General features: G+C 43.3%; 2 protein-coding genes, 1 long non-coding RNA gene, 1 other non-coding gene and 1 pseudogene across 5 annotated transcripts; 3 read left to right on the forward strand and 2 right to left on the reverse strand.

Moving 5' to 3' along the window:
* The first annotated feature begins 28,165 nt into the window (after positions 1-28,165).
* On the forward strand, positions 28,166-68,161 carry Me2 (malic enzyme 2). The gene is made up of 16 exons (XM_087895923.1): positions 28,166-28,217; positions 30,732-30,851; positions 34,150-34,283; positions 37,926-38,075; positions 39,901-39,976; positions 41,351-41,512; positions 41,770-41,873; positions 44,432-44,541; positions 44,635-44,732; positions 45,179-45,292; positions 47,949-48,063; positions 50,000-50,142; positions 55,489-55,591; positions 63,875-63,945; positions 65,163-65,261; positions 67,385-68,161. The coding sequence occupies exons 2-16, from the start codon at positions 30,744-30,746 to the stop codon at positions 67,550-67,552; spliced, it is 1,755 nt and encodes a 584-aa protein (XP_087752049.1). The 5' UTR covers positions 28,166-28,217; positions 30,732-30,743; the 3' UTR covers positions 67,553-68,161.
* A 5,839-nt stretch (positions 68,162-74,000) lies between these two features.
* On the reverse strand, positions 74,001-80,158 carry LOC146891879 (uncharacterized). The gene is made up of 2 exons (XR_014996912.2): positions 79,502-80,158; positions 74,001-75,171 (listed from the first exon to the last, which is right to left on the reverse strand). It is a non-coding gene; the product is annotated as an uncharacterized LOC146891879 (long non-coding RNA).
* LOC125390666 (U6 spliceosomal RNA) lies at positions 78,639-78,745 on the forward strand. The gene has a single exon (XR_007228839.2). It is a non-coding gene; the product is annotated as a U6 spliceosomal RNA (small nuclear RNA).
* Positions 80,159-80,340: 182 nt separating the features above from the next.
* Elac1 (elaC ribonuclease Z 1) lies at positions 80,341-99,553 on the forward strand. Of its 2 annotated transcripts, XR_007228706.3 has the most exons (5): positions 80,341-80,464; positions 87,122-87,286; positions 92,249-92,713; positions 95,221-95,768; positions 96,519-99,553. XR_007228706.3 is itself a non-coding variant. In XM_048419336.3 (4 exons), the coding sequence occupies exons 2-4, from the start codon at positions 87,130-87,132 to the stop codon at positions 95,685-95,687; spliced, it is 1,089 nt and encodes a 362-aa protein (XP_048275293.1). In that variant the 5' UTR covers positions 80,341-80,464; positions 87,122-87,129; the 3' UTR covers positions 95,688-99,553. The 2 variants fall into 2 exon arrangements, 1 of the variants encoding a protein (XP_048275293.1); XM_048419336.3 differs by having other exon boundaries at positions 95,221-99,553.
* A 3,735-nt stretch (positions 99,554-103,288) lies between these two features.
* On the reverse strand, positions 103,289-117,594 carry LOC125390298 (epidermal growth factor-like protein 7 pseudogene; annotated as a pseudogene).
* Between the last annotated feature and the right edge of the window lie 3,588 nt (positions 117,595-121,182).

Raw genomic sequence — 121,182 nt, forward strand, 5'->3', positions numbered from 1 at the left:
CTTCTCTGCATGACCCCTTCAGTCCTGGGCCTTCAACTGCCACTGAGGCTTCACCTTCGCCAATGGCCTCTCCTGCCCTCTCACAGTGCCACACTTCAGCTCCTCTCCATGACCCCTTCATGCCTTCAAAACCAGCACCACCTGATGATGCGTATGCCACCCAGTTCAGTCGTCAGCGCAAGGTACAACCTTAGTCACCTCTGGAACACAGCTTCTGTGTGCTGACCCCCAGGAAACACTTCCAAGAAGATTCCACCTCAGCATTGCTGCTCTCTTATTCATTGCTAATGTCTCAGCTCCAGCTAAGCAGAACCACGGAACCTTAACTCAGAACAAATTGCCCAGATAGTCTTTAAACTTCCCTCTGAAACTTTATAAACTCGTCCTCCATATTCTGCCTTGTTCTCAATATTCTTGTCTTCCAAGTTCCCATGGAAAAGCTTACCAAGCATTGAACACTCAATGACTTTTTTTTTTTTTAAACAAAGTAGGCCCTTAGAAACTAGCTCCCTTTTCCTTTAAACCACTTTAAAAAGACCTCAGACCTGGGGTCCTAGAGCACTGCCTGTAGCTTCCGTTCCCTTGAAGTGTCTGTCTGTCTGTCTCTCTGCCTTTTTTTTTTCTCTTTCTCTGTCTTTCTCTATTCTAAGTGAGGTTCTCACTACAAAGCCCTAGCTGGTGTGAAATTTGCTATGTAGATATAGACCAGATTGGTCTTGAATTCACAGAGATCCACTTGCCTCTGCCTCCCGACAGGCACCACAACCAGTTCAATTTTTGATTCCTTGATTCCAAGAACCCAGGAATCCCCTGTCTGAAGATGAATCCTACAAGGAGGCATCTGAGGTGAACCAGAAGTCTCTTGCTCAGTTGTGTTGGGACCATTTGGAGTCCTGGCCTCCAGCTGCTCTTCCCTGCTAGAGATCTTTACTTTCCTTCTGATTTGAGTTACTGAAATCTGTGTCAAAGTTGTTTACCAGCTCTGCTTCACGAGCACGTGTTGCCTTGGCCTTGAGGATCAGAGGATAAGGTTTTCACCTGTTGACCCACTTGACTGTTGGGTATATAAGCCTCCGTGGTGCTATTGAATAAAGGGCTTCCTACCAGTGACTAGAGGTCCATGTCTCTCTCTGTCTGTATGTTTCAACCTCCAGCCCCTTGCCCTAAGCTCAGAAGCTCCCAAACTGTATGGTAGGACTGCGCATAGGGCGCATAGGGCGCAGACAAGTGTTGTGCGCTGCAAGTTGTACTTCATCTTGTTTGAAGTTCCAATATAAGAATTCAATACCCAGGCACATGGGCGAAATTATGAAACAAGGCTTTTCTCATGCACACCCCATAGACATGCCGGTCCCACTTCCTGCCTGGTTCATCCGCACCTGTGGTCTTAACGCCAGGCGGCTGGGTATGCTCAGCTGTGAAGGGCCACTCTGCTGCACTCTCTCCCGAGGCTTAGCTCACAACATGAACTTCAAGGGGGAAAAAAGGCAAGATATTGCTCATAAATGCTGCAGCATTATCCCCATTTGGAAGAGATGAAACAATTCTTTTTATTTATTTAAATGGGTGGTGTGAAAAGTTGAGACAAATTATGTACCGAGTTCTGTGGTTTGGAGACTTGAGAACGGAGAGCAGGGAGGAAGGGCTCCCTCGGGCGGGCTCAGCCCTCCCTGCTGGCCTCCTCTTTCACACACTTGCTAATGTGACCTCAGGCACAGCGCTGGGAAGCCATGCCGCAGCTTGCAGTGTTCACGCAGAGCTGCCTGGTTTGAAAAGCTGCTCACCACCCAGGACGCTTTCAGATGAAAGGGAACAAAAAAGCTATTCTTAGGTGGTGGGTTTTTCCTAACACGCATAAATGGTAAGAGACAAAAATTAACCAGGAAAAAGTTACTTAGCAGTTTGGTGTGGCACGGCAGATGTGGTAAAAAGGGAAGCTGGTTACTTTCAAGTACTGATGGGTTTGGGTGTACCCTTGTTTTCTAGATCTTTTATGGGCCTCACAAAGATCCTTCACTGTGATAAACATGGCTGTGCGTAGTCATCCCTTCTTTAACTATGGAAGAACCCTAACATTACAGGGCTGCAGAATTACATGGTAAACTCAGACTTGCCTGTGGTTTTGAAGGTAAATACGGCCCAATTACCAGAGTCAACTGCCTATTGGTGAGAAAGGCTTACAGACACATACTTGGCTCTGAGTACTCTATAAGACCCAATTCTAGAATCAGGCTCAAAATTTCTTGAGGCAGGGTCTCACTGTGCCCCTAACAGACCTAAAATTTGCTACGTATGAACAAGACTGGTCTTAACTCACAGAGATCCACCTGACTCTGCCTCTTAAGAGTTACTACACTCAGTCCTATTTTTGATTTCTTGAATAAGAGGCCAAGAACCTGGAAATCACCTACATATGAGGTTTGTATGTACATGTGGAGAGAGATACAGAAGGACAAAGGGTTACACTAGAATACATAGCCATATATTCTGTTAACTTCTATTTCCCATGTATTGATAATAATATTTGTTTATACTGTACATCTATGGTGGTTGAATAAGAATGGCCTCCATAGGCTCATATATTTGGATGCTTAGTCATCAGGGAGTGGCACTATTTGAGAAGGATTTGGAGGTGTGGCCTTGGTGGAGGAAGTGTGTAACTGGGGGTGGGCTTTGAGGTTTCAAAGGCCAACCCAGGTCCTGTGTCTTAGTTAAGGTTTCTATTGCTGTGATGAAACACAATGACCAAAAGGTAAGCTGGGGAGGAAAGGGTTTATATGGCTTAAATTTCCTTATCACTGTAGATTATCACAGGACATTCAGGACAGGAACTCAGACAGGGCAGGAACCTGTCTGATGCAGAGGCCGTGATGGAGTACTGCGTACTGGCTTGATCCTCATAGCTTTCTCAACCTGCTTTCTTTAGAAGCCAGGGGCACCAGCCCAGGGACGGCCCCACCCACAGTGGGCTGGGCCCTCCCCATCAATCACTAATTAAGAAAATGCCCCACAGGCTTGCCTACACCCGGACCTTATGAAGGCAATTTTTAAATTGAGATTCCCTCCTTTCAGATGACTTTGGCTTATGTCAAGCTGACAGAAAGCTGTCCAGCACACCGAGAGTCCCTCTCGTCCTGCTTCCTGTAGATCCTGATGTAGAAATCTCAGTTCCTTCTCCAGCGCCGGGTCTACCTGTGTGCTGCCATGTTCTCCACCATGACGATAACTGACTAAACTTGTGAAAACTATAAACAAGCCTCCAATTAAATGCTTTCTCTTATAGGAGTTGCCTTGGTAGTGGTGTCTCTTCACAGCAATAGATCTGTAACTAAGAAAACATCCATATTGTATATTACATATTCAGGTATAATAGAGATATGGTCATGTAGTGCTTATTCCTATTTAATTATAATTTTATATATTTGCTATTGTTTGCTTTTTACTCTTTACTCTTTTGGAGGCCTACCACCCAGCTCCCAAATATACACACAAAGGTTTATTATTACTTATAAATGCCCAGTCTTAGCTTGGCTTGTTTCTTGCCAGTTTTTCTTAAATTATCTCCTTTTTGCCTCTGGGCTTTTTCCTTTCCTTACTTCTACATGTCCTGCTTTCACTCTTGTTCTGTGGCTGGCTGTGTGGCTGGATGGCCCCTAGCGTCTTCCTCTCCTTGTTCTTGCTCCTTCTTCCTCTCGCCCAGATTTCTCCTTCTATTTATTATCTCTGCCTGCCAGCCCCACCGATCCTTTCTCCTGCTTGCTATAAGCCCTTCAGCGCTTTATTAGACCATCAGGTGTTTCAGACAGACAAAGAATCACAGCTTCACAAATGCAGCATAAACAGTAGCAGCACATCTTTACATCGTTAAACAAATGTTCCACAGCATAAACAAAAGTAACACATCTTAAAATAATATTCTACAACACACACACACACACACACACACACACACATCACATTTACTTTCATAAATGTGGAGACTGAGAGGTTCCCTTGAGACTTAGGCGACTTCATGATCCGATTTGAGTCCTCAACATCAGAGAGCTGATGGTCTCGATTCCAGTTAGGCCTTGAAGCCCTAAGAAGCAAAAGCATCAAGGATGGAAAGTGGATGCCCCAGTTGAAGCAGCCAGAGAGTGAATTCAGCTTTCTTCTTCCTTTGTGTTATACATGTGTCCCCAAAGGGGATGATGGTCACTTATACTGGGGAAAGCCATCTGATTTAATCAGGAAATTAATTCAACTGTGAATTGTTGGTTGTGGAAATAGCTCAGTACACAAAATCATTCTCCATACAAACATGAGGACCTGAGTTCAAATCCTCAGAACCTATGTAATGGTCCGATGCATAGTGCAAACGTTTATAATCCTAGTGCCTCTAAGAGAGATGGGAGGTGGAGACAGGAAAACCCCTGGAAGCTCCTGGGTCAGTGGTCCAGCACTAGAGGCTGTCCTCTGACCACCACCATACCAGCACGTGTTGTAGCACACAGACACCATAGTCAGTCCTCCAGACTTGAAGTTCTAAATGACTTGGAACCATGTCCAACTCACTTACCTTTAATTTTTCTTCTCTTTTAAAATATTTTAATTTTTTTAGATTTGTTTTATTTTGGGTGTTTGAATGTGTTGCTTGCATGGATGTCTGTGCAACACGTGTGTCAGGTGCTTGAGGACGTGGTGAGCCTCCTTGAGGGTGTTGGGACTCAAACTCCCAGTCCTTTGCACAAGCAAGTGCTCTTAGCCACTGAGCCAGCTCTCCAGCCCCATTATCTTTTATTTCTCGCTCTCCCTTAGCTCATCAGCCTCCTGCTCTGACCACCATGCCTTTCCACCCACAACACGCCTTCCTTATCATGATGGACTCTATCCCACAAGAAGTGTCGGCCCAAAATGAACTCTTTGTTTCTTAGCTGGCTTTGACAAGATATTTTTCCAAGGCCATGAGAAAGTAACTAAGACACCGAGGACAACACTTCTGCAGGCCATTGATCTTCAGTGCGGAGCCCCTGCGGTGGGTGGGATTCCCAGCTCAGTTTCTCTCCTTTGTAGTTCCTTTAGTGTTGGTCTGAAGAGCACCAGGTTTCACTTTAATAAATCACTTATTTAACAATTACAGCTTTGCTCTCACCACCACATCTGCAATTTCAACCCTGCCTATGCTCCTTTTCTTGCCAAACTACAAATTAAAAAATATTTTTCTCCTTTTTGTCAGTAAAAGCCTGACTGAACACAATAAGCAGTAAGTATGCCTCAGTTTGAATGCGGTGACTTCAACTTTTCTCCACTAAACAGCCTAGCCCATTACCTTTTTAATAAAATATTTTATTTACTTATTTTTATGTGGATGAGTGTTTTGCCTGTACACTTGTGTGTGTGTGTGTGTATACTACATGTATGCCTGGTACTGGCAGGAGCCAGAGAGGGCATTGGACCCCCTAGAACTGAAGTTACAAATAGCTGTGAATTGCCATATAGGTGTCGAGAACTGAACCCGGGTCTTCTGGAAGACCAGCTGGAGCTCTTAACCACTGAGCCATCTCTCTGGCCCAGTCTTACCTTATAACAGAGTCTCGTTCAGCTTTTCAAGATACAAGCAGAAGCCAGATGGTGGTGGCACATGCCGTTAGTCCCAGTACTCGGGAGTCAGAGGCAGACAAATCTCTGTGAGTTTGAGGCCAGCTTGGTCTACAGAATGAGTTCCAGGATAGGCTCCAAAGCTACAGAGAAACCTTGTCTCACAAAACAAAACAAAAAGATGCCAGCACATAAATATAGTTTTGTTGTTTTGTTTTTTTTTTTTTTTTTGTCAGAATATATCTATCACAAACAGCCTTTATCCCAGTTCCTGATAAAGTTCAGGTCCCCTCTGAAACTTCATGAATCCAGTCTTTATCATCTTCCCTCTACTGACACTTGGGTCACTTCCCTCTACTGACACTTGGGTCACTTCCCTCTACTGACACCCTCTCCAGAATGGTCCATTAGGCTCTGCTTACTGAGCTCTGTCTTTGCTCGCCCGAAGACCCAAACTCTTCTCCATTCCTCCCACCAGCGAGTCCCACAGACCCACGGCCCGCAGGGTCCAATAAAGATAAATGATCTTTATCACTGCCGTGATCCGGGGCCTCAGTGTCAGTTTTGGTATCAGTTACTTTCTCACTGCGGTGATGAAATACCTAATAAAAGAGATTTAAGTAAGGAGGGGTTTCCTTCGGCTTACGGTTTGAGGGGTAAAGTCCATCATGGTGGATAAGGAATAGCAGTGGGAACATGAGGGGGCAGGTTACATTGCCTCTGCAGTAACAGAGCAGAGAGAGAGAGAGAGAGAGAGAGAGAGAGAGAGAGAGAGACCGGTGCTCAGGCTCACTTTTCATTCTCTCTTTTTATCCAGTCTGGGACTGCAGTCTTTGTGACTGTGCGGTTCACATTCCGGATGTGTCTTCCCGCTTCGGTTAAACCTCTCTGGGGAGCCTTCAGCAGCAGTGCTGTGTCTCCTGCGTGATTCTAAATCCAGTAGAGCTGACAGTAGAGACTCATCACACAGATCTTAAAACTAGGGGGAGAAAGTCTCTTAAATTGGGAAACCCTAATCCCTCACTCTTCCTCCCATTCCTGTTCTCCTAGTTTAGACATCTTCGTGATTTTACTGCTCTAGAGAATGTCTATATCTTCTCAAGTGGTCATCTGTTCCCATATCACTCCAGAACGCCTCAGAGTTACGTTTTCATCCTGTCAGTATTGTCATCTTGTCCCTCTGACAAACCTTTCAGTGACTACATTGCTCCCGGAACAGAGCCCCAAATTATTCAGCAGCAATCAGACAATCCCATCTTCTGACCCCCCAACCTGCCGGTCTAGTCTCACAGTCTCCAACTCTATGTTCCTTCTAATGGACTAGGTCCTAAGAGCCCACACTTAACTTTTTTTAAAAAATATTTATTTATTATGTATACAATATTCTGTCTGCATGTATTCCTGAAGGCCAGAAGAGGGCACCAGACCTCATTATAGATGGTTGTGAGCCACCATGTGGTTGCTGGGAATTGAACTCAGGACCTTTGGAAGAGCAGGCAATGCTCTTAACCGCTGAGCCATCTCTCCAGCCCCACACTTAACTTTTTATCCACAAATTATTTCCACTTTCCAGAACTTAGGCATGGGGCTGGAGAAATAGCATGGCGGTTAAAAGGTCACATACTGCTCTAGCAGAGGACCCAGTGTTGGCTCCCAGTATCCATGTGTAGCAGTCAATAACTGCCTGTAACTGCAGCTCCAGGGAGGCCTTCACAAGCATCTGTGCCGTGCACACATACAGGTAATTTTGAAAGACAAAAAATAAAACTGAAAAAAACAGAAGAACTCTATCTTCCAAGGCTGAGCTAAAAAGGACAGCTCTGTGCAAGTCTTCAGTTGCAAAGCGAATGTGAAACGGCCCTTCAGGCCCATGTTCTGAAGGCGTGTTCCCCACATGTCAGTGCAACTTGGGGAAGGCTGTGGAACATGTAGGTGGTATGACCTGACTGATGGATGTAAGTCAGCAGGGCTGGACCATTGAAGGTTTCAGCTCAGTTCCTCATTCAGGTCACTGTTTCCTGCCCAATGTGAGCAGCTGCCACACTGTTCCAATTGCTCCATACTAAACAAGTATTCGGTGCCTCCCCTGCTAGCGCGACCTGCGATCTTCTGAAACCATGGGCCAAGATAAATGCCTGTAAGTTGTTTGACCACAGTGACTAATACAGCTTTTTTTATTTCCTCTACCAGAAAAGCTGAGTTGTTTAACATGCACTTCGGCGAAACGCCCCTAGAGTACCCAACACCTCTTCGGAGATCAGTAACTCACGTACACACCCTAGCTCTTCCGCGTTGCAAACGCCACAAAATCAAGGAAGTGACTTGTCTAGCCCTTTGAGTGACTTGCATAGTCTCTTACATTATGAGTTAATTCATTTACCCATCAGTGGTGCATTTATTCATCATTTAAAAGCATAGTTAAATTGCTTCAACTTCAGACTTTTAAAATGAAGGTACGTTGTGTTAAGAAGTGGTGTTACTGATTTCCCGTGTTATCTTTCAGTCCAGAGGTTAATCTATGAGGAGATGAGCTTTCATTATTAGTTCAAGTGAATTGGATTTCAGATAAACCGTGCAGGGTTTTCTCGGTGTGTCCCCGTGAGAATCAATTCTTTTGTCTTCCCTGGGAGTTAGGGGAGGAAAGGCGTTCAGAAGGTTAGGCAACACATTCAAGGTCTCAGCAACCGAAGGCAGAGATTAGATTACAGTTTGGCAAGGCTTGGAGAGTGTTTGTGCTGGGCTCTCAGAGTGAGTCACCCGTGCAGACGGCAGGCAGCCTGACAAGCGGTGAAACCTGACCAACATCCCACGTAGGACACTGAGGATAGGTCTCTGTGGATAGATGATTGTCATCAGCCTGGTGGGTGAAAAGAGTTGACCCTTCATCGAATTCCCCCTTGAAGAGTCAGTCAGACTATGAGCTCTGACCTTAACACAGAAGAGGGGAGGTGGACAGGGAGTACAGCAGGCCAGGAAAGGGAGTGGGGAGAAGGAGAAACAACTCGTTCCTCTCTCATTCCAGCCCCGCTGTATTCGTCAGGAACGATGAGAAGTACAACGACGGCAAGCAGGTTTAAACTGCCGGGTTGTGAGCTATTTCAGGCTCCGAACAGTAATATCTTACTGGGGATATTACTTACTGGGGAGTAAAAAGCCTCCCCGCACACATGTCTTGATGGGGGATTAATTTCAGCTCCCCTTCTAGACAGATACAAGATTTGTGCTGGCGTTTCCTCAAGGAGCCAGGTCTAGATGTGCGTCTGAAAGATCACACCGATAACCAGCCTGAGTCTCATCCTGGCCCCACTATTCTCCGTCAACACACTTTCTGGGTGTGTTCCCTGTTAGCAAGCTCTAGAAACCACTCACGTGCCGACACCATCCAAACCCCTCTATCCCATGCGGACTCCTCTCGAACTCACCCTGCCACCCCGGGAATCACTCTCAAATCCAAGAGTGGCGGCACCCCTCATCTGCTTGGACCCCGTTGGTATTTCTCACCGTCCCATCCTTCCCTCCTCCCTAGCATCGTTTCTTGCTTCTACCCTGTTCCCTGTTCCAGCAGTTCTGAATGGCTTGGGCTAGACTGTTTCTTACAGTGTTTCATCGGGGTAGAAAACTGTTCCTCTTTTAAGCCTCATTGGTGCTATCTCATGCCTCCTTTCTCAAGTCAGTGCCCACAAAGCCCACAAAGCCATTCCCAGGACTCAGAAAAAGGGTACTCAAGTCACAGAGTGCGACGAGCATTCAAAGGTGTCAAGACCCTGGTCTCCAGGCTTCTCTGCTACCAGTTACACAGTCACAGTCACTATTGGACCACATAATGACCCAGTTGTAGGCGGGGATCATGGCACATACCTGTAATTCCAGTACTGGAGAGGTAAAGGATTGTGAGTTCAAGAACAGCCTGGCTACATAGTAAGTTCTGTCTCAAACAAACAAACAAAACAGAACAGTAGCAATAATAAGGGCCCAATGCTTCACCAGGTCATATAATGCTTCCCTCGCCCATACAACATCCTAACACACATTGCACATCCTCAACACCACTCTTTCTTCTATGGTACCAAGTATTGAACCTAGGGCCTCGTGAATATTAGGCAAGTGATCTACCATAGAGATAGACTCCCAGTTCTCATGGTTCGATTGATGAGATTTAGAAACAACTAGAAGATAGTGAAATACAATTCTAGGTATGTCTATGAAGGCATTTTCAGAAAAGGTTGAGGGAAGCTGGTCCACCCTGAATGTGAGTGGTGCTATCTCAGGGGCAAGCAACCCAGATAGAAGAGAAGGGGGTAAAGAAAGCAGACAGCGAACAACATGAACACTCTCCTTTCTCAGCATCACAGCCCTATATGACATGAGCTCACTTTCTCAGCCACACATTCTACAGCATCTTGAAATAACTGCCCCTTCTGCAAAGTAATGTTCATCAGAATAATCATTTAATCATATTCTGTGCAATGTAAGTATGATATTGGTTCAAGTGTAAGAAAGGGAATCTATTCTACTTCCTTTTGGATACTCAGAATCCTTCTGTTACTCATTGGTCCTAGTCAGGCCCCCAGATGACTAAGTTCTAAAATGAGCCACTGAATTCAGCCAGATCTCAGGGAAAGTTTTGAAGTCTTCTAAATATTCCGAAGGAAGCCACTATTCATAGAGAGAAACTCTGAAAGAAATTCCCAGCCTGGGAGAACGCTGACACATGAAGGGTAGCTTGCTTCAGAAAGTAGTTTCGATTTCCAGCAAATCTCAAATTAAAAACTACTGGGGACTGAGTGTGGTGGCACCCACCTATAGTCCTAGTACTCAGGAGGCCAAAGCAGGAGAATTGTGTGCTTAAGGCCAGCCTGGGAACCATAGTGCAACCCTATCTGAAAACCCAAGCACAAGTATCGGGAGGAAAATTACACCTAGGAGGTTTCTTCTGTGATCTGAATCCATCTTGTTGGTGTAACTAGAGTTTTGTTGACTCTGACATCCCACACAGCACAGGGTCAAATGCTTGCTGCTTAGAAGGAAGAGGAATTAGGCAATCAAGCCCAGTTGTGCATTTTGGTGCCCTTAAGCTACTATAGCTGCTGTTGCGGTTTCTTAGCCAACAGTCTTGAATACTTTATAGAAAAAAGGTCCTGTGCTGCCCCCAAAAGATAGAATTTCAAAGCTTATAGTGTTACTTAAGAGTTCCAACACCTGCTGGGTCTGCTGCAGATTCACACAGAGAGGCGTTCGAACTGCCAAGAACATTATTTGGATGATCACGGCAAACATTCTTTGGATTTTTTCCCCCTCAGCTATCAGCCAGTGACTTTGCATCCATTGTATTTGGTGCAAACTTTCTCCCAGGAAATGTGACTCACTGCACACAGTGAACAAACAAGGAAAAAGACTGTGCTTTAAGCATAACGTATGCTTAGTGCATTGAAGGAAAAGAGCAGATGTGTTTGTCTCGTCACAAGGATTTTTACATTTCCCAGGGTGGCTTTGAACTCACTACATATCTGAAGATGACCTTGAACTTCTGGTCCTCCTGCCTCTGTGCACCACAATACCCAGCTTATACAGTGCTAAGGATGAAACCCAGAGCCTTTTGCACGCTAAACAAGCACTCTATCAACATCCCTTGAAGGTATTCTATAATATATGTATATATTGTAATATATATTAATGGGTTTTACATTATACTGTATCCAGAAATAAGAATCTGTTCATACACATAATCCATTAAAAAAATGGAGTACATACCTAAACAGAGAACTCTCAACAGAGGAATCTAAAATGGCTGAAAGACACTTAAGGAAATGTTCAACGTCCTTAATTTATCAGAGAAATGCAAATCAAAACAACTCTGAGATTCCATTTTTCACCTGAAAGAATGGCCAAGATCAAAAACACTGATGAGAACTTATGCTGGAGAGGTTGTGGTGTAAAGGGAACACTTCTGCATTGCTGGTAGGAATGCAAACTGGTACAATCCCTTTGGGTGTCAGTGTGGCAATTTCTCAGAAAATTAGGAAACAACCTTCCTTAAGACCCAGTAATACCACTCTTGGGTATAAATCCTAAAGATGCTCAATTTGCCACAAGGGCATGTGCTCAACTATGTTCATAGCAGCTTTGTTTGTCATAGCCAGAACCTAGAAACAACCTAAATGCCCCTCGACAGAAGAATGGATAAGGAAAATGTGGTACATTTACACAATGGAGTACTACACAGCAGAAAAAAATAATGACAGCTTGAATTTTGCAGGAAAATGGATGGAGCTAGAAAACATTATTTTGAGTGAGGTAACCCAGATACAGAAAGACAATTATCACATGTACTCACTCTTAGGTGGTTTTTAAATATAAAGCAAAGAAAGTCAACCTACAGACCACAATCCCAGAGAACTTAGACAACAATGTGGGCACTAAGAGAGACTTACATGGATATAATCTACATGGGAAGTAGAAAGTAGAAAAAGACAAGATCTCCTGAGTAAATTGGGAGCATGGGGACCTTGAGGGAGGATTGAAGTGGGGAAGGGAGAGGCAGGGAGGGGAGCAGAGAAAAATGTAGAGCTCAATAAATATCAATAAAAAAGAATGTGTTCATAATAATGTGCATTCCCAGTATCTAGAACGTCAGAGGTCCTCTATCCTTCTCAAATGCTCATATGCACATGCCATAGTCCCAGCACTTGGGATGTAGAGGCAGATGGATCTGTGAGTTTGAAGTCAGCCAGATCTACAGAGTGGGTTTCAGGTTTTGTAGAATGACAAAAGTCCTTTCTACATACAGCAAAGTGTGTTCGCACATCACTCGCAGACAAGGCTAAAGACTTGTTTCTGTGAAGCCTTGAACATGAAGGTCTTCAGAAGAACTGTTCACTTTCTATCATTTATTTATTTATTTATTTACTTATTTATTTATCTATCTATCTATCCTTCTGGAGTCTTTGATGGACTTGAAGAGTAGATAGTTATAGTTTTCCTTAGTTATGATAAAAAGATAAAGTAGATATAAATATTGTAACTGTAATTTTTGCTTAATACCTGTTTTGTTATATGTAATTTTACTATGTTAAACTTAAAAGTTTCCTTTTTATTTAAACAGAAAAGGGAAATGTTGTGGAAAGTCCTTTTGTATATGTGTTGCTCTTATTGGTTAATGACTAAAGAAACTGTCTTGGGCCTGTGCATGGCAGAAAAGAGATAGGCAGGGAAAACTAAACTGAATGCTGGGAGAAAGAAGGCAGAGTTACAAGATGCCATGTATCTGTCACTGGGGACAGATGAGCCAGAACCTTGCCGGTTAAGCCACAGCCACATGGCAATACACAGATTAATAGAAATGGGTTAAATTAAGATGTAAGGGCTAGCCAATAAAAAGCTAGAGCTAATACACCAAGCATCGATTTAATTACTACAGTTTCTGTGTGATTATTTCAAGTCTGGGCAGCTGGGAATGAACAAGTGGCCTCCTACAACATGTGTCCTTGTTTTTAACAGCTGAATAATACTCCATTGTGTAAGTGTACCACATTTTCTTTATACATTCATTAATTGCAGAACATCCAAGTTGTTTCCAGGTTTTTGTTATTACAAATAAAGCTGCTATGAACATAGTTGAACAAGTGTCCTTGCGGTATGATTGAGTATACTTTGGGTATATGCCCAACAGTGTTATAGCTGGGTCTTCAGGCAGATTGATTCCCAGTTTTCTGAGAAACCGCCACACTGACTTCCAAAGTGACTGTACAAGTTTGCACTCCCACCAGCAATGAAGGAGCATTCCCCTTGCTCCACATCCTCTCCAGCATAAATTGTCACTTGTGTTTTTGATCTTGGCCACTCTGACAGGTGTAAGACGGAATCTCCAAGTCATTTTGATTTGCATTTCCCTGATGATCTCCTTAAATGTTTCTTGGCCATTTGATAGTCTTCTGTTGAGAATTCTCTGTTTAGATCTGTACCCCATTTTTAAGTGGATTATTTGGTTTGTTGACATCTAGTCTCTTGAGTTCTTATAAATTTTGGAAATCAACCCTCTGTTGGATGTGAGATTGGTGAAGATCTTTTCCCATTTCATAGGCTGCTTTTGTGTCCTATTAATGGTGTCCCTTTGTCTTACAGAAATGTTTTAATTTCCTGAAGTCCCATTTATTAATTGTTAACCTTAGTGCCTGTGCTATTGGTACTCTGATCAGGAAGTTGTCTCCTGTGCCAACATATTTGAGATTATTTCCCACTTTCTCTTCTATTGGGTTCAATGTATCTAGATTTATGTTGAGGCCTTTGAGCCACTTGTACGTGAGCTTTATGCAGGGTGATAGATATGGCTTTATTTGCATTCTTCTACATGCTGACATCCAGTTGGACCAGCACCATTTGCTAAAGATCTTATCCTTTTCCATTGTATATTTTTGACTTCTTTGTTGAAAATCAGTGACCATGAGTGTGTAGATTTATGCTTGGGTCTTTGATTTGATTCTATTGATCCACCTGCCTGTTTTTATGCCCTTACCATGAGGTTTTCATTAGTATAGCTCTATAGTAGAGCTAAAAATCTTTTATTGTTTAGGATTGTTTAGCTATCCTTGATTTTTTGTTTTTCATATGATTTTGAGTATTGATTTTAAAGTCTGTAAAGAATTCTGCTGGGATTTTAATGGGGAAATGCATTGATTTTTTTTTTTTTTACCGTGTTGATTCTACTGAACCATGAGCATAGGAGATCTTTCCATCTTCTGATATCTTCTTCAATTTCTTTCTTAAAGATTTGCAGCTCTTGTCATACAGGTCTTCCACTTTAAACTTTGCTGACTGAAGAGGTTTACAGGGAATCACGTGACCAGATGTGTAACCAGCTGCCTGTCCTTTTAAAACCCCTCCCATTTCACAGGCATGCAGAGCAAAAGGAACAAAGCCTGGGGTAGCCGGCTAACCTGCAACAGTTCAGAGCTCACATAAACTGAGCAGGACCTACAGCGTTTCCTGTTTGTTCAATGGCCCATCTCACACTGGTTTCCTCCTTCAAGCTTCCTGTTGATTTGGGCCTTGCCACCTTTTCTCCTTACCTTAGCGTCTCGTAATCCATGATCCTTACATGAGGATCACGTGCCTTCCTTCTGGACCCAGTGCAAACTGTATTTGCCTGCGAGGTCATTTGAGAACCCTGACAAGGCCAGGTGAATTGCATTCCCATTAGATATGAATAGGCCAAGAGTGCTCTCTCCTTTCTATTGGAGGGACCAACAGAGTACAGCAATGAGGAAACAGGTAAGGAAGACAGGACATCTACACCAGAATACCAAAGGGAGCTTACTCTGCAAGAAAAAGTTCATTAATGTGAGTCATCTTATGTAAATATCAGGGTATAGATGGAAAAGTCATGCACAGGGGTGTGTATGGGAGACACATTTCAGGAAGTCCACACTTATGTAGTCATTGCCCAGCCTGAGCTACGGAATGGTTTTAGCTGCCACGGCTTCTTTTCCGTCTCCTTTCAGTGAACCCCATGAAGACTAACCCACACCACTGACCTCTAGCATCATAGTATTGAGGCTAAATTTTATAACTCAATGAGCTAGATATTTCTGCCCTCAGAAAAACATGTAAGATGTCAAAATAATTGATTCTCATTCACAGTAAACTTAGCCTTTAAAGCCTTATAACAGACAGCCTGGGGCTGGCAAGATAGTGCAGTCCTGGAGAGAACTGACTTCTACCTGTGCACATGCACATAAGCACTAAGCAAAGAAGCAATTAAAATAAGCGGTTTTAATATAACAAATTATCTGCTTCACCTTAGTAAGTAGAAAGAATTGCCCATAGCCTTTCCTTGCTTACTAGCACTGGGAGAAAGATAGTCTTCTTCTTTTTTTTTTTTTTAAATCATACTAACAGACAAGGCCTTGGGATTGAGGATTTGGGAACTGCTGGATGCAGAAAAAAATATTATAATGTGTGTGTTGTGCGTGTTGTGCAATGTTCACAGTGGGATCTGGGCCTGTGACTCAGAAATGCATTCATATTTTTTTAAAATTTTATTACATGTATTTATTGTGTGTGTGTGTGTGTGTGTGTGTGTGCGTGTGTGTGTGCGTGGGAGCATGCCACAGTGCTCGTGCGTGTGTCAGAGGACAATTTGGGGGAATCCGTGCTCTTCCCACCACGTGGTCCAGCAACTGAGCACAGATCGTCAGCTGTAGCAGCAAGTGCTCTGCCTACGGAGCATCTCACCAACCGAACACTCACGTTTCTCAAGAGAAATGCGTGACTATTTAGATTACGCTGGGAAAACAAGGACTACAGAGAACCTTGTGATACGTTCTGCTTGTCACAAACTCCTAAACTACCAAAGTTTTGTGAAACATCTGGACTTGAGGATTGTCTGTAACATTCTGTGGAGCCTTAGCAGACAGGACACCATATAAGGAACGTTTCCAGTGATGGAGGCTCACCCTCGTGCCGGGTCCCCACAGAGCTTGCTCAGGTCAGCCCTGTTTGAACAAGGATGGACACACTTGGAACTTTCTCTTCACACCTCATAAAAACACCTGTTCAAAATAAAATATTCAATTACACACAAAAGGAGAAATTCAGGTATAATAATCCCTCATAAATATGTCAACCAACCTTGACAATATCATTTCGTCCATCTCCATTTTCCCCAGAGTGACACTGCTGTCTTATACGTCTCCTGCAGACATTTTTCACCAAACTGCTCTTTATAGCATGCATATGAGAAGATGCATTCAACAGCACAGTTACGTCATACCTGCGTGAGTAAATGCTTTCTCCCTGTGTTATGTTAGGAACGCCTTGAGGCAAGGATTGTGTTTATAATGACTCTTTCCCACTTAGCTCTTCTGAGCAGAAAACGGTTCTCAATGAACACAAAGTGAACTTGAGCTTGTACTCCACTTACCTGCCAGGGCAGGAGCTCTGCGGTAGATGGCTTATCTGGCATGCCTGGAGCTCGGGATTCTGTCCCCAGACTTGGTGTTTCTTGCTCAGTAGGTACAGGGTAGGGCCCAGAAAATTTAATTTCTCTAGCAAAGTATAGAATCTCTCTGCTGTACTTGTCGAGGATGAGCAGGGCCTTCCCAGATAGGGAAGGGGTAACAATACACCAAATGCCCTCTTGAGTTTAACGCATGGAATTACATGTTTATTATAAATTACTAAATTATAAAAAATACTAAAACCAATGCTTTACAGTGTTGTTTGTGCCCCCTTTTCTCCTTATCATGGTATTCTTCAAGTCTCCAGTTTTCCCGTAAGGAAACTACAATAATAGTTTTGCCAACCTCATAGTGTTTACCTAGTCAGTGAACTAATTTTAATATGTAAATGAGGTTTAAAAGCAATGTGTAACAAAAATTAACTGCCTAATGAAATAATAGCTAGTAATTACTATTTACTGAACTTCACTTATGAGTCAGGTAGGGAGCCTAAGTGAGAATTCTGTGCTTGCATTTGTATTTCCGTGCAGAATTTACCCAGTTCCTCCTGCCAACGCCCTTTGAGAACACGTAGGAAGAGTGTAGCCACACCTACCTCTAAGACAAAGAGGCACTCTGGGTGCCAGTTTTAAAAACTGCATGAGAGAGAGGGCATATGAACTTAAATATCTAAACTCCCACAGTGTGCCCTTTCCTTCTGTTGCAAACAAGCAGGCAATTAAAAAGAAAACCTCTCAATCAAAGCATTTTCCAGGAAAATTTGCACATGTACCCCAACGTTCAGACACATAGGAATACAAATGACTCTTTCCTAGGACATGTGTGATGGGATCTCCATCTACACTCTGCTTAGAGTTGAACCATGCTTCTTTCTGGTCCAGGGTAAACAGCATCTAGCTCCATTTACAAAGGATTCTCCTCCTTTGGAAAAAATCTTTCATTCTTTTAGGGACCATTCAGAAAGTGATTGAGCCATATGCAGCCTTAAGCCCTACTTCTAAATTTCCTATTTTTTTTTTAAAAATAATACTCTGTTTGTATAAGTCAATTATAATAAGATTTTCTGGTTTTAGATCTAAAAAAAATTCTAACAGTCACTGATCAAATGTACAAAAAAAATCTTGCTCCTATCACTGTAATTATCATAGAATATATCATAACATTTACTAGATAAAATTGAGGCCATTAGAGTTATTAGTAGCAGGAATATAATAATCATAATAATAATCATACTTTGTTCTGTGTGCCTCTGACCCACTGTGCCAGGCAGCAGACTTTTTAATTAATTAATATTTTTAGAATTCTATACTGGCTTCAGGGAGGTGCGTATGACACTGTTCCTAGTTCTGCACAATTGTCTACTTACCGCAGACAGAGAACTCATGACTGGCCTAAGTAAGGATACCACGAAATCCAAACTTCTGCTTGGTTACTTTTCAATTGCTGTGAAGAGATGCCATAACTAAGGCAACTTATAAAAGAAAGGCTTTAATTGGAACTAGTTTACAGTTTCAGAGGTTTAGTCCATTTTCATCATCGCAGGGACCATGGTACCATGCAGGCAGACATGGTGCTGGAGTTCTACATTTGAATCTACAGGCAGCAGGAAGAAAGAGAGACTCGGGACTTGGAATGGGATTTTGAAATCTCAAAACCCACCCTTCAGTGTCACACCTCCTCCAACAAGGCCACATCTCCTAATCCTTTCAAATAGTACTACTCCCTGGTCACCACACATTCAGATCTATGAACCTAAGGGGACGATTCTCATTCATGCCACCACTGTAAGGAAACTAACAAATCCAACTTGGTGAAGCCATGAGTTTTATTAGGGTTACTTACAAGAGTATAAGTGAAGGGTTATTACAGACACAGGATGACTCAGACAGTTGAGTCACCAAAAACCCAACCAGCAAAAATGACAAGTCATAAAAATTGGAGCCCTGGGGTATACCACAAAGCCTGCAGGTAGCCCAACAGGTTGGAGAGTAATTTTTTTTCAGGCAGTTTGGTTGGTCTGAAGCTCTTCTAAGCAGTCGTGTTTATTGGAGTGTTTTCTAGGCAGATGGGCTTATCTGAGAGTTTCCCTCAGTAGTCTTTACTGCTTATATATACTTGGGGAGGAAGGGACCTAGTGTAGCAATTCTGCTTTAGGGATTTCCTGAGCCTTTTGAGTTGTTTATTTCCTGGTTTTTAATGAGCTTCCCTGCAGGACAGGATATTTTGCCTCCCTTTAGAACAGCGGTTCTCAACCTTTCTGATGCTAAGACCCTTTAATACATTTTAGGGTGATCCCCAACCCTAAAATTATTTTCACTGCTACTTTGTAACTATACTTTTGCTACTGTAAAAAGTGTAATGCACATATTTTTGGAGCTAGAGATTTGTTAAAGGGGTCATGACCCACAGGTTGAGAACCACTGCTTTAGACCAGCTTCCCTCTAATATGGAAGGTTGTATCTCAGAGGAAATTGCTGCACAACACTGAGTTCAAGGCCATCCTGGGCAACCTGGTGAGATCCTTGTCTTGAATGAAAAGTAAAAGAAGGACTAGGGACGTATGATTCCTTTGGCCTTTTAAATATTAATATTCTAGTTCTCTCCAGACTGAATAATCTTCTGCCTTTTAAGTACTAACTAATGAGGGCTGGAGAGATGGCTCAGTAAGTAAAGGCACTTGTTGCAAAACCTAACTCCTTGAGTTCAATATCCCATTGTGGAAGGTATGAACCGACTCCCCCATGGGTTGCCCTGTGGCTTCCATATGCATGTGTGTCCATGCCTTCCAGATTCACAAATAAATGTAAATATTAAAAAGGTATATTGCTGTCTTGCTATAACTACTATTGAATCAAAAATAGTACCATTTGAAGATGAAATTGCTTGATCCTAGCAATATGAACAGATAGGAATTTGCTAAATTCAGAAAAGTACAGAATTCTCTAAAGCTTGTGTATTTGTTTTGCTCTTGGTCAGTTGCAAAGCAATGACCACTTTACTATTTCAGGAGTTAAAGCCTTTGATGTAATTCTTGACTACAGAAAGCAGAAATGAGGAATTTAAGCATTAAGTCACCATTAATGATTATCCATATTTTGCAGAAACATCAGGCTTTTTCCTACGCTTTCTCAAAAGGAGCGCAGCGAGTTGCCATGTTCGCTTTTCCCATATGCACGTGTGTGCGGTCAGAGTGAAAGCACAGCTCCTCACACTCTCGGTACTCTCACGGATCGGCCTTCATCCTCACCCATCATCTTAGGACACAGAGACAGATGGCATGCATGACACACATTTTTAAACCAGGCACTGGTGACTCTGTGTGTGTGGCAGGGGTGGGGGGTAGAGGAGCAGGGGGGGCAACAACAGTAGGAAGAGGAGGAGCAGCACAAACACGAGCTCGTTTTTCTAATAATGACGTGTTTACTTTTCACTGGGAGACTCTACAAATCAGTAGTCAGGCAAATGGGTGCTTGTCTTCTTGACATTAGCAGATACTGCATTTAATGAGGACTCTATTGACCTCAAGCAAACTAAATCCCACCGCGATAGCTCTTTGCAACCCTAACACCTGGAATAATCCAAAGGGCAGGCTTTCAAGGACAACAGAACTTCACTGATGAAGAATTCATGACACCTGCTCTTTTGCGCGTCTTTCATCCAGCTTGCCACACCTTGAGCTTCTGGCAGGCAGGGTTATGCCAGGCCACACTTATTTATAGTTCCTCTTTACTGCGGTGGTGACTGGAACAGCCATACCTATTATTCGTCCGCTAACTGTAGTTTTCCCTCAAGTGCCCCACCCTTCAGTGTTCAGGGCGGTGGAACTGCCTGCCTTTGAGGGGAACAATTTACTTTTCTCTCGCTGGCTTCTCTTAAACTTTTCCTATCATCTTTAAAATCCTTGTCTTCTCCTTGTTGCCTCTCATTTACCCTTTTATCTTTTAAACATTCCTATTTTTATCCCTTAAGAATATAAATATTCCATTATAGTGAATAATTTCTAGCGATTATAGCTTCTGAAACAAAAATATCGTCCAAAATTCTAGCTGTGGGCGGGAACAGATGCAGGAAGGTGCGTGTGTGTGTTCCTTGCTGCTTTCCAGGATACAAAGAGTTTCAGCGCTTTCCCAAGAACACTGAATTCATGGTGACAGTGGTAGCACTAATGAGTAGTAAATTCCCGGTAGGTCAGTCACTGGGCCAGCAGCCAGGCAGGATGGCACAGAATTTTGCAGACCTATACACGCCAATAAATACAGCTCAGAAAAATACAACACCATCAAAGCGCCAGCCAGATCTCGCGTTTCTTGTGCTCCCTACTCGCCATTCTCCTACGTTGCTCATATCTTCCCTTCTCCACGAGAACCCACATCATAATTTCCTCGTGTCTGGTGGACTAGGAGATTTGGTACCCGCAGACCACGCGCCGCGCCTGCGCACAGTGTCTTCTCGCGTGAACGCCCTGCGGTGGCCGCCGACTCCCTGCCCATCCGGAGTGCTTGGCCGGTGGCCGGTGGCCGGCATAAGCCACCCTTCGCGCCCTCATGGAACCGGGTACCACCCTGCTCTCTCGAAGCACATCCCTCTTCCTGCCGTCGGGGTCGCACAGGAATCGGTGCGCGCCACCTCACAACAGTTAACACCCAGGAACCCGGCGCAGGAAGGTGCCGCCCGGAGGAACCGAGCCGGGAGGCGGGACTAGGCCGGAGCCACGCCCCGCACCAGATCCCAACCTCCCATTGGCCCGTGTGCCTGTCCGTCCGCCCGGCACTGGCCCGCGCCTCTTTCTCCGATACCTCTGCGCGTGTGGGGCGGTCCCCCGGCAGAGCAAGCCGGAGCTGGCGCCGGCTGCCGGGAGCTTACGGGAGGCCAGGCGGGGCGGCGCCAGGGTCGAGCATCACGGGCTGTAGCGGCGCGGCCTCTCTGCCTGCAGCACTACCTGGCGCGGGCCAGGGTCCGGTAAGGCGCGGAGCGGGCGGCTTGGTGTGGGGCGGGGTGGGCGCGGGCCTTTCCGCCCCGGGAGCCGCGCGTGCGGCCCGCCTGGCGGGTGGGTAGCCGGGCGGAGGGAGGGGCACTGCACTCTGTTGGGAATGGCTCACTGGTGCCAGGACACCCCGCTTTCCTCCCAGGAATCCAGCTCGGTGGCTCCTGGATCTCGAGCATCCCGGTCTCTTTTCCTCCTGCGCTGGGGGAAAGACATACTTTGTGGTTCGAAACCCCTTTGGCAAGATTTCTTTCTCAACAGAGCTCAGGGAGGCACAGGAGTTAGGCTGTGAGTGTGTTCCTCATTTTAAAAGAAAGAGTTGTTGCAAGCTAGAAAGTTCTAAGATTGGCGTGGCTCCGTCCATTCATCTGTAATGGCACCTGTGCACCGGGGTTGGCCGAGGACTCTGACGCTCCTCACAATCAACCCAGAGTGTGGTGTTGCGTTTGTGGCTTTAGGTTCGACCTTATTTTGGAGGGTACTAATGATCATTCTAGAAAATGGTGTTGCTTGTGGTGATAAGCATGATCAAAATAACTGACCTCAACAGAAGTGCACCCCTAGTAACGTTGGATCCCTGGAATTATCCTCTTAAATGCTTGTGGCAGTCACTTTAAATAACGTTGTTATTTCTGTTGGTGTAGGCATTGTTGGTAACAGTAGCAACACTGTTGTTAGAAATGGGCTGGGCGCTATTCTCTGAACACGTTACCCCAGAATAACCCTTTCAGGTTAGTGCTCTTATCTCCCAGTAGATACCTTGGAAGGTTAAGTAACTATTTCAAGACCCGAGTCTTTAAGCAAGTCAGGGAATGGATTGAAACTCAAGCTATGGTCATAGCTCTTCTTCACTGAACGGTGCGTACTCCTTAAGCATTGTTTATGTTGTTAAGCGATTGCGAAGTAATGCAAAGTTTTATTTGCAGTTTCCAAATATTCTGGAAGTTAGAGAAGAAAGTGTCAGTCGCATCCCCTGAATAAATTAAAAAAAAATAAATGTATCTTGTGTATAACCACGCTGCAGTTAGCTGGTTATACATCTGCTACACGGTTTCCAAAAATACAACAGTTTAACTTTTTGAATACTGAATTTTAAGGAGTCAGCCTGGAGCATTGATTGTAAGCTGAAACTGACTCTTTTGTGGGGCTGTGAAAGCTTGGAAGTTAGCTGGCCAGAAGTGCTGCTCTGCTGCTTTATCGTCCTCAGGCTTGTTGGACCTTGCTTTAATTAGATCTTCATTCATTCTCCTCAAAAGTTGCTAATGAAGAAGCAGCTGAGTCACATCCTTCTAAGGAGTTCAGTGTACTTAGGAAAGTACATTTCAGAGTCAAGAAGGGCTCACCATTTCAGGGTTGTTGTGCTTTTATTCGGTTGGTTGGTTTTTAGAAAGGGTCCAACATAGCCCCAGCTGGATGCTCACCTGAGCCTCCATGCCCTGCTCATTTTGGAGGTGGTAGTCTTTAAGTTAAAAGCTTCCATGGTGCTATTATGCCTAATTTATATTTAATTCCATTTTAAAAATTCTTACCTATACTAAATTTTGTATTGTGCTAAACTGAAATTATAACTCATTGAACTTGAAGCAAACGAGTTATATTTTGATACAACACACACAAAACTCCACTAAGATCTGCTAATCTTAGGGAACAAAATATAGGTTTAAAGTTATGTTGGTTTAATAAAATTTAATTATTTTATGGAACGTTAATTAGTTTATTTGAAGGTGATCATTTTGCTTATACAGCTGAAACTGATCAATGTTTACAAATTTCAAAGCCAAGAACATATTATTTCTGTAGATACTGTAGAGTATTTTCTGCTTCTGGATATCTGTACTGTTGTTCATAGCCTCCTTCTCGACCTAGAGAAGGAAGTATTTTAAATGTTAAACTCGATCATCCTTGTAGCCTCTAAATTTAATCATTAAAAAAATGTTGATGCAGAAACTCCCTGGTGCGTGTTTAGAATGCAGGTTCTGACCATCAGCTTCTGGCCATGGTAGCCAGCAGCAGAAGTGCCGGATCAGGAGCGTTTGTACAACCTGCAGTAAGCATTTGGAGTCTGATTTAAGTTTAAGCTGTCTTAATTTAAAGCTTGAGGGAGCGAAGAAAGCCCTCTGAGTAGCTCTCTTTGTGAGCTAGAGAACTGAAACTCAGCGAGGGTGTGACTTAACTATGAATTAGTCGATCCAGCAAGTGAGGAAACAAAGGTTTAAGTCCGGGCAGTTTGTCTGTATAGCTTGCCCTTAGGTCTCTCTTTTGTCTTGGCAGGCAGTGAAGCCTGTGACAAGATTACGATACTGTGTGTGCATATATGCCACCATATACACCATCGTTCTGTAAGTTTGTCCCTTGGGTTTGCCTCTCCTTTTGTATGTGCTGCGCCTGTGTGCACTTAATGCAGAAGTCACGGATGTCCTCAGCTGCTCTGTCTTCTTCAGAGACGGGATCTCTCACTAAGCTTAGAGATGACCTTTGTCTAGACTGGCTGGCACGATTTGCCCATCTCAATCCCCCCACCCTCAGCTCTGCGGTTACACCCACGTAACTGGCTTTTTATGTGTGGGTGTTAGGGATTGAAACTCAGGTCCTCATGGTTTTGAAGCAAGCACTGTACTCATTGAACCATCTCCCCAGCCCTTGCTTTCCTGAGAAAAACGTGTGTTCTGGTGCAGTGGTTGGTTCCCAGATTAAACTTCATGAACAGTTTTTGTTTGTTTCGTTTTGTTTTTTTTTAAGTATATATGTAGAGAGTATTTGGGACCAGAGAGAAAATTGCCAACTTCTAAGTTAAGAACCTTTCTAAAACCTACTGCGAATGCTGCTGTTTGGAAGGCAGGAGGGCTGCTGTATGTAATCTTGAGGGCAGCCTGTTCTAATTAGTGACTTCAAGACCAGCCTTTGAAGCATAGCTAAACAGTACCTTTAAGACCACATCAGAAGTACCCTCCAGAGCCCACTGTCCCCGTCCTGTCCTAAAAGATAGGATTTAACTGTCAAAAAGGGATGGTCATAATTAATAACATAAAAATAAAGCATACATTTACTATTATAAATAATATTATTACACTGTCCAAGTCTCTCCTTAGGTGGTCACAGGCCAGTGAAAACCTGACTAACCCCCGTGCCAATTCAAAGACCATTTGGGATCTCTTTCTAAACTGGGATGATTTGATTCCAGATTCAAGTTCAGGTCTGTAATTGCCAAGATGACTCATTACTCCAAGTCATGACTTCTCCTCTCCTCTCTGAATAGTGTCGATGGCGCTGGTCTCCTGTGGTGACCATCTCACTTCTGTCTCCAGGGCATGCAGTGACTTTACAGTTGAAGTTCCTGTTGGAAGTACACTCGAAGCCCTGTTTGTAAACAACACCCAGAGAGTTCCACAGCCTTTCTATCAGAGTTCAAATCCTTTCTATCGTTGCTTACTCTTTGAAGGAGACAGGGAAAGCGGCAGTGGCCATGCCAGCAGAGAACCAGGATCCCTGAAACTCGGGAGTAGGGCACCGCAAAGGAAAGCTGTGGGCTTCAGTGATGGTAGAATATAGAGAGTACCGCATGATAGGGGCTGGGGAGCTGGGATAGCAGCTAAGAGCACTTGTTCTTGCACAGATTGGGGGGGAGTTGCCAGTAGCCACATGGCGGCTCACAGCCATCTGTAACTCTGGTTCCACGGGATCTGACACCCTTGTTTGGCTTCCTTACTCATGGTACACAGATGTGCATGCAGATAGAAACACCCACCTGAGAGACCCTCCCCTTCCTGCACAGTGAGGTTAATGAAGTAGAAACAAACACAGCTGCAAGTTTGAAAGGGAAATCTTCAATGCAGGAATGAAGAAAGACCCTCCCCGCAGTGGCCTGGAGTTAAAGACTCCTGGATAGGCGGCCCGGGGTAGGTGGGGAATTAAGGACAAGTGAAGTGTTTATTGCTATGCAGGAGCTGGAAATTGATTTCCTAGACCTCGTTTACCCTCAGGAGCCAGAATTTTATGTACTGAGGGAGAAGTAGGAGAGCAGCGACCTTCCCGTGGGCGGGACTGGAAGTCTGTGTCCTGCCTAAGATGGAGGTAGGTTAAGCTAGTCACCCCGCATCGTAAGTATGACCATAGACCTCTCACTTGAATCTGGGTTTGGAGATATGCATCCATTTAGAATATGAACTAATTTAAGAATCGGTTTTAGGCCATAAACCCTAGATGTCACTGAAGCAAACTCTCAGTGGCCTCCAAAAGTTTGCTTCTAGAGCACATAAAACTTGTCAGGGCCCACTATCAAAGATCTCTACTGTTTCCAAAAGAAAATTACCTCAGATAAAAATTACGCCATGAAAGAAACCAAAATTTATACATGGGTACCAAGGACATTAGAGTGATTTGGAAGGTCTTGGAAGGGTCTTTGAAATATATAATGAAACCAGAATTTTAAATTACATGAACAGGTTCAGATAGAAATATAGACAAATAAAGTGGAAAACAATGCCAATCAGACATAGGTAAGTAGGGCTGGGGGTGTGGTTTAGTTGGGAGAGTGCTTGCCTAGTGTGCACGATGCCCTGGGTTTGCTGTCTAGCTCTGCAGAAGAACTAGCCGGGCAGTGGCGCATGGCTGCACAGTGAGGCAGGTAGATGGGAGGCTCGAGGCCTGAGATACGAGGTTTGTCTCAAAAAGAGAAAGAAAGGGATCTCTAAAGAGCTATGAGAACTTAGGATAGAGTTGTTTCATTAGTAGTTTTAATTGGAAATATGGGATTTAGAGAGAAGAAATAACTGCATTAAAAAACTGAAGGAAAAAACCGAACGAAAGTTTCAAGGACAGTGCTCTGAAACCTGAAAGAAAGAGCAGAGCCAGAGCCCAGGGAGCTGCTGCTAAGCTGGGTGGAATACCACATGCCAGTTCCTGTCACTGAGCTTTCGTGGCTTTTAACAAATTAAGAAGTTTAAGGTAGGTGGAACTGTAGGTGTGATTCAAGGAAAATCTGCTTAAGCCTGGAAATCCACTAATGAGAACATAGTTAACGTTAAGGCTCTGGAGTTTGTCTAAGTAGCTGAAATCTTCTGCTTTACACAGGCATCTCAAGGAGCTAGGTGTGGGGGTTCATTCCTGTAATCTCATGATTCAGATGCTGAGGCAGGAAGATTTACTTGACTTGGGGCTATAGAGTGCATCCCTACCTCCCACCCCCATGGGGAAAAGAATTACCAAACAAAACAAAGTCCTATCCACAAGACTTGATAGTGGGAGGAAGACCCAACAGGTCAAGAGACTGCCACAGGATGGGAAGAGGAGCAGTTGTGTGCATGTGTTACAGGAATGTATTCTATACATATTATATACATGTATAGGATGACAGAGTCTTTTTTTTTTAAAGACCAAAAGTAAGAAAAAAATATCTGACTCATAGTTACATTTTCTATGAATATGAAATGTATTTGGTCTTTGTCCTGTTCTTTGCTGAGAGCTACAAGTTTCGGAATTTTTTATGTGATAGGAATGTCATTTGTTGTTCTTGATAAGACTTTTTGATCCATCTTTGCTAAGGCGGTAACTGGGTAAAGCTCCGGGAGAGCTGCAGGATGGGGCTGCAGGACCAGAGGTCCAGAGGCTCAGCCTCACCCATGACTTCTGGGAAGGGTGGGACTGGACATTAAGCTCTATAAAACCTCCCGAATTAGAGGAGTTCATGTGCTTCTGGGTTGCTGAGCACGCGGAAGAGAGGGGGGACAGTGTACACCGTTCCTTCGCACTTTGCCCAGCATATCTCTCTGTCTGCAGTTCATCTGTGGCCTTTCTGTATCTTTTGCAATTGAACAGTAAATACAGTAAATCTTTCTCTGAGTACTGTGACCCATTCTAGCAAACTGTCACACCCATGAGGAAGCTGCTTGATGAGAAGTGTAGGTGACAATCTGTTACTTAGAGTCGGCAACCAGAGCAGGCCAGGCCGGTGAGTGTGGGTCCTTAGCCTATTGGTCTGAGACACGGTCCGCATAGTGTCACAGCTGAGTGGAATCAGGGCATCCTTGGTGACTGCTGTACCGTTGTGTGGAGTGAGCCCGGTATTCATCTGGTAGGCATTTGCTGTAACTCATAAAAGGAGGGAGGCGCCGAGCTCACAGAATTGGTGACTGAAATGTGGAAGGAGAGTAAAAAGCTTTCTCTTTACACATAAAGCTTTGTTCCTTCCTTGTTCTGTAGGCGGTAGATCTCTAACTAGGTTCGGAAATAAGTTCTAGTACTTGTTTCTAGAGGAATGGGGAGCCGCGTGGCAGGGGAAACAGAACCCTCGCTAGGCCCTTAACATTGTGTCTTAAGTTTCCAAATGGAAGTTAAATGTAAATCTGAAGAAATTAGGCTGTGTGATTTTTAGATCTTCTGGTTTTGTGATCACCAAAATAAATTTGGGTATCTTTATGGATATTCAGGTTGTGTATAAGTAAAAATTCTAGGAACGGCAAAAAATTGCATGAAGTAAAAATTGAAAGCCAAATTCACTTCTGTCCTTTCTGCTCTCCAGATCTTCATGTATGTGTTTATATATGAGAGCAAATTTGTTTATTGTATTATTCATGTTTTATGTGTACAATTTTCACTAAACACAGAACATTGCTTCTGTTAAATATTTTTGCCATCTTTTCTCTTAAAAGAAATCACAGCTGCGTTTTAATTGCTGGCTGGAATTGGATCATAGATTTGAACAGGTGAGGACTTTGCTGGTGAGGACTTTGTTAGTTTCCCTTAGTCATCTTTCCCTCTCACCATTTCCTACTTTCTTTGTCAGCTTTTCTTATGGCACACACTTAATGCTTACATTCCTGCCCTAAAATTTTTGGTTAGCTTCATCTCTGTCTAGGCCCTTTTTCTACAGTGATTTTTACCCTCCTCAAGAGTAGAAAACCTTTCATTCCTGTTCCTGTCACTGTGTTCCCCTTCATGCTTTACTTTAAAGTTACTTGTATCCATGGCTATCTAAGCTGAGTGGGACATCTGTGACAGTGTCGCAAGTCTTCCTACATCTAGCATCAGCCTCACCCTCCAGATGTGGGTGTGTTGGTGGGGCTCCAAGCCTTATGCAAATGCCTTCGAAACAGTGTTTCCCACTGATGTCTGATGTCTGGTGGGTGACAGAAAACAGCTTCAGTAGACTTACTTGTAGACTGCAGTATTTCAGTGTCTATGACTATGTGATCAGCAATACTTTGAAAACTAGCCTTTTGGGTTGTGGTGGCACATGCTTTTAATGCCAGACTGGGAAGACAGAGGCAGGTGAATCTCTGAATTTGAGGCCAACTGGTCTACAGAACAAGTTCCAGGACAGGCTTCAAAGCTACATAGAGAAACCCTGACTTGAAAAAAAAAAAAAAAAAAAAGAAAAGAAAAATAAGAAAACTAGCCTTATATGAATTTGCTGATCTTTGGATTGAAATATTTGCAGAAAATAGTTCAGACATAGTGCTAACTTCAGGCCCACAGGGTGTGTGCGCAAGTGCAGCACGGGCAGGAGACTTTCTGTCCTTCAGATGGCAGGGCCTCGGCCGCAGAGGCCAGCAGCATTTTCTCAGGTAAAGAACTAATGAGTAAATAGTTTAGGCACTCTGAGCCACATGTGTTTTCTTTGTCTTCTGTGTTTTTATTTCGCATATGTGTTTTTGTAACCCATAAAAAAAATTGAAAACAACTCTTAGGTCAAGGACCACATACAAATAGGCCATAGCCTGTTGCTTTTAGAAAAACACACCCGTTTCTTTGATTGCTAACCCACACTGTCATAAAACAGTATTGCTTGCCCATAAAACAGTATAATCTTGAGACACTTTGAAACTAGTGTCTTGTTTGATGGTAAAATTTAAAGTGTGGTGCACAGTTTTCTTTTCTAGAGAATTCCCATGGTTTCAGTGTTGTCTGCTGGAGGAAGCTGAGGAGAAACTAAAAACTGAGAGGAAGTAAATCTGAGAAGTCCATACTATCTCTGTAACCTCTGTGGAAGCTGGAACCAGCGCTTACTTAAAAGTCATATTTTATGGTTGCTCTTTAGGAAGTTTTAGTTGGTCAACGATAAGAATAAGACAGCTCCGCCGGCACAAAAAAATCCAATTAGGTCAAATCAAACCAAATCAAAATGCCCATCGTTTTATTAAGAATGATGCTCTCAGGTGACTGAGTGCATGGTGGGGAGACAGAACAGCAGGGAGCCCAAGCAGACCTGAAAACCACTTGTTTCTTCTTTGGGAGTTCACATAAATACCCTGTGGGAGTGGTCCTGACCCCCCCCCTCCTCTGGGAGGGGTTAGGCCTGACATGCTAGGATTTGGAGTCCAGAACAAAGCAACTCCCGGGCCAGAGACTGGGGCTTTGCTCCCAACTTAACAGCCAAGCTGTGCTTTTTGCTTTATTGCTTAGTTAGCATTCCTTTGGCTTTGCAATTCTACTTAGCTGAGGTTCTTCCCGCTTACCGGGAAGTTGAAAAGAGAAGTGGAGAAGCCAAAGGACTGTCCATAACATCTGCAGTAGACAACCAGAAGCTGCGTGTTTCAGCACTCTAGGTAGCTGCATAGTCCAGCTTTATGTGGGATGTCATTGCAGTCTTCCTTGAGGTCTGGCACACTTAACACCACTGCATAGATTTCTTTTTAAAATAATTTCAAAAGATGCATTTTACACATACAGTGTCCCCTTTCCAGGGCAGCTTTGTATATGCATTCGAAGTGAAATATCTTACCTCTGGATGATATATATTTGCTTTTTGGTTGCTGTGATCAAAACCTGACACACACACCCCCCCCCAAATGGCAGAGTTCATGATAGCAGTAAGAGCTCATGGCTGGGACCAGAGGGGTAGAGGGACATGCTGGCTCTTTTTTCCCCTTTTCATTCAGTCCAGGACCCCAGCCCATGCATGGTGTCATCCACACTCAGGGTAGGTCTTTCCCACTAAACCGTTCTGGAAATGCGCTCACCGACACCAGAAGTGTGTCTCCTGGGTGATTCTAGTTCCAGTCTCCTGGGTGATTCTAGTTCCAGTCCGGTGTAGTTCAATTGCCAAGATCAGGAAATGTAACATCAGTAGTGTATCTCTCTCCCTGTCAGCCACCTCAATTTAGCCTTTAAACTAAAGCATTTTCCAATGTGCAGTGAATATCCATGTCTGCCTTTGAAATAAATGAGGCCATGCTTTTGGTGCAGTGTGTTTCTTACGAGCACTTTGTTTTCCCCAGGTGAGAGAAAAGATGTTTTCCCGGGTAAGAGCCGTCGTCACTCCTTGTACTTTGACATGTCGTCATTTGCACCTGAAGGAGAAAGGCAAGCCACTCATGTTGAATCCACGAACAAACAAGGTCAGTGACATTAATGCCAATGTGATTTATCTTCCTGGTGGAGGTGTGCTGTTAGACTGATAAGGCGTGAAAGTCTTGTCTGCTAGCTCTATTGCTGTAGAATGAAGGTCTTTTGGGGAGAGTTGCTTTTTCTGTACCAGACCTTCTCATTCAGCTGGGTTTTGTTTCTTTGTATGGTTGGTTGATGTTGTGCTTTGAGACAGGGTTTCTCTGGGTAGCCCTGGATGTCCTAGAACTCACTCTGTAGACCAGACTGGCCTCGAACTCAGAGATCCACCTGCCTCTGCCTCCCAAGTGCTCCCGAGAAAACATTCACGTTTTGACATGTTCTCACCTTTGTTTACTGTATGACACTGGCATCTGAGTAATATCCCTTGGCAACTCACCTGATGTCGTCTGGGAAAAAATGGCAGAACAGTAGCCGCTGCTTGCTGGTGCTTTCTGTTGAGGGGATAAACAGGCTTTTGGCATGCTTTGCATAGTGCCTGACATGTGGTTAAGACATGTGTCCGTAGCGGTTGAGGAATAGTTCCATGGTAGAGTGCATGCCTACCATGTTCCTAGATTCAGACCTCAGCACCATAAAAAGGCATTAATGAAGTGTAACTCTGGGTAAATATATCTGGCTTTGTGTGTCAACTTGACCCAAGCTAGAGTCATCAGAGAAGAAGGAGACTCAGTTAAGGAAATGTCTCTATGAGATCCAGCTAGGTGTTTTCTCAATTAGTGATCAATGGGGGAGGGTCCAGCTCATGGTGGGTGGGACCATCCCTGGGCTGATGGTCCTGGGTTCTATAAAAAAGCAGTCTGAGCAAGCCTTGGGAGACAAGCCAGTAAGCTGCACCCCTCCATGGCCTCTGCATCAGCTCCTGACTCCAGGTTCCTGCCCTGCTTGTGTTCCTGTCCTGACTTCCTCCAATGATGGACTCCAATCTGGAAGTGTAAGCCAAATGAACTCTTTCCTCCTCAGCTTGCTTTTTGGTTATGATGTTTTTTTGCAACCATAGAAACCCTAACTAAGACAATGAAATATTTTAAAAATGCAATTCTGATAAGACAGTACTTAAAGAAAGCTTGCCAAAGGATAGATCCATAGAGTTTATGAAGTTTGTCTTTTGGGGAATGCTGTATTGAGATTAAAGATGTGATCTGTTTTTTAAAAGGAACTTGTCATAAAAGTTTTGCCAATCTGATTTTTTTTCAATTATAAGAAAAAATTATGAGCTGGTTAGCATGGTAGTGTTTACAGGGGTTTGAGGCCTGAATAGCAGGTGCCCTGAGTTTCCCGCATCTGAGCATGTCAGCTGCGGTTAAAAGATGCTAAAAGAAGAAGACCCCTTCTTGATTTTCATCTGCCTCCAGATCTTATGTGCTCCTTAACCTGTACCTCATTCCTCATTCCTAATCCAGGGCTGGAGACATGGTGTGATGAAAGAGACCCCATTCAAACCCTAGAAACATTGCAGAGCAAAACAAACCACACCACCAGAGCAGGGTGGTTGCTCCGCCTCTGAAACTCTGCAGCGGTTCAGCCACGGCTCTTATGCCATGCCAGCTTTTGTCTCTTTCTGCTGCTTTTCATGTCTTAAGATCATGATTCCATGAGTTTATCTTTCTGAGTCTATTTCCTGTTTCTTTGGCCAATACTATTCATCTGTACTTTGTATCTTTTCTAATGTCTCATAGTAACCATTTTGTAAATATGTTGGATTTACTTATTTTTCTATAAATTGTGTATGTATGTGTGTCTGTGCCTGCAGAGGTGTCAGAACCCTCTGGATCTGGAGTTACAAGTGGTTGTGAGAAGCCTGATGTGGGTGCTGGGAATTGAACTGGAGTCCTGTGGAGAGCAACATGTCCTCTTACCCGCCAAGTCACCTCTCCAGCACACCTCATCTGGCTTCTTAGAGTGATAGATGTTCCTTTTTCTCTCCTCTCTTTTCTTTCTCTTTCTCTCCCAGACCCAGCACCAAGTATCAAACTCAGGCCTTTTACATGCTGAGCTGTGTCTCAAGTTCTACTTTATAGTAATATTTAAGTGTGTATTATTTTTGCTATGTGTATCTAATGAAGTCTCTGGTTAGTTTGGCACCAGCTAATGGTGAAAACAAAGACTTAAATGTCTCCCTTGCTTTGCTAAGGGCTCTGTTGCAGGGTACATGCATGCCTGCCCCACTCAACACCATGTATAAGCTCCTGCTCTCAGAACCTGCCAGTTCTGGTTCTTTCAAGGCTTTTCTGGATGCTGTATTCCCCAAATACCTCAGAGCTTTTCAGTGTCTCACTCGTATGGATGCCTTATTCCCTAAGCCTGTTGTTTACTGTGGGTGTTACACAATATTTCAAGCAGCTCTCTGAAACTAAGCTCAGCTGCTTTTCTAGGACTAGTGCTCCCTGATAATTGTAAACCTTCAGAACTTTGCAGAACTAAGAAAGAAGTTGATTCTGAATAATTGGCCAGTGCTTTTACCCCTTACCTCTTTTATGGAGGAAAAAAATTTCAGAAATCCATACTTAAGCATTTGTACTGGACTCATTTTAGTATAATTTATCCCACAGCTAAAACCTGGAAATTAAATATGTTGACATAGATTAATTTTTAGCTGTATTTTGTTGATTTTGTTTATACGTTACATGCATCTATATAATATGAAGTTTTATGTGTATTTTCTAAGCATAAATAGGTTAGCAGTGTGCTTTGATAGGCAACTCTGTTGTACTCTGTATGGATATACCATAAATTCCTTACAGCACAGATGATGAACTTCATTTTGTAACAGCCAAGAGATCGAGGAGCACTGTTAGATCTGATCCCTGTTACACACCTCTGTGTTCCCTCTTTAGAGATATTTCTCTGGAATGGCTATGTGCAGGTCATAATGCTTAGTTAGAAGATGTGCGCATTAAGGTTTGTAAGTGTAGCGAGGTGTGGCAGCACACACCTTTAATCCTAGCACTAGGGAAGCAAGAGGCCTGCCAGGTCTATAGAGCAAGTTTCAGGACAGCCGGGGTCACACAGAAACCCTGCATCGAAAGAAAGAAAGGCAAACCCCAGGCGTTTAGGTGTGATTTAGGCTGTCTCCGTGCCCAGCAGCAGCCCCCTAAGAGTAGCCCTTCCCACACAGTCAGCAATATGTGACATCATCAATCTTGAAACATTTCGAAGTTCCTGGAATGTGTATTTCACTTTTTAGAATTTTTGCTTAATTTGTATTTTAAAGGACAGTGCTGTTGCTACTGCCGTTAGTACTAATTTTAATTCTTTATTTATTTCTATTGTTTTTTTTTTTTTTTTTAGGGGATGGCGTTTACGTTACAAGAACGACAAATGCTTGGTCTTCAAGGACTTTTGCCTCCCAAAATAGAGACACAAGATATTCAAGCCTTACGATTCCATAGAAACTTGAAAAAAATGACTAGCCCTTTAGAAAAGTAAGAGTTGGTTGGGTGTTTAGTTTTTATGTTGGCAGTCATTTTTAGAATTACGGTATGATTATTTATGGCATGAGAACACTCTCATAATCAAGTTTGTTCTTTATCAGTTAACTCCTCCTAGGATGATTGTGCCTTCTTCGCTTCAGGGCACACTTGCCAGTGCTCACCGGTGTAGAGTTTGCCGGTGAGGATTACTTGCGGTCACATTCCACACGTGATTAGAGCTGGTCACAGGAGGTGCCGTCTGATTCGCTCACATTCCACATGTGATTAGAGCTGGTCACAGGAGGTGCCGTCTGATTCGCTCACATTCCACATGTGATTAGAGCTGGTCACAGGAGGTGCTGTCTGATTCGCTCACATTCCACATGTGATTAGAGCTGGTCACAGGAGGTGCTGTCTGATTCGCTCACATCTGTCCCACAGCTCTACCGCTCTCCCACTTGGTGTGTGACGTTCCGCTGCTAGATTTGGAAGTGCAAGAATCCAGGGGAGCCCTTTCGTGCTGGTAGAAACTGTAGGTCCTTGTGGGTGCATGGAACATCAAATAATGAGGGAGCTAACCAGCTTTATAAGTAGGTTGCATGTGCCGATAGCTAACCTGCTCCCCTGATAGCCCAGGAACCAACCCAGTAACATACAGCCCGCCTTCTAGGAGTTTAGCTGCCAATAGCTACACTGTACTGTGACTGTGCTGTCTGCTTCGGTGTGTGTTGTGGTAGAAAAATTGCACATGGAGGGGTCTATTCTGAGGGCATGTAGCTCAGCTCAGGGAATCAGATAAAACTTCCTCTCTGAGCTGAAATTTAAAACAGGTTGCAACTAACAGTTAGAATGAGAAAGGAAGTTCTCACAGGGAGTAGTCTGAGTTCAGGATTGGCTGTCTGTTGGGGTAAATAGAAACACGGCTGACCTGTGGAAGCAGTTCTGTTGATGTGATGGGGCAGAAAGATAGTTGGACTGGAAAGTGAGTGGGTGGGAAGAAAGTGTAATCTGCTCTGAAGAAGTTCACGTAAGAGGGGGAAGAAAGCCTTTGAGCCATAAATAAAGTGGAACTCTGGTTTAAGAATTCTCCCTTGGGGAACAAGTTGAGTGTGTTCATAGTTAACAGAACAGACTCAGGAGAAACCGCTACAGCAGGTTCAGAGGAAGGCCTAGGGTCCAGTGCAAAGGTGGAAAGACTGTTGATCCAGAGGGACATAATACAGATATTGGTAAGGGTAGGTGTGCTAGTGATGGCTCGGGACTCATGCCTGGTGACTTGGGTTTTCTTTATGAAATAGAATTTGAATGTCCCAGGTAAAATATAGAAGGGCTAAGGTCAGACAGAGAAAGCCTATTCCGATAGGAAGAGACACTCAGTTATGAAGTGAAGCCGCTCAAAGTTAGACGGGCCAAAAAGAACAACCCTGGCATTGTGGTGACGCAGAAGAGGAGCAGGTTCATAACTTGAAGACTAGCCTGGGCTACATGGTAAGACCCTGTCTAAGCACAGCAAATGTGTGGGAGCCTTGTGTATGAGCCTTGTGGGATGGTCTCACTTGTAGTGCTGTCGTTCTACATGGATGTGTTCGTTTCTGCAGTGAAGGAGCGGTGTCGCATCGGTTCAGGATTGGGGACATTGTTCTAGGCTTCTCACGTTGAAGTTAACTCCAGCCTGTTTGTCTGCAGTTGACTGTCTGATTGGCTGGCAGGAACATCCACGCTTTGGTTGGGTTTTGCAGTGGTAGAGGTGTGTGTACCCATGACTTCGCAAATGGTGGTTGTTAGGGAAGAGCATAGGGTTGTGATCAGTGTGGAATTGGGGGCATTTGTCACCCCTGTGTTTTAAGAGACCTGGGTGAAAATGAGATCAATGTGAGGCAAACGGAAGTGACCAAAGCAAAATGAAGATGGAGTGATGGGGCCGAGGAGCTCCCCGCGTGCATACCTGAGGGGACGCCTGTTTCTTAGCACGCTTGTCATCTCTTGCCATTTTATGTCCTGATTGCTTTTGATTATTTCCCTAGAGTGAGGAGAAGTTGTCTCTTTAATTTCTACCAATTGATGTCATTTCTGTCCCCATAGTTATATAGAAAATACAATCCATTCGTATAGTTTTCTTACATATCCACCAAATAAAATACAGAAATACAGAAGTCTCAGCCTAAAATGGAGCTCTAATAAATTATTTTTACAGTGAAACTATTATAAGGTGGAGGTGTGTTTGGTGCACCCAACCTACCAAATACAGAGCTCAACAATATAGTCCATTTCAGAGCAAATTACTGAGCTTTGATCGCATGTCTGCCTGGGAGCTGTGGCTCACTGTAACAGCCCAGCATAAAAGAGTATTTGCATGTAATCTCCACATACCCTCCCTTTTACGGATGATCACTCCCTTAACAGTGCAAAAGCAATGTGAAGTTGAATACAGAAGAAATAATGGGGTATAACTGTTGGAGGGGGCCATTTATTTCCTGACTGCCCAGAATCCCAAAGTAATTGCCCAGAAATCTGTATTAATTGCAATACTGGTTGGGCAATAACTTAAGTGTATTTCTATTATATCTTAAATTAACCCATTTCTATTTTATATTTTACCACAAGGCTTGTGGCCTACTGGCAAGGTTCCAGCTGGCAGCATTCAATTTAATTTTCCCACCAAGCTCTATTCTGCCCTATCATAGCCAAAGCAGCTTCTTTATTCATTAACCAATAAAAGCAACACATATACAGAAGAACTTCCCACACCATGTAGTGGGGGCAGAACACAGAAAAGTCGAGTATATGTGTGCACTTGGGGAGGGGAATGGCCTCAGCTACATTAGGAGGCCTGAGTAAGGAACTGTTCCTAGCAGATAGTGAGATGGGCCATCAGGTGCATCGTGTCTGAGCAAATGAAGTAAGTCAGAGTAGAGGAAATGAGGCCAGAAAGTACATGGGGGTTTGCACCTTACTTTTTTGGCGTTTAGGATCCATTTAAGGACAATTAGAAATGGTCCCAGATAATGTGTTTTAAAAGAATGGGTTGGAGCAAGAAAGGAAAATTGTATAAAGACTAGTTAGTGATTTAGAGCAGATGTGGGGAGAAGAAATGGACATATTTGAAGGATGCTTGTAGGTATTCACGTTAGGCCTCGGTGATCTACTGGATTGTGTCAGAGAAAGAAGACAGAAGTTAAGAATGGCTTGTAGTTCGAACCTTGTTTTCTTGTTGTTGTTTCTCTTCTTGTACCTCATAATGCTTAAAACACAACTGGATTATAAACTCTTCAGCATTGGTGGCTTCCTTGTCCCTGGACTTGAGAGCAGTGCTTGGGGCCATCAGTGTTTGGTGAGCATTTGGATGCCTACCACTTCCTTCAGCTTCTTCCTTTACATGTGGGTGTCCTGTTGACCCCTTAGCATTTCCAGGCCTTTGTTCAAAGGTTTAGCTGTTGTTTCTCTTGTTATCATCTCCCACTTAAGTGCATCTGTGTTTGGCTATAAGGTGTGTGTGCATGCGTGAGAGAGAGAGAGAGAGAGAGAGAGAGAGAGAGAGAGAGAAATGCATGTATGTATGTATGTGAAGGGCCCTGTTTTAGACATTTGAAAAGTCAAAAATTTTTCAGTGTGATGCAAACTAACTCAAGCGTTATTTGGTGTGCTTAATTTCAGATACATCTATATAATGGGCATACAAGAAAGAAATGAGAAACTGTTTTATAGAATACTGCAAGATGATATTGAAAGTCTGATGCCAATTGTATATACACCAACAGTTGGTCTTGCCTGCTCCCAGTATGGACACATTTTTAGAAGACCTAAGTAAGGCTTGTTTTTACATACAAATATATAATTGATTATTGTACAAGAACGTCTCATTTTGTAACATCTAGTTAGATTTCTGTGTGTGACTATGGTCTTACCCTATCAGGTTTCTCACCTCACAAAATCCTAATTTGTATTAAAAGCCTAATTGATTTAATACAAGCTCAACATGTTCATATCTTTTGTCTTTGTAGAACTAGCCAGCTCCTAATGATTCCTGCCGTTATTAGAGGAGTTGTGCGGTCACTGTGCCTTTCTCCCCCCGCCCCAGACCTACTATTAAGCCTTTGGCAGCTTGCCAGATTGGGGCTGGTGTCCTCACTTACCAGCTTTAATTTCTAACACTTGTCTTCCCTTTAAAACGAAAATCAGCTGTGATGAATTTTAATTTCAGACCGTCTGAACACCATCAAACATTTTACTAGGAAGAGTCAGTCCCTCTATGGGCCATTCCCTCAAGTCCTTGAGTGAGCACATGGTGCCTGTCAGCTAGTGGGGAAAGAACCTGTTAAGACTTGCTGAGAGGAAACTGGTATGCTGAATCTGTCTGAGACTATTTTTGAGTTTTTCTGTCCCTTCTGATCCATTGTTTACCTTAATCCTTGTCCCGTCCCCCCCAGCTCACATACTGATATCCTTGTAGGCTTTTAAACCAGGAATGAGAGCATCTCTCAGCCACTCCCTCACCCCTGAAGGCTTCTCTCAGACTTGAGTCTATAAGAAGCACCTGTTGAATTATTTAAAAGGTTGAACGATGCCAGCGCTCTCTCTCGCGCGTGCTCCCCCCCCCCCCCAAGCTTCTGATGAGGACGAAGATCTCGCAGCCTGAACTTAGCGAGTACCCTCTGTGCTTCTGTGACAAAATTTCCCTGGCAGACTGAAGCACGATTAATATAAACTCAAAGACAGAAATTGGAGTTCAATCAGAAGATCAGAAAAGAATAGCGGCCAGCCCCTGGCTCTTACCTCAACCTCAGTTCAAAATGGCAATCCTGCCTTCAGGAGTCTCAGAATGAGACTGTGACTGAGAGCTGTCTCCTCCCATTTTATAATCCTCTCTAGGGCTGGGATTAAAGGCGTGCGCCCCTGGGAATAAAGGCATGCACCACCCAGTTTCTGTGACAACTAGTGTGGCTACTGAGATTAAAGGTGTGTGTCACCACTACCTGGTCTATAAGGCTGACCAATGTTTTACTCTCTGATCTTCAGCAAGTTTTATTTACTAAGATACAAATAAAATGCCACTACAGCAGACACTGAAAAGTGCAGTTTAATCTAACCTGTATGGTGCTTTTACCAAAGTATCTAAAACATTTCTAGGAGATAACCCAGTGGTTGATCACATGTGTGGTTTCTTATTAGAAGAGTGTTTCTCAACTCAGGTTAAAGGAGAGAAGGTTGGAAGGTGTACTGCCTAGACAGACCTCACCCCATGGTTCAGCTAGTTCATAAAAGCTCCTCTGTGCTTGTCATGCGCATCACCGGTGAGAACTGGCGGGAGATGTCACAACACAGGACGGGGCTTTTTCTTGCTGCTGTATCATTAATTCATTGTAGCCTATGTAGGAATTTTTACTTTATTTTTCATTTTGATGGTTAGACCATGCAATATGGAAAAGTTTCATTTTGGGAAAAGGATCACATCAGTTAACAGTAATCTTTGTTCCAGCTATTCTACAAGCAACATAATTATCATTTGAAAGAGTTGGAATGTTCACAATAAACCAGTGCTTGGAAATTAAACCATATCTTGGCGCTCTATTAAAATATCTTTGTCCCATGAACAAAACGTAGAAAACTGTCATGTGTTTTCCTATTGCAGGGGGTTGTTTATTTCAATCTCAGACAGAGGTCATGTCAGATCGATTGTGGATAACTGGCCAGAAAACCACGTTAAGGTACTAAGAGCACATCCTCCTTCTCACAATGTCTTCTCTTCCTTGTAAGTTAACTCTGGATTGCCAAGAACAAGTTTCCCTTGTCGCTCTGAGTTGTTCACACATATGTACGTGCAGATGTCTGCTCTGTGTCTAAGGAGGTGCTGGCCATAATCGTCCTGAGATGGAACACTGAGACAGTGCTTGGCTCTGAGCAAGACACTGGCACCAGTGTAAGAGCCAACTTGGTCATAGCTTTAGTTTCTTGGTAGAGAAAAGCGAATGCTCACCCAAGTGTGGTGGTGCAGACCTGTAATCCTATAATCCTTACACTAGAAGGAAAAGACAGGCAGACCAGAAACTCAGGATCCATGAGAGCCTGGCTCAGAAAAGGAAAAGCAGCAGCATAGGAACGTTGGCTCTGGGAGTGGGGCAGTTGTGTTCTCTCTCTCTACGTATCTCTCTCTCTGTCTGTCTGTCCGTCTCTTTTTTGTCTAAGGTAGATTTAGATCCTTGGCAAATACTGCACTGTCAAAAGAGTTTTAAAATGTAGCAAATATGAGCCATGGTCTGTGTGACTCTTTCATGAAGCAAATTGGATGGCTTCTTTAGAGACCTGTCGGTAGCACTGTGCTTGTCACTGCGGTCATCTCGCTGCCTTCATTGTGAATATCTCCGTTACCAGAGTAAACACTGGCAGGTTGTGAGTTCAGCCTTGCGCAGTCTCTGCACTTTCAAGGTGAAAGTAGAAGAACTGGATCATCCTTCACTACATAGGGAATTCTAGGCCAGCTTGTGCTAAATTTGACACTGCCTCCCCCTCCCCCATCCTTCTAAAATCGTTAGTTCAGATAATTTAGGAAAAATTTGGTCAAATAACTAAATTTACAATATCATCCTACGCACTTATATGTAGGTATATGTATATATATGATTTGCATTCACAATATATGTATTTATATATTATATATACTTTTTAAAATCTAGATAGTTTTCTCCTTTACTTTGCAAAGGTTTTTCTTGATTGCCCTAGGTTGATAAACCATGCTGTTTCTTTTTTAAACTTTTTATTGTGGTAATCCTGGACTTTAATTTGCTTTTCCCATGTTTCAGTCTATGGAAAGAATACTTGATCCCCTGTTCCCTCATTCTGGTCCCAGGACAAAGTCAGATGGGAAGCATGTCTAGCAACTCTCCTCTAATACCTCATACCAGGCAGAAGTCCTAGCTCAAGCCTGCTCCATGGGGTCAGGTTTGGAACTGGATAGAAATGATTCTGCTTCTGGAAGTGAGAGTGGATAGAGCAGAGGAGCCCACCCTCCTTGAGGATGAGCTTCTGCCGTGCCCACTCTGGCAGCTTCTGATGCGCTTTTTGTTTTATTTCTTCTAACAAAGGCTGTGGTGGTGACTGACGGAGAGAGAATTCTGGGTCTTGGAGACCTGGGGGTCTATGGGATGGGGATCCCTGTCGGGAAGCTCTGTTTGTACACAGCGTGTGCAGGAATCCAGCCCGAGAAGTGCCTGCCTGTGTGTATCGACGTGGGAACCGACAACAAAGTGAGTAGCAGCCCCCCCCATCCTCCCCTACTCTGAAAGAAACGAAAAACTACAGCTGTCTTTGAAGATGGTTTGTTGAAGGTGTGAAATCCTGTCATTTTAGGTGTTAGTCTTTGTCTTAAACTTAACTTTTAATATTTATATAATTAAGAGTAGATCAAGTCTATTAAGTTTCTTAAATGATTAAAGTTTTATATGCTTAATGTAAATAAATATTATAATAAAAGACTATTTTTAATCTTCGCTTTCTTATATAGGCACTATTAAAAGATCCTTTTTACATGGGCTTGTATCAGAAACGAGATCGTTCCCAACTGTATGACGACCTGATTGATGAGTTTATGAAGGCGATTACTGACAGGTATCCTATGAGGCTGGTGGATATGAAAGAAACTCTAATTGCAGGGGGGTGGGGGAGCGCCATTCTGCTTTTTCCTTTTATGTTCTGGGAGCTTGTAAGGGAAGGGTTAAGTTGTGGGAACCCTTTCATGCCCACTGACATGTGCTGGTACAGATGGGACCTCTGTTCTGCATTGCTGGCTGGGGTTACCTGACATCTGGAAAGAAGTCTGTCTGCTTCCGCCTCTCCTAAGCTCTCACAACGCGCTCCTCCCGTTCCTGCCGTCAGCCCTCTGTGGCTGGGCTCATTCCCACCCCTCCACCAGAGCTCTCTTTCAGCTTTGACACCTTATTTGGGCTCAGTTGTGGAATTTGTTTGTTTCTAGGTGTGTGCATATGTGTTTCTGTGTGCATGTGGAGGTCAGAGATTACCTTTGAGGAGTCTCTCATTTACCTCTCTGTGGGCTACACTCAGGTTGCAGGCCGCTTAGCAAGCACTACACCTGAATGGATCCTCTGTTCACACATATACTTGTGGACTGCTGTCCTGGGAATGAGTTCAGGGCTTCACAACATACTAGACAAGCACTGTGTGACCGAGCTAGACTCTCAGTTCTTGCATATACAGTAAATTGTGTCCTCCATACATGTGACTCACAAAGCCACCTGTGTGGCCCTGCACGCCAAACGGCTGGGAGACCCTGTCTTGAGAAATTCTGTCACTACACCCTGTTCCTATCTCAGATTGAATTCTTTCCCTTTGCAAACAGCCTGCCTTTTCTATTCCTAACTGCTAACGATGGCAGTAACGTTCACCCCGTTGGTGCTGTTTGTGGCTGTCCTCCGTCAACCAGCCATTCCGTCAGAGCATCCTCAGATTCAGCATGCCTCATTAGTGTGTCTCTTGTTGCCCCAGCCTTCTTTCGCCTCGCCTGGGTTCCTCTAAATCCTTCTCCAGCTGGTTTCTTTCTAGTTCATGCCCATCTAACATCAGGATTAATCTTGTAAAAATATGTATTGCCTTACATATTTTGTTGCTGAAAATTTCTCAGTGGTTTTCTATTACCACAACTTAAAATCCAAATTCTTCATCTTTGTGGTCTAGCATTCTCTCTCTCTCTCTCTCTCTCTCTCTCTCTGTGTGTGTGTGTGTGTGTGTGTGCGCGCGTGTGCTGGTGCATATACCATGACAAGCGTGTGTGGAGATCAGAAGACAACCTCTGCTGTCTGTCTTCACCCTCAGCCTTAAAACAGGGTCTCTTGTTGTTTTTCTACTACACAGTCTCTCATATGGCACCCTTTTTGTGGTGCTAGTCAGTTCACAGGCTCCCAGAGACCCTCCTGCCTCTGCCTTCTGCCTCCCTGTAAAGTATTGGATTATTTATGCTCACACTGAGTCCAGCTCTTTTGAGGGTTCTTGGTATTTGAACTCAGGACCTCACACTTGCTGGGCAAGCACTTTTACCCATGGAGCCGTCTTCCAAACTCTAGCTAAGCATGTAAAATCACTGACACATGGAGATACTCGGATTCCTTCCCAGAGGCAAAGCTGATGACAGACTTAAGAGCTGAACTGCCGATCGCCCCACACCCTGCCCTCTGTTCCATCTTCCTTCACTTTCCTTTCTCTGACAGCGCTGTGCTGCAGTGTCTTCGTAGATATCCAGACTGCCTTGGCACTGGGCTGCCTGATACTTTCCAGTTTATTCTAGTTTTCCATGGCATCTGCTTCATGATTCCTGGGTCTTTGTGGACTCCTAGCTGCTGCTGTCTTTCTCATGTCCCCCACCCAAGCATGCTGCACACCTCTGGTAGGTTACCTTTGCTAGCAGGAGGCTTTTGTGAGTTCTTTCTCCTCCAGAGCCTTCAGGGATTCAACATGAGCCAGCTTCTCTTCGTCCTGCAGTGTGAACCCTGAAACATACACCCTGGCTATTGAAAATTCAGGGTCACCAGAATGTACCTTGTTTAACTTTTCTTATTATTTCTGAGATGAAGACCCAGTGCAGCTCCCTTTCCAGTCTTTTCTGCCTTTTTCTTTCCTTGGTTTATTTGTTTGAGTCGGTCTCCCTGTGTTTTCTAGACTGGCCTCACACCTGCAATCTTCCTGCCTTCGCTTCTCTGGTATAGGATACACGTGTGTGCTACCTACCATACCTGCACGGCCTTCCCTTCTCACTCCTGTTCACCAACATGAACTCTCCTGACCATACTCTCCTAGTGCTTACTTAGTGTGCCTTCCTGTGCTGTCAGTCGCTGTTCTTTAAGGAGGCTCATCCATTTCAAATGCAAGAAAGAATCCCTTTGTGGGGGTCACTTAGTGCTCCCATGCATTGGACACCCTCCTGGGTCTTTGGTAAGTATTTACACAGAGAATGGCCATACGCCCGTTTGTGCCTCTGTGTTCATTAAGTAAAAGATGTCTGCAATTTGGCTCTAGGCTTTCACCAGCTCTGAAAGTCATGGCCTTGGGCTAGTATAATACCTTACTTTCAGACACTAATTGTGGAACTAGTAAGCAGGAAGTCTCTCTAATCGTGGCGCTTTCAACACAATTATCAAAGGGTTTGCTGTTTCTAGATACGGACGGAACACACTCATCCAGTTTGAAGACTTTGGGAATCATAATGCCTTCAGGTTCTTAAGAAAATATAGAGAAAAATACTGTACTTTCAATGATGACATTCAAGGTAAATCAAAAAATGAAATGATTTCCCCCTACTTTTTAAGTGTTTATGATTTCTTTTGTCTGTTTCATTGTAAAAATCATGGCTTTCCCACAGGGACAGCCGCAGTTGCTTTGTCGGGTCTTCTCGCAACCCAGAAAGTTATTAATAAACCAGTCTCAGAACACAAAATCTTATTTCTTGGAGCAGGAGAGGTAAGTTTTTAAGCTTTTATAATTTAAAACCAGTACTCTGTTTCCTTCTATAAAGTAAGACTGACCAGAGGTGGTGGCACACACCTTTAATCCCATTGCCCTTGGGAGGCAGAGGCAGGTGGATCTCTGAGTTTGAGGCCAGCCTGGTCTGCAGAGTGTGTTCCAGGAGAGCTAGAACCATATAGAGAGACAGTCTCAAGGAAAACAGGAAAGTAAGTAAGACAGCATGTTGGTGCTTATTGATGGTCACAGCAATCACAGTGCGTTTAGAGTTTGCGGAGATTGTGTGTATCGTGATCTCTCAGAAGTCAATTGTGTCAGAGAGACTTGTGATTTCTAAGGGAAGGCAGAGCAGATATGGCCAATAACGTGACCCCTACATACACAGCAGCTGAGCATCACCTCATTCTCCAGGCTTGATTTTTAAATATGTACTTCCCGGACAGGCCGCCCTTGGAATTGCAAACCTTATAGTCATGTCTATGGTGGAAAGTGGCCTCTCAGAAGAGGAGGCACAGAGGAAGGTCTGGATGTTCGACAAGAATGGCTTACTAGTTAAGGTAAGGATGCAGAACCTGGAGGACCAACAGGGCATCTGACTGGGGTGTTTGGGTTGAATGTTGATCTCCTGCAGTCTTGCATCTTACTACCTACCACAGTGTACAGGAGCTGGCCTCTGCTGTGTTGTCCACAGAGACCGTTCCATCTGCTGTCTGCCGTGGTTTCATTTTTGTGGCTGTAATAAAATAACCCCGATGAAAAGCAGCATAGGGGAGAGTTGGCTGACAGTTGCAGGTTAGAATCCGTTAATGTGAGGAAGTCAAGGCAGAAACGTCAAGTGTCGCAGCCACAGTTGAGAGCGGAGAATAAACACATGCATACTTGCTTGCTGTTGGCTAGCTTCTCTTACCCCTGCATTGTCAAGGCCCAGCCCATGACATGGAGTCACCCACACTCAGGGTAGGTTTCTGTCCTTCCTCAAGGCACTCAGGACAATCCATGCAGACACACACCCTTCACACACATCTAACTCCTGCCAGGCTTGTCCAAAGGCCAAGCAGGTCTTTATACTCTTCACTTAGACTCTTCTCAAGTAATTCTGGGTTGCTGTGTGAAGTTGGCAGTTCCAGCTAACTGGACACTGTCTTCTATAAAGACTCTTATTTCATTCTTAAATCATAATCTGTCTGCTGGTAACAGACATGCTCTCTCTTGCTGTGTTCTCAAGCTCTTAAGAGTTGGAATAGTTACTATATCTGATTGCATTTGACTTTCTTAAACTAAAATGTTTGTGGTGCTGGGGATTGATCCCAAGGCCTTAAGCATGCCAGGCAAGCATAAGCATTCTGTCGTTGGGCTACACCCCTAACACTTAAAGCTCAGTTTTGAGTTGGAACCCAACATTCTGTTTAAAGTATTAGCAGGACATCTAATATTTGAGCAGGAACTCTTTTGTTGTAATGTCATTTAAGTCGTAATCCCCTGTGTCAGTTCATGTGTAGTAAGGGTCTTCCCCGGTATGTTAGCACCTCTGAACCTGCTTGCTAGCATTCTTTCGCATTGGGTACTGTTTTTAATCAGCTACAGATATCATATGTCTTACATTGTGTGACATATTTTCATCTATCCAGTATGCAATACTACTTTATTTTCCCATGTTTTCATCATAATCTAATGGCAGGATAGTTCTTTCCCATTTACATGTACTAAGCATGCTATCTTTACATACATTTACATGTATAGGACATGTGCATGGCTCTAGTCCTGGTCCTTTTTCCTTCACTGGTGTCAGTAACCAGATAGTGGGAGAACATTGTGTGTGCTGTTGTCTTTAGTCCTCTCAAAAATCCTGTCCCTTTTTGGGAAGAGGAAGTTGGTTTGTTCTGTTTTCCTTATGAAATTTTATAATCACAGAAACAAGTTTAAAGTGATCATAGAGGGCTCAGCAGTTACGAGCATTTGCTGCACTTGAGAAGACTAATTTTTTTAATGACCAAAGATTTTCCTGCCAGGCGGTGTTGGTGCATGCTTTAATCCCAGCACTCAGAGACAGAGGCAAGCGAATCTCTGTGAGTTCAAGGCCAGCGTGGTCTACAAGGGCTAGTTCCAGGGCAGGCTCCAAAGTGACAGAGAAACCCTGTCTCAAAAAAAAAATAAAAATAAGATTTTGTTGTTTTTCAAAGCCATCAGTTTCAAAGAGATGGAGACAGAATCCATACTGAAGAGTGCTCCCTGAGTATACAACTCAGACTCTGAATTATTTAACTGTGGTTGCAAAGGGGCCGTAGCTGCAGTGTTTGCTGGTCCATGTAGAGTGGATGTTGTGAAATCACATTTTTACCTGCAGGGGAGTACATTTCTGCAGGTATACGGTTTAGTGCTTTACTCTGCAGTACTGGTTTCATCAAGGCCGAGTCTAAAGTGACCATAGTGTTGGTAGTACAGCCTTCGTCCACACAGGCGAGACTCCCTCCCTGCTCACCCGTACCCTCAAGTGTGTTTTGTTGTTGTTTTGGTTTTGCTTTTTAGAATATATAGTTAAAGTAGCTTGGCCTGTGGGTGTTGGGTTTTCAGTCTCTTCCAGTGATCCTAACCCTGTCATCCATGTGGCTACGTTGTGTCTTCCCTGCTAAATCCCACTCTCCAGAGCTGTCGATGCCAAGGCAGTGAAGCCTGTACTCTGGGCTCTTAAACTTTGCTACGTGGAGATGGTTGGGCAAGGCTTAAACTCTGTAGTGAGTGAGACCAGCCAAAGCTAGGCCATATAAGACCTTGTCTTAAGCGGGGAGGGGATTGGGGAGTTTACCCCAGCAGTAGAGCATTTGAGTAGTGTGTTCAAAGCCCTAGGTTCTGTTCCTACTACCAAAAATAAACTCTTTTGGTGTGACTGTTTATAAATTTGATAGTCTGTGGTGTCCCCTTTTGGTAGGCAAATTTGCAATATTTGCTATATTACATTTCTGAAATACTAAAGATTCTTCATCGTGAATATTGAATTTAGGAGAACTTCATGGAAGGAATGAGGTGTTGAGAGACAGCAAAGCTTATGCTCTAATGTAATTTAATGGACTGTGTTTTTGGACTTTGTGAAGTTAACATTAGAAAATAAAGGTTGAAACGAAAAATAAATAAAAATGACAAAATTTATCTAATTGATAGCTCATGTCCAGATTATCTTTAATATGCACTTATATTGTATTTTATCTTTTGATTCAGGGGCGGGCTGCCAGCATCGATAGTAACCAGGAGCCGTTTGCTCACTGTGCCCCAGGGAACATACCTGGGACTTTTGAAGATGCAGTAAATGAACTTAAGCCTTCAGTTATAATTGGTAAGTGAAGCTGTTGATAAATAATCCTGTTACTTAGCTGCCCGCCATAACTGTCATGTAAGATCACTGAAGTAAATCTGTGTATTTTACTTTGTTTTTAGCATATGCAGGTGGTCTCTTAGTGGGCCCACTGGACAAACCCAAACCTGCTGCACCTACGTCCCCCATGTTAAGAGGTGCAGGACTTGTTCATAACTTGTCCACACCCCACTGTATACTGTAGGTGGCTTCTTAAACCGTAAATGCCGTGTAAGAGCTCTTCAGCTGTGTAGTGAGACAGAAAGGGCTGCACATGCTCAGTTCATGCTCAGTCTATTTCCTTTGGCATTTCCAGCCTGTATTATAAGTATACATTAATTTGTATATACAGAACCCTGCACATTAAAAAGGCTGACTCAATATTACTGGTGACTGTGCATAAAAATTTTATTCTTCTTTCTTTCTTTCTTTCTTTCTTTCTTTCTTTTTTTCTTTCTTTCAATTTGAGACAGGGTTTCTCTGTGTAGCTTTGGCTGTCCTAGAACTCACTCTAGACCACACTGGCCTTGAACTCACAGAGATCTGCCCATCTCTACCTCCCAAGTATTGGGATTAAAGGCATGTGCTACCACTGCCCAGGGCATAAAAATTTTAAGAGACAGAATCTCAGGCTAGTTATGGTGATGCACATTTGTACTCTCAACACTCTATAGAGACTAAGGCAAGATTATGAGTTCAAGGCCAATTTAGGCTGCATATTGAAACATTATTTAAAAATCTGGAAAGGGGGCCAGCAAGGTGACTCAACAGGTAAAGGCTTGCTACACACCTCTTAGTGTGTGTTGAGCCCCCAGGATCTACCTAGAAGGAGAGGACCATGGCCTGCAGATTGTCCATGGCATGGTGCCCCCTCATTATAGGTATAGACACAAAATAGATAAATGTAATTTTAACTTTACATTTTAACTTTAACGGAAAACAAAACCAAAGCTGTTTACTCTCCTGTAGGCTGACTTTGAACACATGGGCTTCAGTGATTGTCTTGCCTGAGCCTCCCAAGGCACTGGGACTGCAGTGTTTTACTTTGAGAGTTGTTGCTGACTGTTGAACACAGCCTTAAAAGGCCAAGGTCATTTGACAGCCTGTACCAGGAAAATCCAGTGTGGAGTGGACATTTCATTGGCAACAAAGTGAAACTTGCAGGTGTTTGTGAGGCTCATGTAGCTGACTCTGTGCTGACACAGCCCCGGGTCCTCAGTACAGACACGGGCTGTTCCCTCTATAGCTGTAGATTGGAGTTCACAATCCTGTGTTTTACTAGTTTTCATTTAGGAACTCTGTTTAATGTTGAAAAATAAAACCTTCACAACGAGTTCCTGTGCTCAGAAAAGTATGTCTGTGGGTTTTTTTATTAATAAGAAAGAATCATTATTTTTTAGATTGAGAAGAAATCTTAAAAGGTTCTCTACTTCACTTCTCTCAAAACCCAATATGGAAACCAGAATGTGTCCACTCATTGTCTCTCTCTAGAGCAGTGGTTCTCAACCTGTGGGTCAGGACCCCTGAAACTGAAACTGTGCCCACTGAACGAAGTGGCATTTCCCCAGACCCTGGCAGCTACTGTCTGACCTCCGAGGGTCTGTTTCTGGGCCCTCGGTGGAGTAGACTCTCAGCACTGTCTCCTGTACTGTCAAAATGGAGGACACAGTCATACGTTTAACAGTTTTTCATAGAGCTTACTATGAATGCCAAAATGTAGATATTTAAGTGAAAATTTCAGCCAGCATTTCGTTGTTTTTTTCATATCTGAAACTGTCCCTGTATCATTCTCTCGTTATACAGAGTCTATCTTTGTACTGATATCTGTGGTTTTGCTACGGTAAATGGGCTATAGAAACTTAGCAAGGACTGGTTTGTTATGCCTGTGTTGATGGCTCTTTTCCTTTATTTATTGCAGGAGTGGCAGGTGCTGGCCGGCTTTTTACTCCTGGCGTAATCAAGGCCATGGCTTCTATCAATGAAAGGCCTATAATATTTGCATTAAGTAATCCTACAGCACAGGCTGAGTGCACAGCTGAAGAAGCATATACACTTACAGAGGTATTACAATGAAAAGCACACAATCTGCTTCTGTGCTTCATTAGCTTATTAGTTATACATTTGTATACGTGTTGTTCATCAGAATTTAAGTGGCGATTGCAGTGGGTCACCAAGTCTGACATCAGTTTTGAGAGCAGTGACATCATAACTCCGCCTACCACTCACTCGCCCACCCGCTGTGCGTCTTGTACTTCTGGATATTCTGAAACCAAATATGCTGCTTTTTTCTTGATTTTTTTCTTTATTCTTTTTATATAGAAACTATCCATTTTGATATGCCTTCATTTAAAGTTTTTTTTTTTTTTTTTGGCTTATAGCCCTCTTCCTGCCTGTCTGCTCCTATCTGGGTTCATGCTCCTCCTCCCAGAAGAACTTTTGAAGGGTATCTTCACCCCACGTGTAATTAACAGTTGGTAGTTGCTGCATCTCAGTGCTTTAAAAACAGGTTTTTTTGTTTTTTGACATCATTGCTCTGGGTTTGAACATGGACCCCAGCATATGGTTTTCTTTTTACTGGGGCTGCTTTTACTTTTCTGTAAACTGACGGCTGTCTGGACTGGGTTTCTTCCTTTCACCCACACTGATAGTGAGTGTGCTTTGGGGCCTTTGGCACTGTTGTTTTACTGTGTGTCAGTTACAACGTATGTATGTATGTGTGTATGTATGTATGTATACATGTATGGTGTGTATTTGTATATGCATGTATGCAGTGGACTTCCCCCTAGTGTTCTGTGGGATGGTGTTTTAATCTCCACTGTGTAATCACCACTTATTTCACTCTTGTAGATCAACGTGACTCCAGGAAGTAGAGCTTGTTGTTGTTTCTTTTTCTTTTTGTCCTGTCTTACGAACCTATAGCCTTGCGGATGTGTATATTTAGGTCAGCAAGCTACCACTATGCTGTATTCCTCGGCCCTAGGAGTGCACTTTATAGTTCTGTGTGCCTTGATATGCCGAATTCTTACTTAATTTCTTCAATATATGAGTGTTCATGAATATAATTGTTAGGTTACAGTTGTTTTTTTGGTTTTTTTTGTTTCTTTTTTGGGTGGGTGGTGGTGGTGGTGGTTTTTCAAGACAGGCTTTTCTCTGTTGCCTTGGCTGTTGTGGAATTTTCACCGTAGACCAGGCTGGCCTTGAACTCATAGAAACCACCCACCTCTCCCTCCTGAGTGCTGAGATTAAAGGCTTGCACCACCACTACCTGGCTTGGTTATACACTTAAGAATAAAGACTGTAATACATCTTTATCATTCTCATTACTAATAACTCACTGGTGATTTTGTTTCTTTCGTATCTCCCCAGATGGTTTTAAAGATCTTAGATATCAATTGTAAGCAGTATATCTGTTGGAAGTAGAATCTTTTAAAAAAAAAAAAATAATGATACAGGGATGCTGGTTAAGATGGCTCAGTAGGGGAAGGCTTTGCTACTGGCCCTGACCACCTGAGTTCGGTGTCCAGACCACAAGATGGAAGGAGAGAACTGACTCCCACAAGTGGTCCTTTGGCCTCTATGTGAGCCCAGGCAGGGGCTTGCACACCCCTCTAGTGAACAAATAAATGTTCCACATCATAAATAGTACTGTACCATCTCAAAAATTTAAAAACATAATTATTTGTGTTTATATGTGTGGGCACACACATGCCACATTGTGTGTGTTGGTCAGAGGACAGCTTGGTGGTCGGTTTCCAGTATCATGTGGGCTTGGGGATCATCCAGTCTCAAGCATCCAGTCTCACTGGCCCTCAGGTGTCATCTTAGTATTACTTTATGCTCTGGCTTCTTTCAGCTTCCTACTGAATATCTTCTCCCTTTGATTTTTGTTTCTTTTTGTTATTTTTAAAGCAGGTTCTGGTTTATGTAGCTCAGACTTGAAACTTAATATCCTCCTGCTGAACCCTCCCAGTGCCTGGATTACAGGACTGCACAGCCACATCTAACTGATGAAGTTTCTGTCTTTGCATTTAATTTCTTGAATTTGTAAATTATAGTTAAAGTTTCTGATTGTAACAAAATCTCCCTTTCTATAAATTCATTTTTATTAGCCCCTCCCCCCTTGGTAATTAGTTTTTAATTCTCTTGTAAGCTTAGCTGTTTGCTTGCGTGTCTGAATGCTGGGTAGTGTGGATGACAGGCTGTGACGGTCACCTGGAGTTCGGGGCACCTTTACCTCTCCTCTAGTGGCTGTTAGGCTGGGCTTCGTGACCGTAATCACTGGCACAGTCAGGTCTAGGTCTCCATCCTGACCTCACTCCGTCCTGGGCAGCTCTTCGGGTATAAACTGGCCCCTGAGGTGCTTGCTTAGAGCCTTTGTCTTTGTGCTCCCTGATGTGGTGCAGTTGTCCCCAGAGCTCCGCTGTTGAGTTCAACAGTCACCTTGAAGGCAAAGCTGCGAGTGCTGGGAACACTGTGGGTCTTGGAGCCTTCCTTCTTCCTCCCACACTGATGGCTGTGGTTACTCTGCTTCTTTTAAAACTCTATAAGAAGTACTTCTTAGCTGTCACTCTACTGTAACCAGAGGGGACATGACCGTGGAATGACCTGGAATATCACCGCCAAAGCAGAAGTTCCTGAGTTGTTTGGACTTAGTTTCATTGCAGATGGACTTAGCATTTCTTGCTCTCATTGTTACAGTGGTGTCCTCTCGGCTCCTTCTGCTGGTGTCACTACTTGGTTAGAAGGAATAAAAATAAATAGTTCTTGTGACATCAGTTTCTAGTAGCTAGAATGATTTTAAACCTATAATACTGATTGAATCCTTTCTTTTCAAATTAGTCACAAATCAGGGTAAAGAGGTTTTTGTTTTTTTTTAATGGTCTCCCTTTTCTGTCCTCCACAAGCACCAGGCATGCACATGGTACACAGACATACATGCAGGCAAAACACCTATACACATAAAATTTTAAAATTTTAAAGAAATTATTCTCCTTAATCTTTTACCAAAATATAGTATTATTGTTAGCTTGTTTGCTTATCTTATCTATCAGTTTTGAGTAAAATTGATGACTGTTGTTCCCCAAATTAAGCCATTCTTACACAATGAATATTAGGCTCAGATCTAATATATCATGAGCTCTTACATTTTCAAAATAAAGAAATATACAACATTATATATGTGTGTGTGTTGTGTACATGTACACATATATAATGTTTTACAAAGTACCAAATTAATAAAAATTTGAGAATTTTATTTTTGAATAATATTATTGAACTTAATACACATTTTTAGAAAGAACCAAAATTCTCCAAAGAGAATAGTTTGATAAACTATAGTCAGTCAGTTTTAAGATGCAGGTTTTAGGTCAGGGAGATGGCTTAGCAGGTAAAGGCACTTACCACCAAGACTAGTGTTTCGAATTCAGTTCGCATGTCCTGTGTGGAAGGAGAGAACAAACTTTCACACATCGTCCATTTACCTTATCATGTAAACAAGCACCACCACACGTATGAAAAAAAAACTTGACATTGCCTTCCCAGAAGAGAATGAGTCATAGTTTATATAAATTCTTTTTCATTGTCAAACAAAACAGTGGTGTTTTGTATTTGCCTCTTAAGTTTTTTTTTTTAAAAAAAGATTTATTTATTCATTTATTACGTATACAGTGTTTTGCCTGCATGTACATCTGCAGGCCAGAAGAGGGCACCAGATCTCATACAGATGGCTGTGAGCCACCATGTGGTTGCTGGGAATTAAACTCAGGACCTCTGGAAGAGCAGCCAGTGCTCTTAACCTCTGAACCATCTCTTCAATCCACCTCTTAAATTTTTAGTGCTCTTCCTCTTAGGGGAGAAAGGCTTTCTGCAGCTCAGGGAGAAGAATCCTTACTTTTCTGTGCAGATGGGGCTGCCCTCCAGTGCTGGTTACCTGCTCATCTGCCTCCTAAGCAAGTGGGATTACAGGAGGAAATCATCTGAACAGTGTCTTCATGCTTTAATTGCTAGTTAAAACTGGACCGCTGCTTTCGTTAAATCTGACCACGTTACGCTGCGCGTGAGGAACATCAGTAACTGAAGAATAAGTGGAAATTACTTAGCATAGGAAACTGAACGTCCGAGATGCTTACCTGTGCCATTAGCTTGCTCTCACACTTAAACTTTGTATCATGTAATCAAATTTTGAATTTTTGCCATTTTGAAATTGTGTCGCTAAAGTAACACAATATAACATAGCCCTTCATATTGACCAACATTTACTATAAAGACTTAGTATTAGGGCTTGGGAGCATAGCCCCGTTGGTGCAGAGCTTACCTAACATGCAGGAAACCGCTGATTAAATCCCCAGTATTGCCTTAGCCAGGAGTTGTGATATGTGCCTGTGATCCCACCACTCTGGAGATGGAGACGCTGTTGAATGCTATTTCAGTTTTCTGTGAGTCGTGCTTTAACCTAACCTAACTGGGTGTTTAAACATGATAACATTAGCTGTTCTTGAACATTCCAAGATAGGTTGCCCTGTTTGAGTGCCATTGTGTGGCTTTTGCTCTTTGATTTTGGTGGGACAAAGGGAATAATACTGTAAACAATTTTTGTGAATTAAATGTAGAGCCCCTTTCAATCATATGAGCATCTGGTTTATCTTGGAGATGCAGAGAGTTCCACTAGCGTCACTTGTCTCTGTAGACACAGCACTAACGCTGGATAAGGAAAGAATAGGTAGAGGCTTACTTTTCCTTAATGGGGCAGCATGCAAGTTTGTTCTCTTACAGTAGTGCGGTTATATCATTCGCCCACATTATAAACGTGGAGGGGGGTATCGTGCCATAATAGAAAAAACATTGGATTTAGATTTATAAAAATTTGGATTCAAGTTTAATTGCTACAAATTTTATACACAGTCTTTACAAAGTCTTGAAAATGGCAAATCCTTAATTTCTGCTTTACTTGTTTGTTCTTTTAATCAATAAGTGGAAGATAGTAACAAGCAAACCAGGTTTTCAGGAAAAGGTAAAGGAACTGAGTGGTGCATAAGGCACCAACCTCAGAGCTAGCTGAACTGATGGACCGCTAGTGGTAGCAAATTAATTCTGCTGCTTCCTGCTTCGTTATGAGGATCACATCAGTCTTTATTATCTAAGATGCTGTTTGTTTATTACTAGTTTTAATTTTATAAAGGAAGTAGAGTGTTATGGTTTAAAGAGTTAAATGAATATTTTTCAACTTTATTTGCCTATATACTATGTACAAGTCTCGTTCTAATTAAAGAATTTAAGTTAAAGGATTATATTATGTAGTAAATGATTGCTTGTTTTCAGGTAATTTAGTAGTCTAACTGTAAGACTTAATCTTTCATGAATTTTCTTGAATAAGTGGCCAGAAAAATTGAGATTATTTCCTCTTAACAGGGCAGGTGTTTGTTTGCCAGTGGCAGCCCATTTGAGCCAGTACAACTGCAGGATGGACGAGTCTTCACCCCTGGCCAAGGAAACAATGCATATATTTTCCCAGGTAAGTGCTCTCATGACTGATGTTATAGATCCATCGTTAATTTCATAAAACAAATTTCAGGGAGCTGGCTAATAGCACTGACTGCTTTTTCAGAGAACCCTAGTTCAATTCCCAGCACCCATATAGAAACTCAAGGTTACTTGTAGCTCCAGCTCCGGGGTTCTGATGGCCTTACCCGACTTTTGCCAGCATTGCTTGAAAGTGGTGCAGAGACAAACATGCAGGCAAAATATCCAGACACATGGAATAATGATGATGATGATGATGATGATGATAACATTTTCATGGAATTCTTTAGAATTTAAAGTTGACATAACCAATAGTATTCACAGAAAGATGATATTTACCGGGAAACAAGGAATTCAGTAATTCTAACTTGCTCTGTTTTCTATGATTCATACAGTTAGACTTTATTATAGAGATGATGTAGTCCATGTGTCATGAACGTACAGAGGAGCAAAAGTTACTGTAATTCAGCTCTGTGGTACTTTCAGCATGCTCTAATTGTTGGGTTTGTCCTTTATCTGGTGAATACAATCAAGTGGATCTCTTTAGCATGGTTCTTCTAAACCCTCTGTAGATGCGAACTTCCTCTGTGAGCCATCGACAATACCACACACGTTTCTTCAGATTCTCACCCTCCTACTGTCCAGTGTGTCTTATTCTCCTGAGTCAGTTACCTTTAGCTTACACAGCAGAGGGTTGTATTAGAAGTTTTATATTTTTGTGTCTGTGGTGTCTACGCGCATGTGTATGGGTGTGTGTGCACAGAGGCAGGAAGATGACATCAGACTCTCTCTGAGACGTGATATCTTCCTGAAGCTGGAGTTCATGTTCTTTCAGCTGGTGTGGCAGCCAACAGCCCCAGCATTCCTGTCTCCATGCCCACAAGCCAGTGCTGTGGTCACAAGAGCATACAGGGCCATGTCTGTCCTTTTTACGTGGGTGCTGGGACCCAAACTCTGGCTGTACAACAAGCCCTCTGAATCACTGAGCTGTGTCTTCAGAGACTGTTACCAGCTTGCTGCTGAAGAAGGAAAACATGCAAATGTTTAGCTTTTATCTTACTCCACCCCAGTGTTGGTTAGTTGCTACTCTACATTGTGCAAAGTTTTTCAGCAAGTGTGTGGTGTTTGTTAATTTCCATGTTTTGTCTGGATTGGGTTTAAGTCTTCAAAATCACAATTATTAAACTCTTGATTACATAATTGTAACATGAGAAGGCCTGTTTGTTGGGGGTTTTTCTGTCCTGCCCAGCCCCCCAGCTGTTTAGTCCCAAAGTAAAATCACACAAGGAGATCTCTATAAGTTATAATGCTGATTGGCCCATTAGGTCAGGCTACTTATTAGCTAACTCTCACATCTTGATTAACCCATTTTTCTGATCTATGTTAGCCATGTGGCTCAGTACCTTTTTCAGTGGTGCAGCTCACATCTTGCTGCTTCTGTGGTCTGGGCAGGAGTGGGAGGAGTCAACTTCCTCCTCCCCAGAATTCTCCTGCTCTCCTTGCATCTTTTCCACTTCCTTTCTAGTTTTCCCACCTACACCTCCTGCCTGGCCAATCAACGTTTATTTAAAACATGATTGACAGAATACAGACAATTCTCCTGTACCACATAATTAGTATTAAGCAACTAGATTGTGATTTGTTAGGTGCAGAATTCATTGTCGTTGCATTTTTCTGCAAGTATCAGGTACATTGCCCCTGTCCCTTTCAGTTTTTTGACTTTATATCTGATCTCTCCAGCAAACGGTCTCAGACCTCTTCTTCTGCATGAGTGTGTGGCTGTCCCACTCCACCCCGGGTTTCTAGAATGTATCTTTTGTTTTGTTCTGGGTTTTTTGTTTTGTTTTTGTTTTTTGAAACAGGGTTTATCTGTGATGCTCTGACTGTCCTGGAACTCAATCAGTAGACCATGCTGGCCTCAAACTCAGAGATCCTCCTGCCTCTGCCTCCTGAGTGCTGGGATCAAAGGTATGTGCCACCACCTCCCGTCTTAGAATTTATCTTTGAATGAGCCTTTAAAATATTTTGAAAAATATGTGAAGTCAAGTGTGATCATACAGGCTCATGATTCTAGCACTTGAAAGTTGAGCCAGGAGAATTACCATGAGTTTGAGGCCCATCTGGACCACATGACAAGTAAAGACCAGTCCGGACTACATAGTAAGACCTTCAGAAAAACAAAACCTGTGGAAATGTTGTAAATTTACTAAACTCAGATATCTTCATTCTGTCCTCTCACTGGATTGTTTGAGTGAGATTTATGAGCTCGTTGTCCTCAGCCCTTCGAGGCCTCTCCTCCCACCACTTTGTCACCTCTGGTCACTGTTGTTAGGCCCCTGGTGGTGATGGGAAACCCGTAGTTAGGACAGGCTCCGCTCACTTATATGATGCAGGGTTTTTCTCTTTTTCAGTCTTTGCAGTTTCCCCTAACAATAGATGATTACTGGACTGTATCTGGGGGTGGAATTATTTCCATTTTTCATGAACATCTGTGGGTGAGCAGCATCAATACAAAAGCACACATTTACATATGAATTTTTATTTACTTTTTTCCCCATTTCCCTTCTTTTATTTCATCTTATTCTACATGGAGTTTATGTTTCATCATGGTTGAATCCCTGTATTGTAACTGACTTCTAAATCTCATTTTTACCTCCTTTTTATGCCTTGTAACATGGGAAGCTTCTGTGGTACTCACTCAGTCTGTATCTGTTCTGGTTTTTAATACAGGTAGTATATGTTCTAAGTTTCTTTAAAGATATCATACAATTCCATTCCTAGTAACTTCAGTATTATCCAAAAATTAAGCATGCCCTCCTTCTTGCTCTCTGGGCTCTGGGCTAAGACAGTGAATAGGAACCAGGCACTTCCATTTTTTTCAGCGTGACCGCTGTACCGGTGTCAGAGTAAAAGAGAAGCCTCTAGTGTTTAGCAGTTTGTTTATCAGTTTGCACAATTTAACAGTTTTTTCCCCAATACCTTATTCTAGAATTATATTTTTCATCTTTCTAATTTTTAAAGTTAAGGATTTTTTTCTCCGTCATTAGAAATATCTCTTACTTTGTGTTTATTTTCATAAATTTCTGTTGGTCTCCAGTTGCCTTTTATGTTTTTTACCTTTTGTGATACTAAGGATTGAACCCAGAACCTCGTGCACGATAGGCTAATGCTCTACCCTGAGCTACATCCCAACCCATCTAGAAAGATTGTATTGAGCTAAATGGGGTTCTGGCATGAATCCCCTTGCCACGTGTTTCTTCTTTCCCCTCTGAGTCTTCCCTAAAGAGCTGGCTGCAGGCTGCAGGCTCCAGCTAAGCTGTAAGTAATGCATGGCCCCAGGCAGGCAAAGTATTAGCACTGTCAAGGCAAACAGGTGTTAGTTTAACCTGGAATCATCTAGTGCCTCTGTTTTGTAATGCCCCCCTCTCTCTTCAATTGTTGTGGTTGTCTCTTGAGAGCTGGCATCTATAAAGATGCTCCCCTACCATCAACGATACCTGTCTAGCATTTGGAAATGTTTTGAGTTGTCCTATTTTATCCAGTAGTATTTCTACAGCATAAAAATTTGAGAGCAAAGAAGAGAATACTTTGTTGATTTTGACAAAGCAATTTTGAAATTCATAAATTCTTTTTAAAGGATTTATTTAGTTTTTTATTGTATGTGTATGAGTGTTTTGCCTGCATGTATACATGTGCAACGTGTGTACCTGGTCTTCGTGGAGGTCAGAAAAACGTGTCAGATATCCTGGGTGGTTGCTGGGAATCAACCCAGGTCTTCTGCCAGAGCAGGCAGTGCTCTAACCACTGGCCTTCTCTCTAGCCCTCATATTTGATTCTTAAGAAGTTTGACAAATTAGCCAGGCGGTGTTGGCACACGCCTTTAATCCCAGCACTGGGGAGGCAGAGACAGGTGGATCTGTGAGTTAGAGGCCAGCCTGGTCTACAAGAGCTAGTACCAGGACAGGCTCCAAAGCTACACAGAGAAACCCTGTCTTGGGGGAAAAAAAAGAAGTTTGACAGTTGGTTATTTGTATATGTAGCATTTTAAAGGTTCTGAGTGAAAGCTATTAGCCATGTGAAGAGATAAGGTGGCAGTCAGAACAGACCCACCAGTGGAAGATTGTCTGAAAGTCTTACAAAAAGAAATTTGCAACTGAGTATAATGGTCCAAGCTTGTAGTTTCAGCCCTTGGGAGGCTGGGGCAGGAGGAGTATGAGTTCAAAGACGTCGCTGGCTACATGTTAAGAAAAGGAAAGAGGACCTGGAGAAAGTGCTAACTGCAGTTGCAGAGGGCGCAGCTGCAGTTCCCACGGCATCACATAACCACCAACTCCAGTTCCAGGGGATCCAAGGTCCTCTCTGGCCTCTGCAGGCACCGTGTACATTCTGCACATATACACATTCACACATGCAGGCAAAATGCACATATACATAAAATAAAAATAAGTCTTTAAGAAAAGACAGATAAAGATAATAAGTAGACAGCCTTCAAAGATCAGAAGCCAATAATGTATTGCCTGATAGATAAAGGTGTGAGATTCTGGGTCAAGATTAAAGAGAAGAGAGCTTGGCCAGAATTCGTAGCCCCCTTAGCACTAGAAACCCTTACTGATCAGGAAATAAACAACCAAGGGATAAGTTGTGTTTGTCCTTGAGTGTTGTTATATCTTCAGCAATTACAACTCCACAGTTACCAGCCTGCTTCTTTGACTGCAGCCTGGCGGGAATTCTGCCCTAAGCTCCAGCTCTGTCACTGCCGCTAAGGGTAGCTTTTACTAAATCTCTATCATTCTATTTATAATTAAAATTAGAGATTCAAAGGCTGGAGTGAAAACCTGGGAGCTCAGAGAGACTGAGTTTCAACTAACTAACCCCTTGTCCTTGCTGGCATATCCAAAAGACCTGTGCATAGGAAAAGGCTGCGCTGCTCCAAATTCTTCCCTGTTACTTTCTGTGTCTCTCTGATGCTCTATGATTGCTTCCTGTCAACTATTGCTAATGCGGCTTTCTGACCCAAGGTTAATATTTAATTAACACAAGTGCAGACTTTGGGTTTACAGTGTGATTGGATATCCCCCAACACTAGAGAAAGGACAATAATGACATCTTGTCCAGGTATGACTCCTTCCCTTCTGAATGGCCACCCACACTGGGCTGAAACCCTACATACAGGACTGCCCTTGGGGGTCAATTGTGGTTTATAACCGTGGGTGGCCTAGAAAACTTCAGCCTTTGCTCTGCACTGTCAGTGCCTGGCGAAAGCAAACAGATGTCTCTGAAAACACATCAGTCCTCAAGTTGTTTTTCTAAAGAAACATAAATGCAGCTCTTGTTTGGAAGGAAAAGGAGACCTCTGCAAACACCTGAAACACCAGCAGATGCCACAGAACAAGATGACATGTTTGGCCCCACAGGGAGACAAGTGCTAAACACAAACATGTGTGTTATTTTATAGCAATAAAGGCAAAGCTTCCGAATTTAGTCAAAAGCATTCTATTCTCGAATTGAGTGACAGTAATAATCTAATGGATGAATGAAGATTAGACCAAAGCAAGTAACTGGAGGGCAGCGCAGAAGAAACTATAACTCAAGCAGGCAAAAGGGAAAGATACGGAAAAGTAAGGACTAGGCCTTTGTCATTATTAAACCCTGGGAGACAGTGAGAGTAGAATGAAGCAGAGGCAGCATTGCAGGCTGTATGGCCAAGGATGCCTTCCAGTGCAGCTCCAGAAAACCTCCGTGGGATAGACAAGACGTCCATATCTAAGACCCTCACTGTAAGGGGTCGGAAAGGAAGGCCCAAGAAAGAGAAATCACGACAGCAGCTGGCGCAGCTGTGAGAGCAGAGCAACATCTGGTTTCTCAGTATCGCCGAGGGCCAAGAGGAAGGAGTGCTCTCTTCTTGTTGCTTGTTGGAAATACTTGCCAGCCTAGAATTCATTACACGGTGACAGTTTCTCACAAGAATTAGGGCAAAATGGAGACATTACAGTAGTACAGAGAACTCACTGCCTGCTTATTTGTATGAAATTAAAGGACAGAAAATCTTGTTCCTTAGACCAATGGGGAATTGTCCCAGGAGCTCAGAGATATAGGAGGAAGAGCAAAGCGTGCTGTGGCCAGACAGACAGACAACAGGACAAGGACTCAGTATTCCAGAAAATGTGTTGAGACACAGTGGACAGTGATACTTTTTCAGTTCAGTAAACCTGACCTGTGAGGAGGGATTTACCTTATCTGTCAGGAAGATAAATTTTAAACTAATGGAAACTTGTAGCGAGGACACATGCTGTGAATTTGAGGATGGTCACCAGGATACTAGGAAACTTGCCGTTTCCAGACAGGAAATATTTGGGGATAAAATCCAACAGTTAAAGAACAGAACAAAGACATGCAAAAGCAATGGGGAAAAAGGAATCATAGACTGAGCAGGACAAACCCAAGACAAAGCACTAGCTTTAGCCTCCAACGCTTAAATGTCTACATACAGTGAGCTAGACCTCTAACGGGGAGGGGCGAGAGAAGGGCCTAGAGACGGCTCAGCAGTTAAGAGCACCAGCTGCTCTTCCAGAGTTGTCATCTAAGAAAAGTCTCTCGTAAAAAAAAATTTTTAAAAAATGATTGCTGTCGTATGAGACCAAAGCAGTGTTTTAACAAAAACGGACATTGGGAAGAAAACAGGTCTGTGGGGAAAGTTTTTGAAAGAACTATAAATATCCTCATAGAGAGACTTACTTCAAAACAAGATAGAATTTTCAAATTAGAAAACAACAAATTCTTGAAAATAAGTTGATAGCAGAAAAGATTATAGAAAAAAAAAGGTGAGGGAGTCAGTTTAAAATGAATTTGGAACAGGAGATAGCAAATAAAGAATAAAGTTAAGTGTCATCTCTAGAGGTACGAGTTCAGAAAATAGAAATTTCAGAATGAAAGGAATAAAAAAAGCCCCCAGGGTAGGGGCGGTGAGTGTGGTATCAAAGACAAACATTTCTCCAAGTGGAACGATGCGGACTCAGAGAGGGGCTCACCAATGAGTGCCATACATGGTGGGTTTGAAAACATACCCAAGACACAGTTACAAAATCAGAATCAAAGATCTCCATGTTTCCAAAGATGAAAAGACAGTGCCCAAACAGGCAGACCCTGGGCCACAGCTGGAAGCCAGGAGATGCAGAGCTATTTCCAAACCGAGCCCAGAGGAGTGGAAATAGGTATACACATATATTTTCAGTAATGTGGAGTTTCAAAAAAGAATGTATTTCCCATCAGTTGTTTCTCAGAACAACTGGGGGAAAATCTGTCCTGCTTGAAGGAAGGGTAACAAAAGACTAGGAAAGAGGGTTTAGTAAATACTCAAAAAACACAGTCCCTAAATGACGGGGTGAAGAATCAGCTGAGCTAAGAGGGCTGCTGCAAAGATTTGTGCAGAAAATAAAAGGGATGCCAGAATATAAGATCAGACAATTAAGGAAGAGGTCCAAGGTGAAATCATGTTAATTACTAAAGATCACAGTAACGGGGAAAACAACAGTGAATGTGGGGAAAGGGAAATTTATACCCAGAGGAAGTAGCCCAGTGTGACTGAACACAGCCGGTACTGAACAGCACATATGAAACCATAGTGTAGACCAGACCCAAATCAGGGTTTATCCATGTTGGGAAGAGAGAGGCCTGGAAATAGGAGAGGGCAGGATGCTTGTGTTTGGTCAGGAGGAATCACGGCGCTCTGAAGCTCAGGAACCTAAAGAAAGTAAAGCCTGTTTTTCAAGCTCAGGAACAGTGAGGTAGTCAGCTGTAGGAGCTGGCAGCAGCTGCTCCTGTGAAGTCGGGCCAGGGTGGCGTGGGCCTGCTTTGTTGTTTGCTGCTGTCCTTAAAGGTCAGAGAGTGCGCATTTTTGTGTGATTTTGGGCTTGTGTCCGCCCAGTCCCCCGACCCTCCTCCCCCGTGTGTCTGTGTTTCCCTGCCTCTCTTTTGCTTGCTCTCATTTTTTGGCACTAGGGTTTGAGGTAGGTCCTGACTCACACCTGGAAGTATTTGCTATGTTGATAAAGGAAAAAAAAATTGAGAAGGCCACTTAATTCTAAGGTGATTTTGTTAAGGAATAAGAAGTAGACATTAACAAAGGTCATTTATTTTCATTTTAGTTTGGTTTTGCTTTCTCTTGGACTGTATCGGTCGGGAGTTTATTACTGTTTCTTTTTCTCAGTTTAGGAATTGAACCTTTCATAATTTGAAAAGTGACCTTATTAAATCAACTATGTAATGTATATTCTAGGTGTGGCTTTAGCTGTTATTCTCTGTCAGACCCGGCACATCAGTGACAGTGTTTTCTTGGAAGCTGCAAAGGTAATGTTTTAAATATTGCTAATTGTATAAATTATGAATTATAGAGGTGAATGGATCTTAGAACCAGAGTGGGTTAAATATCCTTATGGATGAAAAGGAAGTTAACAATCCTTTACTTTTTATTTTTCTATTTTTGTATTATGTTTACTTGTTAAAATCATAACTGTTCAAATGTCTGATCATAAGCTGTGAATCAGTTCATATTTGTAATACTCAGCCCTGTGTCTCATGTGTGTATATGAAGGTCACATGGCACCCCCTCATGCTCGGCCTGTGTCTCATGTGTGTATATATGAAGGTCACATGGCACCCCCTCATGCTCGGCCCTGTGTCTCGTGTGTATATATGAAGGTCACATGGCATTCCTCATGCTCGGCCTGTGTCTCATGTGTGTATATATGAAGGTCACATGGCACCCCCTCATGCTCGGCCTGTGTCTCGTGTGTGTATATATGAAGGTCACATGGCACCCCCTCATGCTCGGCCCTGTGTCTCATGTGTATATATGAAGGTCACATGGCACCCCCTCATGCTCGGCCCTGTGTCTCATGTGTATATATGAAGGTCACATGGCACCCCCTCATGCTCGGCCCTGTGTCTCATGTGTATATATGAAGGTCACATGGCACCCCCTCATGTTCGGCCCTGTGTCTCGTGTGGTCTGGCATCTGAAGGTGATGCTGTGGCAGCAGAGACAAACTGTAACTCCTCCTGCATTCTTCATGGAGCACCACATTCGAGCAGGAATTCTGAAGACCTCACGTTAATGCTTGTGCTGTGTCCTTTCTTCCTAGCTGTTACTGTGTGCAGCTTTGGTGCAGAAGCAGAGTATACCATGAAGTCTTTAGATCTGGTTATTTATTGATTGCTTAGTGGTGAACAGTGTTGTTTCGGTTCTGTTGGGTTTGAATGGGGCTTTTTGACTTTATTTTTTAAGCCAGGTTCTCACTGTGTAGTCCTGGTTAGCCCAGAACTCACAGTATAGACAAGGCTGGCCTCACTCACAGGTCATTTGCTTCTGCCTCTGGGTGCTGAAATTAAAGGTGTGTCCCACTCTGCCCAGCTGTGAAGAACAGTTTTAATTTCTACATTGGTTTAGTGTAATCTTACAAGAAATAAAAATTCTATTGTCTATAATATTTTGGTTTTCCAGTGCTTTTTTCATTTTATTAGATTCTTCTATTTAAACAAAAATATGATACTGGTTTTTCTTTCAGGCACTGACAAGTCAGTTGACCGATGCAGAGCTAGCCCAAGGGAGGCTGTACCCATCACTTGCTAACATCCAGCAAGTTTCTGTTAACATCGCTATTAAAGTAAGTCATCTATCCATCTTACATAAACTCTAATGACATTTTCTTGTCCAAGTCATGCAAGTGCATAAGTTCCTAATATTTAGAAGGAAATTTTATGTGATCCATGTTCTGATGTTTTTGTTTAAGAAGGGGTGTTGTAGCCTCGTCTGCTATGTCCAGTATGACAGTGAAGGAGACCACTCTGAGTTACTGCAAGACTGAGCCTAAGCTGGTTGCACCCCTGGGAAGGAAGGGAATCTGCTGCCACTTCAGAGGTTGACTTTCCTTTTTAAGAGAAAAAAATCAGAAAAATATGCATGGCTTTGTAGCCACAGGGGCCTGCAGCCCCTAACCATCTCCTTATAGCCCAGGGGCTGGAGAGTTCTGTATCAGGTCAGGGCTATTACGTGTTCCCCAGTTTGCTGCCAGTAACCCCTACATCCGTGCATGGCCAGCTGGGGCTCTTACCTAAAGCCTGACTTTAGTCACCTTGTCAGCAGGATGTGGGGGATGCCAGTGTGAACGACTCTGCCCGCGCCTTACGTTCACTTTGGTGGCAGCCTGCTGCGTGCTGTTCCCTGCACTCCAGAAACTGTCCGCTTTCCCTTAAGGTTCTAGCTGCCTGTTTGCTACCTGTGCTCGTACAACGTCCCACCTTCCCCAAGGGTCTTGTCCCCCTTTTGATAGGAGTTTCTTTATTTCTTTCCTTTTCTTTTTTTTTAATATTTATTTATTTATTATGTATACAATATTCTGTGTGTATGTTTGCAGGCCAGAAGAGGACACCAGACCCCATTACAGATGGTTGTGTGCCACCATGTGGTTGCTGGGAATTGAACTCAGGACCTTTGGAAGAGCAGGCAATGCTCTTAACCTCTGGGCCATCTCTCCAGCCCTCTTTTCTTTTTTTTTAAGTTATTTTATGGGTATGGGTGTTTTGTCTACATGTATATTGAATGTACCAATGATTGTGATGCCCAAGAAGGCTAGAAGAGGGTATCAGATCTCCTAGAACTGAAATTACAGGCAGTCACGAGTCACCGTATGGGTGCTGAGAACTGAAGCCCCCATACGTGGCAAGAGCATCAAGTACTGAAGCCCAGAATTTCGAGTTTCTTTGTTATCTTATTTTGTTATCTCAGTGGATGGGCCTAAGAAAATTTAAGGAATTTATTCAACTATTGTTATGGTTTTTTTTTTTTTGCACAGTTTTACATTTTAATCAAAAGTGAACATTTTTCTCCCTTTAAGAGAACGGCACTAAAAATACAACACAGACATTTAGAGTTTATGAGGAACCGGTTTATTGCACTGAACAGCATGTCTCAAGTGAGAATACTCTTGTTGACAGAGTCCAGGACCATAGGACCAGGCTTTGGTCATAAGAGGCTTAGTAGATTTGGGATGGAGCCCAGGATTTACATTTCCAAGTTCACCGATGATGCTGATGCTCCTGGTCTGAAGACTGTGATTAGCATTGGCCCTGTGTATCCAATCAGTATCTCATATGGTGTAGGAAGGAGGAACTATCCAGAACCAAGAACAGGAAGCTTCAAGCAGGACGACTTGCATACACAAAGATTTGCAGAAGAACATGGTGGGGGTCAGGATTCATTCGAAGGCAGCAGACAGCCAGTGAAGGTGGAGTTGGCCTCACATACTCCAGTACAGTGGCTGATGTAGCTGTGCTTCTGGGTGTGTCTGCTTCTTTGTCAGTTCTAATTCTTGTTTGGCATGTACGTATTTAAGGTTGTGTTTTGCTCTTTGAGGCCGTTCTGATCAGGAGGTAGAGTCGCCTAAACAACACAGCCTTTCAGCAGGGGTGTGGGGATGGTGACTGGACATCACCTGCGTGGAGATTAGCCACCTAGACTTCGATTTGCTTGTTGAATTTAAAAAAATACTCATAATTATTTTTTACATCAAGAAAGATGACCAGAACATATCTGAGTTATCATGAGATGACAGATAATTTTTATTATATCTTTCAAACTTTACAGTTTTAAAATAATTTGAAACAAATCAAAGCAATATTATTTTATATTTTGGAAAAAGAAAAGTGCCATTCTTCTGTATTTGTGTCTGTGTGTTCTGATGCTATTTATTTCTCTGATAGGTTAACAGTAATGGTGTTTATTTTCCAGGTTACAGAATACCTGTATGCTAACAAAATGGCTTTCCGATACCCAGAGCCCGAGGACAAGGCCAAGTACGTTAAAGAAAGAATATGGCGGAGTGATTATGTTTCCCTGCTCCCGGATGTGTACGATTGGCCGGAGTCCTCTCTGAAGCCTCCTCAGGTGTCAGAATAGGAGCTGCCCCGTTACGACCTTCCGTGCTTCAGAGAACCACTGTTTTTAGACTCTCAGAGTTGCAATGTCGCCTGTGCTTTCTTCCTCCGCACCACTTGCTTGGCATCTCTTTCTGTGAATTCTCTCTCCTTGGGGACAGACGTGTTGACTATACTGCTAGTGCCCACCAGTGCCCACAGTCCAGTACTGAGGCCACGTCAGTTCTGACGATTGTCGCCATTGTGCCCTTGTTTGAGCTGGCCACGGTCATCTTGCTGTTACATAAATGTATCCTCCACCTCTACTCAGCTCTTCCAGGGCTGTGGATCTGGGTACAGAGTATTGAGAAGAAGCCAAAATTTACCTAATTCCAAAGAAATCTTGTCAGTACTTAGAACTGTTCTTTTATATATACTTCATTTTACTTTCATGCTCTGAAATACATTTGTAGTATACAGATCTGGGGAAAGGAGAAGAAAACGTCCCGATTTCCTGGACCTAAGTCAAGGCTAACTAACATTGTCGACGAGTGGGAGGAGCCAGTGCTGCCTTTAGACAAGCTGAAGAGTCACTTGCAACAGTGTACAAAAATAAATTACTTATTTAATAAAAGTAATACCTTACATTTAATTGTTTCAGTTACATTATCTTATTGATCAAACAGAAACCTAGGTTTGTTGATGATGAAAACAGTTTCATTGTCTTCACGTCTAGTTGAGGGAGTGTCTTCGACTAGCAGCTTATGACTCATCATGTGATTTGGAAAGTGTATCTGAAGGACTTGACTACATACAGCCTATGCCTTTTTTCTTTCTGCCATGTTCTTTACTTTGCAGTCATTTGGGACTCTCCTATGAGTCATTCCTTTGAGTATTGGCAGTGATATCTTTCTCTGCTGAGAATGAAAAATAGGTTTCCAAGCTCAGTGGATATAAATAAATTAGAATTAGACCAGGAAATGCCTTCCTTTGTTTTCTCGAGGCAGGGTCTCACTGTGTAACTCTGGCTGTCCTAGAACTCAGAGATCCACCTGCAGAGTGCTAGGATTAAAGGTGTTCACCACTCGACCTGGCAGAAAATGCTGTTTTTACCCCAGGAAGATGGCAAACGCTATATAAAGGCATCAGTGTTCACAGGTCACAAATCGGAGATGCTGAAGGAACTCTCTGAAGTATTTTGAGAAGTAGCAATGTGGCGGTGATGTTTGTCTGTCTGGATGCTTTGAGGGACAAAGCTTGTTTTTGTTATGAGACTGTAGCAAGGTGGCCTGGAACTCACTGCGTGTCCCTTGCTTGCTTCCAAGTGCTGAGATCATAGTTACAAACCACCATGCCCTGCTCAGGACCGGAACTTAAAAATGCTCACCCTGAAATGGTAGCAGTACAAAGCAGTTCATAGTTACATATCACAGGACATACTTTATGCTCTCTGTCGGTGGAAAGGATCCTTTCAGCTTCCCGCTTAAAGAGATTGATCTAAAATTCTGATATTAAGAATGCTTAGTGTATACCAGACCAGGACCACCCCAAAAAGAAGCAGACTTGAAATGGCTGAGGCATTTTAGGTATGGATAGATATGATGGCTAATTTAGTGTATGAGTAGTCAGAAGTATATTTAGCAAAATACGTCATAGTTTGATGCCTTTGAAGGTGAAAGTTTATACAACCCTGGATCCAACACCGAGGCAGGAGGACCTCAAGTTCAAAGCCAGACTGGACGGCATAATATCTACCATCCAGTCTACAAAAATGAGCCCACAAAGTGAAAACAAGATGGTTCAGTGATTGTTAAGGCCCGTATCCCCAAGCCTTGACATTTAAATTTAGTTCCAGGATTCATATGGTGGAAAGAACCAACTTCCAAAAATCATCCTCCAACACACATACACACAATAAATAAATGTAACAAAATTAAGAAAGAGGTTTTTTGTTTTGTTAACATGTATGTGAAATCTTAATCTTGAATATCACAAGTATAAAAATTGCCAGTTTTTTGCTTAGTTTGTTAAAGGTGAGGGCAATGCTGAATTAGTCTTACCAAGGTGTAGCTTGTTAAGTGTCTAGTACAACTCACAGCAACCTGTTTTGTTTTGTTTTGTTTTTGTTTGTTTTGTTGTTGTTTTTCGAGACAGGGTTTGTCTGTAGCTTTGGAGCCTGTCCTGGAACTCACTCTGTAGACCAGGCTGACCTCAAACTCATAGAGATCCGCCTGCCTTTGCCTCCTGAGTGCTGGGATTAAAGGTGTGTGCCACCACTGCTGGGCTACAGCAACCATTTTTAAGGAAATGGCAAAATGAAATAGCCTGCTTATAAGAGTTATTGGATGGTAATTTAAGATGTTTTTATCTAAGAATAGGAGGCCATGATGGCATCAAATTGGGGAGGAAGAAGTATTTGGGCCTTCCATGGGGAATTTTGCCAAGCAAGAAAGTAATTGCTTGGAAGTGTGGTAACAGGCTTTTGCTCTGCGGAGTTGACAAGTTCCCAGTCACCAGTAGGAAAAGGGTCCGTTTTCTCTCTTTCCATTGTGAAACAGAGCGGGTAACTTGGTGGGGGAAGCTGATGCATGAATATTAAATTCTCAGGGTCGCATTAAACCCATTTTCCAAGGGTGGCTTCTAAACTACAGGCTTGCCTCAGAACCAATGGGACTCTTCAGTAGAGAGTGACCCCTCCCTCCCTCACACCCCAGGGTTCTCACAGTCACCACCTCGCTGTGGGCCATCAGGGTCATCCGGATGGTTGACCCCCTGCCGCTGTTGCTGCTGGTGCAGTTTCAGGGTGGCATTCACAACCTTGCCTTTCTTTTTTTTTAATCTTCTTTTTACTAAATTAGTTTCCATACAACATATTTTGATCTTATTTCTCCTCCTCCAGAAACTCCCAGATTCCACCTCCGTACCTGCTTCGTGTCCTTTCCCTCTGTTTCTGCTTCTTCCTGGACAACAGAAAGGAGCAGTGAGGTGTCACGGGGTGTGTCCACACACTCCAGGGCAGTCCCCAGGCCTAGGACCATTGTCTAACACAAAACAGACTCACAGTTTTTGTTTCTTGGTTTGTTTTGTCTCACTCTTTGGTTGTTGAGATCTCATGTTTCTAATGATCTCCCTGGTGGTACCCATGTTGTTGGTACAGAGAACTGGCTGGGTGGTTTTGTGTCCAAGTACTGTGTGTTGCACACACTTTAGTGCCCAGACACTGTGTGCTTCAATATATATGAAAAGGATCAACTGAAATTCTTATACAGAATAGCCTTCATCTCATTTTATTTCATTGATACAGGATTTTTTTAACTAATAAGGAAACTTTAGATATAATTTGTTCTGTAAACATATAATTCAGAATACTTTATTAAGCTCATAAAATCTAGTGGCCAGTTTGTATCTGTGGAACAGCAACTGTTCATTGGCTACTTGGGAGTTTTCTTTATTCTCTTGTCGAAGGACTTACTGGCCCTTTGGCTCTTCTCTAAGTTACCGGCTTCTGGAGAAGAGGTTACTGATGGATTCGGACTGATGTGTTCAGGAATTCAGAGCAGAACATTCGTCATTGCTCCTACGGGGGTAGTGACAGAGTGCACAGAGCCTTGCCTTTAGGGGAAGCACAAATGTCCCTGTAGCTTTGTGTTTGGGGCTTTATTGGGCTCTCCAGTTTGCCTAAACAGAACCAACCCAGGAGAGCATCTGCTATACTTGAGAACATCAATCCAAATCGCAGAACACCTTACTGGGGTTGCATTTCCAGAGAAGTCCTGCGGGGAACAGCAGTGGCAACCCATTCCACTCAAGATGTACTCCAGTTGCTGACTGCACATGTGGGATGTGTTTGTTATCAACCAATGTGATTTGCACTTTGTACGCGATGTTAAAACGAGACTCAGTAGCCAGGTGTGCTGCGAGCTTCTAATCCCCACACTTGGGAAGTAGAAGCAGAAGGGTCAGGAGTTAAAGGGCCAGCTTCAACAACAAATGGATGTCAAGGTCAGCCTGGGTTCCATGAAACCCTGCCTCAAAAGCCAAAACCTCTAAAGATGAGCTAACGAGGAGATACACTAAATATTTTAAATATTCAAGATACTTCAGCTATAGAAAACCACCCCATCTGAAGTCAGATATCTTAATATGGGGTAGAAGAAAGACAGTGATGGGTTTTTGTTTTTCCTTTCAAATTTCAAGACATTCAGATAGTCCAAAGGAGGACATGCCTTGTGGAACTCTCGAATCTTTACTGGGACTTAAAGTAGTTCTTTGGTTTTAAAGCAGTTTCTTAAAATTGTGTCCTTCAGAGAGAAAAGGAAATGGCATATGTAGTTGATTTGTGTTGCATGCATGTTTAATTTTATATGTTTTCAGGAAGGGAATATGTCAAGTAAGTGTATCTTTGGCTAAGTGATATTTCCCCAATAACTGAACTCTATTTTTTTCTTCAATTAAAAATGTATGTGCAATTTTGCTGCTTTAGATATTATTCCTACATTCTATACAGTATTTAGTCTTAGACTCCGAGACATGTTTCTATATTCCTCTGTTTTCAAGACCTTTGTTTGCTTTCACTTGACTTTTTTATTTCCGTTTTTATTTGTTCTAGGGGCAGGGCCATTGTAGCCTAGTCAAACCTTAAACTTGTGACTGAGCCACCCCCATGCCTGAAAAGTTTGCACACATTCTAGAAACATTATCTTCCCTTTCCTGAGTACGTCTAGAAAATCTTTGATTCTCATGTGGCCATTGAATTGTCACCAGTGCATTTCATATACAGTTGGCAAATCATGGCAGACTAACGTGTGGTTGTGGTAGATTTGGCAAGTCTTGACACATTAACTCGTGTGGCTGTGACTGCTCTGTGTCAGGCCTTCAAAGCATCTTGCTGTTTACACCGGAGCACTGTGTTTCTGGCCCTGTATTACAAACAAGGACAGAGTCATAGGGGCGTTGAAGAGACCATGGTGAGCAGCCGAGCTGGGACTTGGCTCCGACCCCGTCAATGAGGGGCCGGCCTCTACAGCCAATTTTATCTGTGTGAAAATGCTTCACCTACTTGTACCAGATTAGTTTTGAGTCCTCTTGAGTGCATTTCACCAGTTCCTGTGATTTTCCCTTTGTCCCTACTTAACCATTCAAATGCACTGCAAACCTCTTTATTAAGTATTGGATGTGTATATTAAGGTTTTTAAATTTTGTTTTGCTTTGAATTTGATGGGTTACATAAAAGATTCTCAATAGCTGGTTCACTAGCAGCTCTTGATTTGGTAATATTCATAGACCCCTCAGCTGTTCCACGCTTCTGCAATCCAGTGTCGGTGGCACCTGTCTTTCACTCCGAATCTATTCCTGTCGGCGTGCGCCTAGAACATATGCTCTACGTGACGCCTTCTGTATCACATGCGCACACACAGCTTCCATAAAGGAGGGAGCCGTGTGGAGTTAACCTTATTTGCTCAACATCTGACAGCATTTCTACCCGGTGTTTTTTTTTTTTTAAATATTTATTTATTTATTAAGTATACAATATTCTGTCTGCATGTATGCCTGAAGGCCAGAAGAGGGCACCAGACCTCATTACAGATGGTTGTGAGCCACCATGTGGTTGCTGGAATTGAACTCAGGACCTTTGGAAGAGCAGGCAGTGCTTTTAACCTCTGAGCCATCTCTCCAGCCCCTCTACCCGGTGTTTTTATTGTAACAGCAGGAAGTAAAGCTTGATGTTATTGCATCCCCTTCAGCACTATCCCCAGCATCAGTCGCTGACTGGGAGAAACCACACATCGCATGTCATCGCTTGGCCTTTCTCACCACTGTGTTACGGTAAAATAATGGGCTGAGGCTTGTGGTGATTCCCCGGCGGGAAGACCAAGGGGATGCTCTGTAGAGAGCGTATCATACACAGTCCTGAGACTGGTATAAAAACTCGATAATTATGTGAACTATTTTTCCCTTTTGTGACATATTATTACTTGTAATGAGATGTGTTCTTATATTTTCTTATTAAAATTTTTCTTATGCATAAAAATGGCTGGTGACCTTTTTATTAATTAAATTTATTCATTTCTTTTACATTCTGACCACAGTTTCCCCTCCCTCCTCTCCTCCCACCCCCCCCCCACACACACACACAGTGCCTCCTACCACCTCTCCCCTGTTTCTGTTCAGGCTTCCCTTGAATATCGACAAACCATAGCATACTGAGTTGTTGTAGGACTAAGCTCCTCCCATTGTTTATAGCTGGAAGGGCAACCCAGTATGTGGAATAGATTCCCAGAAGCCAGCCAAAGCATTAGGGACAGCCCCTGCTCCAGCTGCTGGGAGTCCCACAAGTAGACCAAGCTACACAAATGGGTGCCTTGTTTTTAAAAAGCACAGGATACCTTTAAAATTTGGTATTATTGTGAGTCCTTCCTTCCCTCCCCCTCTTCCCAAATGCTTGACCCCTTGGGCACTTGTTAGATTTAAATTCACACATAGAACATTACTTAGGTCTCTCATTTTTGCTCTTTATTTTCTCATGTTCTGTGTCCTACTCTTTGTACTTCCCATTTAGCCAAATTGCAATGGTAAAGGGGAACCGAACCCCATGTCAACACTTTTAGAAGAGAATGCGGATGAAAAGATGGGGCAGGTGTGTGCTGTAATAGGTAGCACCCACTGAGTGTTCACCTGGTGCAGGAGAATTGTCTGTATTCTGTCAATCGTGTTTTAAATAAACGCTGATTGGCCAGGCAGGAGGTGTAGGCGGGGAAACCAGACAGGAAGTGGGAATGATGCAAAGAGAGCAGGAGAATTCTGGGGAGGAGGAAGTTGATTCCTCCCACTCCTGCCCAGATCACCGAAGCAGCAGGATGTGAGCTGCCCCACTGAAAAAGGTACTGAGCCACATGGCTAAAATAGATCAGAAAATTGGGTTAATCAAGATGTGAGAGTTAGCTAATAAGTAGCCTGACCTAATGGGCCAATCAGCTTTATAACTTTCAGAGATCTGTGTGTGATTTTTCTCTGGGACTAAACAGCTGGGGGGCCAGGCAGGACAGAAACACAAACAAGCAGGCCCGGCCTTTTCATGTTACATTCACCCTATTCAGCACTGTTCTAGGTGTCTGGCAAAATAACTCACTCAGACTTCAGAAAGCTTAGGGGACGTCAACACTGATAATTTCCCTATTACAGATGTAAAACGTGAGGCACAGTGGTGTCAGATATCCAAGATGGCAATGGCAAGACTCAGACCTCCCCCATCACAGTCTGATGGGACCTCCGTCCTCTGTAAACCAGACTCTCTCGGGCCAGTGCAGCAAAGCGTGACTACAGAACCTGTCGCTGTCTGTCGGTCAAAACCACCAGCTTCAGGAAGTCCTTCCTGTTGTCTGGCGTGTCCTTGTGCAGTGAGTTTCTGGTACCCGTTCTCTCCAGCCTCTGACATCCTCCTGCATCTTCGTGCTCTGCAGGTGCCTGGCGTCCATCTCACAGAGAAGGATCAGGAGAGGGCACTCTGGGGCTCTCTCACCATGATTCTCACTGCTAACAACTCGTCTAGGCTTGTGTTCTGTTGCATAGAAACCATTACGTAGAACATCAACCCCAGACAAGGCCACGCTGATCAGGATGGAACCAGATAAAAACAGAAGCACTTTGTAACCTTGTCTGTACCTAGATAAAACACAGGCATTGATTTCTGAGACCAAAAAAACAAAAAACCATCAATCCACCCCCACCCCTACCCCTACCCAGCACTCCTAGTCAGAATGGTCAAGTGATGATTCTTGGCAGATGGTTTGTTGAGACTAGCTGTCCTGCTTCCTGACACCTCCAATCCTGAGTGAACCCCAACTTCAGTGGTCCTGCAAGTTCACCTAACCGGATCCACAGCTTGCAAGAGGCATAGTTACTCATTTTTTAAAACTTTGTTTATGGAGTCTGGGGATCAAACCCTCCTGCATGTGAGGTAAGCGTTCTGAGTTCAGCTCGGAGCACTAACTTATTAAGACAGCCCCTATTTTCCGGCAGTATACATATTCCTTCACAAGAGTAAGCAATGACCCAACTTGGTGAGCATCCTTGGGGCCTTTGACTAGAAGACACTGACAACCTCCATCTACACACACGCCTAAAAAACAAGCAAGCAGCACCACCAGGACCATGTGCTCTTTGGGCTCTGAGCTCATTTCTGCTCAGTTCAAGAGCTCGGTACCGTTGGGTCTACTGTCTTGCTGGCCCTCGGTCCTCCCTCCGTAGCTCACTAGCACCAGGAGGCAAACACGCTTCTACTGCCCTCATCCTGAAAGTAGTGTTGGGAAGGCTCTTGGATCCTCTTGCCCCCAAACAAACGCTAGCAGAGAAATTTTGAACTAACTTCTTCCTGGCCTCAGTTCTCACCTTCCAATCTCTGGCAGTCCTGACCTCATGCATGCTAAGCAAATGCTTTGCCACCGAGCTTCAGCGCCAGTCTTTGGCTACTGTCTTGGCTCACCCAACCAGGCCCTGACACCCATCCCACCCTCAGAGATCCTTCCGCTGCTAATCAAAGGCCAAATTTAAATTCTCATAACCCCATATGCATGCCTTCAGGTAATTTCTTCTGGCTTTTCTATTTGTTTTGGCTGGGGGCGGAGAGGGGGCAGGAAAATGGTTAAGACCAAGTGACAGAGCAGGTGCAGAAAGAACGCCACGGACTGCCAGCCTTGACCCAGGGGCACATTTGTTTACATTTGGCCTCATGGTTCCTTCTCTCCTCCTCCTCTGTGGCTCTGTACACAGAAAGGTTATTTTCTGAATGACTGAGAGTGGGTTGCAGGCATGATGTTGGATCTCCAGAGCAGCCTCCACACTCCCTGCACCCTCTGCCTGGAACACTTGAGTTCACAGCATCTGCACCTCCTTCAGTTTTCGCCCACATCACTTCACAAAGACTTTCTCTGACTCACCTTCTAATAACTGCAGCTGAGACTCCCCAGCACCCCATCTCTAATTTTCTCCGCTATCTGATACAGTGAAAATACTTATTTCATGTGCTTGTGTCTCCCCTCCTGAGTAAGAATGCTATGAAAACCGGGCTTTTTTCTTTCGTGTTTTCAAAAACACCCGAGTTTCTCCCACAGCACTCTCCAGGCAGTCTCCTGACCTCTGGTGTGTGTGTGGATTTCCCTTCACCCCCGAGCAAGTGAGGCCGCAGCCCTCAGGATCTCAGTTTTGATTCTTTCACTGTCTACCTGGAGACTTGGGTGTGGCAACCACGAGAATGCTTTCATCATGTCGGATTAGGAGCCACAAGCGCTACACTTTGAAATCGTGTTCCCTTTGAACTTGGAAGTCGGGCTGCCTTTGGACTCTCTCAGCCAACAACTTATGCAACCTGCAGCATATGGACAGCAGGCCCTTTCCTGAGAGTCGAGGACTTCTAAAGGGCAACATCAGTGCATGGCCTCCCAGTGGTCTTGCAGAACAAAACTGTATTTTCACCTAATGTGCTTTTTTATTGAAACCTGTCTTCCCTACCTGCTTCCTTCACGTTGGATCGCACCTCCATCACTTCTTGAAGGCCTTCACAGCCTTGCTGGCTCCCTCCCCACTCTGAACAAACATTTCTCCTAATATGTTACTTGCATATTTAATTTTATCTTGTGTGTTTCTTGGAAGGCCAAGGCTAGCACAGAAGATGATTCTGGAAATGTGTCTGCAGATAAGAAATACTAAAATGATAGGAACTATTGATGAGGTAATTAGAATTTCTGCATTCTTAATACATACCATCTCCCCCAGATTTACTGTCCCAACTTCAGCCAATACTATGAAGTAACCCCAGCAAGTTTGCAAACATGCTCTTAATTAGGCACTGAAAATTTAATGACAATACCAAAAAAATTGTAGGTGAGAAGGTTCAGCTACCCTCTACCTCATTATGACGAGGAATTAATGAAAATAAGTCTTAAAACAATTATCATATGTAAATACCCAATAAGCAAATATTCTATTGCAAGCAGACTTATATTACTTGTCTGCCTTGGTTTTACAGGGTTGTCATAGCAAAACACCAAAGATGAATGATTAAACTATAGGAATTTGTTTTCTCATAGTTTAAAGGCTGAAGCTAAACCATCTTGGTTGGTTCCTGGTGAGGGTCCTCCTCCTGGCTTTTACAGTAGCTCCCCTATCCTTAGAAGACAATCCAAGGCCCAAAGGGGATGCTGGATATTGTCTGAAGTTAGATGACCGAGCTGAGCTCTATGTTGTTTCCGTTAGAAGCCTGAAGAGTTCCCAAAACCTGTTAGGAGCCTCAACTCAGGCCAAACAGAGAGTTATGGCTTGAATACAGAAAAGAATTTAAGAACCCATCAGTATGAAGCAGAATTGGAGATTTTATTAGATTCTTTAATACAGTATGAGATTACCCCTTTAATCTCAATACTCAGAAGGCAGAGGTAGGTAGATCTCTGTGAATTCTCGGCCAGCTTGGTCTACATAGCACGTTCTAGAACAGCCAGGGCTATGTAGAGAAATCCTGTCTCAAGAAGGAAAGAAGGAAGGAAGGAAGGAAGGAAGGAAGGAAGGAAGGAAGGAAGGAAGGAAGGAAGGAGGAAGGAAGGAAGGAAGGAAGGATCTTAATACAGGTTTTAAGCATGAGATGAGGGCTAAGAGAAAGAGCTGATCAGAAAGAGCGTCTAACATACTCAGATGTCAAGTGGGCTCAAGGGAGGGCTGCAATTGCTGTGTTAGTGTTAGATGTGTGTTCCATTTTGGTGGCTTTCAGGTTATATCTGAAGAGGTTATTAAGAGGGGCTAGAGAGATGGCTCAGCAGTTAAGATCACCGGCCGTTATTCCAGAAGAGCTGGATTCAGTTCCCAGGACCTACGTGGTAGCTCAGAGCTCTCTGTAACTCCAGTTGCAGAGGATCTGATGCCCCCTTCTAGCCACCAAGGGTACTGCATGGAAGTGGTACACAGGCATTCATGCAAATAAAACACCCATACCTGGTGTGGGAGAACTGTCTATATTCTGTCAATTATGTTTTAAATAAACGCCGATTGGCCGGTAGTCAGGCAGAAAGTATAGGCAGGACAATCAGACAGGTTCTCATGTTACACATACCCATAAGATAATTTTTTAAACGTTATTAAGCATGCTCGCTTTGGCAGCACATATACTAAAACTGGAACAATACAGAGAAGACTAGCGTGGTTCCTGCATAAGGATGATATGCAAATTCATGAAGTATTTAATATTTTTATACACATAAGAGACCTGGTCCTTTCTAAAGAGAAACAGAAGAGGAGGGAGTTGGACATACAAAATGAAAGAAAGGTAAACAACCAAATGGTAAATGTAGATGAATAAAAACAGGTTAAGTTATAAGAGTTATAAATCAAGGCCAAGCTAAGACTGAGCTTTCATAATTAAGTCTCTGTGTCTGTACTTGTGAGTTGGCAGCCCAAGGAAAAATCCGATTCAGTCCTCTCAATTCATTCCTCTTCTCTTTTAAATACCATATTCTGTAGATCTCCGAAGTGTTTAAAGGCCACCTATTTAGTTAAAATATATCTCTGTTTGAACTTGAAAAGGCACCTAACAAGTTTGACTGTTATAGATGACTAACTACTAACCTGTCTTTATTATCCTAAATAGCTTTCAAGAACTAGAAATTTACATTACATTTTAAAATGCGCTGCATAGGCACCATACCTTAAACAAGAGAATATATATGTGTGTGTGTATTAACAAAAATAACTTTAAATTTATATCAATAACTGAAATCCATACCAATGCAAAATATTTGAGTCTAGTGGTTGTTCAAAAGTAGATAATCACCCCTTTTATTGCATCATTTCTGTACTATATCCCTTCCCCTTTTCCCTTCAGAAAGAAATCCCTGACTCTTATCTCCTTTGTTTAGCTTTTTTCCTGACCATGACTAACAACTTATAATCAGTCCCCACAGACAATGATAAACATCCATAATGCATTGAATGGCCAAAAATCACCTACCCCACCTCTTGGGAATGTGGGCATCATGTTCTGTAGATTGCTTCCTGTTGTCTGGGGGTGACAGTATCTTCAGGGGACCCTGAGAAAACTGTGATAATGGTCAAATCCTGGGAGAGCTAGCTGTTTCTTTTGTTGTCGTTCTCTGTGTAGGTGCAGGGCTTATCTGGAGTCTTGGGTGGAGTCGTACTTAAGGCTGGACCATCTCAGCTCGCCACTTGGAAGTTGTAACAGATCCAGAATTTTGAGGAAACTGCAAAGAGGCATCCTGAGAGGTTGGGTCACCTGGGCTACTTGTCTTCATTGGCGTCTGGTCCTTTTGTTCTGAAAACACAAACTTTTAAAGGTAACATATATATCTGCATTAACACAAATATGGTATGTGCGTTAAAGGTAACGTACATATCTGCATTAACGCAAATATATGTGCGTTAAAGGCAACCTACATATCTACATTAACACAAATATAGTATGTGTGGCGTGTACAAGTCTGCTAAAGATTTTCTATTTTGTTTGATCCAGTAAAAGGTATCTGTCAACTTTAATTTAACCATTTTACTTTACATGAAAAAAATAATTTATAATTCAATTTGTTCCATTGAAACATACCCCACCACCAAAAAAAAAAAAAATCTTGTCTGGGAAAACTGGGCATGAAAATCAAACCAAACGCGGAAGAGTAAACGTTTTCCCTTCGGGGTCAGCAGCTCCAGCCGGCACGCAGTCACCGCGTTAGAGACTTGGAAGGTTGGGACCCGCGACCCTCGGCAGGCTCCGCAGTCAGACCGAGCGGGCGAGCGGGCGGGGGCCACCGAGCGCGGACCTCCCGCGCACCTCCCACGCGCCTAGAGCGGCAGCGGCGGACCGCGGGGCGGCGCACTTCCGGCCGTGCGTCTCTGCTCGTGCACTGCTGGGCCTCGGAGCCGGCCTGCGCCTCCCTCGCCTCCGGCGGGCCTCGGAGAGAGGGTGAGTGGGGCAGGACGCCCGAGGGGGGCGGGCGCAGAGGTCCCGAGAACGCCTGAGGCGAGGACGCGCCGAGTAGTACCCGGGGCAGGCCGTGGTCACAGGCCTGGCCACTCACTCTCAGGCCCACACAGCTCCTTCATCTCCAGAATGATGGGCGGCGTCATCACTCTCCTGCACCCCAGGCCTTGCCTTCCTGGAAACTGAGGAGCGGCTGGGCTCCACTAGTCACCCAGGGGCTGTGGGAGGCCCCATGGTTAGCAGAGATTGTGATCTGCAGTCAGGCCTGCTGTGACAAGTGACAGCATTGTCAAGGCTGAAATTACTACGCACGCTTTCGAATGGATGACGGTCTTGGGAAAGCCAGCAGCTGCTTTTTGTTCAAGAAGACAGGGACCAAATGTGGTTTGCTAGCATTTAATTCCTAATACCTAGAGAGATGCATGTCACCAAACCACCATTGCTCAAATAATTGCTGTTTGCCCCCTGACCTGCTGGGAGGGTTTTGATTATTGAGTATATTTTTAAACTTTGTATCGGAGAAATTTTCAAGCATACATGGAAAAAAAAATCCCAATTCCTCATCAAGTTTGTTTCCCCCATTACCCTCTTTCCCGCGGTTGCTTTAAAGCGATTCTGAAATGTGCCCATTCCATCTGCTAAATGCTTGTCGATAAGCATTTATGGTTTTGAACATAAAGTCATCATCCATCTAGTTAGCATTTCATATTATCATCTGTTATCCCAATTAGTGTTTACATTTTCCCTCTTGTCTCTTCCCTTCCCAGTTTATCCAAATCAAGAGCCAAACAAGCTGCACATTATTACAGAGATTTCTCCCATCTCTTTCGTTCTCCTAATCCCCTCTTCTTTCTTTCCTTGTACTGTACTAGCTGAAAAACCAAGCTGTGTGTCCTATGTGTATTTTCCTACCACCTGCGTATTGTCATATATATATATATATATATATATATATGACATATGTGTGTGTGTATGTATGTATGTATATGTCCATGAAATTCCTTAGTAAAGTGGTATTTAGCCTTTTCTGGTTCTGGTTCTATTTTCGGCAAGAAAACCTCATGGAGGCCTACCGTTCATTTCATACTGTACCATCAAGACTTAGCTAAGATCTTGCCTCACTTTATGGATCTTTAATATGTAAAGCGCTCCTCGGAGTAAGCAGATTATTGAATAAGGAACAACTAAGGGCCACCACCTTGTGGCAACCCTTCATGAAATAATGGATCTTGCCAGTGACCATCTGTAGACATTAACAGCAGAAAAGGAGACATTTCTAACACTGTGTCCGTCCTGTTGGAAGCCCCTCCTACCCAGTTGGGTTGGAGAGGAGTCCAGGTTGCCCAGGAGAATTTGAAGCTCCATGAATACTCTGTGGCAATGTATTGAACTGACATGTCTAATTCTGTGTGTATTTCAAATCTCCCCTTTTCTTTGTTTTTGTCTCAAGATAGGGTTTCTCTAGGCCAGGTTGACCTCAAACTCTCAATCCCTCTACTTAAGCCTCTTGTCATGGTGGAGGCCAGAAAATGTTGCATGTCTTCCAGATCACTCTCTATCTTAGTTTTTTGAGGTAGACCAAGGTCTTTCACTCACAGGTTGTCTAGACTGGCTGGCCAGTGAGTTCCAGAGATGTACTTGTCTGCTTCCCCAGCCCTGGGGTTGCAGGTTTTTATGTGGGTGCTGGGGATCTGTACGCAAACCCTCATCCTGTATGTCTGGCACTTTACTTGGCTAAGATATTTCTCTAGCCTCTGAAAAGTTTCAACTTGGGTTTGTTTTTGTTGTTTTGAGATAAGTCCTTACTGTGTAGCCTTAGGTGACCTCGAGCTTGCTGTGTAGACCATTTGTAGAGATCTGCCTGCCTCTCTTCTGAGAACTGGTATTAAAGGCATGTGCCACCATGCCCCACCTGAATATTTTTTTAGTAAACCATATTTTTAATGTTGACTGATGATTTCAGGCTATGATCCTTGGGCTATAGTTTTCTACCAAGGCGTTCTTGTTGCTTTGTTTCCTGGGTTGACTCGAAAGTATCTCTTGTAGCTCAGTCTGACCTTAAAGTTGCTATGTAGCTGAAGCTGGGGATTTTGGTCTCCCAGATCCTCTTAGCTCCACTGTCTGAGTGCTTGGATCACAGGTGTGCACCACCTAGCCTGCTTCACTAAACTTCCAAATGTGACTCAGTATTAGAATTCTGGGGAACAACCCCTCTACCCTCTTAAAAACGAAGCTAAACAAGTGCCTTAGAGAATTTCCTGGTTAATTGTTCTGGGATGGGAACTAATCATGAGTGTTTTAAAGCTCCCTGAGTAATTATGATGTGCTTTTAGTTTTCCAACCTCTTGTCTAGATTCATTCTTTGTTAGGGATTGCAAACCAATTATGTAAAGTAGGGATAGGAGCCTCAGATAGGAGATTAGGAAATGCTGCCTGGGTGTGAAAATGCCCATCCCCGAGAGAGAGCCCTGAATGGAGACTCTTCTTAGTTTTGATGATTTGGACTCCGCTAAATTCACATGTAGATATCATCTGACCTTTGATTCATCTTTTTCTATAAACTCTAGCACTGCTCTTGGTAAGAAGGAGACACATTAGAACTTCTCTTTCTGCAGTTTTGGCCGGAACTGTAAAGAAACTCTTCCTTCCATCAGTTCTGTCTCCCAGTTTCTCAATGGCAAACAACATGAATGCCAGCAACAGTTAGCATCCTGTTCTTCCTGATGCGTTTAAGTTAGCTTTCTACGTTATCCCTCCCCTTCCTGAAAAATACAGTGCAACAAGGAAGGGGTGCAGTAAACCTGCAGACACTAAACTACTTAGTTGTCAAAGGTGAGCTTGGTCTTAGAGACAAAAATACGGAGTAACTCATGGACAGAATGCTAACAGTAACCTTAATGCTTGGGTGTAGATAACCACCTTGTGTGTGCGGCATGTTGGGGAAAAGAGAGGAGGGAATGCTCTCCCAAAATGAAAAGGAAAGCTAAATGTTGTGTACTTATAAAAGCATGTGTGGCCTTTTACTACTTAGAAAAATTCACTAAATATAAGCCAAAAATAAAACCCATGAGCTCATTACAACTGCAAAGAACCCAATGATTCTCCTGTCTGTCCTCCCATCACTCTGAATATCCCGGAGACCACCTGTACTAATTTTGTGTTGTATAAACTCACCACGCTGTCTTATGTTAGTGTAGGGGCTTGGGGCATGGTTCTAGAGGATGAGATTACACTGGAGCCATTTATAATTTCCCCATTGTTATCCTTGTAGTAACAGATAAGTGTGTTTACCTATAGAATAATATAATTCAATAGAATAATTCATATTAAGAACATACTCTAGTCATTTTCTTGTTGACATAAATGTAAATTGCTTCTATATTTTAGCCCACCCAGAAGCACCACAGTAAGCAGTATTATACATAGATCTTTATTTCTGTAGGATAGATTCCAAAAAAATGAGATAGCTTGGATTTATTATCAACAATATCATTACTAGAAATATCTGTAGTCAGATTATTCTCCCAGACTCCCAGAGTGTAATAGCAATTCGCCGCTCCACCATCAGTGTGGAAACTTGTGATTACACTGTTTCCCACTTCCTGTCGCCCCACGCAGCTCTGGTTGGCATTCTTCATTAGAATCTGCCCGGTGACGTGTGATTCGCTGAGCACGTTCACGTTTCTATAAACTAAAACAAGCTGGAAGGGGTATGTGTGCTGTCAGAAGACAACTTGTGAGAGTTGACTCTCTCTTTCCACCATGTGGGTTCTAGGGCTTGAGCTCCTCGAGCTGGGCTACAAGCTTTCTGACCCAGGAGACCACTTCTCCAGCACCTCATGAACATTTTAAGAGGCTTTAATCTCTTAAAAGCAATTTTTACTTTCTTTAAATTTTGAGAATTTCATCACAAGTACTGTATTTATATTTTTCTACCTCTCCCTTTCCCTTTCCAGTTCATTCCTGTCCCCACTTTCAAATTCATGACCTCTTCCTTAGTTTCTACTGTTCCACACATATATTCATATGTGTATATATATGACCTACTGAATCCACTTAGTGTTGCTCGTGTGAGCATGTGTTTGGGACTGACCAGCTGGGATTGGATAACTAGGGAGTGGAGGAAACCCCGAGTGAATGTGTGCTGTTGACGTGGCACAGCCATATCATGGACCCCAGCCTCAGATCCATGGGAAAAAGGCAAAGCCTATGCCCGCCCACCCAGGGTCCCACTCAGAGGGGTGGCAAAGCCTGCCTGGGGAGTGTTGACAATGTGTGCAGAAGATGTCCACCTTAGCACCTGCTCTCCTACAGAGACTGCTCCTGCTGACATTAGCTAGCCCTGCCTTTCTGTTTAATAGGAGCCCTGCCTCCTTATTCAGTTATGTGCAGTAGTCCTCTCTGTTCAACTCTCTAGAATAAAAGCGCTGAGCTTCTGGGATGTTGGGTTGGCCCATCAGATAGCCCAGCCCATTCAACTCCATCTGTGTGTGTGTGTGTGTGTGTGTGTGTGTGTGTGTGTGTGTGTGTATGTGTTTGTCTTTTCTTCGTTCCCTTGCCACCACAGTCACGTCTGTCCCTGGATCCATGCAGGACACAGCAGATAACCTGTCATGTGACTGGCTGGGTGGACACAGCAGATAACCTGTCAAGTGACTGACTGGGCCTAGAAAAAACTGATTCTTCCTCCCTAAGCACCCATTGATTGTAGCTCTTCCTCTAGGGTGGGACCTTTTGAAATTTTCACCATCCACGTGGTCACATAGACTGTATTATCATTTGCAGCGCATGCTTAGGTAGCCATGCTGTTGAGACTTCACGTGTGTTGCTTCCTGGTCATATTTAGAAGGCACTGTCTAGCAGCAGGCATCCTGGTCATCTGGTCCTTACAAAATCTTTCTGCTGCTTAGATTTGCCTTAGTCTGAGATTTTGTGTATGTTTACCTTTTTCCTGTCATTTGACCGAGTTTTTGATACACAGATGTTACAAAATGGTGTAATATTGTTTTTAAATTCCAGAGCTTCTTGCCTGTGCAGGAAAGACTTTTCTACTCCCCAGAGTTACATATTCTTTTGCTTCTGCCCCTCCCCCAGGGTTGGGGCTGGAACCAGAGCTTCTCCCACATATCCCACATGAGGCAAAGGCTCACCTATTGAACCATATCCCCAGCACCCTCCTAATTTTAAATCATATCCAATTCATGTGGAACTGGCCATTCATAAGTTTCAGCTAGCCCTCATATATTGTTTGTGACACAAATCTCCCATCACAGACAGAGATCAAAGGTGGCACAGTGCCTAGATCTAGTGAGAATAGTACCAGGAGCTGGCAGAAATCTACATCCTCTGGGTTGCAGATCACTGAGAAGAGTAGCTAGAGTCCCGGCTAGAGGCACACTTGCCGCAGCTCTTCTGTGCAACAGGCCCTGTGCTTGAGACTCAGGACTTGGGGGAGAAGGCAAAGGTGTGCTCTAAACCAGCCACGAACTCTGCCCTCGAGGGAAGGACACCATCTGCACTGCTTCAAAAGATCTGCAGGTGTCCCCAGTCTTCCCGGGAAAGGTCTGGTCTCCACGGCGCCACTCGGTGGGCATAGTCAAATACTATCCCTTGTTCAGAACCTTAGCCAGATCCAAGTTTTATTACGACTTAAAAAAAATGAACTAGTATGAGTATGGCGCCTTCTCATGGGCCTTCTCACCCTCTCTGCCCACTTCTGTACTAACATGAGTCTGGTAAGTTCACGAGTCAGTATAGTCAATTATTAACACATGTGCACTGTGTGCACTGGTACATGACAACATTTCTTTGTATATGTGGTTCTGGAGTCAAATCCAGAGCTTTGTACATGCTCTACCCCAGTTACATCCCCATTTCCAATATAACGACATTGCTGAATTGCGTCATATAGAATGGTTTTGTTTCCTTAGAAATGCGCGCCCCCTATTAATCCTTTCAATGGTATTACCAGCAAACACCCATCTTTTTACTGTCTCTGTAATTTGTCTTTTTGAGATTATCATAGGGTTGGAATTCAACTACAGTGTTTTACTTACAGTGCCAAGTACCAAGCCCAGAATCTAGTACATGCCAGGCAAGAGCTCTACCATTGAACTGAGCCCCGACCCTTCAACCATAGGTTTTAAAAATATATATATTTATTGATTTATTTGTGTGTGGAGAGAGTGTGGAGATAAGAGGACAACTAGGAACAGGTTCCCTCCACCATGCGGATTCCAGGGGTCACACTCAGGTTGTCAGATGTAGTGCCAAGTGGCTTAACCCGCTGATCCCTAAGACTGTAGTGCTTTGTGTGTGCGCACACATGCATGTGCACATGTGCATGCAGTTGTATAAGGTTTGATGGCTTGTAGTTTCAGCCAATTAAGGTATAATCAGAACTGGGGGTATAGCTCAGTGTTAGAGTACCAGCACCATTTTAAACCACCAAGCAAATCATTTTAGCCAGAGACTAAATAGGGGTCAACTCCACAGAGAACTCATGTTCAGCCAGTATGGAGGTCTAGGTTCAGTTCCCGCACCAACATAAACTAATCAATCAGTCAGTAAATCTCAGAGGAATGTGTTTTGGTGCGGTGATTTTTAAAAAATAACCCCCAGGTAATATTTCTGTTGCAGGTTGAAAGATGTCTATGGATGTGACCTTTCTTGGGACAGGAGCAGCATATCCATCCCCAACCCGGGGTGCCTCCGCTGTGGTTCTTCGGTGTGAGGGCGAGTGCTGGCTCTTTGACTGTGGGGAGGGAACACAGACACAGCTTATGAAAAGCCAACTTAAAGCAGGTTAGTGTGCACCCAGCTTTCTTGGATTGTCTTTGGTTGTGTTTCATGTCTTGGCTCTCAGGGAACCTCTTGTTGTGTAACAGCCCTGAAGCAGCATCCACTTCAGAGCTAGGGCTCTGTCTGGCAAGACTTGGAAGAGCATCCAGCATCCAGCAGTGCCTGCTGAATGTCAGATGCCTTTACTTGCTTCTCACTCATCCTGCAAGTGTTTAGAGAAGGATTTATGAAGGTCTGGACATGCAGGATAGTGATAGACACAAGAGGTGTAGCAAATGAACCATGCCCTAACAGAGGGCTGGTGGCCAAACTGGTCTCCAGCAGGAGATAGCATTATGGGAAAATGCAAAGGGCAGGCAGTCTATGGACAGATGGAGGATGCTCCCCTTGCTATCATGGTAGCCATCTCAGACAAGTTTATCTATGAATTGCTGAGAGAGGAAAACTCCCTGGCCTGGGGAGAATGGAAGTCCAGCTTGAAGGAATGGAGTAGTGGGCCCAGACCAGCACCCGGAGCAGAGGTTCCAGGGGTGAGAGCTCCCAGCTGGAAACAGCAGACCTGGGTGTTAGGCCCAGTTGTATCTCCGGTTGGCCTTAGCAGATCAGAGGGCTTAATCAGAGCAGGGATACAAACTGCCTAAAAGAAATGCTGTAAACCAGGTGTGTGGCACTTGCTTGGAATCCTAGAACTCGGGAGGTAGAGAGGATAGCCTGAGCTACACAGTGAGCCCTTGTCTCAGAAAAAAATTAAAGGAATTATATATATTAAGTAATTCATATCTCCCGTGGCTGCTTCCATCTCATCATTTAAATCTTTAAAAATAATTTCTAATAGCTCATCAATTATCAGGTTTTCATCATTTAAATCTCCTCTCAAAGGCTATTTCCTCAAGGTTTCCTGAACCTCCTTTGTTTTATATAGTTTGTTAACTTCTTAGCCTCGTTAGTGTCTGGAACTGTGCTATTTAAGCAGTTTTGTACTTGCACATTAATATGGAGTTAGGTAGGTTTACTGACACTTGTGTGCTTGGTAAATGCCTAATAGGCTCCTGTTCGTGGTCAAAGGTGGACATTTAGGGTCCCACTCTTGAGGTCTTGATAAATCATAGTTGCCACAGATCATCCGAGGGTATGCACTTGACCTTTAAAGAAATGTTCTTCTGGTGTCCAGGAACCAGCAGTCATCAATCATGTAGATACAGGAAAAAGGGAGGTATTTTTAAATACTTGCAGCATGAAAGAAAGAGCACTAATTATGGTAGAATGCATGCTTAGTATATGTACCACTGTGTCCCAGTCCCCATTATTGAAACCAAAACCAACAAAGTGGAAGAAATGAGTATTAGGCGATTCCTAAAAGCATTACAACAGCATGGTGACAACACAAATGATAACATTTTAAGTGGGGCCATCTGCAAGGCCCTGGATTCAGCCCCAAACTAAAAAAAAATTAATTATATATTTATATGTGTGTGTGTGTGTGAGAGAGAGAGAGAGAGGGGCGGGGGGAGGGAGAGAACTGGCAATTGAGTGCTTTGCCACTGAGCCACATCCTAGTACTTTTTATTTTGAGGTAAGAATTTGCTGTTACCCATTGACTTTCCTTCAATTCACTCAGTAGTCAGGAAGGCCTTGAATTTGTGGTCTTTCTGATTCAACTTTCGCAGTAGGCTGCTCCAGTGTCACATTCCCGTTAGCCCGGTACTTAGGTGGTAGAGGCAGGAAGATTAGGAGTTCATGGTTATCTGTTTTTGTAAAGCCCGAGCTACATGAGACCTTGTTCAAAGGAACAACACTTCTTAATTATAACATTCTTGAACACATATTTTCATTGAAGAAATTCAAATAAAACAAAACTAAAGGGTGTAAATAAGAAACGCCCAAGTCTTCCTCACATAGACACCCCCCAAAACCTCTCTCTCTTTTCTTCGAGGCAGAGTTTCATGTAATCATGAGGCTTTGAGCTTGTTATGTAGCCCATGACTTTGAATATCAACCCTCCTGCCTTTTTCTTTTTCCTGTGGTACTGGGGAGTGAATTCAGGACTTCATGAATGATAGACAAACACTCTACCGAGTTACGTTCTTAGCTCCCACAGGTACATTCTATAAATACAGATGTGATTGTGTGAATATGTATAGAAGTGTGTGTAATTTGCCTAAATGGAGCCACACTTTAGTTGATAGTAACCACTTTTGATGTTTTTAGCTGAGCAGTGTATTTATCACATGCTGTAGAACAGCAGATTTAATTGCACCATCATGTCCACCTAAGGATGCTCAGTGTTCTGCTTCTCTGTGGGCAGTGTTTCCCCACCACTTCCTTCTGCTTATGGGAAGGGCATCGGCGTGATCTTCACTCTTCATCTGCAGGCTTCTTCATAGCTTTCATAACTGTGGTTGCCATTCCTTGTCTCTCAGAAATCACATTTCCCGAAAATGAAATGCCTGGCCTTCTTGAAACTGATAACTATGGGAAGCAGTTTTTCTCTTACTTTGTTTGCTACACTTGTTCTGGGTTCCCAGGCTGTTTTGTGTTCAGCTTTGGCTTTGTTTTGCAATAGATAGTGAGAAGACCTAGAAAGCCTGATGTTGGCAGTTTTGAGGCCAACATGGGATCTGGATTTGGTAACTGCTGTAGTTCTTTTGTTTATAAAGTCCTTGGGTCATATTAAGAGACAGCCTGGAAAGGGAAAATGGGAAATTTAAGGACTATCCTTTCATTTGAAGTTTTTTTTTTTTTAAAAAAAGAAAAAGCAGTAAAATATGAAGGCTAAAAGGGGCCCAGGAGTATATCTCAGTAAGTGAGCACTTGCTAAGTATGTGTATGGCACCCTAGATTCAATCCCCAACACCATACAAAATTATAAAACAGACCTGAAGAACAGAAGAGCAAAGGCAGCATGTGGAAGACGAGAGAGAGAGAGAGAGAGAGAGAGAGAGAGAGAGAGAGAGAGAGAGAGAGAGAGAGAGAGAGAAAGTGCGGCAAGCGGCGCCTCCTGGCAGGGGGTCCTCGAGGACCCAAGTCTGCCTCTGAGCCAGCTATTGTTCCAGGCCACTACAGCCTAGGCGTAGTCCTTCTGGGAAGTCTTGCTCTGAGAGCATTTGCTGTCAGAACAAATCACAGTGTGATAAACTGTTCCTGTTCTTTTATGGTATCAATAAACTGCTCCTGTACTTTTATGGTATCATATACTTCAGATAGGTGGCCCTTGAGCCTGTTCTACTGGAAATATGCTGTTTGTTTATTTTGATTGTTACTTTCAAAATGCCCATGGTACATCTCAGAAAATGCTGATGTGGCATCCTGCCATTTACCAACAGTAAATTCAGTTTACCATTAGCTGAATCAAGTTATGACTAAGCCAGTGTGCACTGAAAAAGCTGTGGTGTAGATTCAGACTGGAAACAAGAGCTGGGCCCATGTGGCCTCGTGTAGTATGATCAGGGATCTGCCTTCAGTCTGCAGCCTGGCATCTGGTGTTCATGACCTGCCTCTTGTCTCACCTGTTCCTCTTCCAGTTATCTTCTTCTTCCTCCTCCTCCTTTCTTCCTCAGTCCTGGTCCTGTTTGTCCTTCCCCACATTCCACTGGGACACATAGTTCAGTCTTTATTGGTGAATCCCTATCCAGGAAGGAGACCTTAAAAGTCAGGTTTGGGCTTAGGCGTGATGCAGTCAGTTAGGACCTTGGAACAGTCCACGTTGCTGCAGGTTCGTCTCAGAGCACTGACGGCAGACAGTGTAGATGAAAGATACTTTGACACTTGAGGCCTAGTTAGTTGAGTTTTCTAGTGTGAACAGTTGACCTACAAGTGTTTTGTTTTTGAGATTTATTTATTACATATACAACATTCTGCCTCCGTGTATGTTTGCACACCAGAAGAGGGCACCAGATCTCATTATGGACGGTTGTGAGCCATCATGTGGTTACTGGGAATTGAACTCAGGATCTCTGAAAGAGCAGTCAGTGCTCCTAACCTCTGAGCCATCTCTCCAGCCCTCTTGATGAGCTTTTTTATATTTCACTCTGGAAAATGAGGCTATGTAGGAAAACACTTGGAAAGCTGTAAAGCATTGTAATTTGAATATTTTCATAGAAAAAATAGTATACTGTTTAACCATCTGGAGGAACTGGGCTTGGTAGTTTACACCTATAATCCTATCCCTTGGAAGGCTAAGGCAGGAGAATTGCCACAAGTTCAAGGCTGCCTGGATTACATGATGAGTTCCAGGTTAGCATGGGCTACAGAGTGAGATTTTGTCTCAGAAAGCAACCAAGTAGTGCTGGGTAGAAGTCTCAAGGGTAAGAGTGCTTGCTGTCTAGCTCGAGGTCCTGAATTCAAATCCCCACATCTGTGTAAAGAGCTGGGCATGTCTGGTGCCTTTAACCCCAGCATTAGTGGGTAGTCAAGGAAACAGAGCCTGGGAACTCACTGGTCATCCAGCCTGGACAAAATGGTGAGCTGGTTTGTAAGAGAGCCTGGCTTAAGATGAAAGTAGGGAGCAGTAGAAGAAGTCACCCAAACACCTCCTCTGGTCTCTACATGCATGTATAGCTACATATTCATGTGCACAGTCTACACACACAACACCACATTCACACCCCACAAACATACAGAACACATACAGAAAAACCAACCAACTAACAAGACCATAGAGCATAATAAAACCTATCTCTCTTTTTTCTGGAGTCACACAGCAAGATGAAAGGAATAAGTAAGTGGATGGTAACATAAAGAACGTCCAATTTCCGCTTACTACTTTTTACGTAAGTTCTTAGGCTTATTTTAAATTTCTTTGTCTGTGGAACTGAGGGTGTTCCTTAGTGGCAGAGCAACTGTCCTGTGTGCACAAGGCTAACCTCCAATATCAGGCTGAGGGCTGGGGATACTGAGTCAAATAGTTTTGTTTTGGTTTTTATTTCTGAAAATTATCCTAATTTTTTTCTCTGTCTCAATCAAAAGGGAGAATTACCAAGATCTTCATCACACATCTTCATGGAGACCACTTCTTCGGCCTTCCGGGCCTCCTCTGTACGATCAGCCTACAGAGTGGCTCTGTGGTCACAAGGCAGCCTATTGAGATCTATGGCCCTGTAGGGCTTCGGGACTTTATCTGGAGAACCATGGAGCTCTCCCATACAGAGCTGGTTTTTCCTTATGTGGTCCATGAGATAGTGCCTACAGCTGATCAGTGTCCTGTGGAAGAACTAAAGGAATTTTCACATGTGAATGAAGCAGACAGCCCTCCCAAAGGACAGGGACGAACTATCTTGTTAGACACAGAAGAAAACTCCTACTGTCTGGTTGATGATGAGCAGTTTGTTGTAAAAGCATTTCGCCTCTTTCACAGAATTCCATCCTTTGGTTTTTCAATTGTGGAAAAGAAACGTGCAGGTAAACTCAATGCACAGAAGCTGAAAGACCTCGGTGAGTATGCCTTTCCTTCTTTATCTGAGCTGTCTTACCGGAAGCCACTGGGAGTGCCAGGGTAGCCTGTTTCCTGTGTGCTCACAGTAAGCACTCACTTCCTTTGCCCAAAATTTGCTTATTAAGGAAAATCTTTGGTGTCTAAAGATGCTATTCAGAACAAAACTAGAATATTTAATATATTTGAATCTTTTCTCGTTAGTTTCCTGGATTCACATTCTTTTTTCTTCCTTTTGGCTGCATTGGGGATTGAATCTAGGACCCAAGCTAAACAAGCACTGAGCTCTATCTCCGATTCTTTTATTATTTTTTACCTGAGCCAGGGTTTCACTAAGTTGCTCATGGTGGTTTTGAATGTGAGATCATTCTGAGAAGCTGGGATACAGCCTGTATGAACAGGCCCAGCTCTGACTTGGTTGGCAAGGTGGTTTGAATTGGGCTGGTAAGTCCATGATTTATTTTTATTTCCTTGTGCTTTCCTTTTGTTTTATATCGGTTGTGCTAGGGTTCAAGCCCATGTGCTCTGCCACTAACCTATACTTGTAATAGTCATGTTTTATTTTTGAAGTTGTATTTTCATTTTTTAAATCTGTTTCTATCTTATTGTTTGATACAGGATTTTCACTCTGTAGCCCAGCCTGGCCCACAACTTACTATGTAGCTCAAATTCAAACTCATGATCCTCCGGCCTCTGCCTCAAGATTGTTTGGAATTGGAAATGTGCACAGTCTTCAGGTATGTTTTTGATGACATCTTTGTGTGAGGTGTGTGAGCTGTGTGTGTGTGTGTGTGTGTGTGTGTGTGTGTGTGTGTGTGTGTGTGTGCTCTCATCCGTGCATGTGCATGCAAAGGTCAGAGGTCAACATGAAGAGTCCTCAATTACTGTCTACCTTTTTGATGCAGGCTCTCTCAGTGAACCTAGAGCTCATTATTTTGGCTAGATTGGCTATGCAGCAAGACCGTGATGCTAGGGTTACACCTGGCTTTTTCATGGGTCCTGGGATCTGAGCTCAGGTCCCCCACGCACTTTACCCACTTTACCCACTGAGACATCTCCTTGGCCCTTCAATGCCATCTTCAGTGCAAGGATTTTTGCCATGGGTCTTTGCAACAGCAGCCAACTGCCTCAAGACTTCCCTTTCTGTCTACCTTGCCTATTCATTCCATCTGACTGAATTAATTTGGCATTCAGGACGCTGCACCTTAACTGGTTCTACATATACCATGGTCGCCATAGTGGGAAGGAAACACACAAAGATGGGAAAAGGGCCTTGAAGAAGTTGTCATTTCTCCATGTGAGGCCTTGATGCACAAGTGAGGAGACCTTAAGAAATGGAGGTCAGGTCTATCCTATGCCCAGCCTTACCTGGCATGACATGGATATTCCTATTGAAAGAACGGTAGTGATTCATCTAAATTTTAGTTGCCTTCCCCAACTGAAATAATATACTAGATAACGAGGAAAGTGATGTAGGTCAAAGGTATTTTTGTCATGCAAATTTTGTGTAAATAGTTATATTTGGAAACTTTAAACATGATCACTGTTGGAAATATTGACCATATATTTGTTTGTAAGTGTTATTCTCTGTGTTATTCTGTATTAAATAACGCTGAAGCTTGAAATCTGGAACTACTACAATCTACCAAGAAGATTAATCATGTATGATTGCCTGAAATATCCCTTGACCTTATTTTAGGTGGTTTTGCTTGGTGTGTGTGTGTGTGCATGTGTGTTTGCCGTGGTGTGCAGGTAGGGGTCAGAGGATAACTTCTGGGAGTCGATTCTCTCCTTCCACCATGTGGCTCTCAGGAAACAAACTGAGGTTGTTAGGCTTGACTGCAAAGGTTCCTAGCTCCAACTTAGGATCCCAATAGTCCTCTCTACTAAGTTTCTTATTCAGTTAGTCTGTTTGCAGACACTTACTCTGACTGGAGATATTGATTATATGATTATTTAGATCTATTCTTTGTTGTAGTAGTAAATAAAGGATCCCCCAAAGTGTTATTCTCATGCAAAGCAGAAAATCAAAGCTGGTGTCTCAAGTCTAGTAAGGCCTAAGTGATACTTCAGAGCTTAAAAGTCAGCTCACACATGTGCTAGGAAAAGCGTAAAGCTGTTGTTAATAGCAACACTGAACTTTTAAAATGTTTAAATATCACAGTTGTCTACTAGTAGGAAAGCATCTCTTGCAGTTTTGGAAATGATCAGATATCTTTAATTTTAAAATTTTATGTGTATGGATGTTTTGTCTGCATTATGTGTGTACCATATACCTGTCTGTCATCCTCAGAGGCCCTGGTACTGGAGGTACAGACGTTTGTGAACTGTCATGTGGGTGCTAGGAATTGACTTCAGGTCCTTTGGAAGGGCAGCAAATGCCCTTAACTGCTGATTTAAGACCCCTGGATGCCTTTGCTATTTGCTGTTTGCTGTGCTGTTAAAGTTGTTTCTTTATAAATCATAATTCCATGTATTGATGTAATGTTATCTGTTTCTGCATCATCAGGTGTGCCCCCAGGTCCTGCCTATGGGAAGCTGAAAAATGGAATTTCTGTTGTTTTGGATAATGGAGTTACAATTTCTCCCCAAGATGTCTTAAAAAAGCCTATGGTTGGAAGAAAAATCTGCATATTGGGTGACTGTTGCGGGGTTGTGGGTGATGGAGGAGTGAAGCTGTGCTTTGAAGCAGACCTGTTGATCCACGAGGCAACTCTGGATGATTCTCAGATGGACAAAGCAAAAGAGCATGGCCACAGCACACCCCAGATGGCAGCAACATTCGCGAAGCTGTGCCGTGCAAAGAGGCTGGTCCTGACTCACTTCAGCCAGCGGTACAAACCGATCGCCTTGGCTAGAGAAGGAGAGACAGATGGCATTGCAGAGCTGAAAAGGCAAGCCGAGTCAGTGTTAGATCTCCAAGAAGTGACGCTGGCGGAAGACTTTATGGTGATTGGCATTCCCATCAAGAAATGAGAGCGGTGCTCCGGAAGGCACAGACGTGGACGTGCTGTGGCTGGGTTCCCAGACCTGTACTGCAGGCTTTTGTTGTTGGTCGTGAGTGATTTTTTCTTTATGTTTTGGATTTTTTTCCCTTAAAATTATTTTGTCCCTAATAATCCTTAAGATGGAGCTGGACTGCTGAGCTGACTCAGTAGTGAGAGGGAACAATAAATAATTTTTAAATGATAAAAAAATACCCAGCATCCTTCTTAAAGTGCAGATGGGATAAAATTATAGATTTTTTTCAGGGGTATTGCTCTTGTGTCTCTTGAACAGATAGAAGCCAGTACCCTACGCAGTGTTGGAGTTAGCTCTGCCCAGCTTAACTACCATTATTGGCAAAGTATCTAGGACTGGGTCCTCTTGGCTACAAAATGATATTTTGTCAGTTTGTATAGAATTTGTCCTAACATGGAAAAAAATGTAGAGGCCATATTGATGGTAACATGGTGGGAGTTCACTGGAATAGTCAGTGCAGTTTGGACTAGGGTTTATCTTAACATTTTTTTCAACATCCCGGTTTCTTTCAACACATGGTCCTGGGTAGTCTACTGTGAATTAGATACCATGGAGTTGGTTTTCTTGTAGCAGTGACTGAGGAAGATGGTGGCTCCACGGTAGCTCAGTCAGTAGGGGTCAGGAATACCGTGTGTTATGCACAGTTTGGGTTAGTTCTGCGTAACAATTACCTTGATATTCTAGGCCTGAACAGAGACACAAAACTTTACTCCCAATGTGAATATACTTTGCCAAAATTAGTGATGTAATGGATTGAATTAATAGATAAGCTAACTCTTTCAATAGATGGTAAACGATGAGTATGGTCGAATGAAAATGCCACATCAAGTGTTATTTGGAAAAAACGAGTCATCGAGTGAAGCTTCTAACTTTGGGGAGAAGTATCTACAAATCCCTACCCATGGAGAGGATCGCCTTCGGGGCCTGCGGTCCTGGAGCTGGTCTGTGAGCTGAATGTGCAGGTGGACCCATGGACGAAGTCAGGAGTCAGAGTGGGCCCTGCCGCTGCGTCACTGAGCTGCCTGGGTGACTTTGGAAGACACGAGTGTGGACTAGCCTCGGAGAAAAAGGCCGTCTCTTTTCTAAGTGCTTAAATTGAGGGTATATATAGAGAGATATTTTATAGATTCTTATACATATGTTTGCATATGTGCATAGTTTATTCATGCATATTTTTACGTGAAGGCTGGTCTCCCTCCACTATTTTCTTAAATAAAGATATTTTATTGGACAAACAAAAACTAGGAGTTTATTATCAAAAAATCCTCTGTAAGAAACTCTGAGGCATTATTTTTGGCACAATAAAAATAATGAAAGCCATAAAGGGGCAAATAGCTGAGTGATGTAGAGAAACACTGACTGTAGGGCTTCAAAATAAAGCGCTGGCTAGCAGACAAGTCTTTAACTACTCTTCTCATGAGCATTTTCTGTAGCATCAAGTGGTCTCTGAAAGTGTGAGCTTAGTGATTTTATTTCATTTTAGAGTTGTGTCTTGGAGCACTGAGGTTGTTTTCTGTTAGTAGAAATAAAACTGACACGGGGTCTTTATGTATCTCCAAGTCATTCCTTCTTTCTAGTTGATCTCTCTGTTGGGCATGGTGGCACAAACCTGTTTCGTTTGCATTTGTGAGGGTAAGGCAGGAGAATTTGAGATCCAAGAGAGCCTGGGTTACATAGTAAGACTTTAATCTAAAAAAAAGAAAAGAAAAGAAAAGAAAGAAAGAAAGGAAAGAAAGAAAAAGGGCAGAAATACATCTGACTTATAACATATATTTTTATATTCATTCATGTTCCTAAGCCCACACAGGAGTGGTCTGTTTTATTAGTCTATTGAAAATACAACTTCATCAATTTAAAAACCCTCTCTCAAGTCCTACCCTCTTCCTGTCTTCTCTCTCCCTTTTTAACAAGTCTCACTGTGCCTCAAGCTGACAGTCCCCCTGCTTGAGAGCTGGCGTTATTAAGTATGCTTTTGTAATCTGACCATAAAGTTTTGAATATTTCTTTCCTAAGGTTTGTAATTTTTAGGCTGCGAGTGTAGCTTGGTGGTTAGAACACTTGCCTAAAATGTCTGAGGCACTGGGTTTGATTCTGTAGTATAAAAAGGAAAGAAGATTTTTGCCTCCTAGTGCAAATATCTTCATTATGCCTTTAAGTTAATACATATAATTCAACTCTTATTTTTTTGCATATTCTGATTCTAGCTTGAAATTTTGCTACTTTTCCCTTTATTAGTGAAATAGAAATCCTTCTTCAGTGTGTTTGTCACAGATAGACAGGGATGAGACGTTCATCTTACAGAGGTGTGTGTTCATAGTAAAGTGTACGAGATCTGTCCTTACTGAAGATTTGGGGACTGGTGAACTAAGGAAGTAATCAGTGGGAGCCTTGCCATCCCATCTTTCTCTTTCTTCTTTTTTCCTTTGAGATGGGGTCTTATGTATCCCAGACTAACCTCGAACTTGCTATGTAGCCAAGGATGACCTTGAGCTTCTGATGTTTCTGCTTCCACCTTCAGAATGCTGGGGTAACAGTCAGATGCCATCATACCAGGCTTGTGTGGTACTCGGGATCGAACCCAGGACTTTGTGTCTGTAAAGCAAATACTCTACCAACTGAGCTACATCCCAAAGCCCAAATACATGGAGTTTTTGTTTATTTTGGTTTTTTTTAGGAGAATATTAAAAGAAAGCACTGGTTGTGACTTTGAATATTCTCTCTTGACAGAGAAGAACTAAGTTTAAGGAGGTACTATGGGTTTATAGTGTGTGATTTTTCTTCTCTTCCTTCAGTGTACAAAAATTAAAAATAACTATTTAAGGATATCATGTTTTAAAAAGCAAGAAAAGTGTCTGCAAATATAGCTTGGGTAGAAAGTGGTTAGTCTGAACAGGGTATTGGGTTTGATCCCCAGTGCCCCCACTTGACCCCCTCCCTGCAGAAAAACAAGGGGGTGGAGGAGGGAATATAAATGGTTAAAAGTGAATTCAAAGTATAAGGATTATGAAAATGTAATAAATACACTGTTTGTATAATTAGTATGTGCTAATAACTTTCCTAAGTGGAGAAAGCCACAGGAAGTCTGGGGAGCAAAGACCACTTTTGTTGGTGACTTTTTAGTCACCGATACGAAAGATGTTCTGGCTGTTTGTATGTATATATCCATTTAGTATAGTATTGAATCACAGCACCCATAGAGATAAACCACTTCTCTGAATAATTAGCCGTCCCCACACGGGCACTCCAGAGCTGACAGTTCAGCTCCAGTCTTTGTAATGTTCCTGTTTGTCATCTGTACTGTAGCTGGAGGAGTGGTTTTTCCCCCAAAATGTAAAGTTTTGTCATCTTTCCCTAACGTGAAACTTTGTAGTGGTCCGGCTTCACTCCTCTCTCTCTAACTTAATCTCACTTCTCAGTGCTACTCAAGTTTGCAACCCCAGCCATGTGGGCCTCCTCTCCATCCTCTCCCAAGGCTTCCTGGTGTTCCAGAGACTTCCTGTGGCCTGCTTCCTTCACCTGAAATGTCGTTGCCGACCCCAAATCAACCTAGTGAACCTGCAGGTCACAGCTCTGCAGCCTCATGGACTTGGCCTGCCCAGCTCCCACTAGGTAGTGTGTGTGTTTTTCCCAGCCCCTACACCCATCTTCCCACACTTGTCACTCACAGCTTCGCTTCGCCTCTGTACGTGATGTTTCTCTCACACCAGCTCTGTAAGCCACACAAGGGCAGAGCTATGTCTGCTACTGTTCCCCTTTATGACTGACTAACTCAGTGCCTAGAACATCAAAGGCACTCAATAAATAGTGTTGACTGGATCAAACGTTCTTGTCCTGTTATTTTGTTAGTGTTTAGTACTTTGTTATCCAATGAATCCCCCCCCCACCCCGATTCATGTTAAACACACACAATGCACAGACCAAGTCTCTGACATGGAGGAGGAGGAACAGAACTCTTGCTTGGTGTTAGTGGGCAAATCCTTACAAATAATATTCTGAAACTTTAGTTTGGTGTTTTAAGATATGCAGACAAAACTCTAGAGTCGGGGGAAAAGTTTAGAGAAAGATTTTCTCTACTTAAGTTGGATACCAGCTTTGGCTGTGTAAGGATGTTAGAGCAAAGCAAGGAAGGAGCAGGGAGGCTGAATCTTAGGCAGTAGTCTGGAGATTTACACGTGTAGACAATGTCTTGGGAACCTCCTTCAACTTTTTTTTTTATGTTTTTTCAAGACAAGGTTTCTCTAGCTCTCCAAGAACTTGCTTTGTAGACCAGGCTGACCTTGAACTCACAGAGATCCGCCAGCCTCTGCCTCCCGAGTGCTGGGATTAAAGGCATGTGCCATCCCCCGCCTAGGAAAATAGCCAATTAAGAGAACCTGTGACCTGATGCTGATACTGGTTACCTTGAATGATGTGTTTTATTACTGGCCTTGTTGCCCGGAAGTGAGTCCTGTTTAGTCCTAAACGTGGAGGTCTGCGAGGTCCATGGTTAGAGGAGTCTTTCTGTGCGCTACACAGCACTAATGGAGAACACGCTCTGAACCCTGTGACAGTCTTCTGTGGGGAAGGGGGACAGCAGCAGGCCGACAGCGGACAATCCCTAATGGGGAACCGTTTCAGACGCTGTAGTCAGAGATGACCACAGAACTGCCTCCAAGAAATGACCAGAAACCTAGAAGGAGGCACAGACTTTTACCGAGCCATTTTCAGTCACATCTAAAGGACAAGGTGACTCTAATTGACACCTAGACTCAGATATTTCTGTGTTCTTGATGCATTCTGAGGGTTGGATAAGGCTGTCCTTATTATCCTGATTAATAAGGAAGTTGGGGTACCTAAGTTTACCCAAAGCAAAAAAAAAAAAAAAAAGTTCCACCCCTAAATAAAGCTAGCCGAGAAGCCCTGCTCAGATGTCAGCCTGCTAATTATATACTCAGCAGACATGGCAGGTACAAAGATTAAATTCACCCACAAAAAAAAAAAAAAAAGTGTAAGGGAAAAGCGAGGGATCAGGTTTTTCAGCAGTATAAATCTCCGTAGCTGCCAGGGCTGCTCACACAGCACAAACAGAACTAAGCAGCATTTAGTTCTGTGTCACCCAGCGAAACAAGGTCATCGTGTCCAGGTTTTCTACATTGTTGTGACTTCCAGAGATGATGAGTTAGTCTGACTCTCTCTCTTTCCCACATCTGGACTGGAACTGACCTTCTCAACGTCCAGGTCTGGGCCAGCAACCCAAGGGCTAACCCTCGCCACCACAGGGCACCCAGGGACTAACCCTTGCCACCACAGGACACATTGCCACATAGCTAGCAGGACTAGAACACAATCCCTTTCTCCCTCGCACGCCTAGCCTGTGAGGCAGCGTCACCTAGGACAACAGCCTTGGAACTAGCTGACTTTCCTGAGATGTATGGGCTGCTTTTTTATGAAACGCTTCTAGCATTTGGTGTTCCTGAAACCTAGGAGGGCCAGTGTCATGCTAATGCTCCAGGGTGATGTCAGAATGAAGACCCTCCAAGTTACCGAAGACAAGGAAGATGGACATACTGGTCAAGGCTCAAATGCTAAATGATTAGCTAACACATTCTTTCACAAGTCTAGTTTCCAATTTGTTGTTTAGAAAAACCTGAGGGAGGATGTAATTTGTCAACAGTATAAGGTGTGGGTTTCTGTTTTGTTTTTTTTTTTTTCTTTTTGGTTGGTTAGTTGGTTTTGCTTTTGCTGGGTATTAAACTCATAGTGACATTTTAAAGAGAAACAACTTTATTGAGCTCCAATTCACATAGTTTACAATTCAATGTGCAACTATCAATACTACCAGTTTTAGAGTGTTTTTATTATCCTCTGAGAGAAAGCCTACATTGCCGGCAGCTAGTCCTTCCCAATCCACTCCTTTCCACTCTTTCCAAGGCCCCAAGCCTGAGAAGCCTGGAATCTGTTTTCTGGCTCTGTCAATTTTTCAGTTCTGAGCATTGCGTCTGAATAAGTTTGAACAGCATGAGTTTCTTCGTAAATGATTTCTTCCACTCAGCATATTTTCAATGTATGTCCCATCAGTAATTGTCCTTTTATGGAGATATTGGTAGACATGATATCAGCATTAATATGATAAAATAATGCCATAGTGTTAATATTAGGTGAAACTACTAAAGCAACTTTTTTTAAAAAAGCAAAACTTAGGAGCTGAGCATGGTAGAACATCTCTGCCCTCCTGGCATTTAAGAAGCTGAAGCAGGCCATCTTGGGCTGCACAGTCAAATCCAGTCTCAAAAAACAAAACAAAACAAAAAACTCAAACGAACCATCAACAAAAAGGACCAAAACAAACTCCTCCCCCCCTCAACTGTTAGACAGATGTGGTTTTGTTTGCCTACAGTCTCAGTGCTTGGGGAAGGTCTGGAACCTGGGAGTTTGAGGCTACCTATGCCAACATAGACCCTGTCTCAAAGATTACAAAGGAGAGAGAGAGAGAGAGAGAGAGAGAGAGAGAGAGAGAGAGAGAGAGAGAGAGAACAACCCAAAACAGTTTTCCAGAACTCATACAATACTTTTGAAAATAGTTGAAATACATAGTACGAACTTTTCAAAGCATTCTTAAGACTATTATTTTTAAAAAGTTTAATTTATGGCTAAAAATTTTGCACTTTTTCCCTGGTTTCCATTAGTGAATTATTTTACAGAAACACACCTTCCTTCCACAGACTCTTCTAGAAGGCTGAGAAAAGAGAATTTGTCCCAGCCTTTTATGAGGCCAGTATAAGATGATGTTGGAATGGAAAGACAGAAAAAGAGCTGACAGTTACATGCTAATCTCTCCCATAAAACCCTGAAGAAAATAATTAGCTAATTGAATCCAGTGACATATATTACACAAGACATCTTTACGAGGGAAGTCCATTCCAGGAACGCAAAGCTTGTTAGCCCTGGAAAAAGCATTGGTGTTCGCAGCAGCAAAAATGGGGAAGAGTGGTAAGATGATCTCCCAGACAGAGACATTTTTGTATAAAACTTAACGCTCTTTTATAATAAGAAGAATTCTGATCATATTAAGACAAGGAGATGCCTTTATTCTAACAAGTTATATCTAAAAAATGCAGTAAATATTATACCTAATAATATTTTTGTAATAAAAGTTTTGTCTCTAAGAAACATTTAAGAATGTCCACTTAGTACCATATTAATAGTATAGTTTTGTTTTGGCCCAGCTTTATTATGACAAAGATGGGGACAATCCCCACCTCACCTCTGGACAGGGAACTCTTGTACCTTTCCTTGAAAACCCCATTTAGAGAGTCACACACAACCCCACTCCTCATGCCCAAGTCCTAGGAACCTTCTGAGAAAGAGGGACAGACAAGCAGGGTCTTCTGCTCATAGGCACCATCAGAGAGCACCTGAACTCTTGCTGGAAGGAATGTATGGGGCGACAGCTTAGCCCAACCTGAGGGATGAGAGATGCTTTCGCAGATCTTTTCTGCAAGCGTAAGACCCCAGCTGTTACTCCAAGGAGACCCTGCTCATGCCATGAACCCGCTGTTGAAAGGAATTGTTTTGGTCTATGTTTTTGTTGATGGTTTTGTTTGGTGTGCGCCAGGGTCTCGCGGTCCATGCTCTGTGGCCCGAGAGGCCAGGCTGTGCAGTGGTACCAGCAGTGACCGCAGTTTATGCTCCAACATGTCTGCAGCCTGTGCACCTGCTCCCTCACCATGCTATCCGCTCCTGCTGTGGGGTTTGGGGCCGCTAGCGAGGTCCCCCCTCCTTGAGCAAACAGAGCATCCCAACTGTAGATGGACTTTGCCGCTCCCAACACTGACACCAGTAACTGCCCACAGTATTAACACAGCACTAGGAACGACTGGCCTCTCAGTACTTCATTCATCCACATCTGTGTGGCAAGTGTCTCCCTGCCCTCACACAAGGCAGCAGCAATAGCCTAGAAGGATACAACTCCCTCCATTTGCACGTGGAGGCTGCCATATTGCAGCTCTACAGAGCCCCGGGGAGTCCACTGGTCCTCTTCCAACCCGAGCAGCAGCTATAGCAAGGCCTGGTGGGAGTCGGTCCAGGACTGTGGGGATGACAGTTTGATAGATGGTTCAGCGGGTGCCGGGGCTAAGTGTTCATCGCAAATGATGAGGAAAGGCTGGTGTAAACGTTTCACAAACGACTCCAAAACAGGGCCTCCAGAAAACCCCACGGCACACACTCTGCCACTGGGCCTGTAGACATGCTCAGTACTGCCTACCGCCAACCCTAGAAACTGTGGCACAAACAGCTCTCAGGAGCCCCACGCGGTTCGTGTCTCTAAGTGAGATAGCTTTCTTCTTTTGGTGGTTGAGTGGTCCTGGGTGCACTTAAATGTCATAGCAGTACAATAAAGCAAGACATATAAACAAGCAAACAAACAAATAAGTGAAAATTAAAAAGAAAGAGATAAAATGGCCTTTGTTAGCTGGTGATGTAATTGCATGGGTAGGAAGTCCAAAAGAATTAAACAGATAACCGGGAAGGATTAATAAATTAATTTAGCCCGGTTGATGAACATAGTTAAAATGTATAAAATAAAGCTTATTTATAACGTACAGGGGAAAGCCCCTTTGCAGCAGCCGTGCTTAGAGTGGAAAGTGATGCCTGCCTTTACAAAAGCTTTCAGAGGGCATAGGGACAAAAACCTGAAGGGTCACCGGTACAGCAGATGAAATCACAGATTCTGACACAAGGGTGTGGCTTTGGAGAAATTACTTCATCTCTCCTGGGGCTCAGCTCCTTAGTCTATCAGTGTGGGGCAGCTGCAGGATTCCAATGAGTGTGTTGTCATGCTGACAGAATGGCGGCAAGTGCTTAGGACAGGAAGTGCTGTTCACAGGTCTAACGTTGTCACCTTGGAGGCTGAGGTATTATCCGGTCATTCTCAGGGAGTTCTGGAAGCTGCCTTGGAGAGTTCCATGAACCTGGAGTATGGGGGAGACAGCACCTACAACCCCACAGGTAGGGGAGGTAGGTGAAGGACATATTGCTTCCCGTCCGTCCATGTTGAAGTCCCCAGCCACAGGTGGCTACTGAGTGCCTGAGCTATAGCTGGCCCATACCAAGATATGCTGGAAGCAGACAATACTCACTCAATTTCGAAGACATTATGAAAGTAACATGATTCAATGTTTATATTGACTATATGTTAAAATGGTATTTTAGCCATATGAGGTTATGTTATAGTATTGATATTGGCTTTGGGCTTAGGAAGATGGTTCAGTGGGTACGGATGTTTGCTGTCCTCCAGCACCCATGGGAAAGACAGGCTGTCTGTTGTGGGCAGAAACAAGTAGATCCTGGGAGCTCTCTGACCAGTGGGAATGGTGAGCTTCTCGAATTCACTGAGACACCGTCTCAAGGGAAAAAGGTGTAAAGTGACAGAGGAGGAAGACACTTGATGTCCTCCTCTGCTTCCTCATGAGTGCAGGATGCATGCATTCAAACACACACACACACACACACACACGCACACGCACACGCACACACGCTATTGAGTTTACCTGTGCTTGTATAGTTTTGCTATTTTTGGGGCAGAGTCTCACTATAGATGCCGGGCTTGTCTGAAACTTGTAATTACCGTGCCTCGGCCTCCCAAGTGTTTGGATTATTGGGTACTATGCCCAGCTTTTTAGGCACTAGTGTCTCTACGAGGAAATTCACAATTACCATCTGAATCTCAACAGGACAGTGCTACTTTACACCATATGGATGAGAATGGAGTCCTTGAAAGACATGGTTCAGGTCATGTCACTACTCTGTTTAGAATTCTCCACTGATCCACACTGCACTCACCAGAAAGAAACAATCTTGACTAGATCTTGCGTGAGTGATCAAACTCATGCCTCCCCCATCTACAACCAATACAGACTGTGATGAACTTGAGCAAATTAATGGAGAAAATAAGTCACAATAGTTTTCTGGACTCATCAAAATTTAGGTTCTGGTCTTCTGATATGTCTTGAGGCAACCAGCCAGACATCCTGATGGAGAAACAAGTTCTCTCATCTCAATAATGCTCTCATGAGCCTTGACCCAGTCTCTGGTAGCTCCTGAAGCTTCCTTGAATTTGCCTACTTGGACCTCACTGTCTATCACTACTTCTCCCTTTCCTTCCCACCCAAGAGGTACTAGAGCTTGAACCTAGAACCTCCTGAATGTGTGCTACCACTGGGCAACAACCTCCACCCCTAGTCCGTCTCCCCTCTCTACTCTTCTCAGCAGCAAGCAGTATACAGGCACACACTTCAGAGTTTTCCATTGGCCCTTTCCTGGACTAAAACATTCAAGGGTTGGTGAGATGGCTCAGCGGACAAAGAAGTGAAGTATGTCCAGCCTGATAGTCTGATTTTGATATCTGAGACTCACATGGTAGAAGGCAGAGAAAAGTCATCAACGATCTTACCTGTGAACTGAGAGCTACAGTAATGAGCTGCTAATCAAGAAGTGCCCATCAGTGTAATAGTGGCATAGCTGATGTGGGGCTCACCAACAACTTCATAGTTGAGTCTGAGGCCTACTTCATAGGAAGAAACTCAGGCCTGGTTTTGAAAACCTGTGTGAAAGCCCTTGGCTAGAAAAATCACAGGCCCTGGCTGGGGAAGATGGGTAATCTATTACTATTGTTTTATAAATGGACATGTTGTCAAACTACCTTCTAAATACTTGGGTTTATATTCATAGATTAGTGCTGTGCTCAACTCTTATAAGAGAAGGTTCTTTTTGCAATGGGCATGGTAGTTAATGCAGAAACACGTAGATTGGCAAACTGAGAATAAGTGATGGTAGATTGTTTGGTCCTAAATGGGACATATACATCATCACCTTTGAGGCTCGGGGAATGTGGAAAGAAGAAGGAGAGAAGAGAATGTACTAGCCAGAGGACAAAGGGGTAAACCACAACAATATGTCATCTGGATATGACATGTTCCTTGTATTCATGAAGTCACTACAGCTGTCAGTAGTCATACAAGACCTGCACAAGATTGACTCCCTAGGGGCTATTGAATGTTAGTGGTTGCTGTGGGGGTGGGCCTCCCATTCTTGGGTGGTCTAGCCACTAATAAGTTGCCCATGTCCCATTCAGTAAATAACTTCCCATCAATGCTCATGTAAGCAACCTTAATGAAACTTGGTTGGTCATGCACACACAACAGACATGAAAGTGAGAGAGTTTGTGGGAAAGAAGAGTTCTGGTCACAGGGAGGCAGGGTGTGAGAGGGGTGGAGTAGCTCACAACTGCCCTTTAACTCCAGCTCAAGGGATCCAGTGCCCTCTTCTGGCCTCCATGGGTGCACCTGCACACACATGCACACATGTACACAGACACACACATACACATAATTAAAAATGAATCATTAAAAACCCACAAATACAGTAAGTATGACTTAAGTCAGAATGTATTCTATTCTTTTCTGTGTCTTTCTAGAAGAATAGTTTAGCATTGCATTTAGGAACATGGGCTTTGAAAACTCTACTCAGCTGCTTAGCCACGTGCTCTTGGACCAAGTCACTGAACCTCTGTGAAAACTAGGTAATTTCTGTTTCATGGGACCATTAAAAAGATCAAATGAGCTGGTAAGACTAAATTACTTACCAGAGTACCAGGCACACAGTAAGTACCTAGTAAGTGTGACCAAAATGTGTCATGTCTAAATTATGTAAATGTTGAATTCCTCAAAAGCAGGAACCCTTGCATGCATTATTCACTCCCCTGCTACCATGCACAGACCACTTGGAGCTTTCTCCTCGCTGGGTTCAGCAGTATTAATTTATTAGCAGATGCAGGCATTGTCTTATTTGCTGGTTTCTCCATCTGCTCTAAACTTAGTACTAAGTAAAGACAGTTGTGGGGGTGGAGGAAGTTGGCGATCTCTGGTACAAATCCACTGGGCTTTTTGTCTTGCGCAAACGCTGTAATTCAGGCAGAGTTTGGAAGCATCTGCTGAAGATCAGTGTAGGCAGGCTTTGCAGAAATCTGTAGCATCTGTTCTCATCATTATGTGCATTCATACACTGAATCTTTAACCATTTGCATATAGTAGCATCCTTACTTACATTCCAAATTTGATACTACTCTGTATGTGGGCTTGTATAATTCTCAACACAAAACAGATATCGAAGAAGTTGGTTTATCTGTTGCAGTCCTCTTTCTCGACCACGGTAAGTAGAATGGTTGTGATCCCCCAGTCTCCGGTTTGAATAAAGATCTCCCATCCAAACTTCACCTGACAATCTGTACTGTGTGTGATGAAACCTTACCTGTGTCCATTTTGCTTAATTCTTCCAAGCACTCAGCCAATGAGACAGGAAGGTATGTACGTACCATGGGCTTCTTTGTACAGATGAAGACATGTGAAGAAGGGGTGCTAGCAGAATAGCCCGAGTTTCTTAAAGGCTAATAGAGGGTGCAGCTAACACCACACCCAGTCTCCAGCTGCTCGCCTGCGCCTGCTCCACCTTATTAATAGAGATTAATGATAAGAAGTTCCCCTTTTCTATCATTTTTGTTTTAATATTAATTTAAATTATATGTTTAATTTTGTGTGTGTACGTATGTGTGCATGTCTCTCTCTCTCTCTCTCTGTGTGTGTGTGTGTGTGTGTGTGTGTTGGGGGTGCCTATGTGGAACTCCGAGAACAATTTTATGAGTCAGTTCCCACCTTCCATTAAGTAGGTCCTGGGGATTGAACTCAGGTCATCGGGTTAGACACCTTCACCGACAGAACCACCTTGACAGCCCTAGTTTTTTAATTTGGGGAAAGCTGGAAACTGAGCCCAAGGCCACATGTATGCCAGACAAGCTCCATACCACTAAGCAACACCCACAACCTTCTCAACATGTTTAACCAGATTTCTAGGAAAGACTGGGAAGTCCTTGTCAATGGCTGTCTGTTGGCAACCTTTAGCAAAGTGTGTGGTTGGTCTCACCTTGTAAATGTGATAGTCCCATCCCCTGTGGCCATGAGGATTTATAATGTGTGCTTATTTTCCTATAGTAGCGTTTAACTGCATAGTCTGGAACTTAGAAACTTGAGAACTGAAAGGCAAACAAGAGTCATGGCTGGGGGTGGGTAAGATGGCTTCTCTGGTAAGCCATTAATTACTGAGCCAAAGTTCGATTCCCAGACCCACACAGTGGAAGGAGAGAACCAGGTTTCACAGACTGTCTCTAATCTCCACACGCAAGCTAACACACATACACATATTCCCCAAACAAAATAAATAAATAAAATGTAAAAAAAATAAAAATGGCGAATCATTGCTGAAGTAACTACAATAGTGGTGGAGAACCTTCCACCATAATAACATTAATAACCATATTAATTCTCAACCACTCCATTCCTTACTTCAAGTTAAAGGTGGCTAAAAAAACAGACATGGTATTGTATGACCTGGATCTCAGCACTCTGAAGGCAGAGTCAGGCAGATCCCTGCGAATTCCAGGCCAGCTGGGGCTGCATAGTGAGACCCTGCCTCAGAAAAAGAAATCCCACATGAGGTAGAGCAGAAACAATTCCCTGGGTGGAAATTTGAAGAAAAGCAGTCCTGCAGGATGTTCGGACTGGATGCAATTTTTATCAGAATTCTTTGTCATTAAACAGAGAGGAGGGTCAGGGATCAGGAAAGGGAAAGTCTTATAGGTTCAGACTCATGCAAGCATCTCTATTTGGAGTTCACAGGTTATTAAAAAAAAATGAACAGGTCATGAAAGTGGCAAGAGAAGCGGACATGTTTGAGGGAGCAAGGAAGTGGGTAGGGGAGTGGCGGGTGGATATGTCAGTAGACAATATAATACATATATATATATATATATGTATATATATGAACTTGTCAAAGTAAGAAAATTTGACACAATCAAACCTAAAAACAAATAAATACAAGATTTAACCAGAACAGAATTTTGGAAACTGATCCCATGTGTTTGAAGTAAGGACTTAGTGGAAGGTGGGAGCACAGAATGACTAGAGCCTCTCCGTACTCTGTATGTGCTACCATATGACTTAGATAAAATATAGACAAGGTAAAACAGTCAAGAGTTGGACATAGAAACAAAGAGAAAGACAGGTGACGAAAGAATCCATCCTCCAGCCATTGCACGTGACAGCTCAAACAGATAATTATAAAATCATTTGTATTTCAAGGAGCTGGAAGCCTGCTCAATGAGTGTGAACAATAGCAAGATTGATTGATTTTTTTTTCCACAGGTGACGCGAGCGTCAGAAGCAACCCAATCCAGAAGCTCAAAGGAACCTGGTTTCCGCCTCTCCTGGTGGTCAACTCTGTTCTGTTTTCTCCAGCTCCATCCACTCTGAGATGCCTGCTAGCCATGCAGGCTTTTGCATCCCCCAGCTTGGTTTTCAACTTTGAATCTTCAACCAAACCCCAGCGCAAAGGATCAACATCCGTGTTGCTTCCATGTATAAATTCCCAGAGATGGATTTTGATTGGCCAGCATGGGCCCAAGTTCCCCTAAGCTCAACCACTGAGTCAATGGATTGCTAGGGTTGGTCAACCCTCCCTTAGGTCTCTACACGTGACACAGATGGGGGAATAGTAGTGTCCTGTCAGAAAACTGGTGCTGAGGAATTTGATTGGAGTTAAAAAAAAAAAAAAGCCTCCCACCTCGGTTCTGTGGAAGCAGTAACAGTGACAGCCACCCCGAGCACATCAGTTTCCTATCGCCCCTGCCACGAATTTATTTAATTCATGATCTTATTGTTACATAGACCAGAAGTCCAAAGAAGTTTCGCTGGGCTAAAGTCAGGGTGTTGCTAAGGCTGACTTCCTCCCCAGGAGAACCCATTTCTTTGCGAGGCTGCCTCTATTCCTCGGCTTGTGACTCCTCCCTGGAGCTGGTGCTCAGCCCACTTCCTTCCTTAAATTTAGTCTGGGACCTTAATGTTCAGCCTGAAATGATGCAGCCAACAGCAGAGTGGGTCTTCCCACCCTAGCTAAACCTTCCTAAAACTGGACTCCCACACAAGTCCAGAGGTGTAGCTCCTAAGTGATGTGAACCAAATCCAGTCAAGGTGACAGTCAGGATTGACTGGGGTTTGTCGATGGCTCAGTAGTTAAAGTGCCTGCCACACAAGAATGAGGACCTGAGGTTGGCTCTGTGCTACCCAGCCTCCCCCCCCCCCAAAAAAATACTGTGTGTTATCACGGATCTGTAAACCCAGTCCTAGGGAGGCAGAAACAGGTAGATTCCTGGGGCTCATTGGCCAGGCAGCCTGTCAACGATAAGCCTCAAGAGGGGAGCAATTGAGGAAGACATCTAGTATCAACCTCCGGTCTCACATGCAGACTTACACACACGTGGACATGCCCACACAAACACATATCCTGAGCACACAGACACTGAGGCAAGAAATAGTTCATTGCAGGGAGCAAGTCACTTGATCCCCACTAAGCTGGTTCCTCTCTGGCCTTAAGGTTTGTGCACACAACAGCAAAGCTCTCTGCTTACGTGTCAGTACTGGCAGGACGACACCTGGGCGAACACCTGGGGCAGCGAAGGTTTAGGGCAAAGGCTGGAGCCCCAGGCACTCCTAAGAGGCACTCTGTCCTGGTAGTTATATTTCCTGCTGTAAGGGCTACAACCCAGTCAGGAAAGGTGGGTTGCCCCTTAAGGTCTGTCTGAGTCTGTTGCTTTAGTAAATGATGGTTTCCCTCTCCTAACCCTGCTGCCTGAGGTTGTTTTGTGTTCTGTATTTGGTCTCAGTCCTGTGATATGGATGCCCTGGTCGCTCACTGTTTATGACATACGGGTACCCATACTTTGTACTTAACTGTTCAAAATTTCTGATGTGGGCTCCCATGCTAGACAAGGCATTTTGTAAGGCCAGAGTCAGGTCAGCACAGGTCAGAATGTATGTATGGGCTTTACTGCTTAGGAAAAGAGACAATATAGTCAATCTGCCAACCAAGGAAGAGCTGTCATTAGGTTGTAGTTGCCAAGTCACTATATTTTAAAGACATTCTTAGTCTTACCCCCTTAGCAATGCTCTGTCCTTTAGAACTTTCATATAGACTTTATCACACACCCACAGGTCAGATGTGATGCCTGGGGCCAGGGACCACACTTCAGAATAACTGCTTCCCTATTTTCAGGAGTGGAGGTATTTTTAAAAATAATGCATTTATGTGTATGTGTGCCTGTTTGAGTCTGTGCTGTGCTGTGTGTGGGTTGCAATTCATTTGAATTGCCCTTGAGTATGTCCTAGGGATGTAGAATAAAATTGCTCACTTTAATTACGTTTTTCAGCATTGAGGATCAAACACAGGGTCTTGCCTGTGACTAATTTACATTCTATCATCCACCCCTGAGACAGACAGACAAATACACACACACACACACCATTCAAAATTTTATTTAAAATCCTTTGGGATACTCCCTTCTGGGTTCATCAACTTGATACAGTTAGGTTACATTCGTTTTGTTCTGTTTCTCCTCTGGAGGGCTTGTGGTTTGCTTAAGTGTAATTCAGTACTGTAATTGTGTAACACATTTACATAGTTCTAGAGTAAACTCTAGTAAACAAGAGCACGTACCTAGCAGTCTATTAAACCTCTTAGTGATTCAATCTCCTGTTATTATTACCACCTTTGGTTTTTTTTTTAAAAAAAAAAACAGTGTCTCACTCGGCACTCCATGTAAGGTTATGTCCTGATGTATTACTTAAGAGACTTGGGGCATAAACCATGGCTGTAAGCCTTGGCCTGGCCCGGAACTTGCTCTGCAGTCCACGCTGGCTTCAAACTTGCTGTCCTCCTACCTTTGCCTTCTGGGTGACCGCTGGTACTAGTGGTATGCGCCATTCCACCTGGCCCCTTTCATTATTATTTGTGTGTCGTGTCTGTGTATGCCGATTTGCATGTGCATACATGTTCATATGAATGTATTTGTGTGTGCGCGGGTGCATGTGGGAGAGGGGGCAAAGGACATCCTTGGGTGTGATTCCTCAGGTGCTATCCATCTTATTTTTTAAAATTATTTCTGTTTCATGTGCGTTGTGTTTTTGTCTGCATGTATGAGGGTGTTGGAAACCCTGGAACTGGAGTTACAGGCAGTCGTGAACTGCCGTGTGGGTGCTGGGAACTGAACCCAGGTCCTCTTCTCTCAAGACCCTGTCCATCTTATTTTCTGAGATGATATCTCCAGCTGGCCAGTAACTCACCAATTAGGCGAGGCTGGATGGGCAGAGATCCAGGAATCTGCCTGTCTCTGTCTCCCCAGCGGTAAGAGTACAAACATGCCAGCTACTCTAGCCGGCTTTTTCCCCCCTCCCATTTGTGGGGTCTGGGGATAGAACTCAGTAAAGTACACAGCAAGCCCTATACTGACTGAACACTTCTCTAGCCTCTCTCCCCCACCCCCTTTTTTAATATAAGCAAATGTATATTTCATGTCTGATAGGGGAGATTTCAAATTGTTTGCTGATGATAGCAAATTATTTATTTGTTTGTTTGTTTATTTATTGTGTGTCTCTGTGCTCATGCACCACAACACACATATAGAGAACACAGTTCACCTTGTGGGAGTTGGTTTTCTTCTTACTCCAAGTGGATTCTTGGAATCAAATTCAGGTTGCCAGGCTTGACAGCAAACTGCCTTTACCTGCTTAGCCATCTTGGTGACTTCTGTATCATATTTAAAATTTCCTCAGCTGTGTATCTCTTTCATTTGTATTTTACTGAAAAATCATTTTATATGTGTATACATATTTGACCTACATGTAAGTTTATGCACTTTCTGTGTGGCCGCTGTGGAGGTCAGAAAACAGTTTTGGGTCTTCTGGAATTGAAGTTACAGACAGTTGTGAGCTGCCATGTCAGTGCTGGGAATTGAACCTGGGTTCTCTGGAAGAACAAGCAGTGCTCTTAACTACTAGGTCATCTCTCCAGTCCCCTCTTTCATCTATATCTTCAAATAATAAGAATCCAGTTTTTAGGACATTAAAAATATAAATTTTGTAGTGCTGGCATAACTGGATATCAATATGAAGAAGAATGAAAATAGACCCATATCTATCACCATGCACAAAACTCAAGTCCAAATGGATCAAAGACCTCAACATAAAGCCATCCACACTGAACCTTATAGAAGAGAAAGTGGGAAGTATACTTGAATGCATTGGCACAGGGAACCACTTCCTAAATATAACCCTAGTAGCGCAGACACTGAGAGAAACAATTAATAAATGGGACCTCCTGAAACTGAAAAGCTTCTGTAAAGCAAAGGACACAGTCAACAAGACAAAACGACAGTCTATGGAATGGGAAAAGATCTTCACCAACCCCAAATCAGACAGAGGTATGATCTCCAAAACATACAAAGAACTCAAGAAATTGGTCAACAAAAGAACAAATAATCCAATGAAAAAATGGAATACAGACCTAAACAGAGAACTCTCAACATTGGAATCTAAAATGGCTGAAAGACACTTAAGGAAATACTCAACATCCTTAGCCATCAGAGAAATGCAAATCAAAACAACTCTGAGATTCCATCTTACACCAGTAAGAATGGCCAAGATCAAAAACACTGTTGACAACTTATGCTGGAGATGTTGTGGGGTAAAAGGAACACTTCTGCATTGCTGGTGGGAGTGCAAGCTGGTACAGTCCCTTTGGATGTTAGTGTGGCGATTTCTCAGAAAATTAGGAACCAACCTTCCTCAAAACCCAGCAATACTTGGGTATACATACTTGGGTATATACACTTGGGTATATAAGGATGCTCAATCATACCACAAGGACATGTGCTCAAATATGTTCATAGCAGCATTGTTTGTCATAGCCATAGCTTAGAAAACAACCTAAATTCCCCTCAACTGAAGAATGGATAAGGAAAATGTGGTATATTTACACAATGGAGTACCACACAGCAGAAAAAAAATAATAACATCTTGAAATTTGCAGGCAAATGAATGGAGCTAGAAAACATCATATTGAGTGATGTAACCCAGACCCAGAAAGACAAATATCATATATCCTCACTCATAAGTGGTTTTTCAACATAAAGCAAAGAAAACCAGCCTACAAACCACAATCCCAGAGAACCTAGACAACAATGAGGACCCTAAGAGAAACACACATGGATCTAAGCTACATGGGAAGTAGAAAAGACAAGATTTCCTGAGTAAATTAGGAGCATGGGGACCATGGGAGAGAGTAGAAGGGGAGGGGAGAAAAAGAGAGGGGAGCGGAGAAAATGCAGAGCTTAATAAAATCAATAAAAATGGAAATTTTGTCTATAAATTTTTCTTTTACTTTGTACTCCTTATGTGTGTGTCTTCCTACCTTTATCTTCCAGACACCACCAATATTTCTGTAGTTCACTAAGTCTTTGATTTTGTTCTTATTTATTGGTTTTCCTCTACTCTCTTCTTTATTATTTACTTTCTAATTTTTCTTCCTGGTTTTTGTGCTGAATACCTTCCCATTTGATTTTTAATACTTCTTGTTAAGTAAATGACACTATAAGAGAATATGACACGGTAAATCTTGCAGCACTACTTTAAACACAGAGTTTTCACAGTAAAATTTTTTTCTTATTGTAATTCAGTGATCACCATCACCACCCCCATTTCGTTATGAAATTCAGACTGACTTCAACTTTTTGATAATCCAGCCTCAGCTTTCTGAGAGTTGCGATTACAGTTGTGCACCACCACGCCCAACCACAATTTATTCATTTCCTTCCTTTCCTCCCTCCCTTCCTTTCTCTTTTTCCCCAGGGCTGAGAATTGAACCTATGGCCTCACACATATACTAAGCAAGTGCTCTACCACTGAGCTATGTCCTCAGCTCACAACCTACTTCAGAACTAAATAGTAGGGCTAGAGAGATGGCTCAGGACAGTGGAGAGCACTCGCTGCTCCTGCAGATCTTGATTCCCAGTCCCCAGTGGGGCTACTCACAGCCACCTGTAACTCCAGTTCTAGGGGACCTGACAGTTTTGTCCTCCACAGGCACACACAGTCTCACACACACAGTCACACACACACACACACACAGTCACACACACACACACAGTCACACACACACACACCACACACACACTCAGTTTTGTCCTCCGCAGGCGCTCCAATCATATGCACACAAACACACAGACACACACACAATCACACACACACACACAGTCACACACACACAGTCACACACACACGCACAGCCTCACACACACAGACATACACACAGACACACACACAATCACACACACACACACACAGTCACACACACAGACACACACCACACACACACACTCAGTTTTGTCCTCCACAGGCACCCCAATCATATGCACACATAAACACACACAAATAAAAAGAAAAGCTAAAAAAAATAGTATTCCTTACATTCCTAAGCATCAAGAAAATTTCAACTATTCTTTTATTTAAACTATCCTTTTTTTTGTTTTTCAAATTTATTGCATTGTGGTCAGTGAATATAAGCTATAAGATATAAATGCTTTGAAATTTATTGAGATAAATGACCAGATGTGACTGGCTGTGCTTGGCCCATGTGTTCTTTATTTTTAAATTAATTAATTAATTAATTTTTGTTTGTATTTTAGAGACAGGGTTTCTCTGTGTAGCCTTGACTGTCTTGGAACTCGCTCTATAAACCTGGCTGACCTCGAACTCACAGAGATCTGCCTGCCTCTCCCTCCCAAGTGCTGGGATTAAAAGTGTGCACCACCATCACCTGGAGGTCCATGCATTCTTATTTGCTTGTGTTTGAACCTCTTGTATTCCAGGCTCGGCTCCTTTGAGCTTCTGATCCTCCTGTCTCCACCTCCCAAGTGCTAGGATTACAACATACCTGGTTTTCTGTGGTGCTGGAGATCCAACCCAGGGCCTCCTGGCTGTCAAAACAAGGACTCTATCAATTGAGTCACATGCCCCAGCCCCTGTTCCATGTGTTCTTGAAAAGAGGGGATGTATTCATTTGGGGAGCATAAAGCTACTATTAGACTGAAATTGGTTATTATTATCTATATTATTTACAAAGACTGTTGGGTGACATATATCTGTAATCTTAGCTCTTGGGGGACTGAGGCAGAATGGTTGAGTTTAAAGTCAGCCTCTGCTACATCATGAGCCTATATCTTGGAGAATATACACACAGTCCCACACCAAAGTGTTTGCCTATCGCATTCTGTGTGATGGCCGCACTCAATTCCGCCAATAGAACTACTGGTATACCAGTTTTCCAAGAGACTTTCTTAAACTAACGACAATCCACTCTCCTATCCAGTGCTGATTCATATTTTAGAGCTATAGTACTAAGTGATAGCTCGCATTCCTTAAGCCTTTTGAACCAACGTTGTCTAATGATGTTTTCGCTCTCAGGCGTTTTTCTGTGTTAAGGTCTATTCTAAATGAGGCTGAGATATGTTCCCTGGGGTTTCTTAGGTTTGTTTGCATTTACTCTGCGTACTGCTTGCTTTTCACAGTGCTGTGGCAAAATATTTGACAAAAGCCACCGATGGAATGGTTTATTTGACTCTTACGCTGTGGATATAGTTCACGACAGCCAGAGAGAAGTGGCGATGAGGCCGGCTCACTGCCGCAGCGCATGTGCCAGCGCGGGTGCCAGCGGGTTGCTCGCACTGTCTGCCAATCAGGAAACATGGAGACGAACACTGGTGCTCCACCCCTTTCTTCTTCCATTTCATTCAGACTGGGGACTCCAGCCCATAGAATGGTGCCCCCCGTATTCAGGGTGGGTTTTCCTCCGACTCAGTTAACCTCTCTGGAGACAGCCTCACAGACAGCTGATCCCGAATCCAGTCGAGCTGACTCTGAGGACTCATCTTCACATCCTGCATGTCAACTTCCCATCTCCTAACGTTCAAGCAATGACTCACAGGGCACGTCTGGAGGTAATGCTATGCTACAGAAGAGCAGGTGTCAGGGGGCCACAAGGTCCAGCTCATAAAGTTGCAACAGATGGCCTTAGCAGTCACCAACATGTCGCCTCACCCTACTCAGCTTCTCTCACACCCATGTTATTCACTACGACATATTTATCTTGGAGTATGACGCCTAGCACCTGGTTGTACTTGGTACATATTTGTTCAATAGATGGACGTACTCAGAGAACATTCGGTCAGTCTCAGGGCCACGTGTCTGTGATCCCAGCTGCTTGGGAGGCTGTGGCAGGAGGGTCACTGGAGCCTGGAAGGTCAAGGTCTGTGTAGGCAACAAAGGAGACATTTTCTCAAAACAAATAAACAAAAAACAAACAAACGAGTCAAAGAATCTGAAGCTTCAGCAGGAAAGTGGAGACCCTCTCAGAGCTGTCGTTTCTGGTACACTCACTGCACTCCAAGCCTCTTCAAACACCATCCCTCTGGTTTCATTTGAAGAGACCCAGCTTTCTTGCCTTGCCCTGGGTTGACTTTTTGACTGTTTTGTGAAAACACAGAGCTTCCTCCTGCTTCATGATCTTTATAGTTACTCTTCTCATATTTGCACACCGCTCACTTCTTGTTCTAGTATTACTGTTTTTTTGCTCGGTTTCTGTTTTGTCTTGTTTTGAGACAGGGCCTCACTATGTAGCCTTGCCTAGCCTGGAACTTGATACATGGGCTAGACTAGCCTTAAGCTCCCACAGGTCTGCCTCCCTTCATCCACCAAGTGCTGGGAATAAAGACACGCACCACCATGTCTGGTTTACAGCACACTGCTTGACGTCATTCAGGTCCCTGCTCTAATGCCAGCCCTTTGGAGAATCTCCTGACTGTCTCGTGTAAAATTGTACTTGATTTCTCCCAATCTCATTATACACTGTGATCTTTTAAAGAAAAAAAATATTAGCTTAATTAAACGCCCTTTCAGTTACATGCTTATCACGTGTATCACCCACTAGAACGCAAGCTCTTTGAGGGCACAGAATTTGCCTTGGACGCCAGTATGTTCCCATCTAGTGCAATACCTTGTAAAAGGAGACTGCTCTTTGGTTTCCGGGCTGCCCAGACCTGAATAATTACACAGAAACTTTATTAATTACAACACTGTTTGGCCTATTAGCTCAGGCTTCTTATAAACTAACTCTTACATCTTAAATTAACCCATTTCTCTTAATCTGTGTATTGGCACGAAGCTGTGGCTTACTGGTAAAGATCCAGCATTTGTCTCTTTTGGCAGCTACATGGCATCTCTTTGACATTGCCTCTCTCGGTACATCTCTGCTCAGATTTCCTGCCTGGCTTTGTTCAGCTAAGCAATTGGCTGAAATAGCTTTATTCATTAATCAATGGTAATAAAACATATTCACTGCATGCAGAGGGGAATCCCACTCAGGACCTGACAAATGGTGGACTCTGGGTAGATTGTTATTGGATGTAAGCTTTCATTTCCTTCTCAGGAGAAAAGATTAAACAGTGTTACAATAGTTCTCTTGTAGGTGATTTAACTAAGGTTCAATTATGCCTAGCAACTTGCCCAGGAGCAAAGAGCTGTACAGAGTGAGAATTCTTCATGCCTTGTCCATTTGAAAAATCATTTATAACCCAAAGATGCTGTGCTGCCGTCTCCTAATTAAGCAGGATCTAAACGCACAGGACAGTAAAAGTCACAGGAGGAGGAGGGGCTGGTGGCTATTTGGATGAGATCAGTGGAGATGGGAGTCATTGGCAGGAGGCAGGCCAGGCCTTGTGAGCAAATGCTACTTGGAGAGATGGGGAGGGGAGCTAGGGAGTGAGGCACACCGCCTCACCCCAGACCCCCATAGGCTAAAGACTGTCCGCTGTGTTCTTAGCCTTGGCTGAAGAATCCTGTTTGAAGTTTCCCTTCCCAGGACAGCATTGAGGAGAGAACATTTTCCAAAGAGCTTTAGTGGACTTTGGTTAACTGTAGTCTTTACCGCATTCTAACCAACTGGTCTAGCTTTGGACAAGTTCAAGCAAGTTCAGATGAACTTCACAATTCTCAGGCAATGCTACCTGCCTGACTGCTGAGCAAGGAGGTTCAGGCCTCAGACAAGACTTGGCCTACAGTGTAGTTCCTTCTTAAAAAAAAAATGGGGGGGCAATGTGTGTTGTATGTGTGTTTTCATGTGTAGGAGTCAGAGTATATGTGTCACAGTGATTGCAGAGACAGTACAACCGTAGGTGTCTCACCTTCTATCCTGTTTGAGAGATGGTCTCTTGTTTATCACTTTACAGTTAGGCTAAATGGTCCATGAGTTTCCCTGTAGATTCTTCCATCCACCTCCACATCACTGTAGGGATACTGGGGTCGCAGAAGTGTGTTATTATATCTGGCATTATATGGGCCTCATGCTCAAATGCTTTACCACTAAGCCATCTCCCCAGACCCTAAGGGCATCTTTTTAAAAGAGGACCAGTGATACTGTTGAACAAGGTAGGAGATGGCCTGGGGACCAGCTTTCAGGCTGCTGTGGGAGGGCGTCTGGAGGAGTCGTCTTCTGTCTTAAAGATGTGGATCCTGCCCAGGAAGCTGCCTGGATGGGGAGGGCAGTAGCAACCAGAGGCAAGGAAGAAAAGGGGGAGGGTAGTTCCCAGGCAGTCACTGGATTGAAACTGGTTGGAAGTGCCAGGGGAACCAAGGTCAGCCATGGGGGAGAGAAGAGGTAAAGATGAACAGGCGACAGCCAGCGCTTGCAAAGAATCTCGGGAGGGGTGTTTGTGTCCAGGAGGCCTCGGGGAGGCAAGGGATCTGCAGGTCACCTCTTTGAAGGAGGCTGAGTCCTAGATGCATTCATCATCCCCCCCAACCCCACATCTTTCACGGGGAGACAAAGGCGCCATCTGCTCAAATGTTCTGAGCATCTCCTCCCCAGCACCTGTCTGCTGAGCCGAAATCCCACCTCCGAAAGTGACATCGCATTAACCTGGGACCTTGAAAAACAGTAACTGACTTGCGTCCTATGCAAAACAGACTATTTTCCTTGAGTATCTAATTCAAAGAATAATGTTTGAAAAAATATGAGGCAAGTAGGGCTGGAAAGATGGTTAAGTAGATAAAGACATGTACTGTGCTTGGAGAGGACCCAAGTTTGGACACCAACCAGCACCCCTGTCAGAGTTCATAACCACCTGCAACTCCAGCTCCAGAGGTGTTCAACGCCTCCGGCTCATGTTCTCTCTCTCTCTCTCTCTTTCTCTCTCTCTCTCTCTCTCTCTCTCTCTCTCACACACACACACACACACACACATACACAGTTAATTAAAAATGAAAATGTTAAATATGAAAAGAATTTGGCACTGTTAGGTAGTACAGCTACCCCCTTAAGATCAAAAGCTAAAAATATATAACACAAATATTAATTAGAAGAGACCTCTCACTCCAGTGATACCACAGGATGACTGCCAGCTCTTGTTTTATTTTTTCTCTGCTTTTGGTAAACTTGTCATTTCTGGCACTCTCTCTTGTGCCTGTGACATTGAGAC

This window comes from Myodes glareolus, chromosome 13, assembly GCF_982192425.1.
Source record: "Myodes glareolus chromosome 13, mMyoGla1.1, whole genome shotgun sequence".
NCBI classification, from domain to species: Eukaryota; Metazoa; Chordata; class Mammalia; order Rodentia; family Cricetidae; genus Myodes; species Myodes glareolus.

Coding starts and splice junctions, on each gene's coding strand:
- Me2 (XM_087895923.1), top strand. CDS start 30,744: ATGTTTTCCCGGGTAAGAGCCGTCGTCACTCCTTGTACTTTGACATGT. Junction 34,284..37,925: donor ATGACTAGCCCTTTAGAAAA/GTAAGAGTTGGT, acceptor GCTTAATTTCAG/ATACATCTATATAATGGGCA. Junction 55,592..63,874: donor CAATGCATATATTTTCCCAG/GTAAGTGCTCTC, acceptor TGTATATTCTAG/GTGTGGCTTTAGCTGTTATT.
- Elac1 (XM_048419336.3), top strand. CDS start 87,130: ATGTCTATGGATGTGACCTTTCTTGGGACAGGAGCAGCATATCCATCC. Junction 87,287..92,248: donor GAAAAGCCAACTTAAAGCAG/GTTAGTGTGCAC, acceptor CTCAATCAAAAG/GGAGAATTACCAAGATCTTC. Junction 92,714..95,220: donor ACAGAAGCTGAAAGACCTCG/GTGAGTATGCCT, acceptor CTGCATCATCAG/GTGTGCCCCCAGGTCCTGCC.